The sequence below is a fragment of the Mytilus galloprovincialis genome, chromosome 12, assembly GCF_965363235.1.
Source record: "Mytilus galloprovincialis chromosome 12, xbMytGall1.hap1.1, whole genome shotgun sequence".
Lineage (NCBI taxonomy): Eukaryota > Metazoa > Mollusca > Bivalvia > Mytilida > Mytilidae > Mytilus > Mytilus galloprovincialis.
The window spans coordinates 31,342,843-31,487,021 of record NC_134849.1 but is presented as its reverse complement, the minus strand read 5'-3'; the positions used below and the strand labels follow the sequence as shown (position 1 = coordinate 31,487,021).

Genomic DNA, 144,179 nt, shown 5'->3' with positions numbered 1-144,179 from the left:
CATGTATAAGGTGCACAGTTTTCTCTGCTTTCAAAATCTTTCTGTTTGAACCCGTCGACCTGGAACCTATCAATTATTGGTAATATTAATAATTTGGAAAACAAAAGGGCCTGGAATGGAGAATTTTTACTCAACAGTATACAGCAAAATTCTAAATACACTGTTTGGAGGTGCGCCTGTCAGATGCGGAACGTACAGATAAGGTAATATGTAACAGGTGAATATACTATTGGTATCAGTGTCGGACTCGATCCGGAACTTCTTAATTATTGGCAATATTAATTACGTGGAAAACAAATGGGCCTAGAGTGGTGTAATTTTTAATCAACACCATTGTACTATATTAGTTATATATAAAGTTGAATTCTTTGATTCATCGTTTTTACGTGATGACGGCTGACAAATTGGACCTCGTAATTTTAGTATTATAGATATACTTAATGTCTTAAATGATATACCATTGATATGATTGTGTACACATCGTTGCATATAATGCTTATGTACTCACATAAAGATGTTAGTATATAAGTTTTGGGTTTTGATTCTCCCTATATGCCACCTCTTTCGATGATATTGATTTTGTTGACTACATCAACGTTTTAGTAAACACAAAAATGTGCATGTCAAGAGTAAATATATTATAAAGTAAATCAACAAAAAATACCAAAATTCCGAGGGAAATTCAAAACAGAAACTCCGTAATCAATTGGTAAAATTAAAAGCCCAAACATATCAAATGAATGATTGCCTTATTCCTTCAAACTTGTAAAATACGTTTAACTCATATCGAAGCTTTTAATTACTACTACATTTAATCATCTCACTATGTTTTCTATAGGTTCAAATGAACTAGTACAAACTGTATGTGGGTTTTGTCACTTTACCCCAACATTTGATCATAAGACCTACAAAAACATTAGGGTCCTCATAAGGACTGACATATACATATTTACCTACAATTCACCTGTATCAGATCTTTCATTTGTTTAAAAATATATATTACCTTTACCCCCCTTTTTTTATGAACATACAATATCATAACAATCTTATAGGAATCTGATGTACAGTAGTTGTCGTTTGTTTATGTAATATATATACGTGTTTCTCGTTTCTCGTTTTGTTTAATAATAGATTAGACCGTTGGTTTTCCCGTTTGAATGGTTTTACACTAGTAATTTTGGGGCCCTTTATAGCTTGTTGTTCGGTGTGAGCCAAGGCTCCGTGTTGAAGGCCGTACTTTAACCTATAATGGTTTACTTTTTAAATTGTTATTTGCACTCACACCACATCTTCCAATATCTATTATACATTGTTTCAATATAGGTAAATTGTCTGTCTATTTGCTTTTAAAAAAATCATAGGTTTGCACAGGTAAGATACCTTTTTGATTTTTTAAAAGGTTTTAACATGAAAAATTGTAAACAGCATTGTAATGATCAAACGTTATCACTAAATGTATTTATCCATCAATCGTTGCGAGTAAAAAAATGGATCAGAAGTAGATTATTCATCCGGAGCACTTGAGATCACCCTTATTTAGTGGGGTTTGTGTTGCTCAATTTTTCGTTTTATGCAGTTTTTGTTGAATTGTTTATTATTTCGTTGTTTTTGTGCAATAGATATGGAATTTTCTCCTCAAAGTTCTGAATGTCTTCGTTTGTCTCTTTATTTCAACGCCTGTGTCTCTTATAGCTGACTTTTGCGAAATGAATTTTGCTTATTGTTCAAGACAACACGGTGAAATATAGTCATAGTTATTTACATCTTTGTTTTTTGGTCTGTTTGTATTGCTCCTATAACGTCATTTATTGGTGCGATATCAATCCGAAACAAAAAGCTTTTAAATGTAAATGCTTAAACGACGGAAATGTGAATCCAATTCACTTAACCAAACAATGAACGAATGAACAATATTTTTAACACACACTCACATAAAAAATGCGTTTTTGAAATTATGTTTCAAATTCGATTTCCTCATATCAAGAATTAATTTAAACGCCCTATATTCAGTGTTTTCCCAAACCAGGAAACATATAAATAATAGTCACATTATGCAGCTTTTGACAATGCAATATTTACCTGACATAGATTTTGATTATGCATGATTCCTGAATTGTTATTCCACGCTAATGTTCGACAGAATTCCCAACTTTATCAGTTCAAACTTAAACAATATTTACGACGTTGCTAAACTTTGGAAAATACGATTCCTGATGTCAATCATACAGGTACATACTTCCGCATTTAAGATATGTTTACAGACACATCATAAGATTATTTTAACGATCTGTTCAAAATTCGAACGATATTTCATTATTTAAACATATATTTTTCAATGGATATTCATTTGTGTTTATAGACGGCTTATGCATCTTTTTAAAGCGTAATTTAAGGAAAACTATGATGTAAAAAGAATACAATACTTTATACATGTAGGTGAAGTCTACACATATTCCTTTGCAATAGTGTACTGAATGACATTTATTGATCTTCCCTTCTCTGTTCTTTAATAACAATGATTACCTGGTTTAGTTCGTGATTCAGGAAGTTAATTGCGATTGTATGAATATTTCCGCAATCCATACTATTGAATGAGAAGACCTCATTTTGTGTGTATAGGTCATTTTCTGTTTATGTACATTGCAGTAATTGTTTAATTGTTAGATAGATTTGAAACATCATTTGGGAGTTTTTGTTTTCCATTGCTCTCAACATTTGTAATTGATGTGACCTTCCTTTGAATGTGTTTTTACCCTTGAATTGGAATTTGAATAAAAGAAATTGAAACATTACTCTTATAAAAATAATTTCCCTTGTAGGATCAATCAATAATATCCATTAAGATATATTATTTCAAATATTCATTTTTTTCCAGTTTAAAAGCTGTAGACATATATAACATGTCAAGTTTGGTCATTTTTGTCTCGCTTGACGGAGTCAAAAAGCGAGACAAAGGTATGCTGGCATTTTGTCATTTGGTCTGTTGGCTTCAAATATTTGTCTTTGTGCGTGCCAAACGAAGTCCAAAAAAAATCCAGGAAAGCATTTTGTCTCATACTGTGGACTCATTTTTTTTCTTTGGCACCAATTTTCCTGGATAAGGGAAAACTTGCATGTTCGTGGCCATTTAATTTCGTAGTTTTGCCGAGGTTTTTATACAAGCCTTATGAAAATATGTCATTCGTTGAACATTTGATTTCGTGTTCACCTGTACCGATTGGTATCCCACGACTAATAATGAATCCATAGTAACCTTTAGAACGTGTCGATTTTATATCTTGAATTATTCTGTTTCACCACAACCCCTTTTCAAAATAGCAGCATTCAGTACTGTTGAATTTATACAACACTCATTATTTGTTTAAAGAACTATAATTTGGAGATTTGACAAGGTTGCCGAGTGAAATCAACAATTTACATATAAGGCAAAGATGATAATTATTAACTGTAAAGGAACTACCCTTATGGTAGAAAGTAAAAATCCGCTTTAAACAAATGTTAATTAATTGAAAAATAATAAATCGACGGCATTATTTATATTCAACATACATGAAAGAAGAACAAACTTGGCAGATATGAAACATTCGAACAGCTATATTGCAGTTTTACTCCTAGCATGGGGCAGGCACGTATATAATATCGAGGGGTTTCTTGTGAGTTTTAGCGATGAATACTACCCTAATATTGGACAGTGGTCTCTTAAAACGACATAATGAATATCAGTTTCAATGGGTTGACTCATTTAAACTCAAGTTAGCACAAAAAGTAATACCAAACACTAAAAGACAACCATTACCGTTCTCAGAGTACCTGCAGAAATGAAAGCTAATTAACCGAAATCGGTAATCGGAGCGTTCCTGATGAAGGTACATCCAGAAAAGTGTTTCGAACGCATGAAATTATTAAACGTGTTGTTTTCGATTTTATAAACAGGTTTAAGTCAACCATAACAATGACTGACCGATACAATGTGTCTGTGTCACACCTCACTTACGAATCAGTGTTGATTTGCAAGGCAGAACACTCTTGACGTGTCGAATCTTGCTCCTGGTGAAGTTCATTCAGAAGGTGTATTTTTGAACCTTGAGTTGTATCCCTTCATCGTGAAATGGATCAATGAAATTTAGACATCGGCAAATTACTGTTGCACCTTCATCATATAATAAGAAGTTACTTTGATTGTGGATAAAAAATTCTTGCTACTTATCTGCTCATTTACTATAATATACTGATGTCAGAGCTTATCAGTAGAGTACCATCCAGTTCTATATGTCAATCGTTATTATAGCAATAAAGGGTGATGACCTGAATGCAAACTAATTTTTAAGATTAAACTTTAATCAGGGGTAAATGTCAATTTTTGATTATGATATTGGCTAAAACTGGAGTATTGGAACTAGCTGTTTTCATCTGTGCCAAAGATATTCTATAATGTTCAACAATCATGATAGCACCCGTAAATGTTTCCAAGAAATCAATAAGACTTTAATATTTTAAAATCTAAGCCAATTTCTTATTTTTTAAAACACAACCCCTTCAAGCAATGAAATTTTGATAGGCAACTAGAGCCTTAAACGTCGTAATATCTAAAGATATCTTCTCCATATTCTGGCATTGCTTGAATATTACAATCTTGAATTCACCGAAAAACTAAGGATTTTCTTATCCAAGGCATAGATTACCTTAGCCGTATTTGGCATAACTTTTGAGAATTTTGGATCCCCAATGCCATTCAACTTTTTACATTTTGACTTTATAAATATTTTGATATGAGCCTCACTGATGAGTCTTATGTAGAGGAAACGCGCGTCTGGCGTACTAAATTATCATTCTAGTACCTTTGATAACTATTTACAAAGGTTTGCAAGGGTTTCATGTTGCTTAGTCTCACGTTTTGTGTTTTGTGTTTTGTATACTGCTTTTTTCCCTTTTTTTTCGTTTTTCTTTTCTTTTCTTTTATAAACAGGTTTAAGTCAACCATCACAATGATTGACCGATACAACGTGTCTGTGTCTCACCTCACTTACGAATCAGTGTTGATTTGCAAGGCAGAACACTCATGACGTGTCGAATCCTGCTCCTGGTGAAGTTCATTCAGAAGGTGTATTTTGTTTTATTGTTTTTGCTATCACTGAAATGTCAGTTTATGTCGATTTCATGAGTTTAAAAGACTGTAGCGGGCAGAGGCTTGAAAAGCTTCGACCCAAGAGTTTTTACTCAAATTTTATGAGTAGTTTGTAAATAACAAAGTCAGTATGACAAGATATGAGCTGGTCAGTATAATATAGGCATTTGCTAAAAGTCACGTAAATAAGTTTCTATATTTTACTCATTTCAAGAATCATATATTTTCATTTGTATTCAAGATATGACAAGAATCTATTCAGTATAATTCATGTAGTAATTTATCTCTACACTCAAGAGATAATATAATATGTTGGTGTGTCAGAAAAATACATAAAAAGGCTGAGTTCTGCTATCTTACTAAGAAAATAAATTACCTAAGAGAAAATCCTAACTTCAAGTGAATTTAATCAGAATACCTCTTTCTGACATTTTTTGTATATAGTTGTAACTGATACCTTACCAGTTAAACGTACATAAAAAAAATGTTTATTATTATTAGTTATATTCAGAACCTTTCCTGAATAACTAACAATGAAATACAGTTTATACCATACATAAACTGTATTGTTTATGATAATTTCCAGACCTTTAGGAAATTATCCCTTAATTGCCAAATGTTTTCCTATTTAATCCTATTTATTACAAAAAGACAAACGTTAACAGTAAACATGAACTTCAATGAACAATTTCAATAATCCTAACTTTAAAAGATAAACTAGAAAGAAAGCTACAAAGAGTCCGCTAAAATGAAATATTCCTTTTAAACTTTGAAAACGATAACTTTACTATTTTCCTTTACAATTTAACCTGTAAAAAAAACGAAGTTTCTAAGAAAAATTAACCATTTTGACTAAAATAAATAACGAGCAAATAAAACACTTACTGCAATAACCAAATGTTTTAGCAGAACTGATGAACAAGCATCGAAATTACGTCAATGTTGGATTGTTTGCAAAGTTGGAAAATTGTCAGATTGTTGGATCGCGCGCTTGCCGTCCAACTGAATATTTGAATTCTCAAATAAATTACAAAAACCATAATTATAAACAATTTTAGTAACCTTTATATAATAAACAAAGTTTCATGGTACTAAACAAATTTCTGTAGTAGCTAAAAATACACCAATACAGCGCCACCGGAAGTCACAATACGTAAACAACACAAATGTACATTACGAAAAGTTATGTGTGTCACCGGCGGATCAAAATGTTAAATATCAAGGATAGTGAGCATTAACATCTACAAAATATTGAAGACGTTGACTTCAAATACTAAAAGAAATTACAAGAAGTATGTGAAAACAGCAAGACATACAGTTGGATTATTCAGTGGATTATTATTATGAACTGGTAATTTTACAACATGAACTTCCAATTGGTTTTATTTCTAGAAAACTCATAACATATTTTAATTGTTCTTACTATACTTATTAGATGATAATTAAAACTTATTTGCTTCAATTATCACATGTTCCAGACTACAAGCATTACAAGTAGTATAATACAAGTTATTTCACACAGTTACTGTTTCCTACATAATAACTTACATAAAAAATACATATTATTAAACATGTTAAACAATATGCTTTATTTATACCAATTAAAAACATGCATCAAAATATCTTACATGTCTATCACACTTCACAATAAAATACATGTACCCTAGTCTTCCTACTCTACAAGACCCTTTTGTACCTTTCGTTTTTCTTTTGCTATCGAGAACTAAAATATCTAATATCTTTTTACTCAATTTGTCACGAATATATATTTTCATGTTTTCCTTATGCCAATTTTCAGATGATATATACGACTTTAAGTAGACGTGGATGCAATCAACATAGTCTAAAAACTTTGAAATTATTAAGTGAGAATACTTTGAAGATGAAAATAAATAATGGTAGAGTGTCTTTGTACCATATTCGTTAACAGAATTTGTAATAGTTCAATACTGTTTAATATTTGATGCAGATTCTAGCGGTTATCTCTGAGGCTTTTTAAATTTTGAAATCGGAAGTAGAAATTCCTTTTTGACATGTAAAATTGGGTGTTAGCGTCAACTTTTCGAAAATAGAAGAAACGTTTGATATCTAAGTAAATTACCAAGTCAGCAATAAGACAGTTGTTGTCCATTCGTTTTTGATGTCTTTTGTCATTTGAATTTTGCCATGCTTAGGGACTTTCCGATTTGATTTTCCTCTGAGTTCAGTATTTTTGTGATTTTACTTTTTACATCTTTCTCATGAAGGAATACCTGACAGTATGCGTTACCCTATCATATAAATTAGAGTACGTGACGTTAAGAAAAAGTATTTATGATATTTCATTTTAGAGGTAAAGGGTTAACAGTGAAAAGTCCCAAAACACAGAAAACTTGGTTGATTTTATTTGAAAAACCACTTTAGCAGAAATAAATACGCTTGAAAGTTCATGACAATTACTAACTAGGCGTAAATGATAAACAAATTAATGATTTTCATGTTTATATTTTGTTAATCAAGAACAGTACGTTATGCATTTGGATAGTGCAAAAGCACAAAGTTTTACGTATTAACAAGTCGCTGATTTAAAATGAAACCAAATCATTGTCTTTCACATGTTTTACAAGTCTCCAAAAATAAATATCCATTTAAAAAAAAGTTACGCTTGATTAAGCTGTATTGCTATTCCGTGTTTTTGTGAAAGAACAATTATAATAATTTTCGAATTTTCGATTTTGGATTAATTTGTTTGCCAATTTTGCCATATCAAATTTTTCATATTTTGTTTTAGTTATTTCATTTTGCAAAAAAAGAACTCCCTTGCTAAGATAGATAGTTAGTTCGAATTACATTTTTGTATTTGAATTAAGAGTGGTCACACACATGTTACAGAAATCTGAATCAGTTGAGTATCGTCGTTTGTAAATCATTTGGTCCGAAGATTACATCAATCTGAAAGAGACATACTTATATAGGTGTTATATATCATATTATGCCGAAACATCTTTATACATATACTAGTATTTGTTTATTCTAAAGTCACAGTTCAGAATACCTGATTTGCGTAAATCCTATCATAATAAATTTGCTAAGAGGTGTAAAAAGAACAAATGATTGTACTGCTTCTGAAAACAGAAAAAGGATCATCAGTAATAAAACAAATACAAGTAATTACCATTTATGCCCAAATATCTGATAACATCTAGCGATTTATAACAAAACAGATAATCGCTACCAGTACAAAAAAGTACAATGTGTTCCAGTACAGTCCCAGAACAACGATTAATTTTTCTAAATCGAACTGAAAGCTTTATGTATACTTACGGTTTTTTACATATAAAACTTATAAGGCTAGAACAGTCTTCATCATTCCATTGGTTGTCGAGTTTTCTACGAATTTCCAAACAATGCTCGTTATCATCCTTATTGTTTGGTTCAGAGCTATACCAATCATCAACGTTGAACCTCTGTCCACTAGTTGACCACACCCAAACACCTTCTTCAGACTCATCCGTTCCATCAAGCCAGAAGTCTGACACAAAAGAAATATAGAATTGGGAATAATAGTCTATAGATATAATACTAAAGAAATATTGGGACTTTTATTTTCAACATACAGGACCTAAAACCCTGTTAAACAAGCTAAGGAACGACTTGAAATCTGATACTCCATTACTAACTTTTCAGTTTGGAAGAATATTATTGTGGTTAAGTGTTGAGTTGGATAGGGGAAAAAAAGTGGGTCTAGATTGAAATATTGTTTTAATTATTTGCAAAAAAAACAAACCAAAAAACATATGGGTCACACTTTTTTTAATCAGGCTACAGATTGGCCAAAACTGTCTAATTTGGTATAGATTATGCATGGAAAATTTAATTTTGTGTAATAGAATGAGAAGTACAGAAATTGAAGATGAAATATGAGAAGATAGCTGTTTTGTTCTACTTTTTTAAAATAAACAGAAAAATTCATATAAATGCATAAAGTATTCCTTTACAAAATTTACATTATCTTCCCATATATGGCAAAGTTAAAAGAAATTTACTTAAACAGAAAATAGTTTGTGTTTGTTAGAAACAGGCGTAAAATATGAGTTTTTCTTCATTTTGCTGAAAAGTTTTACAAATGAATTACTTTTATCGAAATTTGCCCATTTAATGAATTATCTAGACCGATTATATTCTGCTATTTTACAATTCAAGATAATTAATCTCAATAAAAAGATAACTTCTTGTAAACGGAAACCTCTCATTGGCACTCATACCAAACCTTCTGATATCTACGTACTTTTTTCATATTTTGCAGTATTATTCTTAAGAAAATCGATCTCACTAGTTGATGATGCGTCTGCAAGCCTACTATCGTTTTGCGTACACTCTCTCTGAAAAAAAAAAATACTTGTTATATTTGTAAAAATGAAAAAAATCTTTAAATAAAGAAAATAAACGAACCACTAATAAATTGAAAATTACGGTAATGGTCGGATTATAGTAAATGGTTTTTCGTTTTGTGTAAAATTAAGTTTTCTACATTAATATATCAGCCAATAGTACTTGGATTAGATCTTGTTCCAGAGTTTGCATTTGTAAGCTGAATTTTTTTTTATAAAGATAAACTCCAAGCAGACAAAACACGTCGATGAATTACTAGGTTTTAAGGGGGTTATGGAAAGGTGGCATATCTTTAGTTGCTTTCGTTGGCTTTATTCGGGTAAAAGAACTCGTGCAAAAGTACTTTTAGGAACCTGTTGGTAGCATACATCAAATCAACTGTCTCTGCCTGAGTTACATTTATTTTTACATTTTTGCCAGTATAGGACTTTAATGTGTGCCGAGCTTAATAAGTTTCCCATTTGATTATGTACTTATTGCAAATGGGCATCATATTTTCAGATTTATAATTGCAAAACACAAAATTCCCAGCCAATTAAAAACCGATGCAAAAGTTATCAAAGGTACCAGGATTATAATTTAGTACACCAAACGCGCGTTTCGTCGTCTACACAAGACTCTTCAGTGACGCTCAGATCAAAATAGTTGTAAAGCCAAACAAGTACAAATTTGAAGAGCATTGAGGACCCAACATTTTAAAAAGTTGTGCCAAATACGGCTAAGGTAATCTACCCCAGAAATAAGAAAATCCTTAGTTTTTCGAAAATTTTAAAGTTTTGTCAACAGGAAATTCATTAAAATGACTATATAATTGATATTCATGTCAACACCGAAGTGATGACTACTGGGCTGGTGATACCGTCAGGGACGAAACGAACACCAGCAGTGGCATCGACCCAGTGGGAAATATAGTTATCAAAGGTACCAGGATTATAATTTGATACGCCAGACATAAGACTTATTAGTGACGCTCAGATCAAAATAGTTATAAAGCCAAACAAGTACAAAGTTGAAGAGCAAAAAATTCAAAAATTTGTAAACAGTAAATTTATAAATATAACCATATCAATGACAATTCATGTCAGCACAAATGGCGAAATAAAATGATAAAACACATCAAACGAATGGACAATAACAGTCATATTCCTGACTTGGTACAGGCATTTTCAAATGTAGAAAATGGTGATTTGAACCTGGTTTTATAGCGCTAAACCTCTCACTTGTACGACAGTTGCATCAAATGTTTTGACATCGAGGCGTGAACAAAGTGTCACAAATAAGGGTACATCAACAACACGAACCCCACCAAAAACTGGTTTTAATTTCAGGTGCTCCGGAAAGGTAAGCATATCCCGGTTATCTGTGGCACCTGTACAAAGCAGGTAAGTATTCGTGTTCGTTAAGTCACATTCGTGAAAAAGGAACGGGATTGTAGTAACGACATACGGAACATATCCAATACCATCTGTTCAACGTATTTTTTATAACGGTCAACCAACTCTTGAGGGCAGCCGTAAGATTTACGAAGTGATGATTTCAACTTCACTATTTGAAACTCTTGGTTTAAAAATGAAAAGATCACAATTGAAAAGTTGAAATCATCTCTTTTGTCGTAAAGTTTTTTTTCAACCGACCCTCATAGTCAATTCCGAGATATAATTTTTGGTCCTCAATGCTCTTCAACTTTGTACTTGTTTGGCTTTATAAATATTTAGATATGAGCGTCACTGATTTGTCTTATGTAGACGAAACGCGCGTCTGGCGTAATAAATTATAATCCTGGTACCTTTGATAACTATAAGTCCTAATCAAATGGCAAAATCAAAAGTTCAAACACATCAAACGAATTCCTGACTTGGTACATGCATTTTCTAATGTAGAAAATGGTGGACTGAACCTGGTTGTATAGCGCTAAACCTCTCACGTGTATGATAGTCGCACGAAAATCCATTATATTTACAACGATGTCTGAACAAAACAGACATAATAGGTAAAATTGTAAAAAAAATATTGGTACAACAGTCATCACTGTGTCACGATCTCAAAACAAACAAATATTTAACAAAGAAGCACAAAAAACATCTATCAAAATTTACAACCACATTCATTGCCTCGCGTGTTTCACGTCAGAAAATGTAAACGTCACACATGAAGAAATATAAAATAATTTTGTCTTTCAAAGCATTTTCAATAAAATTATAATTACACATGGGGAATGGTGGTATACAAGGTTCAAAAAATAAAAAAAAGTTTTGTTAGAACTAATTTCAGAAAAAGACCGAAATTTTCCAAAAGTTCTTTAGAATTTTTAAGAATCCATATATCGTGAATACCACTACGCGATTAAAATATTGTTGCCGTTCAAAGTCTTTTCAAAATTATAATAGAACAATATCATAATGGCGGGATCTTTAAGCGTACAGAGCCATGTCATATGTTCCAAAGAAACACAAAAAAATCACACGTACAAAACATACCAGCAAAAATGAAAGAATATACAAACACATTGACGGGAAGTAGCCATCTCAAATGGATATCACAGAAAACAGACCAAACAGTAAAAGTAATATTAATAATAGAACATAGATAGATATGCATATTTCCTAAAAAAAAAATCAATGAAATATTTTACTGTTTGTAATGACTATGTGTTGACAATGATCTTACAATTGATAATACTCACCGACAGATGATGCGTCTATATTTATTGAATTTATTATTGTATGTTTATCATTGAAATTGCTTTATTTCAAACATGTCCACATTAGCAAAATACAAATGTAAACATTATTTTTACTGCCTGATTGAAACACGTTATAAAGTTGTTATATTTTAACATATTGTAACTGCATGCATAATGTCTTATTTTTGGTCAATTCACCATAAAATCATAGAATTGAAAGTTTTAAACATATAATCCAATCTAAATGCGACTGAAACATTTGAGATTATAGTTCTTGTTTATTTTTCTATATTTATAGTTTTCAAACAGCGAGTTTCACCCTGTTTTGATACCATTTCCTGTGTTCTGATTTTTTTATTGCAACTGGTAACATAACATGATGGACCAAGGGATATGGCATATTTACAAGGACATTTATTTTATTATGTTTAATTTTGGTATATTTAAATGCAGTGACATTGTAATGGAATCAGTCTTAAAAAGAATCTTAAAGTTTACTACCTTGGCATCAGTCCAACTTGCAGAATAAGTACTGAAGTAGTAACAGTTGTTTGTATGTCTTTTCCAACCATCGTCACATGACGTTAGAACTGTTAAATATATTACATTAACAATAAGATAAACAATAAGATAAATAATAAGATAACAAATAAGATAAAAGATCAGATAAAAAATAAGATAGCAATAAGATAAACAATAAGATAAAAAATAAGATAACAATAAGATAAAAAATAAGATAACAGTAAGAAAAACAATGGTATTCTTTGACAGACACTTATATCTATCTTTGTATTTTGCTGATAGGGAAAATTCAAAACGTTGTCAAAAACATCTAAAAACGCAGCTTAGTTTGGCGAATAACGCTCGTTGGTTGTAATAACAGTTTCTATAGCAATCTACGCTGGTAATTTGAATATATCTAAATAGTTCAAAGTGTTTTGGCTTATCTAATAGATATAGGAAGATGTGGTGTGAGTGCCAATGAGACAACTCTCCATCCAAATAACTATTTATAAAAGTAAACCATCATAGGTCAATGTACGGCCTTCAACACGGAGCCTTAGCTCACACCGAACAACAAACTATAAAGGGCCACACAATTACTAATGTAAAACCATTCAAACGGAAAAACCAACGGTCTTATCTATATAAAAAACGAGAAACGAGAACACGTATAAATTACATAAACAAACGACAACTACTGTACATCAGATTCCTGACTTAGGACAGGTACAAACATTTGCAGCGGTATTAAACGTTTTAATGGTACCAAACCGTCTCCCTTTTTCTGAAACAATAGCATAACATCACAACATAGAAAAACACGCAATAAAATATCAATTGGCGGGCTTAACTCAATCAAAAAACGTAAATTAACACACTATGAACGAATAAATTTGATCTGCGATATCTGAATGCAAATGCACAGTTAATAAAATATTAGGGACAAACATTTATGGTTAAAAGGCAAACAAACAAGTCCAAACAAAGCCATGGCAAGACACTTACGCGAAATATGTAACCCTTCGAAAATAATCACTTTTGAAAAAAAACGGTTTTAATAATATGTACAGGTAAATGAAAAATAACTTTGTCGTTTTAGGTATACTACTTATGTGTATACAATTCTTCCAATAGTTAGGAATACCAAGGAAGTTCTGTCATATAAATACATAATTTAACACTAGATACAAATTGGGGTAAATATCAACAATAAAACTATACAAATAGAGCTAGCTAAAACTTTCCTGTACAGATTTGAGGAAGTATGTTTAGGTTTTAACTCTTATGAATGAAAATTTAAATATCCCAATTTCATCATGCTAGCCTCCGAATTTATTAACCTGATGTTCATTGGTTGTCGTTTGTTGATGTGGTTCATAATAGTTATCAAAGGTACCAAGATTATAATTTAGTACGCCAGACGCCCGTTTCGTCTACATAAGACTCATCAGTGACGCTCAAATTAAAATCTTTATAAAGCCAAACAAATACAAAGTTGAAGAGCATTGAGGATCTAAAATTCAAAAAAGTTGTGCCAAATACGGCTAAGGTAATCTATGCCTGGGATAAGAAAATCCTTAGTTTTTCGAAAAATTCAAAGTTTTGTAAACAGCAAATTTATAAAAATGACCACATTATTGATATTCATGTCAACACCGAAGTGTTGACTACTGAGCTGGTGATACCCTCGGGGATGAAACTCCACCAGCAGTGGCATCGACCCAATGTGTCTCGTTTCTCCTATTTTATAGAGATACGACTGTTGGTTTTCCCGTTTGAATGGTTTTACACTTGTCATTTTTGGGACCCTTTATAGCTTGCTGTTTGGTGCGAGCCATGGCACCGTGTTGAAGACCGTAATTTGACCTGTTATTGTTTACTTTTACAAACTTTGACTTGGATGGATTGTAGTCTCATTAGCACCCATACACATTCTTTACTCTATAAAACAATGTATACCTGGTTTGTCAATACATTCTGTATTGTTTACCTCCGATCTTTGACTTTCCAATATTTCTAGCTTATCGACACGATTCCTAATTTCCTCTATAGTTGAAGACCTAAGATGAATAATCTCCGTTTTAGTATCATTTAATAGTTGTTGATGCTCGTAAGAGTGTTCATGTAACACGTTGATTTCGCATGAAAATTTACGCCTTTTGTTTTCAAGTTCTTTTCTCAGATACTGATTTTCTCTTTTTAGTGATGCAATTTCGTTTGCGTTTTTAGAAACTCTTTTAAGTAGCTCTTGTATATTGTCTTTCAAAATATTTATGTCCGATTGTATTCGCATCTCCTTTCTGTCCGCCTCCACATCACTTTGTGTACTAGGACCAAACACATAACCGTTACAGATACATAACAGAAAAGACAATATCACTACTACCTTAAATTCCATTTCAAAAACGTTGCTGGTAAATGAATATTCCAAATTTCATACACGTAGAAAATATAATTGTCTGTGTCAAAATGAACCAGATATAGACATGACTAAAAAAGGAGGAAAAAATTAATCGTACTTAAGACATTGAATAAGTACTTTCTGGTCTTATCTTGCGGAAACACAGAATTAGATAGAATAACACGTTTATTATATCACGCCCTCTTATACTCATATTATGATTAAGCAGAACACTCAAAACAGTTATTGTAAGAGATTTCCCCTGTTTAAATGCGTCCTCGAAAAACTTGCACTGAGAACACTCAAAAGTATCAGAAAGTTGATTTTCACTCGGGGAAAGCGGTTATCCGTAACTTCCGTTACGGACCGCCCAATCTGGCAGATGGCAGTATCGGTAATCGAAAGCATTGTTGATAGAGAAAATTGGTAATTGTCTGTGTGATATATAGAACAACATGAATATCAAATAACGATATAATGGTTTTTACGACTTAAAAAAAGAAAGGAGAAGTTATAGCTGTAGGTAAAGGAGTAGGTCCAGTAAAACCCCCTTTGGCCCCAAAATATAGCAGTTCTACAAAATTGTTTATTAAAAATATTTACTTTTAGTAATTTATTGGAAAGAAGAATGTCTCTGCTACATAAATATGGGCTGTTTTTGACAATGCAATGCATATATATCGGGTATTAGCATCATTAAGTCATGCTATATTACTGAAATCTTCACAATTTTAGCAACGGTTTCCGTCTTAAATGAAAGTGGCCGCATTCTTGTTCATTCATGATATTGAAATGTGAGTTGTATTTGATGATATTACATAACATATATAAAGGTTTAAGATAAACACGAATGCGATCCCTTTCATTTTTGACAAAAATCATCTGAAATGTGACATTTTGAGGCATTTTTCATAGATTTTTTATATTTAAGCTTGAAGCGGAGCGTTTTTTATGACTTATTCAGTTAAAATCTTTCATATCAACTAATTGAATCAACTGAAATAGACACTTTTAAAAGTGTTTAGACAGTTTCCAAAATCGTTCGTCAGTCTAACCTGAAATTTGAGTCCAAAATCGGCCCTTACCGGACCTACGCCTTTAACATGTTTAAGAAAAAACAAAGAACGGCTGTTCGTTACGGATTTTACGGCCGTGCGTAACTTGCTTATAACTTTATCGATTTGTCAAATGTATACCACTAACGTCTATCTATTCAACAATTTAATGGTCATATTGCAATGCTTACAAAATATACAAAATATACAAAAGTCGTAGAATGCAGGTACAAAACAAAATAATATGTACATAAGTTTCTGGTCATGGATATAATTTAATTCCATGACAAAATTTCTGATCAAAATACGACTATATTTATTTTTAGATATATTTTAGATATATGTTAGGACACAAGTAACATGAGTAACGTTACAGTTATAAATACAAAAACAAAGCTGTTGTTTTCATGCATTTTTTTATTACTCTCATGCAATCCCAATTTGCAAGTAACTATGGAGGTTTTCTTTATCGGAATGCTTCAAATACAGTGCAATATTTATAAAAAGGAAACTTGTATGTTATATTTTTTTTTTCTGTGTTACGTTTCTTTTGTCCAGAGCTTAAGTAAAATTGGGTTGTTTCGTGTCGGAGTTTTATAGAACAAAAAACAACAAATGCAGAATTATCTATAATTTATTTCTTGATGAGAAGAAAAATTAGCATATGATAAATAGTGATTTCATATCTTTAGAATTGGATTTTTATTTAATTTTATTTAAAACTTAACTGCATATATATAACATATATATCGTCACATATTACATATTACGAATACTTTTGTATATATATATTTCTATAGTCTATTAGAACGGTGGTGTTTTCTTATACATTTATGAAGTGCCTTCCGTGATTATCCTAATTATCTGTCTAATATCTATTCATTGTTGTGATTTTAATTAGTGAAATGTCTATTTGTTATCGGTCATATAAAATAACAATATAACATTTTGATGCGTACATTTTGTTAATGTAGTTAAATAACAACTTTTAAAATTGTATGCTCCAAAATACAAGTCATAAAGTCATCAAAAGTATTTGGGAAATATTTTATCTTATCGATACTGCCATCTGCCATATTGGGCGGTCCTTAACGAAAGTTACAGAGAGCCGCTTTCACAAAGTGAAATTAATGCTAAATACATAAATAGCTTAAGGGAGCTGGCTTCTCAGTTTCAAAGTAATAAACTTTTCAAAACACTAGCATATATTGATAGGGGATTAATAAAGGAATCAAAAGAGCCAAAAAAATATATAGGTCACCGTGCTTGTTTTCGAGATATTAGCCATTGAAATTTTGGCGGGAAAAAGTTCTCTCTTGACTTTTCATAGCTTTATCATTAACAAGTTTAAGTCTTCAAAAACTATTAAAAAGTAATTAAAATTTTATAAGACTTTAACAGACAGCTTATCATTATACATGTAAAAGAATTATAAAAAGAAAAATGGGGGTCACCGGGCAAATTTTGTTAAGGCATTCAAATGGATAAAACCAGAGGATTCCGAAAATCTGACCAAAATTCCAAAACATGACAAGCGAGCTTCCTTAAATGGGTTCATAAAAATAAAAAAATAAATCTATATGTTAAACATGGTAACACTACATTCAGGTACCAGTGCCATTTAACTTTCTGAGTTAACCTTTTGGCGCAGCCTATGAATGTTCACAGTTTGTATATTCTCATCAAAATATACCGCCATAACAAACATTTCAGATTTTTTTTGATCTTAGGCAAAAACATACTCATGATACTTCAGTGTATTAAAATAATTTTTTACATTTTGTTATTAAAGGAAATTGTGATATATAATTTTAACTGTTTAATTGTGCTTTGTTAAAACTTGTATTAAAGAACGTCACTTCACTGGTATCTATAATTAGTTTATTTACAAACCTGGATCGATGCCACTGCTGGTAGAGTTTTAATTCCAGAAGGGTATCACCAGCCCAGCACTTCTGTGCTGACATACATTATCATTGATATGGTCATATTTATAAATTACCTGTTTACAAAACTTTTGAATTTTGAAATACTTAGGAATAGATTACCTTAGCTGTATTTGAGAAAAGATTTTGGCAATTTGGTCCCCAATGCTCTTCAACGTCGTACTTTATTTGGCCTTTTTAACTTTGTTGGATTCAAGCGTCACTGATATGTCTTTTGTAGACGAAACGCGTGTCTGGCGTAAATACAAAATTTAATACTGGTATCTATGATGAGTTTATTCACAGCTATCAGCCCAAATTGAATTGTATCCAAAAGAACATACATATACATATGTATTTCCAAGTGAATCCAAAACATCTTTTGTTTTGGTAAACTTTGTCCTTCTCATACATGTTTTGAAGATAACAACTCAAAATTAGGTTTGACAAAATCTACCAAAATTGAAATTTTGGCTGTCTTTAGGCGTTCATAATTTGCTTATCTGTTTTGAAATAAGCAATATTATAGATAGAACTCATAGTACTGTGATACTACGAATGTGAGTTGAAAATGATGTGAAAGGACTTCACTGAAAATTGACCCTACTTCATGTTTTGTTGGAAATCCCCTTCATTTCATTGTATTCATGTATACGAAAATAAAGGAATATGTTGGTTATATTAAGATAAAATGTCTAAGTTACCACAACCCAACGACAAAATGATATTTTTGTCAATATCCTGCGTTTTATAACGATAACATTTTGAGTTATGGGCAATGCTTACAAAATGCTTCTTGTAATTTTATCTAATATATAGGTTCCCTTTATGAATTACTTTATTGAAAGAGAGATAAAAGAACTTAACGATTTTCTAATCACCATCAAGATAAGTTGCATTCTACATGTTCTATGTTTCTTTACAGATTTTCAAGAGCTTAAAAACATACTCTCAAAATATATAAAAAATAACTTTCATGAAATTTGATTTGATTTTGGATTATTAGAAAAAGTAAACTACAGTCGCTTTCAACATTTAAGTTGTCGTAAAAGGTACGTAACTGTGAGATTGCAAAGATCTGTAAGAATTTTGCAAGCATTTATTCCATGTTCAACTGCATATTAAATATTGGAAAACAATGTAAGTAATTTTAATCTTTAGGACATACAGCAAATTTATTTGTCTGTAGACATATGTACATATGTATAGAATTTCCGTAAATATCACAAAATGTATTAAAAAAAATAATTTTGAATTGTATTTTTCTAAAACCACCTATCTAGCGAAATGTATTTTATACACGACGGGTGCCACATGTGGAGCAGGATTTGCATTCACTTCAAAAGCACATGAGATTACCCCGAATTTTTGGTGGGGTTCGAGTTGCTCATCTTTTCTTTTCTAGGTTGTTGCTTGTGTAATTTTATTTTTCTGTTTGTCTTTTTTTCATTTTTAGCTTAGTTAACATTTTGCTAAGTGGATTTCTGTTTTTCGTGCTTTGGAACAACATGAACAATAATAAATACAAAATTTCGGCACTACATGTCAGAATTATTATTTCCGTTTGTATTCATGATTATTAAAATCTTCTTTTATTCAAATAGTTATGAAATTAGAAAAACCGAAAGCATACAACATAAACAAACCGACACGTGCTTTCCTATTATAAGTCCTTGCATTAAATGTCGTCACGACAGGATTCAGTTAAAATGTATAATTCATGCGTCCTAAACACCTTTCGGTATCTATCTTCAGCAGGAATACTAAAACCAAAATATATATGTAAATACTAAGATAAAAAATAGGAATTAAATGCCGACATGGACCTGAAAAGAATAGCAAAAAGTTCAAATATGCTTGAGGGAAGGAATGTTATGGTCATATACGAGGATATACTACAGGAATATAGCATTTACTGGAATTTTAAGCGATAATTTCAAGTGTGTAATTTTGAAACAAAATGTTTGAAATAAAATGTTTCAGATATTTTCCTGAAATCGAGCACATTGAACAAATACCGTACTCTGTTGTCTATGATTATTATGAATGTCCCTTTAAAGAGGGGAGAAAGATATCAGAGGGACATTCAAACTCATAAATCGAAAACAAACTGACAACGCCAGGGCTAAAAAAGAAAAAGACAAGCACACAAATAATGGTTCACACGACACAACATAGAAAACTAGAGACTAAGCATGTTTATGTATAGCTGCTTATGTTTTAAGGCAGCTTTATTTTAACACTAAAATACAAAAAAAAATATAAAAGGTATCTCTTCTTCGGTCCGGTTTTCAGTAACACAATTTAACAACAAGTGTCTAGTATTTATAAGCCCTTTTTATATTTGTTGTCTATATGTAAGTTTAATATCCTTTTTAATTTACAACAGCCTGTGTACAGTTTACGGTTCATAATTACAGATTTCGAAATATCAGTTACTTAAATGAAAACTTTTATCATTTCCTAATTCTGTCTTTGTGAATAGTAATTTTATTCATTAATTCGTCTACACTTGATAACTAATGAAATTTATTATGAATAGTAATGTTATTCAGTATTTCGTCCACATTTGATAAATAATGTCATTTACTATGACATTATTTAACATTAATCTTGAAATAGAACCGTAGTCAAATATATCAATTTTTTCACCTTTTCCTGTTTGCACGAAATAGAATATCAATTCTCTTTATCAAAATATGCGTGGTCATCGTTTTCAATTGTTTACTACTATCATTTAGTCAAAAATACAGGTTGTTCCAAATAAACCACTAAAAGATGTATAGTGAAACTTTTTAACGAATATATCTAATTTTTCTGAAACTTTACGGTTGAATTTTTAAAGCAAAACCAGCAGGAAAACCGTAACCTGATTCATGATTACGCCCATATACTATAAGTCCAAATGGAATATCATTGTGTTGCTTAATTTCGTGAAGACCGACACTTTGTTCTACAGTGATGACAGAGTAAATCGTAGATCCAAGTGTGATATTTGTTATCATTTCATATTTCAAGATATCTTTGTCATCTAGACGTAAGCTCATCCTAGCGTTCGATTGAACTATAACTGTAATGTAAAAATGTTGAGGTGGATAACTGTTTCGAAAGTCATTAACGACTGGAAACTTGTAACTGCTTTTAAAATGTTGAACACTGGGAAGTGTAACCATGAAAGCATCAGAATTAGAAGATACACCGTTACAATATAGCTGAACTTGGACTGGAGCAGATGATTGCAAAGTATATAATGTGTCATAATTTTCAAATTCCTGGAATCTTCCACGTTTGATGTCGGTATATTGGATTAAACTATTGTTGTTAATACGTACTCGGGAATGTTCTTTTCAAATATTCGAAAATTGCACTGTGAATCATACAACTTAGGAACGATAAAATCACGTCCTAGTTGTTCATTTGGTAAGATCAACTCCTCCATGTAATTCCCCCATCCGTTCCGTAGGTAGCTAGTGCGGACACCAGACATCACAGCAACCGGTTTAGACGCAGCTACTAAAGTCCTACTAAAATCATAATGACTCGACAAATAGAATTTGTCAAATTGAGTCAAATGTATATTTAGAGTATCGTTATTTCTATAATGTGTGTTGTTATAGGTTATGCTTCCTCCAGCAATCCGGAAGTAAATGGTAATGTTTGTAGACTTATTAATTCCAATTATCTAGAAATTGCTGTTTGAATATGGTATGTACATAGTCCACGGTGTAAATGATGAAACTATGTATTTGTTTCCTAAAAATTTTGATGGAAGAGCAAGAAATCCATCAACTTCGTTACCAGTTGAAGTAAAACCATAAATAGACACGGGATTATTACATCTTACGTGAATAACTTTTCTCTGTACATCAAGTTGATTCATAACCAAAGACGGGTTAATGTCGTATGAGTTTATGCTCGTGTTAGATATTGCGAATGACGAATTTATGTTCAGAAATGGGATAAAGATTTGACATGATCCGTCAGTTGTGGACACTATATACAAATATAGTTTTCCATTTTGGTTGTTACTTGTTAACAATTCTAGGTAAAATTCGTCCCCTTTTGTATCTGTAAAAAGTAAAAAAAGAAATAATCATAATAAAAACTATGATTATATTGAAACAATAAATGGTAGCTATCCACTTATTGTAGAAATTAAAATAAAAATACTAATTATACTTCCATTAAGCATCACTATACATGTCAGTACTTATAAGTAATATAATAGAAAAACAAAGGATATGGCATATGGGATATCTATCAACGACACAAAATCAGTAAATCCACAGCCAAAAAAACATACAAAAAAAAACAAAGAAAAGCGCTTTTATTGCTCATTATCTTCATCTCAATTCACAGTGAGACCTCAATAATAAGCAAACAAAAAATCCCACCTCACTGCAAATTTAAGACGGTACTTAGCACCGACCTAAACGTAATTCTTTGCATAAATAATTTGGATAGACTTCGTCAGATGTTTCACCACCCAATCGGGCCCGATCGAAAAAGAACCTATTGGAAAGTAGTACGTATTTAAATAGTAACTACGCACAGGTGTACATCTAGAATATATTTTAGTAATTAAGATATCAGATGAAAAGTGAAAAATGCTGATCCTTGTAAGAACACATATTTTACTGACAATTTTGAATTATACAAAGATGTACCTGTTTCTCAGATATAAAGTGCCTGGTTTGATGTATCCAAATTCCGGTAACCAGTGCAGTAGGGTTAGAGTGTTTATAGTCAACATTTTTAACGAAGCAATGAAAAGGAAACACATTTTATAGGAGTAGAATAGAAATCTTCAAAGTTCAGAATGCTGCCATTAATATTTTCTTCGCACTTTATACGATACTAACTCAAATGGTTGATATAAATAACTGTAACAAGATATGTTGTGACATTGCTGTTTCTGTTTCTATACTATTAAACAAGAAGACCTCTTTTTGTGTGTGGCTTCTCTTCGTTCCGCAATAAATTAATCATCATGCCTGTGTGTACTATAGGTACCATTCATAGTCGCACTTGTCATCTATCCTTATGATTAATTAGTTTGTTTTTTTGGGGGGAGAAAAACGAAAAAATGCGTCTGGATATTGTTTCAGTCATCAGACCGACTTTTAAATCATTGACTGAACTTCAATTTCACGCGGAATAGAACAGCATTCAAATAGAATCATAAAACGTGTTTTCGTTTTTTACAAAGGTATACAATATTAACAAAAAATCCAAAAAAGAAGTATTATTAATTGTTGTTTTGAGCAGGGAACGTCCCTCCCTCCTTTTCCATTTAATAAATATAATTTCGTGCATGAAATCTAAAAATAAAATAAAAAAAAAACTCGCTAAATTTAATATTTAAGATAACGAGTGTTTTCAATTCGTGGACCCACCTTCGATTGTTATGATATTGTATTTTTATATAATAGATTCGAGACTTTATTTTGACTGCTCTACATTGTAGTTGTTAAAAGTAGTATATGTATCCTACTAAAAAAAGTACGTGATCTGTATCACAAAAGATAAACTACTTTACGCGTTAAAAAATTGAAGCTTACGAAGAGGGGTAGACTTGATGTTGATTTAGGAATGGTCAGAAAAAAAATTCAAGCTGTATTTACATAAATAATCTGGCCGCCGTTATGTTTGAAATAAATACCCTGAGCTCATTAAATTTGCTAGAGCTTCCTCCCAGCCCTCCTCAAAACTAAATGGTCGTCCGCTAACAGACTTCCGGCTCTTATTTAATATATCATGCCAGAAAATACGACAATTAGACGTCATATGTCCAAATTTGACGTCAAGCATTGACCACGTAACAGTGGAGACAGATCGAAGTCTCGGAAAAAGATTTTTCTTTGTGAAAGATCTTTGGTCTTTTACTTCAAACAGATGCCGTAATGAATAGGTAATTGCATAAATTTCAAACGGACGATACGGGGTATACGATACAGACCGGAGTAAAGAACCTTTATTAAATCTACAAAATTTATGTATTTAGTTCTAAACATATGACAAATATAGCTACTACATATGTATATGAAATTTTGTAACAAACAACAACAATGCTAATATTCGTTTATACAATATTATTGACTTTAAAAAAAGTTAAACATGAACGGCTGTTCGTATCCTTTGATGAATATATTTTCGTAGTACAATTTTGATGGAAGAAAACTGTATTATAGTGGATATTTGATTTCATGGATTTGCAAGAATCTGCGTAGAAAGCTTCTTAAAAAAACTTTTCTCGTTTATTATTCAACTTTATTGTTTATTTATACGTGCGAAATATACAAAAATGTGTACCCAAAAAATAAATAGTGAATCAAGATTTTACGGAATGATCTCTGTATTTTTCTGTATAAATAAATAAATACATCAATTTAACTATATACTTCTCCGTACAAAACATGTAGTTAGTTACATAACCATTTGGCCGGTTGAATAACTAAAGATAAAGAGAAACGTTTCATTTTAACTGCTCTTCGATCACTTTAAAAATAAAGAAATAAAAATGTTGACCAGAAAATAATCGGCATTGTGTCAGAAATTTATGCATCACAGCAATTTAAAAAAATATTGGATAGCGTAAAACAAACATTTAAAGAAGTACTAGAGATTGAAAAATCTAGATGATTGAGTCTAAGCGTTTTAGAAATTGATAAATTTTGTAAATATATGAATTCAATAGTAATTATAAATTCAAATAAACATAGTGAATAATTGCCATCATGGATGAAACACGCAATGCATTATTGAATTATTAATAGCATTAACATCGACTATGTGTGTTAAAAAATGGGCTTTAATAATAATAATAAAAAAAAAAACAATCAGGTTCTGAAAAAATGTAATAACACTGCCTTTATTCCGACAGTGACATGGTTAGACATTTCGTTGTTTGATTGTAACTTAATATTTCAGTTATAGTAATTATAAGCATAAGTAATAGTAGAATAAGAAGTCGTAGTTAAACATTTTAAATTGAGAATGGAAATGGGGAATATGTCAAAGAGACAACAACCCGATCATAGAACAGACAACAGCAAAAGGTCGAAAATAGGTTTTTTTATGCATCGAGAAACTCCCTACTCGGAGGCGTCCTTCAGGTGGCCCCTTAACAAATATCTATACTTGTTCGGTGATAATGGACGTCATACTAAACTCCGAATTATATTTGTATGTACAACATTTTAAAATCGTACCATATGTATCATCAACTTGACCATTTTGCTTCCTCACCTTTATTCATTCTTCCTTCGCAGTCATTAACGAAAGGTCATGTAAAGTAACATTTCGTATACAATCTTTCATGTCATTCTCCCAAAACGTTCTAACTTCATTTTGCAAAATGGAAAACAATATAACAGTTAACACAATATTCATTTTCAATTGTTTCTTACACGCAAATCTACTAGATTTCACGTTTCTAGTCATCTCAATTCACTAGTTTGTGTTAAAACTATTTTGCAAACGAAGGAATCTTTTAAAATTAACTGGCTTTTTAAGTTCCCAGGATGATACTGTGTAGTAGTACCTTTTAATCGTATTAACTGAATTTATTATAAAAGAAAATTAATGAGTTGACAATTCAATTATAAAATGACATTGTACTTGACTTTAAGTACTAGGTAAAGTTACTACGGACTAGCATGTATCGAACTTCTTTAAGACTTGCATCCTGTTTCATTAGTTTTCATCTGTTGAATATAAATTTTGGGTATTTTTTTTACAATATTATTCATATGAATGCTGATATATACCATTCTGCTTGGGTTTCATTGAACCCTTCTTCAGCTCATTTTAACCTAGGCTGAGTCGATACTCTCGTTTAATACATTTTTTCTCTAATGAATCTTTATAACTTTATCTATTTGTTTAGTCCGTGTACTGTCTACACATTTATATTAGTATTGCCCGTTACGTTTGTTATATAGGAGTTGTGTTAAGATTGCTAATGGCACAACTATCCAGCAGAAACCAAAGAACGTGGATAAAACGCAACAACTGAATTCCGACTGACCTTCATCAAAATGCAATACCAATACGGTATTACTGTGTGTAAACCATGAAAGGGTCCGACATAAAAATGAAAAAAAAATCATAATAGTAAACCAAACGGCTTTATAATAAAAAAAAAACGGAAAAAAAAATATAAACAACAACCCACGACAACAACTAAAGTCATAAATCTGACCAACACAGGCAAATTTCACTAACATCAATTTCACGTGAATTCAAATCGCATCAATTTTTTTCACGTGAATTTCTCGTGAATTTTCAAAATAAAGAAATTCAAATAACATCTCACTTTTCAAATTCAATTAATATCATGAAAGATAACATTTTTTTATGTCATTTTCTTTTGAAAAATTTCACGTGAGAATCATATGAATCTCATGTGAAATTTGTCATGTGAATTCCATGTGAGATTCATGTGAAATTCACGTGAGCAAAGTTTGTCTGTGTAGGGCACGGACATTAGGAATTTTGCGGTGTTGAACGTTAAGAAAGGGGTGAAAGGACATCGATATTTGGCTTTTATTTTAAAAGGTAATTCGGGATCGGGCCTTTATTTTCACGGGAATTCTGCATTTACACTTATCGGGACTCGAAAATGAATGATTAATTTTCAGGATCCTGTAAATAATACCGTGTGTGTCCCTCTGTAAAGAAACGCAAGTCATCTCCTAATCAAGAACAGTGGTTACATCGTCTTTTGCTTTTACAAAAACTCCAGCCTTAACAGAATAACCATACATACATCTAGGGTCACTGATAAGCTTATGTGAATGTAAAATAAATGATATGAATGGTAGATGTGTAAAATGTTTTAGAAATTCAAAAAGAGTCTATATAAATGACATTCTGTACTCAAATAATAATTAGAACTTTTTTGCAAATGGATTTAGTTAATTCTAAATTTGCCCTGATAGTAATGGTGGTAAAGCAATGAAAGGAAATCTTAACCAAAATGCAAATAACAAGAATCAATAAATAAACAAAATCATGGGGAAATGAAATGAAACAAGAAAAGCAACAGACATTGAACCAACAGAAACTAAAGATTTCAAAACATGACCCTAACACCACTAAAATAATCCAAAAAAATAATCATATTATTTTCCACTGATTAGATCTGTTTTTCATTATAAGGCTCTTCAATTGTTTCGGTTTTTATAAATCTATTGGTTTCAAATATTCATATTTGAGTGTTACTGATGAAGTTTTATTCAGATAATCGCATAGAAAGAATACTATCAAGCTTACGATTTCCAGTTACTACTGAGACCGTTCAAACCAAAAAAAAAAAGAGAGTAAACCCGAACTGAAGGACTTTTAGATCTCATACTAATAAGTTTAACATTTGTAGATTCTAGGGCTGTCATATTAAGAACATGTGGGTAAATCCAACTCACAGACAGTTGTATGTATTTGCCACCCGAAACAATAAGAATACTTGAAAAATTATTGTGATGTACATTTTGAGACAAGATTGTCGTTAGCTTGTCGATATTCGCGGCGAAATGGAAATATTCTTGAAAAGAAGTCACGAAACAAATTACTCAATGAATGTAAGATTTGATAATAATTGATAATTACCAACAAATCACCCATAAAATTAAGCTATATTAAACTACACAACAATCACTATAACAAGAGAGGGACCAAAGATACCAACGGTAGAGTCAAACTCATAGATTGAAAATAAAATGATAACGCCATGGCTAAAAATACAAAAGACAAACAGAAAAATACTAGTACAGACTAAGCAACACGAACCCCACCAAAAACTAGGGGTGATCTCAGGTGCTCCAGAAGGTTAAGCAGATTCTGCTCCACATGTGGCATCCGTCGTGTTGCTCATGTCAAAACAAATCCGTTAAATAGTCTTCTTCGGTAGGTCACATTCGTGAAAGGGAAGGGGATTGTAGTTACTGTCAATTTTGAGATGTTAGTCAAGATATGAGGCCAACTTAGTATCTGTAGTATCCTTTGTCTCTAGTTCGATGGGATAGATGCGTTCAACATAATCACCAAATTTGGGAATATTTAGTGAGAGAACATCATATATATAGCGGAAAGTAAAGTTAAAGGATATTGCTAACTTCTTATCTTTCTTCCTAAGAAGTTCCTGCATGAAGTCAGCCTAATAATAACAAAGCAACAAGTCGTCAAGAAGAGGGGCACAATTGTTTCCCATTTGAATGCCGACAGTCTGTTTAAAAAAACGTCCCTGATACCAAGGTCTCTCGTGGTGAGAACTCTCATATAAATATTGAACTTTTATGCTAAAAAAAACCAACAAAATGTCTAAAGACTGGGCAAATGAATGGGAAAGTGACATATGCAGCAGACAATCAATGCAAACCAACCCATATTACGATGATAAACACTTAAAACCGAGTCGAAATGTATCTGACTCGACAGAAAACGTAAACAATATGGCGCCAACATATGCAAAAGTAACTGCTGGTAACCTTACAATCAATACAGATACAAACGGAACAAAAACAAATGATACAAACGGTGTCAAACCTATATTTATCAAAGAAACAGACGTTTTTGGAGCCTCAAACCCATCCAAAGAACTTTGGCTCACCCACTTAGAAATATTCAGAGGAATGTCAATGTCAATAAAAAGAGAACATATAAAAGGAATTCAGAGAATAGGAAGAATGTGGAGGTTATACTTAGACGCAGAAGAAGACAGGCTTAAACTCCTAAGTGAAGGAGTAGTCCTCAGAGGAAAGACCATCCCCCTCCTTCCACATAACCCAAACAACCCCAACTATAAAAGCAATTTAAAAAAAGTTAGAGTAAAGAATGTGCCATTATCTGCAGATGATGGACAGATACAAAGAGAATTAGAGAAGAGAAATATCAAAGTTATATCCATAAACAGAGACAGATTAAGAGTAGATAATCAAATGACAGATTGTGAAACAGGAGACAGAGTGGTTTTCTGTGAGAAATTTGAGGAACAACTGCCAAAAACTATGCAATTTGGAAAATATCTTGCTAGAGTCTCACACTTTGGTCAAATAGACATAAACACTCATTTCATCTGCAGTAAATGCCTCCAACATGGCCACTTTACAAGTGACTGTCCCAATGAATGGATGTGTAGAGGCTGCAACAAGTCAGGTCACAAATTAATAAACTGTCCAACATTTTTTGAAAATATGAGACAAAAAGAAACAAAAGACCAACAAGAGAAGGAAAATCAAATAACAGAACCTGACAACATAATGCAAAAAACAACACAAAAAGAACACATAGAAGATATCACACATCAACACAATCAAGAAGTGGACAAAACAGATGGATGTACAGATCTTTCAATTCAATTAAGTGCTAATTTAGAACAGAACATAACAGTTACCACAGATGACAAACAAAATCTAACCCCAGAGAAAAAAAAAGAAAAAAAAAAGAAAAACATACCAGAAAAAAATGAAAGCCTTTCGCATAGTGCAGTCTCAAAAACTAACAATTCAGGTAAACAAACAAGTCAGAAACAATTGGACATAAACAGATTTATCACTCCAAATAGAAGACAAGAAAATCTAAAAGGAAGAACACCACCAACTCCACCAAGCCAAGACAAAGAAAACAAGGCTGCAAAGACTTAATCGAAAACTTTAATTATATCTTTTATCTTAATACAAAAAAAATTTAAAAAAAATGATGTCATTGTATATAATGTATATAATCTTTTCCATACTTAGTTATCCTTTATTACAAAAGAGTGATAACACAAATGAAATCTATATGTCATACATTCAGTATCAACATAAAATCAAATGCTATCTGAAGTATTCAACAGTGATGATGATACTAGTACATTTGTATTTTATCAACAAACTTACTTGTAAGAAATGTATAAAATCAAATACATTTTCAAAAATGGGCTTTCCCATGTCTATTTTTAGTAACAATTCAAACTTTATTAACAACAGATATAATGCAACAAGATCGCAACAAAAAATATTAAAAGAAAAGAAAACAACAGTAATACTTACATTATCTGTTCTGACAAGTACCGACTGTCAAATCTTATCTAATAAACCTAAAAATAAATCAATAAAATTAAATAAAGTAATACATATTTACATAAATAAAATTTCATATTATTCGTACATGATGATACTGTTTGTAAAAAGATGTTTTCAGATGCACAAACACAAGCTACGTAATACAGCAAGGAAATCATGTAGTAAACGAATGACTTTGTGTTATAGAACTTGTTATATTACAATAACGCAATGTAAAGACTTACAGCTATATACATGTATACATTGGTTAATATGTAATTTGTTGTATACTATTTGTTACGAGAACACAACAGAGATACCAAAAGACTGTCTAACAACGTATAGGTATTCTCTGTTTTTATCATACATGTGTTACAGTTTGTATGTTACCATCATTGTACGCGCATGGTTTGCATGCTTGCGCTACTGTCATGTACTCGTATTTCTTTATTGTATACATTGTATAATATGTAAACACCTTATAACATGCATAAGATCAGAAAACATCATAAAGCTTATATTTAAAGTTAGAACAAACATGCCAAACGATCACATACGGCTAGCGGAAACTTTAACTAAACTAGGCACTTTTGGGGAAAAAGCTAATATAATAAAAAATAAAAAATTGAAAGTCCCAGAAAAATATATTTATATAAACAACAACTGTTTATGTGTGAAGACAAAACAATGCCTATTTTTATCTTCACTTTTTAAAATTAAAAGTGCACTTAAAAAAGAAAGAATGCACAAACCACCTATGATTAGAATCAAAATAATAAACAACTTTGAAATTTTAATGAATGGTACTAAAAGTAACCCAACAGTTTTAAACAACTTTACCACCAGGCTGTCACGTGTTACACCTTTAGAATTTATCAACAAAGAAAGTAGTTATGAGTCAGTCAAGCGTACTTTAAATAAAATAAATAACAAATTTAAAATCAATCAATATGATAAAAGACATCCATATATGTACGCTAAATGTTAAAGGACTCAGGGATAAAGAGAAAAGAACAAGATTTTATCAATGGATAAAAAATCAAAAAAGTCTTATAACTTTTATACAAGAGAGTCACTTTGATGAAAATCTTGAAAAAAAATTATATACTGAAACTAGTAACGTTATCTATTTTAGTCATGGTACAACCCAAAGTAGAGGGGTAGCCATTATAATTGATAATAAGTTAGAATGTAAAGTAATTAATGAAAACAAAGACAAAGACGGTAGAATACTAATGTTAAATATAGAAATAGAAAACATAATTTATTCGCTCATTAACATATATGCACCAAATATAGAAACGGAAAGAAACAAGTTCTTTAAAAATCTCTCTGATTTCATAAGTAATTATGCAATTGGAACAGTAATACTAGGCGGCGACATGAACGATGCATTGTCAAACTTAGATAGAAAACTTACTAATGGAAAACGAAAAAATATAAAACCAGTAAACAGCTTAAAATCTTTAATTAAAACACACAATCTAATCGATATATGGAGATATTTAAATCCGAAAAAAGTACAGTTTACCTGGAAAAGACAAAACTTCAGTCAAGCAAGTCGAATTGATTACTTTTTAATTAATAAAGATTTTGTGCTCAATACAAAATCAAGCGATATAAGACCCGCATTAATAAAAAGCACAGACCACCAAGGCGTATCTCTTAAATTACAAAGCGTAACGGCCGAAAGTAAAGGTCCAGGATACTGGAAATTAAATAATTCTATTTTAGAAGAAAATGAATATTGTAAAGAAATAGAAACAATAATTGCAAAATATAAAACTATCATGCAAGACACAACTACGGATGTGCATCTTCTTTGGGACGCGATTAAACTTGATATTAAACTATTTACAATAAATTATTGCAAAAGTAGAGCTTACAATAAAAATAACGAAATAAAGCAAATGGAAAAAAAATTAACACTCTTAACTGAAAAATACCAAAAAAATGAAAATAATGATATTTTGCAAAAGATAAATCAAATTGAAAATCAGCTAGAAACACATTATGAATATAAAGCTAAGGGCGCCCAATTAAGGTCTAAACAAGATTGGGTAGAAAAAGGCGAAAAAAATACAGCTTACTTTTTAGGCCTAGAAAAAAATAAACAAACAAAAAAAACAATAATAAAACTAAAAGACGACCAAGGAAATATTGTTACAGATCAAAGTGAAATACTTCAAATTGAAAAGAAATTTTACGAAAAACTATATTCAAAAGAAAACGAAAAGATAGCCCAATCATGGGAATATATTAACAGTACTGAAGTAAAAAATAAATTATCAAAAAATGAAAGTCAGACGTGCGATGGATATGTTACAATAGATGAACTAACACTAGCAGTAAACAATTTAAAACCCAATAAAAGCCCAGGTAAAGATGGTATCTCAACAAATTTCTATAAAACGTTTTGGCAATCATTAGGTCCAATCCTTGTTAACATCTTTAATACAAGCTACGACAGGCAAAAGCTACCATTTTCTCAAAGACAAAGTATTCTTAATCTTATATACAAAAAGAATGATCCACTAGATCTTTCAAATTATAGGCCAATCTCCTTATTAAACTCGGACTATAAAATACTATCTTACACATTAGCTCAAAGAATAAAAAATGTACTAAATATAATAATAAATGCAGACCAAACAGGATATATAAAAAAACGATATATTGGCTTCAATCTCAGACAAATACAAGACATCATAGATTACGCCGACAAATTTAATGTTGAAGGTGCAATTTTGTTTCTAGACTTTTCAAAAGCATTTGATACCTTAAAATGGACCTTTATGTACCAAACTCTCGAACATTTCGGCTTTAATAGTTCATTTATTAACTGGATCAAGACGTTATATTCTGATATAAATAGCTCAGTGTTCAATAATGGATGGATTTCTGCACCAATTAGTCTAAAAAGGGGGGTGCGTCAAGGATGCCCCTGCTCTTCCATGATCTTCGTGATCGCAGTTGAAATTATGGCATGTAAATTAAGGAATGATTATAACATTAAAGGTTTTGAAATCAAACTTGACCATTCAAAACATAATTTGAAAATTTCCCAGTTAGCAGATGATACCACTCTTTGTCTTAAATCAAAAAATGAAATTATAGCAGCATTAAACGTTATTGAAATATTTGGCACATTTTCTGGTCTTAAATTAAATAAAAACAAAACGGAAGGCATTTGGATAGGAAAACTAAAAAATTGTAAAGATAAGGTAGATAATATAAAATTCACAGATAAACCCGTTAAAGTGTTGGGATTGTATTTCGGCACAAATAAAGCAGAATGCGCAAAACTAAACTGGGAAAATAAGTTTGAAAAAGCAAAAAAACTCATGAAATCTTGGGAAAAAAGACATCTTACGATCATCGGTAAAATTCTTATTATCAAATCACTTATCATCCCACAATTTACATACTTAGCAAGTATGACAGTCATAAATAAAATGTATAGCGACAACCTAGAAAAAGAAATTTTTAATTTCATCTGGAACGGTAAACAAGATAAATTAAAAAGGTCAACTCTCATAGCAGATTACAGTACGGGAGGACTTAATATGATAGATATCGACAGCTACTTCAACACACTTAAAATTAAATGGGTATCAAGACTAATGGAGTCAAAACATGAAAATTGGTCAATTATTCCGAGATTCTTTTTTGATAAATACGGGAAAAACTTCCTTATCTTCAAAATGAATTTAGAACTTAAAAATTTAAAACCACTTAAAATAACAACTGAACTACCAGAATTTTATCTGGATATTGTAAAATGTTGGATACGGAAAGGTGGAGGTCAAACTAAATCACCCACTAACTTTAGAGAAATACGCAAAGAAATTATATGGGGTAATAAAAACATAAAAATAAAAAATAAACCATTATTGATGCTCAATTGGATCGGAAGCAATATAATCTATATAAATGAAATAATTGACGAAAACGGTCAAATCAACGAAAAGACAATACTGCGTAAGTTAGAAATAAAACACAACTGGATAGCCGAACTATCAATATTAAAAAAAGCTATTCCAAAATGTTGGATAGATATCCTGAAAACAAATAAATCTGTTAAAACCTGCGTTAATATTAACGAAAAAATAATCAGAATGAATGAAACAGAAATAAATTTAGCAGATCTAGATAACAAAACCGTATATCAACATTTTTTAAAAAACAAAATAACTCCAAACATTGGATTAATAAAATGGCAAAAATTATTAGGCGTAAAACCATTACAAATTAAACACTCCTTATCATTTACAAACAAAGAAATATACACAAACAAACTTAAAGTATATAAATGGAAACTATTTAGCTATATATTGCCGAACACAGAAAATCTTTTTAAATGGAAAATATATAATACGTCAGAGTGTACTTTATGCAAATGCACAGACAATTATCAACATTTTTTTATCGACTGTAAATTTTTAAAAGATTTGTGGAATAAAATAACAGAAAAAATGAATATCATAAACTTCTGTAAGAAAATAAACTTAATAAATATAGTCTTTGGATATAAAATAGGAGACCGACATTATAATGACATACATCTTATTATAACGTTGATAGGTTTCTCAATTTACAAATCATTTTACACGTCGGAGCAAAGAACAAAATCCGCCGACATATACAATATCTTTAAAAAAGAATTTGAATTATATTTTGAAGTTAACAGATGTGTAAAAAAAAGTAAAAGTAATTTAATTCGCAAATTTCAAAAAAATCTTTAAACTGTTAGATTATAAAATATAAAAATCGACACCTCAGCGGCCGTAAAGAAAAACCCTTAAATTACACCTATTCTAAAACTTAAATCAAAACACAATAAGGTACAGATTATATACAAAGATAATAAATTCATATTTCTATAATAATAAACATAAAATATCTCACCTTTTGATAATAGTCCAAAAGCGAAAAGATTAACACGTGAAGTATATTATCCCTCAATCACGTCAAGTTACGATTATCTGATCACATTAAGACATCTGCACGATTTTTCTAAACGAGCAATATGTGTCAGGTAGATTGATTCAATAATGAGGATGTTAAAGTAAGGGTCAAATACGGTACAAAATTACGTAATTATAAATGTGAATGATTTGCAATTATATATGCTTATATTGTATTTTTTTTTTCTATTTGTAACTGACTAACAATTAGTCAGATTATATTATAATTAAAAATGTATGTTTCAAACACAAATTAAACTAACAAATACTAACAAAATTTATTATATACTGCTAACGGTTAACGAGGCCGGGATAAGGTACCGGTATTTGATGTATCAACTAACAAATGTGAAAAACTATCAATAAAACATGAGAACTGTTAAAAAATAAAAAAAAAAAAAAAAAAAAACGTCCTCTGAACGTAACAAATATGTTGCCAATCAAGAAATCCAGCATCTTGATAATGTCAGTTTCAGAAAAAAATTTGTTTGAATCAGAGTGATCTTTTACAAAGTAGGATTTATCTCTTCCTAAGACAAGATACTTGTATTTAAATTGGCTATTCTTTTTTATGTAACAAAGCAATACCAACTCTTTCAATTCGTCTTTTAGTTGGGGATTCACGTCACCTCTAGAATATTTAGTTTCACCATAAATTTGAAGCCCGGCTATGATTGCTGATAGATGTTTATAATTTAGAAAGAGGTTTCGTTGAGCACTTGGAAGACCCAGCAATATACCGTTGTTTGTAAGGACATTTATTTAGTTTAGTATCCGATACAATGATGGAAGATCCAGTTCTCCCTCTCTGGTTAAAATTCCAACGGAATATGGAACAGACCTATAATTATGCAGGATTTCTTCTTCTTTGGTAAGTGTCGTGAGGGTATATGTTTAGTTTCCAAGTGAATTGTCAATACCTAATTCGTTTATCAAGCAGTTAATGTAACGAGTTTTACACACAAAAACGATGTCGTTTGGGGTTTTATCTGCTGAAAACAACAACATATTTGTCATGGAGGTAGGATAAGTGTTTTGCAATATTTGGGTCTTTAAAGATTGACGTATCATTGGCATTGATAGACCCATTCAGTTCCTTAATTCTAATTTGTAACAATGACCTCACAGCCTTTATTCATTCGGAGAAAGTTTATACGTCTTCCTTCTCGCACTTATTCTGTTAGATAGCAAAATTTTACATACACAATTCAAACATGTAAATATATATATATATGTATGGGGATGAAATCAGAAAATGAAACAAACTTTTGAATTTTTTATTTCATCTGTTCAATTTGAATGAGTGACTAGGCCAGGTAAAAAAAGGTTATATTTTTTTCAAAAAAATCTCTAGATTTATCAATACAAGAGAGGATATATCAGTAAGATATATCTTATGTCAGCTAGTGGTCAGTTACTTCTTTGCTGCAAAACTCACATCAATCTGAAATAGAAATACATACATTTTTATCTAATCATTTAAACATATATTCTGGTGTTTTGAAGTAAAATTATTACTTGAAAGATTAAAGGAGAGACTGTAGATGCTTTGTGTAAAACGGTGTTAATGTCTTGATGCTATAAAAGAGGGACGAAAGATACCAAAGGGACAGTAAAACTCATAAATCTAAAACAAACTGACAACGCCATGGGTAAAAATGAAAAGACAAACAAACAACAGCACACACGACACAACATAGAAAACTAAAGAATAAACAACACGAACCCCACCAAAAAACTAGGGGTGATCTCAGGTGCTCCACATGTGGCACCCGTCGTGTTGCTTATGTGATAACAAATTCTGTAAATATTCTAATTCGGTAGGTCACATTCATGAAAGGGAAGGGGATTGTAGTTACGACGTTAGGAACATATCCGATATCATTTGTGAAACGGTTATTCCATAACGGTCAACCAACTCGTATAAAGTGTACCTTCTGATCATTTTCTGAACCAGTGATGTTCAAATGATCAGATATATTGCTCCTGAATGAGAACTAACAATATGCAGCCCAAGTAAAACTCCTTGTATAAAGAAGCAAAGGAATAGGTAAATGCCATTTTATGCAATGAGATTGACTGACATCTATCTGCTTATGGCGAGAAAACAGATAAACGACCGTCCCCAGAAAATAGAAATTCACTGATAAGCACACACGATATGAACTTTTCTATGAATAGAAAATATCGTGTAAATATATCATGCTTACAGAAGCATAGATTCATAGGAAAAAACAAAAAAATAAACACAAATCAAAAAAGAAAAAACCGTACATTACCTTGTATAAAAACAGCACATTCAATAGGTGGGCCTAGCTTTAGTTTGGATAAAAATAAAATGATGTGTGTTATAACTCCAAATACTTATTTTCAGCATTCGTGTTTCAAATAGTATAAATAGATGTAAAGCTTCTTCTTATTTTCCTCATCTTAGTCATTACAAACAAATGGCGATAGAAAGTTTCTCAATATGATACAGAATTAGAATTTAAGAAATACTTACGTCTTTTTACATATAAACCTATGTCTTCTTAAACAGTTGACATCATTCCATTCATAATCATGTTTGTTATATATGTGCAGACAATTCTCGTTTCCGTTCATATTATTCGGTTCATTTGAAGTTCGTGTAAACCAATTAGAAACTGAGAACTTCTGTCCACTAGTTGTCCATACCCACACACCCTCTACGGCCCTATCTGATCCATCAAGCCAAAAAGCTGAAACATATTGGAAAATCTAGAAATGAGTTTTTTTTTATATATTTACAACCTTCCATTTTATATAGTTTGTTTTGATAATTACCATGATTGCCTTAAATAACAAAAATTATTCTTCAGGAATTTCAACATTCATTTTGTTGAAATGCAGAAAACGTATTCTTGAACTAACAATTCAGTATGAAAATGTCTCATTAGAATCGTGACAATCCGATACACTGGGTACTATGTGTACTGTACACAAAAAAATTAACAATACTCCAGCTGTGGCACCAAACTATCGATAGTGATAAAGTAAGATGAAAAAAGAAGAAGAAGAACAAAAAGAAGAAAAAGAAGGAAAGAAAAAGAAGAAGATTTTAGATTTTAAAAAAAGGGAAATGTTCATGTTCTGTCTAGAATAAAAACAAATGGGATGTTGAATGCTTGGCAACCTATTAGACAGCAATAACGGAATATGTAAACGAGTGTAAGGAACTATACGGTCTCCGTCAATGAGAAATTTTCCACTTTGAAAACAAAGAAAATAATTCAGACGAGAAAATAAATACGAAAAACAATAAATAATACCAACCACAGCATCATATGCTACTAATTTGAGATAAACACTTACTTAATATGGCGGGGGTCGAGATGTATACAAGCGCTCGATCATCCTCCTTATTTGGACAAAACGTAATATCAAACTATTAAAATTAGTTGGAAGACATTGACTATTCAGATCGTTTCAAATTATGCATATATGTACACAGCCATTTTTTATAGTCTTAAATAAAGGCAACAGTAGTATACCGATGTTCAAACTCATAAATCCATGGACAAAAAACAAAATCGGGGTAACAAACTAAAACTGAGGGAAACGCATTAAATATAAGAGGAGAACAACGACACAACACTACAATGCAACACACACAGAAACGAACTATAATATAACAATGGACTTCAAATGTCATAAACAATCCTGGAAATATTGACCTTGTGCAATTTAAAAAAGGTATCGTAGTTCAAAAAGTGTTCACAAATGTATAGTCATGCATATTTAGTTATGTTCTGATTTGTGAAATAAAATCAGGATAGCATTTTATTTCATTCTTGAAAGATAATTTTATGAACGTCCTTAGATTACATAATTTGACACAAATGAATAAGTACATGGAATGGTGTTACATATAAATAGGCTCAATAGTTACCATAACAAGCAATGAAAATAATGGAAGATTTTTTTTTTTTAAATGGACTTTATTTAAGCTTTATCCCTTTAAGAAAATCGACTTCATGATCGTATATGTGACTTTTAGTTATAAACCCTAATTGATAGGCAAAATATTTCATGGACACTTTTTTAAAATCCAATACATACATTTTTGAAATTTTTTCGCATTTGTTCTAAGAAAATTAATCTCATCCATTGATGTTGCGTCTGTCAGTATGCTATTTTTCAATTTGCAAGCTTTCTGAAAGACAAAAAAAAAAAAAACCAACATGTATTCATATTAAAAAATATTCTCTAACTAAAACACAAAAGTCAAAATCTATACTGTTAAACCGCGAAAAGCTCCTCGTTAATATATCGTATCAGTCAACACATTTGCGACGATGACCGTAAAGCTTATTTAGTGCCGATTCAAGTCGTTCTTCCTCGTATATCTGTTTGGAGCAAATCCTGGTAACGACGTCCGTATAGTGTGAATTACAGGAGCATATTGTTTGGGTTGAGATATATAAAAGCCATCGGACGTCGTATATGGAATGTAGCTGGTAAGAAATTATTTTCTAAAAAGTACAATTTATATATTTTTTCTAACTGTACAGAAATAATTATAACTGATTTTCTTTACGAAACTTTTAATTTCTATTTGTAGATCATGGGGAATTGTTTAATGTTTCTTATTTAACCTTAATCACTCTGCTCACGATTGTGGTACATCAAAAATAAAAGCGATAACTAATTTTAAGTAGTTTATAATCAACTGAAATACATTTGTGTTTACCTTATGCTTCAACATAAGGTTATTTGAGTCAGGGTAAGACAAATAAAGGAAAGGAAACTAGTTTATGTTTTACCTTTGCATCATCCCAATTTTTATCAAGACTGCTGAAATAGTAACAGTTGTTATCATGCATCTTCCAACCATTGTCACAGGACGGTTTAACTGAAAAATGCATTTTAAAAATAATTCAAAATGCACGTGCATTATTGGCAAGTGGTAAACACTATGTCATTTCAAAATAACCACAATTTAAGTGAAACATTGTTTTAAGGTATACATGGTATATGTTTGTTAAAATATTATCAAATTGCTAAATGGACGTAATTATACTGGATTTAAAACGATGATAACGACATGTGCTAGAAATTAAGCAAGACAAATAAACGTATCTGGCATCACTAATTTTCAGTACAGGTTATATTGCTAACCTATTTTTTATGAGTAATGTGTTATTGCTGTTGTAATTCTTTTCGTCTTCACTTTTGTTTTGTATTTTTTTATTTGTTTATCTTACATGATATTTTTGTTGCCGACGTGAAATCGTCATTGCTTTTCGTGTTTAATTTTAAAAGAAGAACTGTTATTCTTAAAGAAATCACTATAGGTCATGCAAGGTTTAATGTTTAATGTTTTCAAACCACTATCATCGGGTACCAGATGTCAACGATGTGTTATATATGAACTTTATCAATTTATGATAAACGTCTGTTACACTTTGCATATGTGTACAATTAACGTGACAAATGCTTGTTTAGTTATATTTCTTATATATTTAGTCATCCTTTTTTCAATAATTTATTTGTAAAATCTCAATGCAAAACGTAATAATGCATAAATATGTAATATTTTAAACGTTAAAAACCTTGACACTGGTTTCCATTATATCCAGTCGGACATGAACAAACGTAAAGACTTCCGGTAGTTGTGCATTTTCCACCATTTACACAGGGTGAACTGCTGCATGGTGTGACTGTAAAAATTAGCATATATATACAAACATAATGGTTTACTTTTATAAATTTTGACTTTGATGGAGAGTTGTCCTATTATCACTCATACCATATCTTCTTATATCTACAATGTCATTAAACCAAGAGTAGATCTGGTAAATACGTATATAAATATATACGTATTGGCGCCTGGTTTTTGGTCCACAACAGAGGCGAAAGATATCGAAAAAGCTTTCAAAGTTGAAAACAAACTGACCATGCGATGGGAAGACGCGACAAACGATCAAGAAGACAAATAACAGTTCGTTCACAAAACACAACTTATAACACTAAAGGCTGAGCAACACAAACCTCAATGAAAATCGAGGTAATGTTTTCTTTGTACTCTTTGTACAATAATTTATCTCGAAATACTTATTCACGAATTTTGAATAGTTTATTTCTATGTATGACAACGATCATAGTACTAAACAATTGTTTGGCTGAGATGCCTCGGATTGTTCTATAGGAAGAAAGGCCCAATGTGAAAGAACATACGATATATATTATATCGAATATATGTCGTTTGTAGCGTCACATGCATTCAGAAATGGGCGTTAAATCCAAAATACACACTAAAAGACTGTTGTGATGTTTGCTAAATAAAAACAAAACAAAGATTTTGGGTGTTTCAATGGTTGAATTTTTATGCTAATTAAAAAAAAAATCATCTGTTTTCTATTCAAGTCATTCATTTTTACCTATTCAATTATTTTCTTTACACCTGAAGTATGCTAAAACCTCTTTCTCACAGTATGTGAAACAATCAACAATCACAATTTAACGCATATATGCATGTACGTGTAGAGACGTAGAGACCAGAAGGTATTTATTTTAAAGGTATGCAGTCAGGAATAAAAAAACATTTCATATAAATTGTAGTAATTTTATTTCTGTGTCTTTCGGTTTAAAGCTTTCGATGATTTCAATTATAAATAGTTTTAAGGGAGTATGTTTGTCAGATTTGAATGTCTACATTATTCTAAAGAATTTCTCTCCTGATTATGCATGTATATGATATGTTTTCTGTCTGTTTTTTTTTCATCTTTAAATCAGCATACAATGCAGATGAATCAACAAAATAACTTAAAGGTACAAAAGTCTTCACGCGTGACTGATTCTTTACGTATTCAGTCGTATTTGAAGAAATTACATAAGCACCATACTGACTTATGGCTAAATGTTAAATATACAATCATTTATTGTTGTACTGCGTCTGAATATTAAACATAATACTCTATAGTTACCTTACTTTACTGTATTCAGTTTCCCATAGGCAGAGCTCACTTCCAAAAGGGTCGGACAAAAAACAAAATTATCGGACAAAAAGCAAGAGCTGACATAAAGCAAACTGCGGACAAAAAGCATCGTATCAGACGTTATATCGACAATAAAAATAATATAATATTGGTTCTTGCTCAACAAAAAACTGATCACCACGGTGGAATCTAAAAACAAACAATTATATGTTTAACATTTTGGGTGTCAGTTAATTGGTATTATAATTCAAATTTAGATATTGTTGAAACAATTACAGATTTCAGTAAGAACAAAATCAAATTGGTTGTTTGCAGATTGACTTCCAAAGTCACATATTTCATTGTGTTTGTTACATCCGAGTCTATGATTACTTACCTTGACACTCCGATCCAAAATAGCCAGCTGGACAATCGCAGTTATATGTACCATTTTGAACAATACACTCTCCGTTGTTTATACAGGGTGAACTGGTACATGGTGTCACTGTAATATTAATATTGACTATTGACAAATTGATGTTCACCGATTCTAATCGCCGATAAATAACATATAACATTTATAATTAAAAAACCTTAAAAAATACCCACACACTATACATTGCATAGATTCGTTATAATTTTACAAGATGTCATGTGGGTTTAGGCAAGAAGCAAACTTATTCATGAAATTAATCGACATGACATCCAAAGATTCCGGATAACCATATAACCCAATATAAAAGTATAATGACGACTATGTATGTTTGAATGTTTTCATGTCGAAGTTAAAAAATAAATATATATCAATCGTCGTTTTACCAGTAAAAAGGAGGAAAGGGACACATGGAGGGGGCACGGTGCGTTTATTTAGCAACTTCCAGTTTTTGAGGGAATTTTCTCAAACTTCTTACCATTTTTCCTTCTTTTTCCTAGATCCCACTTTTTAAACTTCTAATGTTCAACATCACCACTTTTATTAACCAACGAAAAACCACATCCAAACGAGTGTCTTCCGTCTCTATATAAGAATGTTTATTGTGACCGAATCAGTCAAAGTAATGCTTCTTTTGATTTTGTTGTCTTCCATGTTCAGTTGATTTTCAATGTTGACATTTCTTTTCTTTTTAATTCCAGTAACTGAACAAGCTTTTCACTAGCGCAACCTATATCTAGTTAGGGAACAAACGCATAAAAATGGATTCAAATGAGGTTGAATTATTTTCAAATGGTAAGATTATATTTAGTTAAATTTAAAAAAAAAGTGTATTTTGATATTTTGAATTTAACGTGAACTTATGATAAATCACGTTTTAACAGATAAATTTCGCCTAATCGTATTGGTATAGTTGAATAAAAAAATCTTAAGAATTCATTAATTTTATAAAAAGGAATAGTTGATTTTGTTCATAAGTTACAAATAAGGTTAGTCTTTTGATAATTTTATCTGTTATAAGTGTTAAATCTCATCAGGTAAATATTTCTTTTCAAAATAGATTCTTTATTTGTTTTTACATATGTAACACTCTGAAATGAGTCCTTCACCCAAACATGTTCACATGACGTCACTGAACTGCAAAACATGTCTTGTTATAAAAAGGGCGCCAATGCGTGTCATTTTTATAAACGCCCAAGCGTGTCGATAATGTAATATATGAAGAGTTTATTTAATAAACACCAACACATGCCAAATCCACCAAACGCTTATTTTATTTCTTTTTTCCTGGAACTTTCATTTGTGTCCATATTATAAATACGTACTAAGTTATTTGGTTATTGATATTTCAGTAAACGTATACTCATTTTACTCATTCGGCAATCCTCGGTAGAATCCGCTACTCTACTCCTGTTTAGATGAGTGTACGGAATCGGCCGAGTTGAGACGAATGTCATTTTACTATTTCATTAAAAAAGAGAAATACTACGAATGTCTTTTAAAAGAATAAGGATTAAATGAGCACTCAGTAAATCCCTCATTCAAAGACATATCATTTGACAAGGATGAGAGTTTGGCGAATCATAAGTCTTCATAGCTTCAATGAACATTACATTGAACAACAAATTGGAGAACTAACCTTGTTGTTTTACATATCTAAGCTTCACAAAATTCCGTACAAACAACGACACATTGCATGTTCCACTAAAGAATTGTTCACTAGATTGACTTAAATTCTGTCCGCATGGAAAGAGGTCTTGAGAAATACTGTGAACCTGTTTACTCGTGTAGTGGTTTTAACCACAGGTGGATTCTTGAAAATTCTAATTTTAAATCTGGGTCTCTTTCTGAAATTAGTTCTATCAAAAAGTTTGATTTTTTAACCCTGTTTACCACCATTCCTCAAGCGAAATTGACAAATCATTTAACAGAAATAATTCAAAATGCCTTTCAAGAGGTAGCATACGCTATACATTTCTGACTTTGGGAAACCACAAGGCATAGTTTGATAATAGCGAATAAAAGGGTAAAACATGCTACATAGAGGAACAAGTGATCAGTATGTTGGAGTTTCTTATAGACAATATTTTTGTTGAACTAATATTCGGCATTTCTATGGGAACGAACTGTGCGTCTATTTTTGAAATGATCGATTTCCCCAGGTTAGTAGCAATATAAAAACTTCACCTGCATATGGAATATGCATTTCCTAACTTATTCAGTATTCAAGAGCTTGCAGCTCCTACTCAGATTATGTAAAACGTGACCAGTGTCTTAGCAGAATGTTGACGAACCAGGGGTATGTAAAAGAATATCAGGTCCTTTTTTGAAAAAAGTTCACCGGATGGTATCAATACATTTTTAATGAATATTCCATATCAACTTCACAAATAATACATGATGGTCTTAAAATATAAATTCTGCGTACTGACGTTATTTAGCATCTTAATAAAGTGATATAGCGTTCTTTTATTTGTTTTTATAAATACCACTTTCATTGGGTTTTTTTTGTGGCGATATACATTTTACGTGGCTCTGTACTTATGCATCCCGTCGTTGTGTTGTTTGTATTATCTTTCAATACATTTCAAAGGAATGTGAATGTCGAAATAAAAGTTATTAACAAAAAACTAAATATCTCGCCTTTTTTGTTTATTGTTTCCGGTTCAGAGATGAAATAGTCTAAATTAAAAAAAGGACATTATTGATACTGTCGATATCTTATCTATTTCAAGTAAATTTCTTTGGGCAAATTTTGCCAGAATATTTTTAAAACTCTTGATTATTTAACGAAATAAAATCATCAAGTCAGATATCGGAGTTCTTGAATCTATCAATAACTACACTAGTCTCAAATAACTTTGCAGGAGTTTCGTCGAGACCTGTGAAAAAATAATATAAAAACGGTGTGGTATGATTGCGAATGAGACAACCATCCAGCAGAGACGAAATTACATAGAATTTAACAACAATAGATCATCGCACCGCCTTTAACAATGAGCAAAACCCATATAACATGCCCTATTTTAATTCAAAACTAGGTTTATATATGACGTTAGTTTTAAAGGCATATAAATGTTTAAAACAATATTTTTGCTCCGTATTTATAGTATAATATCATGTAATTGTAAATTTCCAATATGTCGAACTAGGACTTGGTCTGCCTTAATTACTCTAAAGCATCACTCGCACTAAATTAAATAATTTAAACCCCCCTTTTATAAGCAGCAAATAACGCGGACGATAACAAACATTTTATAGCGCAATTGGAGTAAGATGTGGATGATTAATCGAAGTCATTTTCAAGGGCATCTCTATTGCTAACTTGAGAAGAAATAAGATAATAAGTGGAAGATTGTTTATCAAACACTTTTCGATAATAAGTGGTCTTTTGACTTCTTTTTCTACTTCCTTATTGTGATCAAAATTACGAATACAAGTTCATAAATCAGAAACAGTTGATGATGAATTGATATCAATTTCAAGGGTCTCTAGTGTTAAACTAATGTAAAAATATAATATAAAAGTAGAAGATTGCATGTCAAACACTTCAACGATAATTATTCGGTGTTTTCCCTTTATATCTTAAGGGATGGTTGTGTCCATGGTCCTTACGTGCACATGCATATAAAAATGTAAATCTGTAGTACATTTACAATTATAAATTCGTCAAAAGTATCACATGATATTGAGAATGAAAGCGGGGAATGTGTCAAAGAGACACACCCCGACCAAAAAGCATATAAAATATCACAAAGCCACAACGAGTCTTTGACACAGCGAGAAAAGAGTAGGTTCAGTAAGACCCCTTTTTGGGCCCAAAATATAGCAGTTTTACAAAATTATGAAATTGTTATCTTTTAACTATTTATTGGAAAGTAGATTGCTTCTGCTAAATAAATATGTAGGACTCGAAAGTGCGATTGGGACGCTGAAGTGCGATGGTCTACGCTGAAGTGCGATGGGTTTGCAATTACTTTTGGACTATGTAACGTTTTGAAATACATCTTTATTAAATTAAATTGCTCCGTGTTGAAGACCTTATTTTGACCTACAATGGTTAACTTTTACAAATTGTGACTTGGATGGAGAGTTGTCTCATTGGCATTCATGCCACATCTGATATCTACATAGGCAGGAGAATTAGATTTTGTAGATGAGGCTTAAGGTTTCATACGTACAAAGGAAAGGAAACAGAATGAAATGAAGGATTCAAATCCCGAACAGTTTTGAGCATTAGAAGTGGGGGTAACAAAAATATGTCAAATTAAGTCGGAAAACAATCATTTCTGAAGGCGACTAAAAAAATGGTCATGGTCTGCAGATGTGCTTACAGTATTTGCGGAAGCATGCTTAATTCATGCCGAAAACGTTATGCAAGACAATAAAATGTATTGATCTTAATATTAATCTACTCTTCTCTTCAAGTATACATCACATAATTTTGTGTTAAAACTTAATAATAAACTAAGATTAATTGTTAAAAATGTTTTCCTGGTATCAAGTAGCTATATTTTTGTTTAATTCTTGAGATGAAACCTGCTTTGTAAGAAAAAATGCACGTATACAGTTATCATCTCCTCAATTGGTTAGGTCAAAATAAACCCGAACGGTCCAAACCTGGTGTACTTTGTGATTCTCAGCAGAGAAACAGCTGATTGTTAAGCTTTTTTTACAGAAAAGGCGTCACGTCTCACTATATATATATGAGTCAAGCATGAGTGTACTGTTAGGATATCAGATAAATAGATAAATTTGTTGTAAGCAATTTCTTCGCGATGACATGACAAGAACAAGTAACTAGTATATTTGACAAAATTAAATGTGTCCTGCTTAGTACTATAGACGTCACAGTTAGATCATCGCACTTCAGCGTACACACTAACGTACTTCAGCGTGTTAACCAACGCACTTCAGCGTGGACCATCGTTTTTCAGCGTGACAAACGCGGTTCGGAGTACCATCGCGGTTCTGAGTCCTACAAATATAGGCTGTTTTTGACAATACAATGTACATATATCGGGAACTTGCATAGTTAAGTCATGATAATTACTAAAATCTTCACAATTTTAGCATTTTAGTTAATTTTAGACGGTTTCCATCTGAAATGAAAGTGGCCGCATTCGTGTTCATTCATAATATTGAAATGTAATTTGTATTTGATGATAAAACATAACATATATAAAGGTTGAGGATGACCACAGATGCGGCCACTTTCATTTTTGACGAAAAACCATCTGAAAATTGACATTTTTTGGCATATTTGCTAGATTTTTCATATTTAAGCTTGAATCGGAGCGTTTTTAATGACTTAATCAGTTAAAAACTTTCACAAAAACTAATCAAATCAATTTAAATAGACACTTAAGTGTTTAAAAAGTGTCCAAAATCTTTCGTCAGATGAACCTAAAATTAGTGGCCAAAATCGGCCCTTACAGGACCTACTCCTTTCGCATACGGAAACAGGTTTCAGCTAGGTTCAGCTAGCTTCAAAACAATAATGTATACTAGTTCAGGGAATAGTCCACGTGATAGCTTAAACTTTGATATGTCGGACAATATAGTAACTGTCATTGGAATTTTTACCATCATTGATTGGGTAAAATACAGGCAACAGTAGATGACTAATTACTAAAATTTATGATAAAAGAGATAATTTTTCATTTCCTATCGTTAATTATCCATTTGTAGACGATGACGTTCCCTTGTCACCATCTTACAGTGTTTATATATCTCAACTTGTACGATTCGCTCGTGTATGTAACAATGTTTTAGATTTTAACGAGAGAAATTTATGTATTACTGAAAAATTAATACACCAGAGTTTTCACAAACTAGTCATAACATTTACTATATTTATCATCGGTATAAAAACATCATTCGTAAATATAGCTCAACATGCAGACTTCTTATACGTTCAGGTGTTTCACATCCATTTTTTATGGACATATTCTTTATAAAGCACAAAAATGTCAGCATTCACTTCAGAAACTAACAAAACCTTTAAATAGACTTATTCAGAAGGGATATAGTTACGATACTGTTGTCAGGTCATTAATGATTCACTTATAGGGTCTTGGCATCGGAACTAAACACAATTATTCAAAAACCAGTTGTTGGCATGACACTGGTTATGTTCGTCTCATATATGTTATGATGGTATGATACTAAACACCTAACGGGAAGGATTGTGCCTGAAATTTAAATGTTGAAATCATAATCTTTCAATCAGTTTAATTGAAGTCTAGAGCTGGCATGTCAGTTAACTGCTAGTACTCTGTTGTTATTTATGTATTATTGTCATTTTTTTTTCTTTGGTTACATCTTCTGACATCAGACTCAGAATTCTCTTGAACTGAATTTTAATGTGCCTTTTGTTATACGTTTACTTTTCTACAGTGGCTAGAGGTATAGGGGGAGGGTTGAGATCTGATAAACATGTTTAACCCCGCCGCATATGTGCACCTGTCCGAAATCAGGAGCCTCTGGATTTTGTTAGTCTTGTCTTATTTTAATTCTAGTTTCTTGTGTATCATTTGGAGTTTAGTATGAAGTCCATTATCACATCACTGAACTAGTATATATTTGTTTAAAGCGCAAGCGGAAAGACGCCTACGGGTGCGGGAATTTCTCGCTACATAGAAGACCTGTTGGTGACCTTTTGCTGTTGTTTTTTTCTATGGTCGGGTTGTTGTCTCTTTGACACATTCCCCATTTCCATTCTCAATTTTATTAATAACATATATTGATTAAGTAGAAAAAGAAAATAATATACACAATCTAAGGGGTTCGAATTTTTTCCATAACAAGCAAGACCGGGTAAGTATGAATGGTTAATTGAGGGTAATTGTATATGGTAGTAGAACTATCACTGTGCAAGCCGAATCCGTTTTTTAAATAATTCAGTGGTACTCTAAAAAAAATGCTTCCATCTGCAATAACTGTGCTAAAATTGATTAATTTCGGACTATAAAGAGCCGGTGTTGCTCACCTAGGTATATGGACATCTTCAAAAATGGAACATCTTCAACAGTGTTTCGTCCCCGAGGGTACCACCAGCCAAGTAGTCAATATTTCGATGTTGACATGAATATCAATAATGTAGTCATTTTTATAAATTTCCTGTTTACAAAACTTTGAATTTTTTGAAACTCTAAGGATTTTCGTATCCCAGGCATAGATTACCTTAGCCGTATTTGGCATAACTTTTTGGAATTTTGGATCCTCAATGCTCGTCAACTTTGTACTTGTTTGGTTTTATACATATTTTGATATGAGCGTCACTGATGAGTCTTATGTAGACGAAACGCGCGTCTGGCGTTCTAAATTATAATCCTGGTACCTTTGATAACTATTGTCACCAACAAATACTTAATACGCAGGTCAATTTATTTAAAAACGCTGGTAGTTTGAAATGGCAGTTTGTATAACAATCAAGATCTACGCTGGTAGTTTAATTATTTGTAAACTTTAAATAGTTCAAAGTGTTATGTCCTTCCTATGAATGTTTGGGTTTTACTCTTATAAATAATTATTTAAAGCTCCTCATTTTATCATACTAGCCTACAAATTTATACTGAATCATACCTAATTTGTCAATACATTCTGTAATGTTTTCCTCGAACCTTCGCCTTTCGTACTCTTCTAACTTATTGACACCATTCCGAAGTTCTTCTATAGTTTCATTAAGGTAATTGAATTCCGTGTTAGTATCATTCAATGCTCGTTGATGCTCCTTAGTGTTCTCATATAACACGTTGATTTCGCATGCAAATTGACGCCTTTTGTTTTCAAGTTCATTTGTTAGATACTGATTTTCTCTTTTTAATATGGAAATTTCGTTTTCGTTTTTTAACACTCTTTTAAGTAGCTCATGCATGCCGTCTTTCAAAACATTAATGTCTAATTGTTTGCATATGATCCCCGTGTCCTTTTTGTCAACCCGCTCAGAACTTTGTGTACTAGAACCAAACACATGACCGTTACAGATATATAACCATGGTAACAGAAAAGATAATATCACTACTTCCAGAAATTCCATTTCAAAAACGTCTGCTTGTAAATAAGTATTTCAAATTTCAAATCACGTAGAAATCAAAACTGTCTAGATCAAATTGAACCACAGATAGTTTATTGACTTAAAAGGAAGAAACATGTCATATTGCACTGAAGTCATAGTATTTATAAGGACATCCTCCTTGAATCAAATTATGATTAAGCTGAACTTACAAAACTAATATTGTAAGACATTTCTTGTGTTTAAGGGTGTACTTGTAAATCTTTTAGAACAGTTTAAAGTATTATTAAAGTATTTTGATGTTAAATATCAAAAGAGCTAAAATGGGTTTGTATGAATAGCTTTATGAAAGTAAAAATTTCTGTTAACCATGGTAACACTAAGTTCAATTAGCAGTTTGTAAAATACTAACGTTTTAAGTAATCTATTATTTTATTTTATGACCTGTGAATTTCACGGATAATATTTGGCGTACATTTATACTTACTCTTCCGAAGTACATGAAGTTAACACCGATTTCCAGTGCTGTTTATATTTGCTAATTTTTTTTCTGTTCTATACTGGATGTTGTAAAGTATTGTTTGTCTTTTTGCCCTTTTGTCGTTTTTCCTTTTATTTGACATGGAATTGTCAGTTCTTAACGACTTACGAGTTTGATTATCCATTTGATATATTTCACCTCTCTTTTAAAATAATTTAATTTTGGATGTAACGCGTCTTCTGATTGGCTGACGTTATTTTGTTATGAGCCCATAGACATAATTAGTCATGTGACCGTGACGTCATCAACGTTTTTTCATGGTTTTCTACGGTTTAAGATGGAATTTAGAATCAAATTATAAGAAATGACTGTAATATTTTTTCTGTCTATTCGAAATAACATAAAAAATGTGGTGCACACTGTTAAATAACCCGCTACGCGCGTTATTCAGTGTGCACCAAATTTTTTATGTTATATCTTCATAGACAGAAAAAATATTACAGTCATTCCTTAAATGAAAACATAGAATAATTATGATATATAAAAGGCTAATATATAGTTATCAAAGAGGGACGAAAGATACCAAAGGGATAGTCAAACTCATAAATCTAAAACAAACTGACAACGCCATGGCTAAAAATGAAAAGGACAAACAAATAACAGCACACACGACACAACATAGAAAATTAAAGAATAAACAACACGAACCCAAAGGTACCAGGCTTATAATTTGAAAAACAACAAAAAGTAAAGTGACTAAAGGACAAATAATAGTCTACAAACACTAACCAGATGACTATGCAAAAGGAAGACCACCAACAGATTATTGAGTACTAGTAATGTGTTGACAGTCTTTGAGACGCTTTGCTATATGTGTCAAGAATAATTCGTGTTAATCATATGACAATGAAAATAAGGTTCATGTCATGTAACTCTTGTCATATACTACTAACAATTATTCTATAGACAAATTTGAGAGAAACTGACCGTAGCCGGAACTCTTATGATGGTCAATAAACAATTAAAAAAGAGAGCGAGAGTAGACAGATTAGTAACTTGCAATGAATCTAAAGATCGCAAAGTGACTAACACAACTACATGGAAGGAAAAACACAACGTTGTTCTTAATCACAAATCAATACTCGAAAGGGTCGGAGTTTCGTTATGGCTACGGTCCTGAACATGGGCATGCGAAACTTAAAACCTAATAATAAAAATTAATTAGCCCTGTTTTGTACCAACTATCCCGGTATTTTACACGCATTTAAAAGATTTTATTACTGCATTCGAAAGCGAGAAGTATATAAAAAAATATACCTCAGGACTGGGTTGCACAAACGTCTATTAAGTAAATAGACTTTTAAATTCTTATAGACTATTAAATATTTAAGGTGGTACCCAACACTTTCACTAAAATTATCTGGCTCGTTTAATTTTCATAAAATTTTGTCAAAGTATTTACTTTGACCTTTTAACAGAAATATAAAAATTTCAAAAATTTTGAACCAACGGTTTTGTCAGAAAAATTACACTGCTTATACTTTGGAGATGTGATACTCGACAATACTTTCAAAAGTATTAAGGAAAAATAAAATCTGACTGCCATATGCCATATTGGGCGGTTCGTAACGGAATTTACGGACAGCCGGTTTCCCCCAGTGATTTTAATGTTAAATACATAAATAACTTAAATGGGTTCATAAAAATTAAAAAATATCTATATGTTAAACATGGTAACACTACTTTCAGGCACCAGCGCTATTTAACTTTCTAAGTTAAAATGTTTGCTCAGCCTGTGAATTTCGCTATTTCTATATTCTCAGCAAAATATGCCGCCATAACAAACATTTCAGATTTGTTTTAACCTTAGCCAAAAACATACTCAAGATACTTAAGTGTATGAAAAATAAATTGTTACGTGTTGCTATTGAAGGAAATATAAAATTTTAACTGTTTAATTGTGTTTTGTTAAAATTTGTATTAAAGAACGTCACTTTAAAGCTATCAAAACAAATTGAATTGTATCCAAAAGAACATACATATAACTATTTACTTCCAAGTGAATCCAAAACATCTTTTGTTTTAATAAACGTTGTCCTTCTCATACACATTTCGAAGATAAAAACTTAACATTAAGTTTGACAAAATCTATTTAAACTGAAATATCGACTGTCTGCAGGCGTTCATAATTTTTTAATCTGTTTTGAATGAGCAATACTATTGATAGAAAAATTGCCAAAGTACTTTTGGCGCTGTCATTCTATGAATGTAAGTAAAAATTGAAAGACCTTTTGAAAATGATGTGAAATGATTTTATTGAAAATTGACCCTATTTAATTGTTGGTTTGAAATTCCTACAGCATTTCAGTGTATTCATGTATATGAAAATAAAAAGGATAAGTGGGATAAAAGAGGGACGAAAGATACCAAAGGAACAATCAAACTCATAAATCTAACACAAACTGACAACGCCATGGCTAAAAATGAAAAGGACAAATAAACAACAGCACACACGACACAACATAGAAAACTACAGAATAAACAACACGAACCCCGCCAAAAAACTAGGGGTGATTTCAGGTTCTCCGGAAGGGTAAGCAGATCCTGCTCCACATGTGGCACCCGTCGTGTTGCTAATGTGATAACAAATTCGGAAAATAGTCTAATTCGGTAGGTCACATTCATGAAAGGGAAGGTGATTGTAGTTACGACGTAAGGAACATATCATATATCATTTGTGAAACGGTTATTCCATAACGGTCAACCAACTCGTGATGGCGTCCGTAAAATTTACGAAGGGATGATTTCAACTTCACCCTTTGGAACTCTTGGTTTAATAGCTTCCTTGTGAGCAGCAACCGTCTATTAAGAAAATCATGATAGGAAATGCAAGCACGGGAATATCGTATCAATTGGGAGATATATACCCCGTATGCAGGTGCTGCTGGAATGTTGCTACTTAGAAATGGAAATTTCTCACAATTGGAAAGCTGAAATCATCTCTTTTGTGGTAAAGTTTTGTTTTCAACCGACCCTCATTGTTAATGTTTAGATGTAAGTCAAGATATGAGACCGACTTAACTCTGTATCTGTAGTATCATTTATCTCTAGCTTGATTGGATAGATGCGTTCCACAAAGGCACCAAATTTTGAATTATTTAGTGAAAGAACATCATCTATATAGCGAAAAGTAGAGTTAAAGGATATTGCTAACTTCTTATCTTTCTTCCTAAGGAGTTCTTGCATGAAGTCAGCCTTATAGTAATAAAGAAACAAGTCGGCAAGTAGAGGGGCACAATTTGTTCCCATTGGAATGCCGACAGTCTGTTGAAAAACACGTCCTCCGAACGTAACAAATATGCTGTCAATCAAGAAAACAAGCATCTTGATAATATCAGTTTCAGAGAATTTTTTGTTCCAATCAAAGTGATCCTTTACAAAGTAGGATTTATCCCTCCCTAAGACAAGATACTTGTATCTACGTTGGTCATTCTTTTTTACGAAGCAAAGCAATAATGTCTATGTTACAGCAACCCAACGACAAAAAGGTTATTTTTGTCCATTGCGACAACGTTGATAGAGGATCGATACTTGCAAAATAATACTAGCAATTTAATCAAACATAGGTTCCTTTTATGTTTTATCTTATAGCAAAAGAGCTTTAAAAAATCAACCTAAAGATGTTAACATCAAGATAAAAGCAACTTTCTTGCTCGATGCATTCGATGTTTCTTCACTGACGTTCTAGAATTTAGATTTATACTTTTAAAATATGTTTATGTATTTTTGTTTAGGTTTTAAGGCAGCATTAGTTTTACCACTATAATTAAAAATAAACACACATAAAATCCCACAAAAAAGGTATCTCTACTTGGGCACAGTTTTCAGTAACTCAACTGATCAAAAAGTGACTATTTATGTTCCCGACCATATGAGTATTTGGATCATACGCGTATGGTCATGATCATATACCTATACTCATATGGTCCGACCATATGAGTATATACTCGTACGGTTATTAACGGGCCGGACCATATGAGTATATACTCGTACGGTTATTAACGGGCCTGACCATATGAGTATTTTGACCATATAGGTATTTTTCAGATATGTATTACAAAAGTTTCAATAATACAATAAACTTTATCTAAAAAAAAAGGGGGGTTACATGACAAGGTATTAATTTAAAGCCACTTTAAAATTAAAGATTGCTGCCAAAGTTAATTTTCATCGCTTATTACATTCTTGCATGTAGGCTTATGGTAACATCACTTTTTTCGCATTTACGCGTAATGGTTGTGCACGATCCTTTTCAGTTACAACTTTTGTTTGCAAGTGAAAAAATAGCCTCCTTTGCAGCTGCGTGCAGTGATGCCCAGGTTTTGGGTTATTCCGATGTGTCTTCGATGGTTAAGAAGCTCTGAAATTCAAATATCGTAATATTACTATAGCACATCACATTCACAATACAACTTAAATAAAAAAATGTTCTTGCCAGTGACTTCTTGTGTAACAGTTTATTGAGAAATTTTTGGAAGTTATCTTTTCGAGTCGACATATTGCTATTTACTCGTAATAACACATCGGTAATGGACATCGGTATAAAATGTGTTTACAGATTTGACTAGGTAGTCAAATTAACTATGTGAAACATCTTATTTTTATTTAGTTAATCTCTTTATTATAATATGGTAATATAAAATGACTATATGAAAGCGAATTTTTAAGAAATGGTCATACCATATGAAGAGTTTACAATTATCCAAAGTAAATTGTAACAATAGTATTATCCCGACCATACGCGTACGGTCGGACATAACGCGTATGGTCGGACCATATGAGTATATACCCATATGGTCACGACCATACGAGTTTGGTCCAAATACTCATGTGGTCCGGAACATTTATACGCCCTTTTTATATTTATTTTCAATATACAAGTTTAATATCCTTTTTAATTTACAACAGCCTGTGTACAGTATAGCGGATGATAATTACAGAATTCGAAATATCAGCGACTTAATGAAAACTTTTTTTCAAGTCCTAATTCTGTCTTTGTGCAAAAACTATCAATCCATAGTAATGCAATTCATTAATTCGTCCACGTTTGATAACTCATGAAATTAACTATGACATAATATAACATTAATCTTGAAATAGAACCGTAGTCAAATATTGATTTGTTCATCTTTTCCTGTTTGCAATCATTCAGCCAAATATAATGTTGTTACAAATAAACCACGAAACTCATTTACGAATATATATAATTTTCTTTCTGAAACTTTACGGTTTAATCTTTGTAGCAAAACCAGCTGGAAAACCGTAACCTGATTCATGATTACGCCCATATACTATCAGTCCAAATGGAATATCCTTGTGTTGTTTAATTTCGTGAAGACCGACTCTTTGTTCAACAGTGATGATAGAATACAATGTAGATCCAAGTGTAATATTTGATATCATTTCATATTTTAGAATATCTTTGTCATCTAAACGTAATCCCATTATAGCGTTCGATTGAATTATAACTGTTATGTAAAAGTGTTGAGGCGTTGAACTGTATCGAAAGTTATTTACAACTGGATATTTGTAACTACTTTTGAAATGTTGAACACTCGGAAGTGTAGCCATGAAAGCATCACTACTGCTTGATGCACCATTACAGTACAGCTGAACTTGGATTGGAGAAGATGATTGCACAGTATATATGTCATAATTTTCAAATTCCTGGAATCTTCCACGTTGGATGTCAATATATTGGATTAAACTATTGTTGTTAATACGTACTCGGGAATGTTCTGGGGCAAATATTCGAAAATTACATTGTGAATCATACAACTTCGGAACGATAAAATCACGTCCTAATTGTTCATTTGGTAAGATCATCTCCTCCATGTGATTCCCCCATCCGTTCCGTAGGTAGCTGGTGCGGACACCAGACATTACGGCAACTGGACTTGAAGCAGCTACCAATGTACCACTAAAATCATAATGACTCGACAAATAGAAGGTGTCAAATTGAGACAAATGTACTCTAAGCGTATCGTTATTTCCATACTGTATGTTGTTATATGTTACACTTCCACCAGCAATCCGAAAGTCAATGGTTACGTTTGTAGATTGATCAATTCCAATTATTCCAAAGTTACTGTTTGAATGTGGTATATACCTAGTCCACGGTGTAAATGATGATACTATGTATTTATTTCCTAACAATTTGGAAGGCAGAGCAAGAAATCCATCAACCTCGGTACCAGTAAAAGTTAGGCCATACATAGACACGGGAATATCACATTTTACATGGATAGCTTTTATCTGTATACCAAGTTGATTCATAAACACAGTAGGGCTAAAGTCGTAAGAGTTTATACTCGTGTTGGATATTGCAAATGATGAATTCACGCTTAGATATGGGATGAAAATTTGACAAGTTCCGTCAGTTGAAGACACTATGTATAAATATAGTTTTCCATTCTGGTTGAAACTTGTTAAAAATCCTAGATAAAATTCGTTCCCTTTTGTATCTGAAATAAAGTTAAATATAAAATTAATTAGTCGAAAAAGGAAAATTTCCACAAATGATACAATAACAAAAGACTATAAGGAAAAACAACTCCTTCAAATACTAGATATTTATCAACATGACTAATGTTATGTAGTGCGTTCAAAAAAAGAAAGATGGCTTTCTGCTTGATATTAGAAAATACAATACAAATCGTTAAACTTCCATTCCTCAACCATGTTAATGTCAATTCATATCAGAAAGCACCAATCTTTAATTTAAAACTATTTTTGAACATACTCATTTAAACGACCTCCATGAATGAAACAGAAATTTGCACACTTCAAACTGTTGACATTGGTGTTTTCATGGGTTTACTCCTAGTTTGCCCAATTTTAATTCTACCAATTATCTATTAGTAAAGAAAACAAAAAAGACAAAGGGTTTAATGAGCATACAATTGTATAGTCTGTTCCAACTTAGGTATATAGTTTGTAAGTGTGTTCTATATATTAAGGTTTTTTTTTTAATTCTATTTTCATTTGTATAGAAAAATGGTAAATAAATAAAACATTTTTTCTCAATAATTTAATATCAATTTTATCATTTCATTTAACATACATTTACAATGACATACAGTTATAAAACTGTCTTTATAATTCATTGGTTTCTGAATGTTTTTCTTTTTAAATACACCAATACAAGTTATCTTTTATTGCAAACATATTCTATTTAATATATGAATCAATTTTATAAATGCATTGCATAAGGAAATACATGGAGCACTAGGGTAAAATAAGTAAAATGGGACACTATATGTAAAATAATGAGAAATACAATCTTTTATATATAAATCGAAAGTCATAAAATATTATATTAACAAAGTCACAAATTACAATATTTCACTTAATTGTTCAATTCAAATGGAGAAGATGTGTTGCTGCGTCAGGGTAAACTATCATATTGATAAGTCCTTGTTGGTATCTGTCTTTCGGTAGTTCGATTCATGTGTCTATTACTCTATATCGTCGTATTTTTGGTGGGCGGGCACCTCCTGATGCATACTGGATAATATTACATTCTGCTAGTACCTGGGTCTTCTTCAGTAACTCGATGATGATCTCGAAGATGTTGGGTTGGGCATGTGTGAGTCTCTTCTTAAGATTACTGGGTCCTTCTGTGCAGTATAGAAGTGGTTCCATAGAAAGTGGCATCCTTCAACCAAGAACTCTGTCACGTTATCTGTAAATGATGATGTAGCGGATATATTGTCAGCTTTTCCAATGTCTTCTAAATGTTTGCCAAAAATCCTCAACAAGTTGGGATGGAACAAGAGGTAATGTTGCAAATCGTCGTACAATTCGAGATATGTTTTCATTTTCTTTATAATAGGACTGTAGTCCAGATTTCTGTGCATTTCGCCAAATACATGTACTGGGTGAAGTGGAAGAAGCAGCCTTTCACTTTTACCCATTGGAACACTGTCTATGCTGCGTTGTTGGTTGCTGTCTCGTAGTCAATGAAAACTGTTTCTGGTTGAAGTTGTAACTAGTGTTGTTGAGCGATGTATCGTAATTGGCTGTAGAAGCTTGCTTGAATAGATTACCTTTGATGCAGATGTCTGTTCAAATTGTGTCATATTTAAAGCTTGGTTACTGAACAGTTGCATGTATGTTCTTTTTGTTAGAAGTAATTTGATATTTCTTATATTAAATTTCAGAACAGTGTATTTATTAAAAATTTTAAAACATAAGTTCAATAAATAAAAAGAAATTTAAATCACACTTATTCTTATCTTTAGTTTCATTATTAATACGTTTGACTTTTTTCAGAATGTACCAATAATTAAAACTATTTGTTAAATTATAGAAATAATAAGCATTTTTTATACACATTTTTAACTTTTGTTTTTTTTTCTGTTTGTCAAATAGAATACATTTTCCTGCCAAACAAATATAAATTATAAATATGCTATATTTTTGCCCATTTTCCTTAATTTAATAGCAGAATATAATATCTTTTTTTAAGATTTTACAGGTAAAATATAAGGTAAAAATTAGGACTATAATTCGGAAATGAACTATAATTGTTAAAACAACATTCCCCCCTATGTTTACGTATGCATGTAATTAAAAGTGGGCAAACCAGGATGACACCGTTTTCATGAAACTTTATACAGTACTATGGTAGATATAAATAAGTTCTGTTTCAGTACAACTATTTTTAAGTAATAAAAGTAGTAGACATTGGTATACTTTTTTTTATGAAAGTAGAGTTAATCCGATACTTATTCTTGGTAGCATCATGTCGGGCCAAATCTAAACACTAATGTATAATCAGTGGTATAGTATGTCGATGTAAAAAAAGCATGTCTGACGAAATATATTTTATACGGTTGTAACGTGTACACAGGGTAAGCGTGTTTGTTTCTATTAAGAATGAGTCCGTTAGCAGTTTGATATTAGATCCAAAGTTGTTCTATTTACAAAACATATAACAAATAGTCTTTATTCATGAATACACGTCAATGAACCAAAATATGTACAACTGCCCTTTGCAATATCTAATAAACTATCTATAAACAATTTTACTTTAAATATATACAACTGGTACAAATGTGTACTATAACAAATTTGTCCTGGGTCAGAAACAAACTTGTCCTCCTGGTACAATAATGTACCCTACATGTTTACAAACTTATCTTTGTTCTGTTGGTACAATTATGTACTTTTCAATGTGGTCACACTTGTCCTATACGGTACAATACGGTTCAACTTGTAAACGTACAAGTCCGTATTTCAAACAGGCACCAAAGTGAACCTGTTCCTTACTACACTTAGTAATATTAACACAATATATAATATATAAGAGACAGCGATCTCGAATATAAACGTACCGTACCTTGGTCTTATGTCTTCGAAGACTTATGAAAATCGACCCTGAGCTGATGATGATATGTGGATGTTTCACGTCCGGCTATCCTGTCTGGATATTGCGGACTGGACTAACCTAATTTTAAAGACCGGAGTCTGTTTGTCTTTTGGCCTTCATTTTACTCCGACTGCGTTGGTGTTGCTGGCACGGAGTATCAGGTCGTGCTGCTAGTATGGCTGCTTGTATTGCCTCTTTGGAGTCTTCGTTAACGACGGGCGATGTGTGTGGTGGTGTGCGCAGTAGGTCTGGGTCGTCGATGTCAAACCCTTCATCGAAGTCGATCCTACTGCGCTTGTCCCTGTCATTTGTGGAGGTGTAGAATACCAGGCGATGGCAGGCCTTTTTGGGGTTGTATGGACTGGTGACAATATCCCTATTGACTACAACCCCAACTGTTTCCCCTTTGTACTTAGTTGGTGTGAGTACATGTCCAACTACGCTGTCTCTTGCCTCGGTTTGCGTGATGGTGGTTTGTTGGATAGGGACAGCAGGTACAACGGCTGTTTTGTTTGCCATCCACTGGTCGTAACGCTTGGCGTCCCTTCTCCTGGTGGAGGGCGGCCTACTCTTCAGGCCCGGCTTAGGTTTACAGGAGGGTGCGTCTTGTTCCTTAGCCTTGGTCCACGTCAACTGTACTGTCACCTGGTCAGTACTTGCCGAGAACTTCAGGCAGGTTCTTTAACAGTCAACTTCATGGCTGCTAACAAAGCATTCAGTTCATCAGGGATATCCATGATGAGTGTCCAAAAAGTGAGAAATGTTAAGCTGTGATCAGTACGAGTACGTCAAACGCGATTGACCCTGAGCTAGGAATCTCTCCTGCTTATATACCCAGATTTAAACTGTACCATTCTTGAAGGATGGGTGTTCTATCAAAGTGCCTTCTTACCAGTATCTGAGTTTCCTAAGGAACACCCCTTTACATTTGACCTGACCCAAAGTTTACCCGCGAAACATCTTATTCTTTTCTATGTTTATTAAAGTATCATATAAATATACAAAATAAGGCTTCTGTCGAACTGTAACCAATGTAAACAATTTAACCTTAGATACAAAATCATCACACGGTAAAATCTAAATTAATAGCATCGTCTTAAATGAAAATAAAGTGTATAAACAAAAATACAGAATACCAAGGTAAACTCAGAAAGCAGAAAGTCTAGAAAACATGACAAAACCAGAAAAGGATCTTTAAACGTGAAGGGAATATACCATATTATCAGATGTGTGGTGTAATGAGTCCGTCAGATTTTGAAAATTGCGTGTTCATGTTAGACAAGCTGTTTTCTCATTGTTTAAGCTTAATTTGATCTCGAATATTTTAAAAAGATAGAACTTAAAAATGAAAGACGACAAAAAATGTTGCTAAATTTATATCGCAATTTTCAATGCATTTGATAAACGTCAATTTTGACAGTAACACATATCGCGTTTATTTCATATATAATAAAGTCTCCATAAAAAGTAATGTCAAATCGTTCACTTTTGCCTAGCCGGTTACTCGGATAATCGTTCGACCTATTGACCGGTTAACCGATAGTTTAAAAGAGGGACGAAAGATACCAAAGGGACAGTCAAACTCATAAATCTAACACAAACTGACAACGCCATGGCTAAAAATAAAAAAGACAAACAGAAAAACAATAGTACACACGACACAACATAGAAAACTAAAGAATAAACAACACGAACCCCACCAAAAACTAGGGGTGATCTCAGGTGCTCCGGAAGGGTAAGCAGATCCTGCTCCACATGTGGCACCCGTCGTGTTGCTTAAGTGATTACAAATCCGGTAAATAGTCTAATTCGGTAGGTCATATTCATGAAAGGGAAGGGGATTGTAGTTACGACGTAAGGAACATATCCGATATCATTTGTGAAACGGTTATTCCATAACGGTCAACCAACTCGTGATGGCGTCCGTAAAATTTACGAAGGGATGATTTCAACTTCACCATTTGGAACTCTTGGTTTAATAGCTTCCTTGTGAGCAGCAAACCTCTATCAAGAAAATCATGATAGGAAATGCAAGCACGGGAATATCGTATCAATTGGGAGATATATACCCCGTATGCAGGTGCTGCTGGAATGTTGCTACTTAGAAATGGAAAGTTCACAATTGGAAAGCTGAAATCATCTCTTTTGTCGTAAAGTTTTGTTTTCAACCGACCCTCATTGTCAATTTCTAGATGTAAGTCAAGATATGAAGCCGACTTAACTGTATCTGTAGTATCATTTATCTCTAGTTCGATTGGATAGATGCGTTCCACATAGTCACCAAATTTTGAATTGTTTAGTGAAAGAACATCATCTATATAGCGGAAAGTAGAGTTAAAGGATATTGCTAACTTCTTATCTTTCTTCCTAAGAAGTTCCTGCATGAAGTCAGCCTCATAATAATAAAGAAACAAGTCGGCGAGTAGAGGGGCACAGTTTGTTCCCATTGGAATGCCGACAGTCTGTTGAAAAACACGTCCTCCGAACGTAACAAATATGTTGTCAATCAAGAAATCAAGCATCTTGGTAATATCAGTTTCAGAGAATTTTTTGTTTGAATCAGAGTGATTCTTTACAAAGTAGGATTTATCCCTCCCTAAGACAAGATACTTGTATCTACGTTGGCCATTCTTTTTTATGAAGCAAAGTAATATCAACTCTTTCAATTTGTCTTTTAGTTTGGAATGTGGAATACTTGTGTACAGGGTAGAAAAGTCAAATGTTTTAATACTGTTACAAGATGAAAGAGAGTTAGATTGTATGTACTCTAAAAGATCTTTTGAATTTTTAAGTATCCACATCTGATTCACGCCACCTCTGGAATAGGCAGTTTCACAATAACTTTGAAGCCCGTCTTTGATTGCTGATAAAATAGATGTTAATAATTTAGAAAGAGGTTTCGTGGAGCACTTGGAAGACCCAGCAATATACCGTTGTTTGTAAGGACACTTATGTAGTTTAGGTATCCAATACAGTGATGGAAGATCCAGTTCTTCATCTTTGGTTGAAATTCAAAAGGAACATAGAACAGACCTATGATTATCCAGGATTTCCTCTTTGGTAAGTGTCGTGAGGGTATATGTTGAGTTACCAAGTGAATTGTCAATACCTAATTCGTTTATCAAGCAGTTGATGTAGTGACTTTTACACACAAAAACGATGTTATTTGGGGCTTTATCTGCAGGGACAACAACATATTTGTCATGGAGGTCGGATAGGTGTTTTGCAACATTTGGGTCTTTAAAGATTGACGTAGCATGGGCATTGATGGACCCATTCAGTTTCTTAATTCTGATTTGTATCAACGACCTCACTGCCTTAATCCATTCGGAAAGAGTGTCTACGTCTTCCTTCTCGCGCTTAGCCCATTGCCTGGCATAATCCTCGACTGAATCCATCAAAATTTTAAAGTTGTATTTCCAATTGATGGATTTAGGCTCACGATATTTGGGACCTTTCGATAACACATTTCGTAGAGAAGTGTTATTAACAATGTTAAGTTGATTTTTGAAGGCCTTATCTATAGTACCCTACACTTAGATATAAGAAGATGTGGTATCAATGTCAATGTGAAAACCTTCCATCCAAGTCATACATTTACGTTTTTATAATAAAATTAATTGAAGTTTGTCCTTTGGTATTATAAGGCTTGTCTGTTAAGATTCCTGGCGAAGTTTGGCTTTAAATAATGAAATACACCATATCAACTATGGCGTTTGTACTAACTTTAGATTGAAAAATTAAAAAAAAACCTTCATGATCTCGCAGAATTTAATATGTCTGAAACCGATGATGTCTCCGAACAATATGTGGAGTGTTTCAATTTGAAATGATTAAGCCTGTTACTCTTACTATCAAGTATACATTTATTACATTTACATTGGTTTACATTGCACGATTTTTGAGTTAGCATTTCGTTTAAAGTATGACAAAGCCTTGCACGACGGAGATAGCACATTCAGATGTAGGTCTACCCAATATAAGAACAAAAATAAAATAATGAAGTAAATCGTAAAATTTAACCGTATTACTGATTTAAAGTTCCTGTTAAAAAACATGTATACTAATTATGTTTCCTTAAGATCTTGCCCCGAGTGGAGAGACAAGTTCTAATTAACTTTATATTTTTGAATTAACAATAGCCGTTGACAACACTTATAAAAAGGCACGATTACGATATAAGTATGATTTTTTCATTAATGAGCCGTGAATCGTTTGGTCTTGTAAAAATATATGACAATTGTGAACAGCTGGATCAACGAAATGTGTATTTCTTCAAACACACACAATCCGTCTTTTTTCATTTAATCTTAAAACAAGTACATCTACATGTGTTGCATTGATTCTACGTTGAAATAATTTTGAATTTCTACAGAAGACAGACAGAATAAGAACGTTTATCGCTATTTTTTGCATTTTTCCTTTGATCTTTTTTTGTGATAATTTTCATATCATGCTACTCGCTTGAGATGGAAAATTATCGCTAGAAACTAAGCAGGCAAGTGGCGTTGCTAACGAAATTGAGATGAAATTGACAACGTCGTCATAGGTAAAATAGCGATAAACAGATTATCATTGATCATCTCAACTCGATTGCCTTTCTCGCTTTCGCCGTCCCGGCTCAAGCGAGAAAATCAATCTCGTTGAGATGATCAACGATAATCTATAAGTAGCTCCAAAGTCAATATATGCACTTAAACCAGATTTTGACACTTTTTTTGAGAATATATGGTACTCGAAAGCTTTTTAACATTGTTATTGGTTTTACCTATCCAATATTTTCATACTTTCGTAATGATGTGTTTTAACTTGTTCGACAAAACGCGCTACAGACGTACTTTCAGTGTTTTGTAGACGTATACGGTCGATGTTTTCATGAAGAGTAGATATGTTGTCATAATTTCTGTATCTTTCCAGGTAAGGATTTCGGTTAACTTACTATTCATTAAATGTTTTTGTTAAGCGCAAGCATACGGGGTATATATTTCCAAACTGATACCATGTTTAAGGGCTTGTATTTCTTACCATGCTTAAGCATAATGCTACCAATGTAATTTTTATATACGAAACGCGTTTCTGATATGTTAACTTATATGTTTAGTATATAAAAAAAACTGTTTTATCTCACAGAACAAGATCGTAAGTAGACGAGATTCCAAAGCGACATTCAAACTGATATGTAAATAAACCTTGACCAAGCATGACTCAAATGGTAAAAGACCAACAGACAAACAACAGTACACAAAATATAACATAAAAAACTTATGAGGGAATTTGAAATATATTTTGTTTTCTAAAATTGTAGTATATTCATATTTGAGATTTTGTAACCTATCTCAACGTTCTTTTGAGAAATAGTTAGTTTTGATAGGCAGATTGCATTGCTATAGGTTAAACAAAACGGCTGTTCAAAAACCGGTCCATATTGATATAAGTTGACAGAATCAATGCCCAAGCGGTTCAAATCGGTGAATGGGAATTATTTCTCTAACAACAGAATTAGATGTGGCATACAACGTATTTGACAAGAGTTTATCTTAGAAAGAACATTGACATTTAAAGAGTGAAGAGGTTCACTTACTCGGCAAGACTCACATATACAGGTAGATGAATTCATTATAAAAAACTATTTTTACTGAGTGTAGGATACACAAATAATTCATTATCTATGAAATGATGTTACAAAAATTTAGAGTATGCAATACAACAGTTATTTCATTAGTTATAATAGAATTTATAAGAATCCACAAATAGTTAATTCCACTACGCGATTGAATGATTTTGACGTTTGTGGTTCAACGTATATTGTAATTCATAATAGAAATATATCATAATGATATAAAATAGAACAATATCATAATTTTGCAAAAATACAGATTGAATATGAACATGCGTTTTATTATATAAATGTTCTGGACCATATGAGTTTGTGGACCATACGCGTCTGGTTGGACCAGATGAATATGTGGACAACGCGTATGGTTGGACCATATGAGTATGGACTCTTTTGGTTATCAACGGGCCGGACCATATGAGTATTTGGACCATATAGGTATTTTTTTCCTTCAAAATATGCATTAGAAACGGTTCAATAATAAATTGACTTTATCTTAAGAAAACAATGATTGTTATATAGAAATGTATCAATTTTATAATTCGAAGGATGAATAAACATAAGATATTGATGCCACAGTCAGTTGCTATTCGTGTTTAACAATAATTGTATTCTTGCATGTATGCTTTAGGTGACATTTACTTTCACTAGGTACAATAGCTTTTCTGCTTTTGCACGTCTTGCTTGTGCAAGATATTTTTTCAGTTACACCTTTTGCTTGCGAGTAAAAGGCGAGCCTTCTTTGAAGCTGCATGCAGTGATATCGAGGTTGTTGGCCATTTCGATGTGACTACGGTGTTTTTAAGAAGTTCTAGATCTCTAATATATTTACATGACTGCAGTACACCATTTTCACAGGACAACTTACATAAACTATTATGGTCCTTGTCGGTGATGTCATCCACTTTACACCATTAACATGGTAAATATTCAGACGCCATGTCAACCACCAGTATACGAAAAGCAACAAACCTTCCTTTTACAATATTTGAAATGCATTTGATTTTGACATCTTTTAATTGTACTTTCAAATAACGAGCAAAGTCAACTGTGTGAAACATGCTTATTATTTTTAGATAATATTGTTTTATTTTTTTTAAAGAACTTTTAATGACGTGTTTACTAGAAGGGTTGTACCTTATGAAGAGTGTACAAGTATTTACAGTAAATGATCATACCCATTTGGTCCGGAAAAATAAACAACACACATATTGTAAAACAAGAATAGGAGAGAACAGGAAATGAAGAAAAAACGACAGAGACTGGGATGATGATGATGATAATGACGATGATCTGCGTTTGACCTAGTATGTTAATGTTTTAGTACGAGGAATCGTTTTGATCTCATTATTAAATTGAATATTTGAACATTTTTAACAATAGAAAGAGTTTCTATTCTAAAAAACAATAGTTTCAGTACAAATTTCAGTCTCTGGGACGCCAGCGGGGAATATTAAACAGAAAAGCACTTTCAATTACTAGTATATAAAAAGGACAATCAGAGAAAAAATGGCACATGTCCTCAATATTCAAACCACATTTACAAGTTTGATGAGATATATTGTTACATTTCACTCTCAAAAAGTCATTATATAAGAAAGGTGTCATGAAGAAACATCTAAATTTATGTAAAGACCAAACTTAATTTTTCTATGACCATTTGAATAATGTTGAGATTGATTCGATTGTTTAAATGCATTTTTTTTTTAATTCTACTTTTTCTTTATTGATTATACATTTTCAGCTGATATGTTCAGATTTTTCAAAACTTTATTTGTTGAGGGGATACATGATTGATCGAATGAATGAATGAATGAATGAATGAAAGAAAAAATGACGCATGTCCTCAATATCCAAGATAATATAACATTTACTCCATTTCACAGCGAATATTATGTTGCATTTTAGGGGGTATCGGGTTTAAACGTTTTCATAGATACCAACCTTCACCCTTAAGACTAAGTTGATAGTTGAGTTTTCGTAGTACATTCGGCTGCTATTTAAATATATTTTCGACATGAACATAGGATGATTATTCCATCTTGCGTTACTTCTTAATGTTACTCCTAGTTTATGAGATATTGATTTATTGACAAAGTCACATCCATGCATAGGAATTTTTTTTTTATGAAATATGACATGGTTTCATGAATCTTTCATATGACCGCGAGAGAGTACATTAAAACTCATAAATCAATAATAACCTGACAAAACCATGGCAAAAAAAGAAAACGACAAACAGAAAAACAAGATAGAAAACTCAATTTGTGCAACCCGAACACCACCAAAACCCTGGGGCGATCTAAAGTGCTCTGGAAGGGTCAGAAGTTCCTGCTTAATGCATATATTCACAATCTTGCTACTTGTATTTTCAAAAACCCAGATGTTACTTCAAATCTATCCTATTTCATTACAAAATATGTCAATTAGACAGTTTGCATAAAACTCCGACGACAGTTTTAAAAGAAGAATCTTGAAAAATCTTTTTTTTATATATATCTTTTGAAATCTGAATCAAAATTAAAGCAATGAGTCGCCATTCGCTTTACCCAAATGATATTTGGAACGATTCAACAACGTAAGATTATTGAGTTTGCAAAACGGTGCACGAAACTTTTTTTTTATTTGATTAACATGTAGTTGCAATGAAAACAGAGATTTAGATAATTGCAAATTATATGGAAATCAACTGTTTTCTTTTTAAATTACGTTTTTTTTTGTATATATTAACTGGCTTAATGGAAGAACTTTTCAGAAAGAATGCAACTGTCTAGAATTTCTTTCAACTCATCTTTGAAGTGCGGTGACTATGTTGAATGTACCTATTCACATCTTAAATTTTCCAAATATTGCTTTCATTTTTTCTAAAGGAGTAGGTCCGATAAGGGCCGGTTTTGGCCTCAAATTTCAAGTTCATCTGACGAAAGATTTTGGACACTTTTTAAACACTTAAATGTCTATATAAATTGATTCAATTATTTTTTTGAAAGATTTTAACTGATTCACTCATTAAAAACACTCCGATTCAAGCTTAAATGTGAAAAATCTATCAAATATGCCAAAAACTGTCACTTTTCATATGTTTTTGTCAAAAATGAAATTGGCCGCATCCGTCGTCATCCTCGACATTTATATATGTTATGTATTATCATTAAACACAACTTACATTTCAATATCAAGAATGAACACGAATGCAGCCACTTTCATTTAAGACAGAAACCGTCTAAAATTTAACTAAAACGCTGAAATTGTGAACAGTTCAGTAATTTAACATGACTTAATGATGCAAGTACCCGATATGTGTGCATTGTAATGCATGAAACAGCCCATATTTATGTAGCAGAGGCATTATACCTTCCAAAAAATAACTAAAAATTTACATTTAAACAATTTTGTAAAACGTCTATATTTTGGGGCCAAAAAGGAGTCTTACTGAACCTACTCCTTTGAATTTTCGTATTCTTTTACTTGGTAAAGACATTTTGTTACGTAGAAAAGGGTGGTTTAAAGCTCTCACTTTAATTACAGTCAAAATTAATCCATTATATTGACAACAACATGAAAAATGTTTGAAAGAAAACAGTGATCTATACTTGTTAAGTTATTGTTGGTCTCTTGTGGAGAGTTGTCTCATTGGCAATTATACCACATCTTTTTTTTAATGATTTATCCTTTTCTAAGTTAAACAAACGTTGACCTTTGTGGCTTACTGACTATGCATATGCTACATCCGTTGTAGACACCACCCCGTTCTCCTTTTTGCGATAGTTAATTTATGAAATGGGACTAGTCACTCATTTTCACATGCTAAAAGTATGATGACGGATGCCTTGATATCACCCCGAGTTTTGATGATTTCTGTGTCCCTCAATCTTTAGTTAACATAAACGTTTAGTATTTTGTTGATAGTTGTTTGTCTATTCGTTATTTTTTCCCATAATTGTCTTTTGATATCCTTCCCTTCTGCATTTTCAGAATTAAGTAATGTATTCCAACGTCTGCTAAATGTGAGAACAGTGAGTAAATAAAAGCATTACTACCAGGAAGTACTAAGTGAAACAATAATTTTAATCCCCGAGTGGTATAAAAGGAAGTTTGTCAACATCCGTCAGAAAGTATTAAAATGCTGATTCGTAGGAACGCAGTTTTTGTAAACATCCGAATGCTTCTTGGTCCACTTTTTTGTTTCAAGTTTAACAACTTTACGGGCATATCTAATAAGATGATTATTAGTTTTCACCTGTCTCTTTTTCAACGGGACAAAGCATTAATCGAAATAAGACACACTCTTTGTACAAAGATAAAGCACATATAGTAAGTATAGGTGAGATTGAATATTGAATTCTGTACTTTCTTATACAATAAGGTACAGCATTTTAAGAAACAGTTTCTGTACATTCTTGATTGAAATCACCAGAGTATTTGAAGCCAGATATTTGGAGTTCCTTAGATTGATTCTTTAATTCAGAATTAATTCTATAAATTCGAACTGTACTTGTGTTTCTTTATTTCACTTGCGTATTTGTAATAAACTTAAAGCATGTAACTTATACTGTCGCACATGAATATAGTGTTTCAAAAGTTTGACAACCAGAGAGGATTTGTTCGGTGAAAACGAAAAGCTTATCTAACAAGAATGTGTTGTATAGTCAGAGACGGAATAAGGGGGGGGGGCAGGGGGCCCGGGCCCCATTTTTGTCGAAAAAAAAATGCTGATTATATAGGAAATCACTGAAGCATGACTGGAGCGGGCCCGTTTTAGGCAGTCAGTGGGTCCCCATTATGGAAATTTCTGGATCCGCAATTGAAAGTACACGGATGCCCCATTTCAATCTTCATTTTTAATGTTTAGTGGATCGTGAAACTAAACTGTAATTTAGCAGTGAGATTAAAAAGGACATATAATGGGGAACATGTGTATCCAGATGGTTCGACTTTAACTTAATCAAAAACTTGATTGACCAACAATTTAACCTTAAGCTGGACACCCCACTTGCATTATCATTTTCTATCTTCAGTGGAGCGTGAAATTGAGGATCAAAACTCTTATTTGGCATTACAATTCAAAATATCATATAAGGAATATGTGTACCAAGTTTAAAGTTGATTGGACTTCAACTTCATCAAGAACTTCTTTAACTAAAAGCTTTAACCTGAAACGGGACAGACGGACGGATGAACGACCGGACGAACTAATAACATAATGCTCCCATGTGGAGAAGAATAATCAATATGTGTCTGCAATCAGGTCATATTAAAAGTATACCTGTTTGTATCTTCTCGTTGCACAATTCACCTCCGAAGCCTATATTACAATGGCAGGTAAACCAATCATCTGTTTTGTTGCATATTCCACCATTGTTACAGGGATGATTGTCTTTACACAGGTCATAGTCTATACCAATAGCATAATCATAGTTATAAATTAAGAAGAAAGCAGTTTTAGAACTCATTGAATATTGACTGGAATTGTCACATTTGTGCTTGGCTGTGCTAGATTTGTTCGCATTTATGTAGCGGCTACGCTATACGTGTAAAACGTTTGATACAAACAATTCTAAACTGACATCTTGAATAAATTAACATGAACATCTTTAAAGCTTTGAATTAGTATTTGAATCACATATCAAATATTTGTAAGTTTTTTCAGACACTATATGAATTTGTTAATAAAAATATGATAGTATTCAGTTACTCTTTGTTACCTGAATAATGTTTAAAATTATTGAAATTCCATGAAGAGGATAAACAAATAAGGCTTACTGCATTATAAAACTATGCTAATTAACTGTGAGTTAACCGCTTTCAGTTAACATATTCCGAGTAAAATATAGATCAGCGTCTTTAATACATTAGAACATATAGAAATGATTTATCATGTTAAATTATAGGAAAAGAAGTCCATATTAATTTTTAATCAATCAACAATATGCGAATGTATTTTTATGTTAACAATACACTATATTTGATTACTTTGTGTCTAAACAGAAACTAAAAACAATAACAACATAAATGAGAAGAAATAATTACCACAGTAATTGCATGTTTTCAAGCAACCAGTCTTCCTAGCAGTGTCTGGCACAGCACAAATGTTATATGTGTCACGTAAATACGAACATTCTGTATCAGTGTCAATACAACTGTATGTTGTTGGAATGATACATTTTCCACACGCAACAGGACACATCTGAAGTCCATAGGAGTCATTACATATGCCAAGATGTTGAACTAAGTAGTCACAGTTTGAATGATCATTGCAAAGTTCGGTTGTAGTTTCTGTAGGGCGTCCTAGAATTAACATTATAATGAAACAGTACAAAGAATACATACATTGTGTTATCCCAAATTAATTCAACACACTATGTTATAACCTGTTTTCAACATGCAAAAATATGACGGTGTCATATCTATGACACTTAATACACTAATTTCCTATTACCAAATTTTAATTTCAGAGTATATAAATATATTAATACATGTATAATGATATAAAGCTATTTAATATTGTTTGACAGTTTATTGTTAGTTATTGTGAGACTAGGGTAAGTAATTGCGACAAACAGTATAAAATCAAGCACTGCGCGCGATTTAGGAAATGAATGAAGTTTTTTATAGTTTATAGACGACAAAACCATCAGAAAAACAGTTTATTTCTCTTTGAACTGATCTAATTGTAAGCTGTTTTTACTTCCTTAGATTGCACTTATTTGAATGAGAACTGGAATGGCTTGTCTTGTAGTTTTGAAAACTATTACCACAGAAAAGGTAGCTCGTCAAAATTATATACCCCATAATCAAAGCACAGCTTTACCTTTAATTCTATTTGAAAACATACATCTGCATTAAATTTGTAGTTTATTTTTTGCACTTTACAAAATGGTAATATCTAAATTTACAAAACTAATTAAATATGGAAGGTTTATATTGTGTGCGCCATACGCAAGGCGCTCTTACCAGAGTCTAACAAATATTAAACTCTTGTTAATACTCGCTGTTTTAGATTTGTTTCGATAATATAAATATCGATAAATACTGGAGGTAGTTAAAATTTCTACTACAAAGTATGTTTATAACTATAATTAAGCAACTTAGTAGGTCTAAAATTATGCATACAATCTACAACTAAAATGTTTACCTGTCGTTGTGGTCGTTGTGGAGGTTACATGCGTTTGTTTTAAATTCTTTTGAGTAGTTTGACTATTATCAGTTATATTGCCACAGTGGTCGTTACATAGATTATTGTCACAGCATCTGGTACACTGCAAAGATCTTGACATTATCTTATTTTCTGCACTTCTACCAAATATGGATCCAATTCCAGTATCAGGTTGGCATACCTAAATACATATATAAATGTAGATGACTTTTCAATGCTTAGATGCAAAAATACAAAATGTATCTGAAATGTAGTTACTGATTTCATAGTTAGAGAGATATATATGCATTCTTCTTATTACAATACCGACAAGCTGAGTTGAGAATCTAACGTGTAAGTCTACAATGCATTCGTTAGAAGGAAGACATACCACTCACTTTAGTCACATATGTGTTACCTGCCATGTGTTGCTTATAACTTTAAAGGGTATACGTTTTTTTTTAGAAGAAACCAATACTCTATTGGATATATTATTCGACCAGCTGGATATCAAATTATCTGAGACTCATTATTATATGTGACAGGGGGATCTAGTAACTGTTCATATTGATCTCACAGCATTTTTGAAACATTATACACATATTCCTACCGTCTTTTATATAACATTTGTATTCATGTTGTTTAGAGTGGGACAAACATGAATTCTGCTTACTTTGTGCATCTCTATAAAATGATACAAACTTTATTAGTAACGTATGAATATATATATATCAAAATTACAATCACATAAAATAAAAAGATATTAATATGAAATCAGCTGTAGATTTTGCACTAGTATAATTTAAGTTTATCGATTTTTTTTTTGTTATTTATTTTATTTAACAAATAATGAATATCTTTCTTTTATCCGTATAGCAGGTAATCGAGCCACAACTAGTCAACGAGATCTGTCTATATTGAACAAAGGAATGTAGTATGATTGCCATCAGACAATCAATCAACAAAACCAAATGACATAGAAATTTGCATATATAGGTTACAATTCGGTATTTATACTGGAATTACGAAATGATTGTACTTTTTTTTAAATTGAACTTATTGGCAGTTCAACTTTCCGACATTTTCATACCTTTAGACATATTTTTTGTATCATTGATTTTTTTCTTGTCTTTCATATGTATGCAAGGTTTTCCCTCAACTTTTAATGTAACCGTCGATCGATAAATATAGTTATATATATATAGTCTATACAATAAAATAATACTAGGAACTGTAATCGTCATAAAATGGCCCTACAACACAAATATTTAGCAAAAGATTGTATGGATTCTTAGTATTTTTTCGTCCGAAAATGTATGCTATATTTCACTAAATGTTGTAAACTTAAATGATTTCTGTGTAACCAGTTAAATATTTGTTTTTTAATAATTTCATTGTAGAAGGCAAATAGATTTTAATTGTCCCTGTTTATCAGTGAAGCATGTGTAACTAGTTTCAAAAAAAGTGAAGATGTGCATAGAGCAAACACATGAATGAATTACATAACATGTAAAATAATTATATAAATACTCATTACATACATGTCGATTTCTACATCCCAATGTATAATACGACTCGGCCGCTATCCTTTGTCTATCGATGAAGCAAACCTAATAATCATTTTATAAAATCAATAAGTAATTCCACTCAGTTTGCATGTTTGTCAGATTTTTCTTTTAATATGTATTGTTTTAATACGTCACAGCTTTTTTCCTGAGTGTTCATATAAAAAAATAAAACCAATTTATAATCTACAAACCACAAGTAAGTGGTTTTAGGTTTTATTTCCATCTTCCGTAAAAAAAAATGAAATTTAGCTGAACATGCTGTATTTTGCAAACATTTAGGAATTTTTGGTCCTCAATGCTCTTCATCTTTGTACTGCTATTAGGTCTTTTTAACTTTGTTGGATTGGAGCGTCACTGATGAGACTTCTGTAAACAAAACTCGCAAATATGAAATTCTGGTATCTATGATTAGTTTATGTCTTCTTACTGTTCCGTATCTGTATGAGTACGTTTATTGAGATATAGCATATGTTTATCTATAGAGAGTGTTGTTACTGTTTGTATGCACATAGCTAAAAAAAAATCTAAAGTGAAAACAAACTTGAGAATTATTAGTATTTCGTTAAACTGTACTCAACCTCGTTTTCTTCACAGAACGCCACGTATTTACATTCGTTGATATCAGTGATACCCTGACAATTAAAACAGACTTTCCCATGTTGTGATCCAAATCCTGTAGTAGAAGTAGATTATTGATTGAGGAAAGATGTTTAAATTGGAGTATATTTGCATTCAGCAGTGTTTGTCATATCTGATAAAAAAAACTTACTTTCAAATGACGCGACCTAACCCATGACAGAAAAATCGTGAAAAAAGGTTACGAAAGGTGTTAAAATTGATATTTGATTCTGAAAGAAAATTCATAACACACTAACATGACTAAACCATGTGGCAACTATTATGGCAAGTTATTTCATATAAATGGATACGCATTGAAAACATAAAAAATTTAACAACATTTGACAATTATAAGGCACACGTTTAAATAACACTTGATTGAGTAAATATGACTGTATTAATTTTAAATGATAACAATAATGTGATTCGTATGACTTTAAAATTTGCAATGTAGTTTCAAAATATTGATTGTAATTTTAATAGATATAGGAAGATGTGATGTGAGTGCCAGTGAGACAACTCTACATCCAAATAACAATTTATAAAAGTAAACCATTATAGGTCAATGTACGGCCTTCAACACGGAGCCTTGGCTGACACCGAACAACAAGCTATAAAGGGCCCCAAAATTACTAGTGTAAAACAATTCAAACGGGGAAACCAACGGTCTAATCTATATAAAAAACGAGAAACGAGAAACACGTATAAATTACAAACAAACGACAACTACTGTACATCAGATTCAATTAAGCATTGATTTGTATATACCATGTTCCCCGCATCCATTAACATTACAGAGATCTGTATTACAACAAGTACGACATGCCTCAACATCTGATAAGGTTCTTGTCGTAGAGCATGTCTGTTGAGAAAAAGAAAAGAATTATTTCTAAAACATTCAAAAATGCACCCTAAAGATAGTCTCTCCAAAAGTAGCTTCCATTATCAAATAGTGATGAATAATTGCTTTTGTGTTCACAAAATGAAGCTATAGTCAAAATTTTAAACAGTATCAACAATAAATATTATAGAATAGGATCATACAATTTCATTAACTATCGGTTCAAAATGTAGTATATGTACTAAAAGAGGGACGAAAGATACCAAAGGGACAGTCAAACTCATAAATCTAAAACAAACTGACAACTCCATGGCTAAAAATGAAAAAGACAAACAGAAAAACAATAGTACACACGACACAACATAGAAAACTAAAGAATAAACAACACGAACCCCACCAAAAACTAGGGGTGATCTCAGGTGCTCCGGAAGGGTAAGCAGATCCTGCTCCACATGTGGCACCCGTCGTGTTGCTTATGTGATTACAAATCCGGTAAATAGTCTAATTCGGTAGGTCATATTCATGAAAGGGAAGGGGATTGTAGTTACGACGTAAGGAACATATCCGATATCATTTGTGAAACGGTTATTCCATAACGGTCAACCAACTCGTGATGGCGTCCGTAAAATTTACGAAGGGATGATTTCAACTTCACTATTTGGAACTCTTGGTTTAATAGCTTCCTTGTGAGCAGCAAACCTCTATCAAGAAAATCATGATAGGAAATGCAAGCACGGGAATATCGTATCAATTGGGAGATATATACCCCGTATGCAGGTGCTGCTGGAATGTTGCTACTTAGAAATGGAAAGTTCACAATTGGAAAGCTTAAATCATCTCTTTTGTCGTAAAGTTTTGTTTTCAACCGACCCTCATTGTCAATTTCTAGATGTAAGTCAAGATATGAAGCCGACTTAATTGTATCTGTAGTATCCTTTATCTCTAGTTCGATTGGATAGATGCGTTCCACATAGTCACCAAATTTTGAATTGTTTAGTGAAAGAACATCATCTATATAGCGGAAAGTAGAGTTAAAGGATATTGCTAACTTCTTGTCTTTCTTCCTAAGAAGTTCCTGCATGAAGTCAGCCTCATAATAATAAAGAAACAAGTCGGCGAGTAGAGGGGCACAGTTTGTTCCCATTGGAATGCCGACAGTCTGTTGAAAAACACGTCCTCCGAACGTAACAAATATGTTGTCAATCAAGAAATCAAGCATCTTGATAATATCAGTTTCAGAGAATTTTTTGTTTGAATCAGAGTGATTCTTTACAAAGTAGGATTTATCCCTCCCTAAGACAAGATACTTGTATCTACGTTGGCCATTCTTTTTTATGAAGCAAAGTAATACCAACTCTTTCAATTTGTCTTTTAGTTTGGAATGTGGAATACTTGTGTACAGAGTAGAAAAGTCAAATGTTTTAATACTGTTACAAGATGAAAGAGAGTTAGATTGTATGTACTCTAAAAGATCTTTTGAATTTTTAAGTATCCACATCTGATTCACGCCACCTCTAGAATAGGCAGTTTCACAATAACTTTGAAGCCCGTCTTTGATTGCTGATAAAATAGATGTTAATAATTTAGAAAGAGGTTTCGTGGAGCACTTGGAAGACCCAGCAATATACCGTTGTTTGTAAGGACACTAATGTAGTGTAGGTATCCAATACAGTGATGGAAGATCCAGTTCTTCATCTTTGGTTGAAATTCCAAAGATATCTGTATCTGTATCCAAAGATATCTGTATCTGATAAACTATCTGTATTCAATGCATGACCATGATTTAGATATTTATTCGATCGTTTTTTAAAGAATAGGTGTTTATCATTTTATGACTACATTTCTAGTACAAATATAAATCTATAATGTAACTGAATTATAAAAAAAAATCAAAAAATAATGCAATGCCTAATTTGATTTACAATCCTAGATAAATTACGAGTCGACATATTAAAGCACAAACTATATTATTTCTTTCGTTATAATATCATTTATTTTAAAGTGAAAGAGTTCTTAATACATAAATACATTAATGCCATTTGGTATTATTTAAATAGGCATTTCATGTTTAACCCCGCCGCATTTTTGCGCCTGTCCCAAGTCAGGAGCCTCTGGCCTTTGTTAGTCTTGTATTTTTTAAATTTTAGTTTCTTTTGTACAATTTGGAAATTAGTATGGCGTTCATTATCACTGGACTAGTATATATTTGTTTAGGGGCCAGCTGAAGGACGCCTCCGGGTGCGGGAATTTCTCGCTACATTGAAGACATGTTGGTGAACCTCTGCTGTAGTTTTTTTATTTGGTCGGGTTGTTGTCTCTTTGACACATTCTCCATTCTCAGTTTTATTTCTATATGATTTGAGTTTTTATTAAAATAGCCTATTCACCGTGAAAGACGTACATTCCCCAAATCTTAACGTTATGGTAAAACTGTCGATGTACATGTAGATGAGGATATTCATCGCGCTAAACGTGACGTGCCTTCAGTTTTAACGTTACAGTAATTGTTTGATGAACTATTGGTTAAGGTAAATAATTGTCATTACGTGCAATGTCTTCTCTAGGAACATGTAATAATACAATTAAAATGTGGTTTAAATATAGACCTTTGAAAAATTGACATTCACTTCGGCCGTTGACCTCAGTGAATATCAGTATTCAAAAGTCAATAAAACCAAAAACTTGCAGTAATTGAATATTGAGCTAATGCCATTTCAACATATGAATAAGACCACAATAGATAGTTGAAAAGAAAAAAATGAAAAAGATAAAAAACAAAATTGAACTTATATGCATAAACTTTTACTCAAAACACTTTGACAAAATTGAACGAAGCATAACATGTTAGGAAACTGCAATTTACCAACTTTAAATAAATTATTTACAATCAGTCATTTGTAATGTTTTGCTTTTGGATAATCTTTTGACAAATTTCAAATCAATAATAAATCTGTTGAAATTTTGTATGTGATATATGGGTTTTTATCATTGCTGAAGGCTGTACAGTTTGTTTAATTTGTATTTTTCCCCCTCCATAATATCATTTTTTAGATATATGCATGACCAGTACTAACTTACAGAAGCTTTTACACAACCAATGTTGAAAGTAGTTTCGTGTGGTTTGATAATCTTGTCGATTCCACAGACCTACAAAAAGGGAGACCATTTTATGATATGTGCAGTAATCAGACTGTCCAATAATAACCCAAAATGTACCAGGAGAGGAGAAAAGTACCAAAGGGACATTCATACTCAAGAGTCACAAAGTAACGGGCAACGCAATGGTAGACAGAGAAAGCACAAAAATACATAATATAAGAACACAAAACATAACATAGAAAACAGAAGACTGAGCAACATAATCTCTACAGACATTTGAGGGCAGCTTAGTTATTATAGATTGACTAAACAAAATGAAAACTGCAAATTTTAGATGGAATACATGTCATCTTTGACCTATAATGGTTTACTTTTTCAAACTGTGACTTGGAGAGAGAGTTGTCTCATCGGCACTGATACCACATCTTCTAATATCTAACATTTGCTTGTTTTGTGTTATTTGATTGCAGTCTTGATCCACTGAACTCAACATCTGCTTTCATACATTTAGTGATAATGATATGACTAACAAACTAAGTAGTATAGTATACAACAAATGAAACATTTTATTCAAACTACCAGCGCCTGATTTGTTGGAAAGATATGATCGGCAAAAAAATATAAACAACATTAAACTGTCAATTGTTCTTGAACAATTGAGAGGTCTTTCCTTTTGTAATGTAAAATACATGATCCAACAGACGTAGAATGTATTGAAAAGGTCAAGGTCAACCTTAAAAAGCTCGAAAACACACTAAAAATCCTTTATATAAGGTTAAAAACACTAAATTCGCTATCTGGGACATGACCTTGACCTTTGACCTTTTGACCTTTGTCAAGGTCATTGGTCCCCAATGCCATTACTGAAGACCCCAAGGGGTTAGGACCTTTGGTTATGTAGTAAAAACTGATTTTGTCTTTTCAGAAACCTAAAACAGGGGTTATGCCCCTTATAGAAAGGTCAAATCTCTTAGGTCAAAATGTAACAAAGTTGCGTGGTAATGACCCAAACATTTTCCACTATTTAAAACTTCTGTAAGTCTAATGGTTGCTGAGATTATTCCATAACAAGGTGTAAGTTCAAAGGTCAAGGTCAACATACAAATTTGACCTTGAGATATTTTTCTTAGATACATGAATTTATGATGATTGGTGAAGATCCTAGGTCTCTAAGACTTACGGTTTCTGAGTTTTGGTGGTCCACCGACACCGGTTAATTTTCATAGGGGCATAACCCTACCAATGAGTCGTTGAATCTTTTCGATCCAAATGTAACGAAGAACCGGGGTCTGGTCCTGAACAAATTTCACCCTTTGTTTTTTTTCTACCTATTATGGTTACGGTGTTGGAACGATAACAAGGTATTTTGGTTTCGGAGGGATTACTCCGAACCGACAAAATATTTCGACTAATAGGGTGAGTTTCAGATAGGTATTCATGACACCGATACAAAGTGTGAACATGAAAGCGACATGTCTTACGGTTTAGGCTGCTAACTTCGTCAAAGTTTGGCGGAAGAATAATAATAATAATTAAACTGTCAATTGTTCTTGAACAATTGAGAGGTCTTTCCTTTTGTAATGTAAAATGCATGTTCCAACAGACGTAGAATGTATCGAAAAGGTCGGTTCAACCTTAAAAAGCTCGAAAACACACTAAAAATCCTTTATACAAGGTTAAAAACACTAATTTCGATATCTGGGACATGACCTTGACCTTTGACCTTTTGACCTTTGTCAAGGTCATTAGTTCCCAATGCCATTACTGAAGACCCCAAGGGTCTTGGACCTTTGGTTAAATAGTAAAAGCTGATTTTGTCTTTTCAGAAACCTAAAACAGGGGTTATGCCCCTTAAAGAAAGGTCAAATCTCTTTGGTCAAAATGTAACAAAGTTGCGCCGTAATGACCCAAACATTTTCCACTATTTAAAACTTCTGTAAGTATAATGGTTTCTGAGATTATCCCATAACAAGGTGTTAGGTCAAAGGTCAAGGTCAACATACAAATTTGACCTTGAGGTATTTTTTAAAGATACATGAATTGATGATGATTGGTGAAGATCCTAGGTGTCTACGACTTACGGTTTCTGAGTTTTGGTGGCCAGCCGACACCGGTTAATTTTCATAGGGGCATAACCCTACCAATGAGTCGTTGAATCTTTTCGATCCAAATGTAACGAAGAACCGGGGTCTGGTCCTGAACAAATTTCACCCTTCATTATTTTTCTACCTATTACGGTTACGGTGTTGGAACGATAACAAGGTTTTTTGGTTTCGGAGGGATTACTCCGAACCGACAAAATATTTCGACTAACAGGGTGAGTTCCAGATAGGTATTCATGACACCGATACAAAGTGTGAACATGAAAGCGACACGTCTTACGGTTAACGCGGCTAAATTTGTCAAAGTTTGGCGGAAAAAGAATAATAATAATAATAATAAACAGAAGAAATACAGTAAGGTCTTTCCCTTTTGTAAAAGGAAAGACCTTAATAATAATAAACAGAAGAAATACAGTAAGGTCTTTCCCTTTTGTAAAAGGAAAGACCTTAATAAGTCATGCCCAATTTGTTTGTGAGCGTGAGCAGTTTTCTATGATTTAACTTGATATATTGACAAAATGAAGAAAACACAATGGATTATCAACGTTGCTTTTATCTCAAAATAGAGACATGGTACAGTATTTCCTCTGTAATTAATCATTTCACAGCTAGAAAACAGTCTTATACATGTGCTTAAATCTACGTTAGTTGGTCAATGGTGGGTACTTTCCTCATCGGCAATCATTCCAAATATTGTATTGCTTAAAGATATATTTATATAGTTCTAGCAACATCTATGTTACACAATGACAAAAAAAAAAAAAAATTAAAATGAGATTAAAATGAAAAGTTACATTTTCAATTAAACTGTCAATTGTTCTTGAACAATTGAGAGGTCTTTCCTTTTTTAATGTAAAATACATGTTCCAACAGACGTAGAATGTATTGAAAAGGTCAAGGTCAACCTTAAAAAGCTCGAAAACACACTAAAAATCCTTTAAATAAGGTTAAAAACACTAAATTCGCTATCTGGGACATGACCTTCACCTTTGACCTTTTGACCTTTGTCAAGGTCATTGGTCCCCAATGCCATTACTGAAGACCCCAAGGGTCTAGGACCTTTGGTTATATAGTAAAAGCTGATTTTGTCTTTTCAAAAACCTAAAACAGGGGTTATGCCCCTTATAGAAAGGTCAAATCTCTTTGGTCAAAATGTAACAAAGTTGCGCCATAATGACCCAAACATTTTCCACCATTTAAAACTTCTGTAAGTATAATGGTTTCTGAGATTATCCCATAACAAGGTGTTAGGTCAAAGGTCAAGGTCAACATACAAATTTGACTTTGAGGTATTTTTTAAAGATACATGAAATGATGATGATTGGTGCAGATCCTATGTGTCTACGACTTACGGTTTCTGAGTTTTGGTGGCCAACCGACACCGGTTAATTTTCATAGGGGCATAACCATACCAATGAGTCGTTGAATCTTTTCGATCCAAATGTAACGAAGAACCGGGCTCTGGTCCTGAACAAATTTCACCCTTCATTTTTTTTCTACCTATTACGGTAACGGTGTTGGAACGATAACAAGGTTTGTGGGTTTTGGAGGGATTACTCCGAACCGACAAAATATTTCGACTCACAGGGTGAGTTCCGGATAGGTATTCATGACACCGATACAAAGTGTGAATATGAAAGCAACACGTCTTACGGTTAACGCGGCTAAATTTGTCAAAGTTTGGCGGAAAAAGAATAATAATAATTAAACTGTCAATTGTTCTTGAACAATTGAGAGGTCTTTCCTTTTGTAATGTAAAATACATGTTCAAATAGACGTAGAATGTATTGAAAAGCTTTAAAACACACTGAAAAAACCTTTAAATAAGGTTAAAAACACCAAATTCGCTATATGGGACATGACCTTGACCTTTGACCTTTTGACCTTTGTCAAGGTCATTAGTCCCCAATGTCATTGCCGAAGACCCCATGGGTCTAGGACCTTTGGTTATATAGTAAAAGATGATTTTGTCTTTCCAGAAACCTAAAACAGGTGTTATGCCCCTTAAAAAAAGGTCAAATCTCTTCGGTCAAAATATAACAAAGTTGTGCCGTAATGACCCAAACATTTTCCACTATTTAAAACTTCTGTAAGTATAATGGTTTCTGAGATTATCCCATAACAAGGTGTTAGGTCAAAGGTCAAGGTCAACATACAAATTTGACCTTGAGGTATTTTTCAAAGATACATAAATTGATGATGATTGGTGCAGATCCTAGGTGTCTACAACTTACGGTTTCTGAGTTTTGGTGGCCAACCGACACCGGTTAATTTTCATAGGGGCATAACCCTACCAATGAGTCGTTGAATCTTTTCGATCCAAATGTAACGAAGAACCAGGGTCTGGTCCTGAACAAATTTCACCCTTTGTTTTTTTTCTACCTATTACGGTTACGGTGTTGGAACGATAACAAGGTTTTTGGGTTTCGGAGGGATTACTCCGAACCGACAAAATATTTCGACTCACAGGGTGAGTTCCAGATAGGTATTCATGACACCGATACAAAGTGTGAACATGAAAGCGACACGTCTTACGGTTACGGAGGCTAACTTCGTCAAAGTTTGGCGGAACAAAAAGAATAATAATTAAACTGTCAATTGTTCTTGAACAATTGAGAGGTCTTTCCTTTTTTAATGTAAAATACATGTTCCAACAGACGTAGAATGTATTGAAAAGGTCAAGGTCAACCTTAAAAAGCTCGAAAACACACTAAAAATCCTTTAAATAAGGCTAAAAACACTAAATTCGCTATCTGGGACATGACCTTGACCTTTGACCTTTTGACCTTTGTCAAGGTCATTGGTCCCCAATGCCATTACTGAAGACCTTAAGGGTCTAGGACCTTTGGTTATATAGTAAAAGCTGATTTTGTCTTTTCAAAAACCTAAAACAGGGGTTATGCCCCTTATAGAAAGGTCAAATCTCTTTGGTCAAAATGTAACAAAGTTGCGCCATAATGACCCAAACATTTTCCACCATTTAAAACTTCTGTAAGTATAATGGTTTCTGAGATTATCCCATAACAAGGTGTTAGGTCAAAGGTCAAGGTCAACATACAAATTTGACCTTGAGGTATTTTTTAAAGATACATGAAATGATGATGATTGGTGAAGATCCTATGTGTCTACGACTTACGGTTTCTGAGTTTTGGTGGCCAACCGACACCGGTTAATTTTCATAGGGGCATAACCCTATCAATGAGTCGTTGAATCTTTTCGATCCAAATGTAACGAAGAACCGGGGTCTGTTCCTGAACAAATTCCACCCTTTGTTTTTTTTCTACCTATTATGGTTATGGAGTTTGAATGATAACAAGGTTTTTTGGTTTCGGAGGGATTACTCCGAACCGACAAAATATTTCGACTCACAGGGTGAGTTCCGGATAGGTATTCATGACACCGATACAAAGTGTGAACATGAAAGCGACAAGTCTTACGGTTACGGAGGCTAACTTCGTCAAAGTTTGGCGGAACAAAAAGAATAATAATAATAATAATAATAATCAGAAGAAATACAGTAAGGTCTTTCCCTTTAGTAAAAGGAAAGACCTTAATAATTAAACTGTCAATTGTTCTTGAACAATTGAGAGGTCTTTCCTTTTTTAATGTAAAATACATGTTCCAACAGACGTAGAATGTATTGAAAAGGTCAAGGTCAACCTTAAAAAGCTTGAAAACACACTAAAAATCCTTTAAATAAGGTTAAAAACACTAAATTCGCTATCTGGGACATGACCTTGACCTTTGACCTTTTGACCTTTGTCAAGGTCATTGGTCCCCAATGCCATTACTGAAGACCCCAAGGGTCTAGGACCTTTGGTTATACAGTAAAAGCTGATTTTGTCTTTTCAAAAACCTAAAACAGGGGTTATGCCCCTTATAGAAAGGTCAAATCTCTTTGGTCAAAATGTAACAAAGTTGCGCCATAATGACCCAAACATTTTCCACCATTTAAAACTTCTGTAAGTATAATGGTTTCTGAGATTATCCCATAACAAGGTGTTAGGTCAAAGGTCAAGGTCAACATACAAATTTGACCTTGAGGTATTTTTTAAAGATACATGAAATGATGATGATTGGTGAAGATCCTATGTGTCTACGACTTACGGTTTTTGAGTTTTGGTGGCCAACCGACACCGGTTAATTTTCATAGGGGCATAACCCTACCAATGAGTCGTTGAATCTTTTCGATCCAAATGTAACGAAGAACCGGGGTCTGGTCCTGAACAAATTTCACCCTTCATTTTTTTTCTACCTATTACGGTTACAGTGTTGGAACGATAACAAGGTTTTTGGGTTTCGGAGGGATTACTCCGAACCGACAAAATATTTCGACTCACAGGGTGAGTTCCGGATAGGTATTCATGACACCGATACAAAGTGTGAACATGAAAGCGACACGTCTTACGGTTACGGAGGGAAATTTTGTCAAAGTTTGGCGGAACAAGAAGAATAATAATAATAATAATAATAATCAGAAGAAATACAGTAAGGTCTTTCCCTTTAGTAAAAGGAAAGACCTTAATTAAACTGTCAATTGTTCTTGAACAATTGAGAGGTCTTTCCTTTCGCAATGTAAAATACATGTTCAAATAGACGTAGAATGTATTGAAAAGCTTTAAAACACACTGAAAATCCTTTAAATAAGGTTAAAAACACTAAATTCGCTATCTTGGACATGACCTTCACCTTTGACCTTTTGACCTTTGTCAAGGTCATTAGTCCCCAATGTCATTGCTGAAGACCCCATGGGTCTAGGACCTTCGGTTATGTAGTAAAAGCTGATTTTGTCTTTTCAGAAACGTAAAAGAGGCTTTATGCCCCTTAAAAAAAGGTCAAATCTCTGCGGTCAAAATGTAACAAAGTTGCGCCGTAATGACCCAAACATTTTCCACTATTTAAAATTTCTGTAAGTATAATGGTTTCTGAGATTATCCCATAACAAGGTGTTAGGTCAAAGGTCAAGGTCAACATACAAATTTGACCTTGAGGTATTTTTCAAAGATACATGAATTGATGATGATTGGTGAAGATCCTAGGTGTCTACGACTTACGGTTTCTGAGTTTTGGTGTTCCACCGACACCGGTTAATTTTCATAGGGGCATAACCCTACCAATGAGTCGTTGAATCTTTTCGATCCAAATGTAACGAAGAACCGGGGTCTGGTCCTGAACAAATTTCACCCTTTGTTTTTTTTCTACCTATTACGGTTACCGTGTTGGAACGATAACAAGGTTTTTGGGTTTCGGAGGGATTACTCCGAACCGACAAAATATTTCGACTCACAGGGTGAGTTCCGGATAGGTATTCATGACACTGATACAAAGTGTGAATATGAAAGCGACACGTCTTACGGTTACGGAGGGAAATTTTGTCAAAGTTTGGCGGAACAAAAAGAATAATAATAAACGGAAGAAATACAGTAAGGTCTTTCCCTTTAGTAAAAGGAAAGACCTTAATAATTAAACTGTCAATTGTTCTTGAACAATTGAGAGGTCTTTCCTTTTTGAATGTAAAATACATGTTCCAACAGACGTAGAATGTTTTGAAAAGGTCAAGGTCAACCTTAAAAAGCTCGAAAACACACTAAAAATCCTTTAAATAAGGTTAAAAACACTAAATTCGCTATCTGGGACATGACCTTGACCTTTGACCTTTTGACCTTTGTCAAGGTCATTGGTCCCCAATGCCATTACTGAAGACCCCAAGGGTCTAGGACCTTTGGTTATATAGTAAAAGCTGATTTTGTCTTTTCAAAAACCTAAAACAGGGGTTATGCCCCTTATAGAAAGGTCAAATCTCTTTGGTCAAAATGTAACAAAGTTGCGCCATAATGACCCAAACATTTTCCACCATTTAAAACTTCTGTAAATATAATGGTTTCTGAGATTATCCCATAACAAGGTGTTAGGTCAAAGGTCAAGGTCAACATACAAATTTGACCTTGAAGTATTTTTCAAAGATACATAAATTGATGATGATTGGTGAAGATCCTATGTGTCTACGACTTAAGGTTTCTGAGTTTTGGTGGCCAACCGACTCCGGTTAATTTTCATAGGGGCATAACCCTACCAATGAGTCGTTAAATCTTTTCGATCCAAATGTAACGAAGAACCAGGGTTCGGTCCTGAACAAGTTTCACCCTTCGGTTTTTTTCTACCTATTACGGTTACGGTGTTGGAACGATAACAAGGTTTTTTGGTTTCGGAGGGATTACTCCGAACCGACAAAATATTTTGACTAACAGGGTGAGTTCCAGATAGATATTCATGACACCAAAACAAAGTGTGAACATGAAAGCGACACGTCTTACGGTTAAGGCTGCTAACTTCGTCAAAGTTTGGCGGAACAAAAAGAATAATAATCAGAAGAAATACAGTAAGGTCTTTCCTTATAGAAAAAGGAAAGACCTTAATAATTAAACTGTCAATTGTTCTTGAACAATTGAGAGGTCTTTCCTTTTGTAATGTAAAATACATGTTCTAATAGATGTAGAATGTATTGAAAAGCTTTAAAACACACTGAAAATCCTTTAATTAAGGTTAAAAACACTAAATTCGCTATATGGGACATGACCTTGACCTTTGACCTTTTAACCTTTGTCAAGGTCATTAGTCCCAAATATCATTACTGAAGACCCCAAGGGTCTAGGACCTTTGGTTATATAGTTAAAGCTGATTTTGTCTTTTCAGAGACCTAAAACAGGCTTTATGCCCCTTAAAAAAAGGTCAAATCTCTTTGGTCGAAATGTAACAAAGTTGCGTCATAATGACCCAAACATTTTCCACTATTTAAAACTTCTGTAAGTATAATGGTTTTTGAGATTATCCCATAACAACGTTTCAGGTCAAAGGTCAAGGTCAACATACAAATTTGACCTTGAGGTATTTTACAAAGATACATAAATTGATGATGAATGGTGAAGATCCTAGGTGTCTACGACTTACGGTTTCTGAGTTTTGGTGGTCAACCGACACCGGTTAATTTTCATAGGGGCATAACCCTACCAATGAGTCGTTGAATCTTTTCGATCCAAATGTAACGAAGAACCGGGGTCTGGTCCTGAACAAATTTCACCCTTTGTTTTTTTTCTACCTATTACGGTTACGGTGTTGGAACGATAACAAGGTTTTTGGGTTTCGGAGGGATAACTCCGAACCGACAAAATATTTCGACTAACAGGGTGAGTTCCAGATAGGTATTCATGACACCGATACAAAGTGTCAACATGAAAGCGACACGTCTTACGGTTAACGCGGCTAAATTTGTCAAAGTTTGGCGGAAAAAGAATAATAATAATAATTAAAATGTCAATTGTTCTTGAACAATTGAGAGGTCTTTCCTTTTCGAAATGTAAAGTACATGTTGCAATAGGCGTAGAATGCATTGAAAAGCTCTCAAACACACATAAAACCGCTAAAAAATGACAAAAACAATAAATTCGATAATTTGGACATGACCTTGACTTTTGACCTTGTGACCTTTGTGAAGGTCATTGGTCAACAATGTCATTGTAAAAGACCCCATGGGTCTAGGACTTTTCGTTCAAGAGTTAAAGCTAATTTTACCTTTTCAGAAACCATTAACGGCGGTTATGCCCCTTAAGAATATGTCAAATCCTTTCGGTCAAAATGTAAAAAAGTTGTGCCTCAGTCACCTTAACATTTTTCACTGTTTACTATTTCTGTAAGATTAACCGTTTTTGAGATATCGACTAAAAAGTTGAAAGGTCAAAGGTCAAGGTCAACCTTAAAAAGCTCGAAAACACACTAAAAATCCTTTATATAAGGTTAAAAACACTAAATTCGCTATCTGGCACATGACCTTGACCTTTGACCTTTTGACCTTTGTCAAGGTCATTCGTCCCCAATATCATTACTGAAGACCCCATGGGTCTAGGACCTTTGGTTGTATAGTAAAAGCTGATTTTGTCTTTCCAGAAACTTAAAACAGGGGTTATGCCCCTTAAAAAATGGTCAAATCTCTTCGGTCAAAAAGTAACAAAGATGCGCCATAATGACCCAAACATTTTCCACTATTTGAAACTTCTGTAAGTATAATGGTTTCTGAGATAATCCCATAACAAGGTGTTCGGTCAAAGGTCAAGGTCAACATACAAATTTGACCTTGAGGTATTTTACAAAGATACATGAATTGATGATGAATGGTGAAGATCCTAGGTGTCTACGACTTACGGTTTCTGAGTTTTGGTGGTCAACCGACACCGGTTAATTTTCATAGGGGCATAACCCTACCAATGAGTCGTTGAATCTTTTCAATCCAAATGTAACGAAGAACCGGGGTCTGGTCCTGAACAAATTTCACCCTTTGTTTTTTCTCTACCTTTCACGGTTACGGTGTTGGAACGATAACAAGGTTTTTTGGTTTCGGAGGGATAACTCCGAACCGACAAAATTTTTCGACTAACAGGGTGAGTTCCGGATAGGTATTCATGACACGAATACAAAGTGTGAATATGAAAGCGACACGTCTTACGGTTACGGAGGCTAACTTCGTCAAAGTTTGGCGGAAAAAGAATAATAATAATAATTAAAATGTCAATTGTTCTTGAACAATTGAGAGGTCTTTCCTTTTCGAAATGTAAAGTACATGTTGCAATAGGCGTAGAATGCATTGAAAAGCTCTCAAACACACATAAAACCGCTAAAAAATGACAAAAACAATAAATTCGATAATTTGGACATGACCTTGACTTTTGACCTTGTGACCTTTGTGAAGGTCATTGGTCCACAATGTCATTGTAAAAGACCCCATGGGTCTAGGACTTTTCGTTCAAGAGTTAAAGCTAATTTTACCTTTTCAGAAACCGTTGACGGCGGTTATGCCCCTTAAGAATATGTCAAATCCTTTCGGTCAAAATGTAAAAAAGTTGTGCCTCAGTCACCTTAACATTTTTCACTGTTTACTATTTCTGTAAGATTAACCGTTTTTGAGATATCGACTAAAAAGTTGAAAGGTCAAAGGTCAAGGTCAACCTTAAAAACACTTAAAACACACTCAAAATGCTTAAAATAAGGTCAAAAACACATAATTCGCTATCTGGGACATGACCTTGACCTTTGACCTTGTGACCTTTGTCAAGGTCATTAGTCCCCAATGTCATTGGTGAAGACCCCACGGGTCTAGGACCTTTGGTTATATAGTAAAAGCTGATTTTGTCTTTTCAGAAACCTAAATCAGGGGTTATGCCCCTTACAGAAAGGTCAAATCTCTTCGGTCAAAATGTAACAAAGTTGCGCCATAATGACCCAAACATTTTCCACTATTTAAAACTTCTGTAAGTATAATGGTTTCTGAGATTATCCCATAACAAGGTGTTAGGTCAAAGGTCAAGGTCAACATACAAATTTGACCTTGAGGTATTTTTCAAAGATACATGAATTGATGATGAATGGTGAAGATCCTAGGTGTCTACGACTTACGGTTTCTGAGTTTTGGTGGCCAACCGACACCGGTTAATTTTCAGAGGGGCATAACCCTACCAATGAGTGGTGAATCTTTTCGATCCAAATGTAACGAAGAACCGGGGTCTGGTCCTGAACAAATTTCACCCTTTGTTTTTTTTCTACCTATTACGGTTACGGTGTTGGAACGATAACAAGGTTTTTGGGTTTCGGAGGGATAACTCCGAACCGACAAAATATTTCGACTAACAGGGTGAGTTCCAGATAGGTATTCATGACACCAATACAAAGTGTGAACATGAAAGCGACACGTCTTACGGTTAACGCGGCTAAATTTGTCAAAGTTTGGCGGAAAAAGAATAATAATAATAATAATAATAATAATAATAAACAGAAGAAATACAGTAAGGTCTTTCCCTTTTGTAAAAGGAAAGACCTTAATAAACAGAAGAAATACAGTAAGGTCTTTCCCTTTTGTAAAAGGAAAGACCTTAATTAAAATGTCAATTGTTCTTGAACAATTGAGAGGTCTTTCCTTTTGTAATGTAAAATACATGTTCCAATAGTTGAAAAGCTCTCAAACACACATAAAACCGTTAAAATATGACAAAAACAACAAATTCGCTTTTTAGGACATGACCTTGACTTTTGACCTTGTGACCTTTGTAAAGGTCATTGGTCTACGATGTCATTGTAAAAGACCCCATGGGTCTAGAACCTTTGGTTCAAGAGTTAAAGCTAATTTTGTCTTTTCTGAAACCGTTAACGGGGGTTATGCCCCTTAAGAGTATGTCAAAGCTCTTCGGTCAAAATGTAAGAAAGTTGCGCCTTAGTCAACTCAACATTTTTCACTATTTACTATTTCTGTAAGTATAATCGTTTTTGAGATATCCAATAAAAACTTGAAAGGTCAAAGTTCAAGGTCAACCTTAAAAAGCTTGAAAACACACTAAAAATCCTTAATATAAGGTTAAAAACACTAAATTCGCTATCTGGGAAATGACCTTGACCTTTTGACCTTTGTCAAGGTCATTAGTCCCCAATGTCATTGCTGAAGACCCCATGGGTCTAGGACCTTTGGTTATATAGTAAAGGGTGATTTTGTCTTTTCAGAAACCTAAATCAGGGGTTATGCCCCTTACAGAAAGGTCAAATCTCTTCGGTCAAAATGTAACAAAGTTGCGCCTTAATGACCCAAACATTTTCCACTATTCAAAACGTCTGTAAGTATAATGGTTTCTGAGATTATCCCATAACAAGGTGTTAGGTCAAAGGTCAAGGTCAACATACAAATTTGACCTTGAGATATTTTTCAAAGTCACATGAATTGATGATGAATGGTGAAGATCCTAGGTGTCTACGACTTACGGTTTCTGAGTTTTGGTGGCCAACCGACACCGGTTAATTTTCATAGGGGCATAACCCTACCAATGAGTCGTTGAATCTTTTCGATCCAAATGTAACGAAGAACCGGGGTCTGGTCCTGAACAAATTTCACCCTTTGTTTTTTTTCTACCTATTAAGGTTACGGTGTTGGAACGATAACAAGGTTTTTGGGTTTCGGAGGGATTACTCCGAACCGACAAAATATTTCGACTCACAGGGTGAGTTCCGGATAGGTATTCATGACACCGATACAAAGTGTGAATATGAAAGCGACACGTCTTACGGTTACGGAGGCTAACTTCGTCAAAATTTGGCGGAAAAAGAATAATAATAATAAACTGTCAATTGTTCTTGAACAATTGAGAGGTCTTTCCTTTTGTAATGTAAAATACATGTTCAAATAGACGTAGAATGTATTGAAAAGCTATAAAACACACTGAAAAACCTTTAAATAAGGTTAAAAACACCAAATTCGCTATATGGGACATGACCTTGACCTTTGACCTTTTGACCTTTGTCAAGGTCATTAGTCCCCAATGTCATTGCCGAAGACCCCATGGGTCTAGGACCTTTGGTTATATAGTAAAAGATGATTTTGTCTTTCCAGAAACCTAAAACAGGTGTTATGCCCCTTAAAAAAAGGTCAAATCTCTTCGGTCAAAATGTAACAAAGTTGTGCCGTAATGACCCAAACATTTTCCACTATTTAAAACTTCTGTAAGTATAATGGTTTCTGAGATTATCCCATAACAAGGTGTTAGGTCAAAGGTCAAGGTCAACATACAAATTTGACCTTGAGGTATTTTTCAAAGATACATAAATTGATGAAGATTGGTGAAGATCCTAGGTGTCTACGACTTACGGTTTCTGAGTTTTGGTGGCCAACCGACACCGGTTAATTTTCATAGGGGCATAACCCTACCAATGAGTCGTTGAATCTTTTCGATCCAAATGTAACGAAGAACCGAGGTCTGGTCCTAAACAAATTTCACCCTTTGTTTTTTTTCTACCTATTACGGTTATGGTGTTGGAACGATAACAAGGTTTTTGGGTTTCGGAGGGATTACTCCGAACCGACAAAATATTTCGACTCACAGGGTGAGTTCCAGATAGGTATTCATGACACCTATACAAAGTGTGAATATGAAAGCGACACGTCTTACGGTTAACGCGGCTAAATTTGTCAAAGTTTAACGGAAGAATAATAATAATAAACAAAAGAAATACAGTAAGGTCTTTCCCTTTAGTAAAAGGAAAGACCTTAATAATAAACAGAAGAAATACAGTAAGGTCTTTCCCTTTTGTAAAAGGAAAGACCTTAATTAAACTGTCAATTGTTCTTGAACAATTGAGAGGTCTTTCCTTTTGTAATGTAAAATACATGTTCCAACAGACGTAGAATGTATTGAAAAGGTCAAAGTCAACCTTAAAAAGCTCGAAAACACACTAAAAATCCTTTATATAAGGTTAAAAACACTAAATTCGCTATCTGGGACATGACCTTGACCTTTGACCTTTTGACCTTTGTCAAGGTCATCAGTCTCCAATGCCATTACTGAAGACCCCAAGGGTCTAGGACCTTTGGTTATATAGTAAAAGCTGATTTTGTCTTTTTAGAAACCTAAAACAGGGGTTATGCCCCTTAAAAAAAGGTCAAATCTTATTGGTCAAAATGTAACAAAGTTGTGCCATAATGACCCAAACATTTTCCACTATTTAAAACTTCTGTAAGTTTTATGGTTTCTGAGATTATCCCATAACAAGATGTTAGGTCAAAGGTCAAGGTCAACATACAAATTTGACCTTGAGGTATTTTTCAAAGATACATGAATTGATGATGATAGGTGAAGATCCTAGGTGTCTACGACTAACGGTTTCTGAGTTTTGGTGGCCAACCGACACCGGTTAATTTTCAAAGGGGCATAACCCTACCAATGAGTCGTTGAATCTTTTCAATCCAAATGTAACGAAGAATCGGTGTCTGGTCCTGAACAAATTTCACCCTTTGTTTTTTTTCTACCTATTACGGTTACGGTGTTGGAACGATAACAAGGTTTTTTGGTTTCGGAGGGATTACTCCGAACCGACAAAATATTTCGACTCACAGGGTGAGTTCCGGATAGGTATTCATGACACCGATACAAAGTGTGAATATGAAAGCGACACGTCTTACGGTTACGGAGGCTAACTTCGTCAAAATTTGGCGGAAAAAGAATAATAATAATAATAAACAGAAGAAATACAGTAAGGTCTTTCCCTTTTGTAAAAGGAAAGACCTTAATTAAACTGTCAATTGTTCTTGAACAATTGAGAGGTCTTTCCTTTTGTAATGTAAAATACATGTTCCAACAGACGTAGAATGTATTGAAAAGGTCAAAGTCAACCTTAAAAAGCTCGAAAACACACTAAAAATCCTTTATATAAGGTTAAAAACACTAAATTCGCTATCTGGGACATGACCTTGACCTTTGACCTTTTGACCTTTGTCAAGGTCATCAGTCTCCAATGCCATTACTGAAGACCCCAAGGGTCTAGGACCTTTGGTTATATAGTAAAAGCTGATTTTGTCTTTTTAGAAACCTAAAACAGGGGTTATGCCCCTTAAAAAAAGGTCAAATCTTATTGGTCAAAATGTAACAAAGTTGTGCCATAATGACCCAAACATTTTCCACTATTTAAAACTTCTGTAAGTTTTATGGTTTCTGAGATTATCCCATAACAAGATGTTAGGTCAAAGGTCAAGGTCAACATACAAATTTGACCTTGAGGTATTTTTCAAAGATACATGAATTGATGATGATAGGTGAAGATCCTAGGTGTCTACGACTAACGGTTTCTGAGTTTTGGTGGCCAACCGACACCGGTTAATTTTCAAAGGGGCATAACCCTACCAATGAGTCGTTGAATCTTTTCAATCCAAATGTAACGAAGAACCGGTGTCTGGTCCTGAACAAATTTCACCCTTTGTTTTTTTTCTACCTATTACGGTTACGGTGTTGGAACGATAACAAGGTTTTTTGGTTTCGGAGGGATAACTCCGAACCGACAAAATATTTCGACTCACAGGATGAGTTCTGGATAGGTATTCATGACACCGATACAAATTGTGAATATGAAAGCGACATGTCTTACGGTTAACGCGGCTAAATTTGTCAAAGTTTAACGGAAGAATAATAATAATAAACAGAAGAAATACAGTAAGGTCTTTCCCTTTAGTAAAAGGAAAGACCTTAATTAAACTGTCAATTGTTCTTGAACAATTGAGAGGTCTTTCCTTTTTTAATGTAAAATACATGTTCCAACAGACGTAGAATGTATTGAAAAGGTCAAGGTCAACCTTAAAAAGCTCGAAAACACACTAAAAATCCTTTAAATAAGGTTAAAAACACTAAATTCGCTATCTGGGACATGACCTTGACCTTTGACCTTTTGACCTTTGTCAAGGTCATTGGTCCCCAATGCCATTACTGAAGACCTTAAGGGTCTAGGACCTTTGGTTATATAGTAAAAGCTGATTTTGTCTTTTCAAAAACCTAAAACAGGGGTTATGCCCCTTATAGAAAGGTCAAATCTCTTTGGTCAAAATGTAACAAAGTTGCGCCATAATGACCCAAACATTTTCCACCATTTAAAACTTCTGTAAGTATAATGGTTTTTGAGATTATCCCATAACAAGGTGTTAGGTCAAAGGTCAAGGTCAACATACAAATTTGACCTTGAGGTATTTTTTAAAGATACATGAAATGATGATGATTGGTGAAGATCCTATGTGTCTACGACTTACGGTTTCTGAATTTTGGTGGCCAACCGACACCGGTTAATTTTCATAGGGGCATAACCCTACCAATGAGTCGTTGAATCTTTTCGATCCAAATGTAACGAAGAACCGGGGTCTGGTCCTGAACAAATTTCACCCTTCATTTTTTTTCTACCTATTACGGTTAAGGTGTTGGAACGATAACAAGGTTTTTGGGTTTCGGAGGGATTACTCCGAACCGACAAAATATTTCGACTCACAGGGTGAGTTCCGGATAGGTATTCATGACACCGATACAAAGTGTGAACATGAAAGCGATACGTCTTACGGTTACGGAGGGAAATTTTGTCAAAGTTTGGCGGAACAAGAAGAATAATAATAAAATGTCAATTGTTCTTGAACAATTGAGAGGTCTTTCCTTTTCGAAATGTAAAGTACATGTTCCAATAGGCGTAGAATGCATTGAAAAGCTCTCAAACACACACAAAACCGTTAAAAAATGACAAAAACAACAAATTCGATAATTTGGACATGACCTTGGCTTTTGACCTTGTAACCTTTGTGAAGGTCATTTGTCAACAATGTCATTGTAAAACACCCCATGGGTCTTGGACTTTTCGTTCAAGGGTTAAAGCTAATTTTACCTTTTCAGAAACCGTTAACGGGGGTTATGCCCCTTAAGAATATGACAATTGCTTTTGGTCAAAATGTAAAAAAGTTGTGCCTCAGTCACCTAAACATTTTTCACTGCTTACTATTTCTGTAAGATTAACCGTTTTTGAGATATCAACTAACAAGTTGAAAGGTCAAAGGTCAAGGTCAACCTTAAAAACATTTAAAACACACTAAAAATCATCAAAATAAGGTCAAAAACACATAATTCGCTATCTGGGACATGACCTTGACCTTTGACTTTGTGACCTTTATCAAGGTCATTAGTCCCCAATGTCATTGCTGAAGACCCCATGGGTCTAGGACCTTTGGTTATATAGTAAAAGCTGATTTTATCTTTTCAGAAACCTAAAACAGGATTTATGCCCCTTAAAAAAAGGTCAAATCTCTTCTGTCAAAATATAACAAAGTTGCGCCGTAATGACCCAAACATTTTCCACTATTTAAAACTTCTGTAAGTATAATGGTTTTTGAGTTGTTCTGATAACAAGGTGTTAGGTCAAAGGTCAAGGTCAACATACACATTTGACCTTGAGGTATTTTTGAAAGTCTCATGAATTGTTGATGAATGGTGAAGATCCTAGGTCTCTACGATTTACGGTTTCTGAGTTTTGGTGGTCCACCGACACCGGTTAATTTTCAAAGGGGCATAACCCTACCAATGAGTCGTTGAATCTTTTCGAATCAAATGTAACGAAGAACCGGGGTCTGGTCCTGAACAAATTTCACCCTTCGTTTTTTTTCTATCTATTACGGTTACGGTGTTGGAACGATAACAAGGTTTTTTGGTTTCGGAGGGATTACTCCGAACCGACAAAATATTTCGACTAACAGGGTGAGTTCCGGATAGGTATTCATGACACCGATACAAAGTGAGAACATGAAAGCGACACGTCTTACGGTTTAGGCTGCTAACTTCGTCAAAGTTTGGCGGAAAAAGAATAATAATAAACAGAAGAAATACAGTAAGGTCTTTCCTTATAGAAAAAGGAAAGACCTTAATAATAATAATAAACAGAAGAAATACAGTAAGGTCTTTCCCTTTTGTAAAAGGAAAGACCTTAATTAAACTGTCAATTGTTCTTGAACAATTGAGAGGTCTTTCCTTTTGTAATGTAAAATACATGTTCAAATAGACGTAGAATGTATTGAAAAGCTTTAAAACACACTGCAAAACCTTTAAATAAGGTTAAAAACACCAAATTCGCTATATGGGACATGACCTTGACCTTTGACCTTTTGACCTTTGTCAAGGTCATTAGTCCGCAATGTCATTGCCGAAGACCCCATGGGTTTAGGACCTTTGGTTATATAGTCAAAGATGATTTTGTCTTTCTAGAAACCTAAAACAGGTTTTATGCCCCTTAAAAAAAGGTCAAATCTCTTCGGTCAAAATGTAACAAAGTTGTGCCGTAATGACCCAAACATTTTCCACTATTTAAAACTTCTGTAGGTATAATGGTTTCTGAGATTATCCCATAACAAGGTGTTAGGTCAAAGGTCAAGGTCAACATACAAATTTGACCTTGAGATATTTTTCAAAGATACATAAATTGATGATGATTGGTGAAGATCCTAGGTGTCTACGACTTACAGTTTCTGAGTTTTGGTGGTCAACCACCACCGGTTAATTTTCATAGGGGCATAACCCTACCAATGAGTCGTTGAATCTTTTCGATCCAAATGTAACGAAGAACCAGGGTCTGGTCCTGAACAAATTTCACCCTTTGTTTTTTTTCTACCTATTACGGTTACGGTGTTGGAACGATAACAAGGTTTTTGGGTTTCAGAGGGATTACTCCGAACCGACAAAATATTTCGACTCACAGGGTGAGTTCCGGATAGGTATTCATGACACCGATACAAAGTGTGAACATGAAAGCGACACGTCTTACGGTTACGGAGGCTAACTTCGTCAAAGTTTGGCGGAACAAAAAGAATAATAATTAAAATGTCAATTGTTCTTGAACAATTGAGAGGTCTTTCCTTTTCGAAATGTAAAGTACATGTTCCAATAGGCGTAGAATGCATTGAAAAGCTCTCAAACACACACAAAACCGTTAAAAAATGACAAAAACAACAAATTCGATAAATTGTACATGACCTTGGCTTTTGACCTTGTAACCTTTGTGAAGGTCATTGGTCAACAATGTCATTGTAAAAGACCCCATGGGTCTAGGACTTTTCATTCAAGGGTTAAAGCTAATTTTACCTTTTCAGAAACCGTTAACGGGGGTTATGCCCCTTAAAAATATGTCAAATCCTTTTGGTCAAAATGTAAAAAAGTTGTGCCTCAGTCACCTAAACATTTTTCACTGTTTACTATTTCTGTGAGATTAACCGTTTTTGAGATATCGACTAACAAGTTGAAAGGTCAAAGGTCAAGGTCAACCTTAAAAACATTTAAAACACACTAAAAATCATCAAAATAAGGTCAAAAACCCACAATTCGCTATCTGGGACATGACCTTGACCTTTGACCTTGTGACCTTAGTCAAGGTCATTAGTCCCCAATGTCATTGCTGAAGACCCCATGGGTCTAGGACCTTTGGTTATGTAGTAAAAGCTGATTTTGTCTTTTCAGAAACCTAAATCAGGGGTTATGCCCCTTACAGAAAGGTCAAATCTCTTTGGTCAAAATGTAACAAAGTTGCGCCGTAATGACCCAAACATTTTCCACTATTTAAAACTTTTGTAAGTATAATAGTTGCTGAGATTATCCCATAACAAGGTGGTAGGTCAAAGGTCAAGGTCAACATACACATTTGACCTTGAGTTATTTTTCAAAGATACATGAATTGATGATGAATGGTGAAGATCCTAGGTGTCTACGACTTACGGTTTCTGAGTTTTGGTGGTCAACCGACACCGGTTAATTTTCATAGGGGCATAACCCTACCAATGAGTCGTTGAATCTTTTCGATCCAAATGTAACGAAGAACCGGGGTCTGGTCCTGAACAAATTTCACCCTTTGTTTTTTCTCTACCTTTTACGGTTACGGTGTTGGAACGATAACAAGGTTTTTTGGTTTCGGAGAGATAACTCTGAACTGACAAAATTTTTCGACTAACAGGGTGAGTTCCGGATAGGTATTCATGACACGAATACAAAGTGTGAATATGAAAGCGACACGTCTTACGGTTACGGAGGCTAACTTCGTCAAAGTTTGGCGGAAAAAGAATAATAATAATAATTAAACTGTCAATTGTTCTTGAACAATTGAGAGGTCTTTCCTTTTGCAATGTAAAATACATGTTCAAATAGACGTAGAATGTATTGAAAAGCTTTAAAACACACTGAAGATCCTTTAAATAAGGTTAAAAACACTAAATTCGCTATCTTGGACATGACCTTGACCTTTGACCTTTTGACCTTTTGACCTTTGTCAAGGTCATAAGTCCCCAATGTCATTGCTGAAGACCCCATGGGTCTAGGACCTTTGGTTATGTAGTAAAAGCTGATTTTGTCTTTTCAGAAACGTAAAAGAGGCTTTATGCCCCTTAAAAAAAGGTCAAATCTCTGCGGTCAAAATGTAACAAAGTTGCGCCGTAATGACCCAAACATTTTCCACTATTTAAAATTTCTGTAAGTATAATGGTTTCTGAGATTATCCCATAACAAGGTGTTAGGTCAAAGGTCAAGGTCAACATACAAATTTGACCTTGAGGTATTTTTCAAAGATACATGAATTGATGATGATTGGTGAAGATCCTAGGTGTCTACGACTTACGGTTTCTGAGTTTTGGTGGCCAACCGACACCGGTTAATTTTCATAGGGGCATAACCCTACCAATGAGTCGTTGAATCTTTTCGATCCAAATGTAACGAAGAACTGGGGTCTGGTCCTGAACAAATTTCACCCTTCGTTTTTTTTCTACCTATTACGGTTACCGTGTTGGAACGATAACAAGGTTTTTGGGTTTCGGAGGGATTACTCCGAACCGACAAAATATTTCGACTCACAGGGTGAGTTCCGGATAGGTATTCATGACACCGATACAAAGTGTCAATATGAAAGCGACACGTCTTACGGTTACGGAGGGAAATTTTGTCAAAGTTTGGCGGAACAAAAAGAATAATAATTAAACTGTCAATTGTTCTTGAACAATTGAGAGGTCTTTCCTTTTGTAATGTAAAATACATGTTCCAACAGACGTAGAATGTATTGAAAAGGTCAAAGTCAACCTTAAAAAGCTCGAAAAAACACTAAAAATCCTTTATATAAGGTTAAAAACACTAAATTCGCTATCTGGGACATGACCTTGACCTTTGACCTTTTGACCTTTGTCAAGGTCATCAGTCTCTTATGCCATTACTGAAGACCCCAAGGGTCTAGGACCTTTGGTTATATAGTAAAAGCTGATTTTGTCTTTTTAGAAACCTAAAACAGGGGTTATGCCCCTTAAAAAAAGGTCAAATCTTATTGGTCAAAATGTAACAAAGTTGTGCCATAATGACCCAAACATTTTCCACTATTTAAAACTTCTGTAAGTTTTATGGTTTCTGAGATTATCCCATAACAAGATGTTAGGTCAAAGGTCAAGGTCAACATACAAATTTGACCTTGAGGTATTTTTCAAAGATACATGAATTGATGATGATAGGTGAAGATCCTAGGTGTCTACGACTAACGGTTTCTGAGTTTTGGTGGCCAACCGACACCGGTTAATTTTCAAAGGGGCATAACCCTACCAATGAGTCGTTGAATCTTTTCAATCCAAATGTAACGAAGAACCGGTGTCTGGTCCTGAACAAATTTCACCCTTTGTTTTTTTTCTACCTATTACGGTTACGGTGTTGGAACGATAACAAGGTTTTTTGGTTTCGGAGGGATAACTCCGAACCGACAAAATATTTCGACTCACAGGGTGAGTTCTGGATAGGTATTCATGACACCGATACAAATTGTGAATATGAAAGCGACATGTCTTACGGTTAACGCGGCTAAATTTGTCAAAGTTTAACGGAAGAATAATAATAATAAACAGAAGAAATACAGTAAGGTCTTTCCCTTTAGTAAAAGGAAAGACCTTAATTAAACTGTCAATTGTTCTTGAACAATTGAGAGGTCTTTCCTTTTGTAATGTAAAATACATGTTCCAATAGAAGTAGAATGTATTGAAAAGCTTTATTACACACTAAAAACCCTTTCAATAAGGTCAAAAAAACATAATCCTCTATTTGGGACATGACCTTGACCTTTGACCTGTTGACCTTTATTAAGGTCAATAGTCCCCAATGTCCTGAACATTTTGCACTATTTACTATTTCTGTAAGTATAATAGTTTTTGAGATATCCAATAAAAAGTGAAAGGTCAAAGGTCAAGGTCAACTTTAAAAAGCTTTAAAACACTAAAAATCCTTCATATAAGGTTTAAAACACTAAATTTGCTATCTGGGACATGACCTTGACCTTTGACCTTTTGACCTTTGTCAAGGTCATTAGTCCCCAATGACATTACTGAAGACCCCAAGGATCTATGACCTTTGGTTATATAGTAAAAGCTGATTTTGTCTTTTCAGAAACCTAAAACAGGCTTTATGCCCCTTAAAAAAGGTCAAATCTCTTCGGTCACAATGTAACAAAGTTGCGCCATAATGACCCAAACATTTTCCACTATTTAAAACTTCTGTAAGTATAATGGTTTCTGAGATTATTCCATAACAAGGTGTTAGGTCAAAGGTCAAGGTCAACATACAAATTTGACCTTGAGGTATTTTTCAAACATACATGAATTGATGATGATTGGTGAAGATCCTAGGTGTCTACGACTTACGGTTTCTGAGTTTTGGTGGCCAACCGACACCGGTTAATTTTCATAGGGGCATAACCCTACCAATGAGTCGTTGAATCTTTTCGATCCAAATGTAACGAAGAACCGGGGTCTGGTCCTGAACAAATTTCACCCTTTGTTTTTTGTCTACCTATTACGGTTACGGTGTTGGAACGATAACAAGGTTTTTGGCTTTCGGAGGGATTACTCCGAACCGACAAAATATTTCGACTCACAGGGTGAGTTCCAGATAGGTATTCATGACACCGATACAAAGTGTGAACATGAAAGCGACACGTCTTACGGTTACGGAGGGAAATTTTGTCAAAGTTTGGCGGAACAAGAAGAATAATAATAATAATCAGAAGAAATACAGTAAGGTCTTTCCCTTTAGTAAAAGGAAAGACCTTAATTAAAATGTCAATTGTTCTTTAACAATTGAGAGGTCTTTCCTTTTCGAAATGTAAAATACATGTTCCAATAGTCGTAGAATGCATTGAAAAGCTCTCAAACACACATAACACCGTTGAAAAATGACAAAAACAACAAATTCGATAATTTGCACATGACCTTGACTTTTGACCTTGTAATCTTTGTGAAGGTCATTGGTCCACAATGTCATTGTAAAAGACCCCATGGGTCTAGGACTTTTCGTTCAAGAGTTAAAGCTAATTTTACCTTTTCAGAAACCGTTAACGGCTGTTATGCCCCTTAATAATATGACAAATCCTTTCGGTCAAAATGTAAAAAAGTTGTGCCTCAGTCACCTAAACATTTTTCACTGTTTACTATTTCTGTAAGATTAACCGTTTTTGAGATATCGACTGAAAAGTAGAAAGGTCAAATGTCAAGGTCAACCTTAAAACATTTAAAACACACTAAAAACCCTTAAAATAAGGTCAAAAACACATAATTCGCTATCTGGGACATGACCTTGACCTTTGACCTTGTGACCTTTGTCAAGGTCATTAGTCCCCAATGTCATTGTTGAAGACCCCACGGGTCTAGGACCTTTGGTTATATAGTAAAAGCTGATTTTGTCTTTTCAGAAACCTAAATCAGGGGTTATGCCCCTTACAGAAAGGTCAAATCTCTTCGGTCAAAATGTAACAAAGTTGCGCCATAATGACCCAAACATTTTCCACCATTCAAAACTTCTGTAAGTATAATGGTTTCTGAGATTATCCCATAACAAGGTGTTAGGTCAAAGGTCAAGGTCAACATACAAATTTGACCTTGAGGTATTTTTCAAAGATACATGAATTGATGATGAATGGTGAAGATCCTAGGTGTCTACGACTTACGGTTTCTGAGTTTTGGTGGCCAACCGACACGGTTAATTTTCAGAGGGGCATAACCCTACCAATGAGTCGTTGAATCTTTTCGATCCAAATGTAACGAAGAACCGGGGTCTGGTCCTGAACAAATTTCACCCTTCATTTTTTTTCTACCTATTACGGTTACGGTGTTGGAACGATAACAAGGTTTTTGGGTTTCGGAGGGATTACTCCGAACCGACAAAATATTTCGACTCGCAGGGTGAGTTCAGGATAGGTATTCATGACACCGATACAAAGTGTGAACATGAAAGCGACACGTCTTACAGTTACGGAGGGAAATTTTGTCAAAGTTTGGCGGAACAAGAAGAATAATAATAATAATAATTAAACTGTCAATTGTTCTTGAACAATTGAGAGGTCTTTCCTTTTATAATGTAAAATACATGTTCTAATAGACGTAGAATGTATTGAAAAGGTCAAGGTCAACCGTACAAAGCTTGAAAACACACTAAAAATCCATTATATGAGGTAAAAAACACTAAATTCGCTATCTGGGACATGACCTTGACCTTTGACCTTTTGACCTTTTTCAAGGTCATTAGTTCCCAATGTCATTGCTGAAGACCCCATGGGTCTAGGACCTTTGGTTATATAGTAAAAGCTGATTTTGTCTTTTCAGAAACCTAAAACAGGGGTTATGCCCCTTATTAAAAGGTCAAATCTCTTTGGTCAAAATGTAACAAAGTTGCGCCGTAATGACCCAAACATTTTCCACTATTTAAAACTTCTGTAAGTATAATGGTTTCTGAGATTATCCCATAACAAGGTGTTAGGTCAAAGGTCAAGGTCAACATACAAATTTGACCTTGAGGTATTTTTCAAAGATACATGAATTGATGATGAATGGTGAAGATCCTAGGTGTCTACGACTTACGGTTTCTGAGTTTTGGTGGCCAACCAACACCGGTTAATTTTCAGAGGGGCATAACCCTACCAATGAGTCGTTGAATCTTTTCGATCCAAATGTAACGAAGAACCGGGGTCTGGTCCTGAACAAATTTCACCCTTTGTTTTTTTTCTACCTATTACAGTTACGGTGTTGGAACGATAACAAGGTTTTTGGGTTTCGGAGGGATAACTCCGAACCGACAAAATATTTCGACTAACAGGGTGAGTTCCAGATAGGTATTCATGACACCGATACAAAGTGTGAACATGAAAGCGACACGTCTTACGGTTAACGCGGCTAAATTTGTCAAAGTTTGGCGGAAAAAGAATAATAATAATAATAATAATAATAATAATAATAATAATAATAATAAACAGAAGAAATACAGTAAGGTCTTTCCCTTTTGTAAAAGGAAAGACCTTAATAATTAAACTGTCAATTGTTCTTGAACAATTGAGAGGTCTTTCCTTTTGTAATGTGAAATACATGTTCAAATAGACGTAGAATGTATTGAAAAGCTTTAAAACACACTGAAAAACCTTTAAATAAGGTTAAAAACACCAAATTCGCTATATGGGACATGACCTTGACCTTTGACCTTTTGACCTTTGTCAAGGTCATTAGTCCCCAATGTCATTGCCGAAGACCCCATGGGTCTAGGACCTTTGGTTATATAGTAAAAGATGATTTTGTCTTTCCAGAAACCTAAAACAGGTGTTATGCCCCTTAAAAAAAGGTCAAATCTCTTCGGTCAAAATATAACAAAGTTGTGCCGTAATGACCCAAACATTTTCCACTATTTAAAACTTCTGTAAGTATAATGGTTTCTGAGATTATCCCATAACAAGGTGTTAGGTCAAAGGTCAAGGTCAACATACAAATTTGACCTTGAGGTATTTTTCAAAGATACATGAATTGATGATGATTGGTGAAGATCCTAGGTGTCTACGACTTACGGTTTCTGAGTTTTGGTGGTCAACCGACACCGGTTAATTTTCATAGGGGCATAACCCTACCAATGAGTCGTTGAATCTTTTCGATCCAAATGTAACGAAGAATCAGGGTCTGGTCCTGAACAAATTTCACCCTTTGTTTTTTTTCTACCTATTACGGTTACGGTGTTGGAACGATAACAAGGTTTTTGGGTTTCGGAGGGATTACTCCGAACCGACAAAATATTTCGACTCACAGGGTGAGTTCCGGATAGGTATTCATTACACCGATACAAAGTGTGAACATGAAAGCGACACGTCTTACGGTTACGGAGGCTAACTTCGTCAAAGTTTGGCGGAACAAAAAGAATAATAATAATAATAATAATAATAATAATAATAATCAGAAGAAATACAGTAAGGTCTTTCCCTTTAGTAAAAGGAAAGACCTTAATAATCAGAAGAAATACAGTAAGGTCTTTCCCTTTAGTAAAAGGAAAGACCTTAATAAACGGAAGAAATACAGTAAGGTCTTTCCCTTTAGTAAAAGGAAAGACCTTAATTAAAATGTCAATTGTTCTTGAACAATTGAGAGGTCTTTCCTTTTGTAATGTAAAATACATGTTCCAATAGACGTAGAATGTATTGAAAAGCTTTAAAACACACTGAATATCTTTTAAATAAGGTAAAAAAAACATAATTTGCTATATGGGACATGACCTTGACCTTTGACCTTTTGACCTTTGTCAAGGTCATTAGTCCCCAATGTCATTGCTGAAGACCCCATGGGTCTAGGACCTTTGGTTATACAGTAAAAGCTGATTTTGCCTTTTCAGAAATCTAAAACAAGGGTTATGCCCCTTATAGAAAGGTCAAATCTCTTCGGTCAAATGTCAAAAAGTTGCGCCTCATCCACCTCAACGCGTTTTTCACTATTTACTATTTCTGTAAGTACAATCGTTTTTGAGATATCGACTTAAAAGTTTTAAGGTCAAAGGTCAAGGTCAACCTTAAACAGCTTTAAAACACACTGAAAATCTTTAAAACACATTGAAAATCCCTTAAATAAGGTTAATATCACTAAATTCGCTATCTGGTACATGACCTTGACCTTTGACCTTTTGACCTTTGTCAAGGTCATTGGTCCCCAATGTCATTGCTGAAGACCCCATGGGTCTAGGACCTTTGGTTATATAGTAAATGCTGATTTTGTCTTTTCAGAAACCTAAAACAGGGGTTATGCCCCTTAAAAAAAGGTCAAATCTCTTCGGTCAAAATGTAACAAAGTTGCCCCGTAATGACCCAAACATTTTCCACTATTTAAAACTTCTGTAAGTATAATGGTTTCTGAGTTGTTCTGATAACAAGGTGTTAGGTCAAAGGTCAAGGTCAACATACACATTTGACCTTGAGGTATTTTTCAAAGTCACATGAATTGATGATGAATGGTGAAGATCCTAGGTCTCTACGACTTACGGTTTTTGAGTTTTGGTTGTCCACCGACACCGGTTAATTTTCATAGGGGCATAACCCTACCAATGAGTCGTTGAATCTTTTCGATCCAAATGTAACGAAGAACCGGGGTCTGGTCCTGAACAAATTTCACCCTTCGTTTATTTTCTACCTATTACGGTTACGGTGTTGGAACGATAACAAGGTTTTTTGGTTTCGGAGGAATTACTCCGAACCGACAAAATATTTCGACTAACAGGGTGAGTTCTAGATAGGTATATATGACACCGATACAAAGTGTGAACATGAAAGCGACACGTCTTACGGTTAAGGCTGCTAACTTCGTCAAAGTTTGGCGGAAAAAGAATAATAATAAACAGAAGAAATACAGTAAGGTCTTTCCCTTTTGTAAAAGGAAAGACCTTAATAAACAGAAGAAATACAGTAAGGTCTTTCCCTTTTGTAAAAGGAAAGACCTTAATAAACAGAAGAAATACAGTAAGGTCTTTCCCTTTTGTAAAAGGAAAGACCTTAATAATAATTAAAAACCAATTGTTCAGAGAACCATTGATGGTCTTTCCACCAGTTAAGACCTTTTTTATATTAAAATATTAAAATTTGGTTTAAAATGTCAATTTTAGCGCCAAATGACAGCTTATTGAACGCTTATTAAAAAAATATATGGTTTCTATAAAAAAAATATATCGAAAAGGGAGATAATCTTTTACTTCCGGTTTAAAAAGTTTACTTCCGGTATTGTTTGATAGTTTACTTGACACTGATTCCAAAAATATATGGTTCTATATACTTTTACATTGATTTAGTACAAAAAATAGCTACTTCCGGTTTACAAAAGGTCACTTCCGGTTGTGTTTTTTTAAGGTCACATTGCTTACAACTTAATGCAAAAAGTCCCATGGCTTTATCATGTGTACATATGAGGTAAAAGCAAAGGTCAAAATCTAGAACGTTTAATTAGCATATGACCTTGAGCTCAATTTCAAGGTTATAAACCAAGGACCTCAAATCAAAAGACTCTAGTCCTCTACTTTATATTGTTAATGAGTTATATTACCATACGTATGATATTAGATATAAAAATGGGGAAAACTCGCGTCAAATGTCTACGTACCCTTTCGACTAAAATTTACGTGTTACGACATGTCGTAACTAACAATTGTGTGAATATATTTTGTCGATATCTTGTATGATTACTGAAAATAAGAGATAACAAGCCAAAATCAAAATTTAAATCATGACCTTGACCTTTGACCTTGACCTCATTTTCATTTTTTTGGACCATGGATCTCAAATCAAAAGACCCTAGGCCTCTACCACTTATGGTTTTCCAGTTAAAAATGCATATCACTTATATCAAATATAAAAGGGGAAATAACTCTCATATGGAGTCTCTGGATAACTTCGGTCAAAATGAATCAAATCATCCTGAGGATATAACGAGCAATTTGGTAAAATAAATTAGTCGGTTTCTTATACGGTTATGAAGATTAAGCGATAACAAGAAAAACAGTGTTCGGGGAGATAACTCTTACATGGATAAGATTTTGGTTACGCGGTGTCAGTTTCAAAAGCGTATTAATTGTTCGATATCATATACCATATATCTAGGCGACATCTTGCAAAACAAAAAAATTGCGAAGGAACAAAAAGTTGGCGGAAGAAAAAAAATAATAATAATTAAAAACCAATTGTTCAAAGAACAATTGAAGGTCTTTCAACCAATAAGGATGTATTTTGATATGAAAATATTAAGATTCAGTTGAAAATGTCAGTTCCTATAGCTTTATGATGTATAGATATGAATTTCGAGCAAAGGTCAAAATCTAGAACGTCCAAATAACCTATGACCTTGACCTCAATTTCAAGGTCATAAACATAGAATCCCAAATCAAAAGACCCCAGATCTGTATTATGTATGGTTCATGAGTAATATCACTTTACGCATAATTCTAAATATAAGAGGGGCAAAAACTCCCATTTATTGTCTACGCACCCTTCCAATCAAAATTTATAAGTTACGTCATGTCGCAACTAACAATTTAGTAAAAAAAATTTGTCGAAATCTTATAAAGTAATTGAAAACAAGCAAAAATAAGGAAAAATCAAAATTTAGAAATTGACCTTGACCTTTGACCTTGACCTAATTTTCATTTTTTTGGACCAAGGATCTTAAATCTAAAGACCCTAGGTCTCTATCACTAATGGTTTACCAGTTAGAAATGCATATCACTTATATCATATATAAAAGGGGGGATAACTCTCATATGGAGTCTCCAGATAGCTTCGGTCAAAATAAAACAGATCATCCTGAGGAAACAACGAGCAATTTGGAAAAATAAATTTGTCGCTTTCTTTTACAGTTGCGAAGCCTTAGTGGCCACAAGAAAAACAGTGTTCGGGGAGATAACTCTTACAAGGTAAAGGTTTTTGTTACGCGGTGTCAGTTTCAGAAGCGCATTAACTGTTCAATAGCATATACCATATATCTAAGCGACATCTTGTGAAACAAAAAAACAGCGAAGGAAAAAAAAGTTGGCGGAAGAAAAAAAATAAAAATAATAATAATAATAATAATAATTAAAAACCAATTGTTCAAAGAACAATTGAAGGTCTTTCAACCAATAAGGATCTATTTTGATATGAAAATATTAAGATTCAGTTGAAAATGTCAGTTGCTATGGCTTTATGATATAAAAATATGAATTTGGAGCAAAGGTCAAAATCTAGAACGTCCAATTAACCTATGACCTTGACCTCAATTTCAAGGTCATAAACCAAGGATCCCAAAACAACAGACCCTAGGTTTGTATTATGTATGGTTCATGAGTAATATCACTTTACGCATAATTCTAAATATAAGAGGGGCAAAAACTCCCATTTTTTGTCTACGCACCCTTCCAATCAAAATTTATAAGTTACGACATGTCGCAACTAACAATTTAGTAAAAAGAATTTGTCGAAATCTTATAAACTTAATGAGAAAAAGTGAAAATAAGCCAAAATCAAAATTTAGAATTTGACCTTGACCTTTGAACTTGACCTAATTTTCATTTTTTTGGACCAAGGATCTTAAATCAAAAGACCCTAGGTCTCTATCACTTATAGTTTACCAGTTAGAAATGCATATCACTGATATCATATATAAAAGGGGGGATAACTCTCATATGGAGTCTCCGGATAGCTTCGGTTGAAATGAAACAGAACATCCTAAGGATATAACGAGCAATTTGGATAAATAAATTTGTCGGTTTCTTATACGGTCGCGAAGGAGTAGTGGCCACAAGAAAAACAGTGTTCGGGGAGATAACCCTTACAAGGTAAAGTTTTTTGTTACGCGGTGTCAGTTTCAGAAGCGTATTAACTGTTCGATATCATTTACCTTATATCTAAGCGATATCTTGTGAAACAAAAAAACAGCGAAGGAAAAAAAAGTTGGCGGAAGAAAAAAAAAAAAAATAATAATAATAATTAAAAACCAATTGTTCAAAGAACAATTGAAGGTCTTTCAACCAATAAGGATCTATTTTGATATGAAAATATTAAGATTCAGTTGAAAATGTCAGTTCCTATGGCTTTATGATATAAAAATATGAATTTCAGGCAAAGGTCAAAATCTAGAACGTCCAATTAACCTATGACCTTGACCTCAATTTCAAGGTCATACACCAAGGATCCCAAATCAAAAGACCCTAGGTCTGTATTATGTATGGTTCATGAGTTATATCACTTTACGCAAAATTCTAAATATAAGAGGGGCAAACACTCCCATTTATTGTCTACGCACCCTTCCAATCTAAATTTATAAGTTACGACATGTCGCAACTAACAATTTAGTAAAGATAATTTGTCGAAAACTTATAAAGTTAATGAAAATAAGTGAAAATAAGCCAAAATCAAAATTTAGAATTTGACCTTGACCTTTGACCTTGACCTAATTTTCATTTTTTTGGACCAAGGATCTTAAATCTAAAGACCCTAGGTTTCTATCACTTATGGTTTACCAGTTAGATATGCATATCACTTATATCATATAAAAAGGGGGGATAACTCTCATATGGAGTCTCCGTATAGCTTCGGTCAAAATAAAACAGAACATCCTGAGGACTTAACGAGCAATTTGGAAAAATAAATTTGTCGGTTTTTTATACGGTTGCAAAGCCTTAGAGGACACAAGAAAAACAGTGTTCGGGGAGATAACTCTTACAAGGTAAAGTTTTTTGTTACGCGGTGTCAGTTTCAGAAGCGTATTAACTGTTCGATATCATATACCATATATCTAAGCGACATCTTGTGAAACAAAAAAACAGCGAAGGAAAAAAAAGTTGGCGGAAGAAAAAAAAAAAAAAAAATAATAATAATAATAATAATAATAAGAATAATAATCAGAACGAATTCAATAGGTCTTTCAACAGAAAGGTTGAAAGACCTAATAATCAGAACGAATACAATAGGTCTTTCAACAGAAAGGTTGAAAGACCTAATAATCAGAAGAAAACCAATAGGTCTTTCCACGGAAAAGTGGAAAGACCTAATTAAACTGTCAATTGTTCTTGAACAATTGAGAGGTCTTTCCTTTTGTAATATAAAATACATGTTCAAACAGACGTAGAATGTATTGAAAAGCTTTAAAACACACTGAAAAACCTTTAAATAAGGTTAAAAACACCAAATTCGCTATATGGGACATGACCTTGACCTTTGACCTTTTGACCTTTGTCAAGGTCATTAGTCCCCAATGTCATTGCCGAAGACCCCATGGTACTAGGACCTTTGGTTATATAGTAAAAGATGATTTTGTCTTTCCAGAAACCTAAAACAGGTGTTATGCCCCTTAAAAAAAGGTCAAATCTCTTCGGTCAAAATGTAACAAAGTTGTGCCGTAATGACCCAAACATTTTCCACTATTTAAAACTTCTGTAAGTATAATGGTTTCTGAGATTATCCCATAACAAGGTGTTAGGTCAAAGGTCAAGGTCAACATACAAATTTGACCTTGAGGTATTTTTCAAAGATACATAAATTGATGATGATTGGTGAAGATCCTAGGTGTCTACGACTTACGGTTTCTGAGTTTCGGTGGTCAACCGACACCGGTTAATTTTCATAGGGGCATAACCCTACCAATGAGTCGTTGAATCTTTTCGATCCAAATGTAACGAAGAACCAGGGTCTGGTCCTGAACAAATTTCACCCTTTGTTTTTTTTCTACCTATTACGGTTACGGTGTTGGAACGAAAACAAGGTTTTTGGGTTTCGGAGGGATTACTCCGAACCGACAAAATATTTCGACTCACAGGGTGAGTTCCGGATAGGTATTCATTACACCGATACAAAGTGTGAACATGAAAGCGACACGTCTTACGGTTACGGAGGCTAACTTCGTCAAAGTTTGGCGGAACAAAAAGAATAATAATAATAATTAAACTGTCAATTGTTCTTGAACAATTGAGAGGTCTTTCCTTTTGCAATGTAAAATACATGTTCAAATAGACGTAGAATGTATTGAAAAGCTTTAAAACACACTGAAAATCCTTTAAATAAGGTTAAAAACACTAAATTCGCTATCTTGGACATGACCTTGACCTTTGACCTTTTGACCTTTGTCAAGGTCATTAGTCCCCAATGTCATTGCTGAAGACCCCATGGGTCTAGGACCTTCGGTTATGTAGTAAAAGCTGATTTAGTCTTTTCAGAAACGTAAAAGAGGCTTTATGCCCCTTAAAAAAAGGTCAAATCTCTGCGGTCAAAATGTAATAAAGTTGCGCCGTAATGACCCAAACATTTTCCACTATTTAAAATTTCTGTAAGTATAATGGTTTCTGAGATTATCCCATAACAAGGTGTTAGGTCAAAGGTCAAGGTCAACATACAAATTTGACCTTGAGGTATTTTTCAAAGATACATGAATTGATGATGATTGGTGAAGATCCTAGGTGTCTACGACTTACGGTTTCTGAGTTTTGGTGGTCAACCGACACTGGTTAATTTTCATAGGGGCATAACCCTACCAATGAGTCGTTGAATCTTTTCGATCCAAATGTAACGAAGAACCGGGGTCTGGTCCTGAACAAATTTCACCCTTCATTTTTTTTCTACCTATTACGGTTACGGTGTTGGAACGATAACAAGGTTTTTGGGTTTCAGAGGGATTACTCCGAACCGACAAAATATTTCGACTAACAGGGTGAGTTCCGGATAGGTATTCATGACACCGATACAAAGTGTGAACATGAAAGCGACACATCTTATGGTTACGGAGGGAAATTTTGTCAAAGTTTGGCGGAACAAGAAGAATAATAATAATAATTAAAATGTCAATTGTTCTTGAACAATTGAGAGGTCTTTCCTTTTCGAAATGTAAAGTACATGTTGCAATAGGCGTAGAATGCAGTGAAAAGCTCTCAAACACACATAAAACCGCTAAAAAATGACAAAAACAATAAATTCGATAATTTGGACATGACCTTGACTTTTGACCTTGTGACCTTTGTGAAGGTCATTGGTCCACAATGTCATTGTAAAAGACCCCATGGGTCTAGGACTTTTCGTTCAAGAGTTAAAGCTAATTTACCTTTTCAGAAACCGTTAACGGCGGTTATGCCCCTTAAGAATATGTCAAATCCTTTCGGTCAAAATGTAAAAAAGTTGTGCCTCAGTCACCTTAACATTTTTCACTGTTTACTATTTCTGTAAGATTAACCGTTTTTGAGATATCGACTAAAAAGTTGAAAGGTCAAATGTCAAGGTCAACCTTAAAAACACTTAAAACACACTCAAAATGTTTAAAATAAGGTCAAAAACACATAATTCGCTATCTGGGACATGACCATGACCTTTGACCTTGTGACTTTTGTCAAGGTCATTAGTCCCCAATGTCATTGGTGAAGACCCCACGGGTCTAGGACCTTTGGTTATATAGTAAAAGCTGCTTTTGTCTTTTCAGAAACCTAAATCAGGGGTTATGCCCCTTACAGAAAGGTCAAATCTCTTCGGTCAAAATGTAACAAAGTTGCGCCATAATGACCCAAACATTTTCCACTATTTAAAACTTCTGTAAGTATAATGGTTTCTGAGATTATCCCATAACAAGGTGTTAGGTCAAAGGTCAAGGTCAACATACAAATTTGACCTTGAGGTATTTTTCAAAGATACATGAATTGATGATGAATGGTGAAGATCCTAGGTGTCTACGACTTACGGTTTCTGAGTTTTGGTGGCCAACCGACACCGGTTAATTTTCAGAGGGGCATAACCCTACCAATGAGTCGTTGAATCTTTTCGATCCAAATGTAACGAAGAACCGGGGTCTGGTCCTGAACAAATTTCACCCTTTGTTTTTTTTCTACCTATTACGGTTACGGTGTTGGAACGATAACAAGGTTTTTGGGTTTCGGAGGGATAACTCCGAACCGACAAAATATTTCGACTAACAGGGTGAGTTCCAGATAGGTATTCATGACACCGATACAAAGTGTGAACATGAAAGCGACACGTCTTACGGTTAACGCGGCTAAATTTGTCAAAGTTTGGCGGAAAAAGAATAATAATAATAATAATAATAATAATAATAATAATAAACAGAAGAAATACAGTAAGGTCTTTCCCTTTTGTAAAAGGAAAGACCTTAATAATAATCAGAAGAAATACAGTAAGGTCTTTCCCTTTAGTGAAAGGAAAGACCTTAATAATAATCAGAAGAAATACAGTAAGGTCTTTCCCTTTAGTAAAAGGAAAGACCTTAATAATAATAATCAGAAGAAATACAGTAAGGTCTTTCCCTTTAGTAAAAGGAAAGACCTTAATAATAATAAACAGAAGAAATACAGTAAGGTCTTTCCCTTTAGTAAAAGGAAAGACCTTAATAATGAAATTAATAAAAATAATCTACAAAGTAAGTCATTGTTCGGGTAGATTGTTAATATTACCTCATCATGACTGCATGTATCAATTCTATCACAAAATCTGGGATGTATAATGTCATAGCAACTAAAACATCGTAAACCTGTAAGAAATAGTTTTTCATTGAAAAAAATACATATCATGGTAAAACAATCTTACAATTTTTGAACATTTCTTAAAAAACCTTAGTAGCATTGAATTCAGAGTGTTTATTGTTGTTTGGTTACTGTCACACTCATTAACGTTAATTTGAAGATTACCAGTGCTTAATCTGATAATATGAAATTAACTGCTTTAAAATAAAAATGAAAATTGAACAATTAACTACAATGTAATCAAAGACATAATCTTACCTTTCACAGACGATATATCCAATAACAGGAGCACTACTATAATGAAAAGAGAGCAAAATACTATAAGGTCAGATAAAGGTGACATCGTTGGCAGATAAAGTAAATAGAACATATGGAAAATCAAACTAGACAAATGTTTATCGCAATCAGAACTATCTTTTTTGTAAAAAAAAAATGGTTTCTATAAGATATATATCATATATTGAACAACAGAAAAAAAATAATATTAAGACCATTAATTTATAATGCCGTCACTTCTAGGAATCGTTCTTTAATCTGTTCATAGACATATCTGATATACTTATTAAAAAATGTTATAATTGTTCATGGGACAAATTTCAATTCGCTTATCTACAGATAAAAACAATACTAAAACGTTTTTTTTTTTTATCCTATATATATATCGATTAAGACTGAAAGAAAAAGGAGCTGAGGTCTGAAAAGAGTTCATTTTCGCCATATTCTGTATATTCCTGACTCTAGTCATAAACGACAAAAGACGTTGTAGTCAAGTCATAATACTTTACGTAATTTATAAAATATGGGTTGAAATGTCTTGAAGATCTTTGATTGTTTCTACATAATTATTTAAAAACGATCATTTTTATATTTTCTACGAAAACATGTGCATTGTTTTCAAAATTACTTTGAACGGACCAGTAACCTATTTAATTAACGGACGTTTCCAAAACAGTAGATCGACTAACTTTGTTAAACCGAATGAAGTCATAACCTATGAGATATATAACATGTATGACTAGAAAATTCTATGAGGTAGCAACATAAAACAATTAAGAAATAGATATCTTGATGATTATTCTATTAATCACATAAAAGTGTCCATACAGATGTTTAAGGATAATTGGAGCTGCATATTGTCAAATCATTTATTGAAGTAAGCAGAAAGATAACAAATGAAAAAAATACTTACATTTAAGAATTAAATACTCCTTCATGACTTATATCTTGTCCGTGAAAGCCTCGTATTTGAATAAAGATAATATCTGCTTTATCTGAACATATTGTGTTTTCTCACGACATAGGACAATGCAGGGTCAAGTGTCAATGATATGCCCTTTCTATAGTGATTCATTGAAATGATTTCGTTTATTAGATAAGATTCGTTACTTATTTGGATACAGGAGCTACGGTAAAAATTTGAATTTCTTTTAGAGAGAGAACTATTGCTGATATTTATATGGTAGTTTTCGCTGCGTTTCTTCCCAGTCAGTGTCTCTCATCAAATCACTTTCAATAACTAAGAAAAGCGGAAACATCAATTTAATGCATATATATATATCCAGAAAACTCTGCCAGAACCCTAATATTAATGATCTCACCAAACTTTTATAAGTTTATCAAATGTGTTTTCTAGGTTCTAACTGATGTCCGTTCTTTGCTTGCTTTATATGCGCATTTTGCCTAGTTTTTATATGAAAAGTGTGATTTTTTTTATTTCAAATAATCTAGTCTTCTAAATTACGGGAGACGGCATTTCATAAACAATTGTTAAAGAGTTGAACAATTACACGTTACCGTATAAAAAAAATGTGATCTCACGCAAAAAAGAGAAGAAACGGCCAGATTTATACTTTTAGCTCTGCTAAGAAATAACTATGAATGCAAAAGATGTTGAACTGTAACGTCGATCCCGAACAATAAATTATAGATATGACAGACTTTTGACTCCGCATTATTTAAATTATCGACACGTTACCTATTATGTGAAATGATATCTTTGTAACCATTCAAGTAACAGCAGCCATAAGAATCAATATTATACATATAATCTCGTAAATTTAGTGAGGGGGGTGGGTAATTTCCTGTTCTCTGATGTTTTTGTCGTGTCTGGAAAACTCAAAACAGTTAATTTTTCACCACATTTATTCCGATTGAAATCTTGATTTTTGCTCTTTGTGTTGCTCCTGGATAACGAATACCAGGATGTCCTACCACAGAGTATTTAACCTGTCGAAACTGTATATTACCGAGTCATATATCGGTAATGCGAAAAATTCTATTAATGCTCCATATTTAATCCCTTCCTCAATTCAGAGTAACAATATTGCCAAAGAAATTCAGTAGGTCCGTTTTTGCAACCATCGATTATTGTTTTGTAATGTATAAATTATTTTTGTTTTGTATTTCAAATCTTTTCGGCACGTTATGTATAAGAAGGGGTTAAAAATGCTAATTAAATATGAACTTGCACCCGCAAAGTGAAAAGGGATTAAAATTAGTTGCAAATATTGTTTCCCAATCCACTATAAATAAATATTTTTAAATTGAATTAAGTTGAAGATGATCCATACATGCATAATCATTGAGTATATATGAATTAACACTAGTCATTGTTATTGCAATTGTATTGTTGATACTTGTGCTTGAGACAAAAATGTGAAACGATCCATCTGATCTTGAATGTATATAATTATGTTAGACTCAAATCGACGTCCGGCCTCTAATCAACGTCCGTTCTTCAAATCCACGGCCGTTTCTCTAATCAACGTCCAAATCTGACGTCACATTCTTAAATCGACGTTTAATATTTTGATACTCTAATCGACGTCTTATGTGTGTTACGGCATGCATTGACAAAACTACGCCCAATCGAATGTAGTCGTCTTTAACCGATGTCCAATATAAACAAATAATAATTACTGGACTTATACTTATACCTGTACATATTTTGTAGGGTTCAAACATTTACACATACTTTTCATATAGACTTTTTTCAACCCGAAATAGGTATCATGATTATCAAAATTTATTATGATAAACAGTTAATCGAATCGATCTACATAGTAGTATGTCATTCCTATTCAAATAATAAATGAAATGCATGTAAGTGTATGTCAAGGAGAAAGCAACCTAACGACAAAGAAACCCAAAACGACATCTAGAGGGCATTATTCAATCTTCACCAATAGACAAAATAAAGAAGAACAGCCAATTGTTTTTTAGTATTTTGATTCGAACTCTGTAAGATATTTTTCATCAATTTTCGAGTTTTAAACCTGGAGTGAAACATATATGCAGGAAATTGGCATGAGGTTCTATGTATTGCTGTTACACCTCTTTTTAGGTTAAGTGCTCACACACATGTTTAATCCCTACAACTTTCTTTGCAGTAGTTTTCCATGGTTTACTATGTGCTATTTATTCTTCGATTTTTCTTTATAAATAAGACCGTTAATTTTCTAATTTGAATTGTTTACATTATTCATGTCATACAACATCTCCTTTTTTTTAGGTTATTTCTAAAATAAAAAAAAATGGTATCACAATCTGTTTACATATTTAGTCTAGTTGGTTATAATTTTTAAAAACACTTTAAAAATAAAATAAAAAAATCCTATCAGTCATACATGATACGTTTAAAGGTCTAAAGGTTTCAGCTGTTTTCGGTTCTGGTCAATTTTGTATTATGTATCCAAAACGGGCGTTGATTAGAGAAGCTAAAAAATGGATGTCGATAATAAAGAAGCCAAACTATGGACGTCGATTAAAATAAGCATAAAGTTTTATTTATTGTGATATCACATTTGGACGTCGATTTGAGGAACGGACGTCGATTAGAGACCGGACGTCGATCTAAGTCTTACATATAAATATATGTATATTGAATGTGTAAGAAGCATATTAAATTCAGTTAAAATTTGAATGAACGCAGCAATTTGTATCGTTTATTTTAATCAACTACAAGAAAAACTTACTGTTCTTATGAATCGTTAATATACCATTGCATTTGATACGATGATGACTTCTAGTTGAGATTACTGGGTGAATTTGACATGTAATCAAAAACAAAAAGAACAAAATGAAGTAAAACATTAAGTTTATTTCGTAAAATTTTGCATGTTTAATGTGTTATAAAATTCATCAGAGCAAAAATTTATGTTTTTTTCTGACAATTTGGAATTGTCCATTCTTGATATTTATCGTGATCCGTCCAAAATTCAATTTTATTAACGACCGTGCAAGACTGTAACCCTGTAATTAGTGCTAAAGACGTGAATGACACCAACAATTTTCTATAAAATGCTGACTTTGTACGCAAACAGCAAATCATAACAAATCATACAGTTACCCTACAATTTAGAGTGTCAGTATGTCCTCTTTGTGTTCAAGATTTTCAAAATATTGACTCCCTTTAAAAAATCAGTAGTTTAAAAATATCAGGTTGGCTCATATAACGAAATTATTTAACCGCATTAACAAAACCTGACCATATATGCACTTTATTATATAAATTAATATGGCACCATAATAAGTAAGTATTTGTTCTATGTCAGGATGAATTGTATAATACAATTGACAGCAATACTGGAACGAATGACTGCACAAATTTTAGCCGCACCAATGTAGATATAAAAAGAAGATGTGGTATGATTGCCAATGAGATAACTCTCCTTAAGAGACCTAATAACACAGAAATTTACAATTAGGTCACTGCACGTTCTTCACAATGAGAAAAGTCCATACCGCAGAGTCAGCTAATAAAGGCCCCGAAATGACAGATGTTAAATTCTTTAGTTTTATATGTTGTGTCGTGTGTGCAATTGTTTTTCTGTTTGTCTTTTTCATTTTTAGCCATGGCGTTGTCAGTGTGTTTTAGATTTATGAGTTTGACTGTCCCTTTGGTATCTTTCGTCCCTCTTTTAAACAATTCAAACGAGAAAACTAACGGCCTAATTTATGTACAAAAAATAATTGACGAAAAACAAATATGTTACACTTCAACAAATGACAACCACTGAATTACCAGCTCCTGACTTGGGACAGACACATACCTACAGAATGTGACGGGGTTAAACATGTAAGAGGGATCCAAACCCTCCCCCCTAAACTGGGACAGTGGTGTAACAGTAAATCATAAGAACAAACATTAAATATCAGTTGAAAAAAGCCTTAACTCATCAGATGGATACACATAGAAATACAAATATCAAAAACACAGAATGGATGTGGTTTGAAGTTAAAATGGATAAATTCTTAAAAGAAGTCAGTTATTGCTGTTTATACCTGCTTATTCAAAGTATATGACTTTGGTTTAATTCCGGCAGCATATTCAGTGACCTCTTGCAATGATTATTAATCGAAAAAGTATCATTAAGAAGCAGGTGCTGATGAAGTAATCAATTACTAGAATGCAGAAAAACTGTTTCAGGATTATTGCTCTTCTAAATATCAGAAAATGAGATATGATTACCAATGAGAAAAATTCTACCATAGACGAAATAACATTAAAAGTTAAAATAAAAACTATAGATCATAGTACGGCCTTCAGGTTGCACTTTGTAAATACAGCTGTTTCTCAAAACAAGCCTCTTTTGGGGAGATCTTGAATATTCATAGAAAATTAATTTTGTTTACATACTGGTTCCCAGTTATGCTCTCTGTGTTCCATCTCACAGAGACATAACTTGGGTATGTTACCAGTAAATAAACATGTGCATATTGTTTACATTGAAATATGTGGCAACCTTTCATTCGAGGTAGGGGTAGTAAAGAAAATTAGTGTTAGTTTAAACTCTGAGAAGTTCAGGGCATATAAACGTTGAAATATGCCGCACAGCCCTATATTTTGACCTTTGAAAAAGATTGTGGTGCATATGAACTTTCAATTCTACGATAAGATTTTTTTCAAAACTTCATAGTAAAAGTGGTACAGTTTTAGCCGTAAAAGGAGTTCCTATGGTAAATTGCATTGTCAATCATTACAGAAATGCAACCTTCAACGAAACCAATATCACATTTCTTATTTCAATTTAAAACTCGGTTTCTACAGAACGTTTAATTAACACACGAGTATATATGTTTTTAAAACAAGTTGTATCGTGAGTATTGATAGAATCATGGCATGTTACTGTAACGTTTAAATCAGTTGAACTTGAACCTGTTCTGCTTTACTCATATTATAGAATTTTACGATCTGAATAAAATAAATTCAAGCTCTAATACATGGAAGAAAAAAACGAAAATGATACATTTGTAACAAAAATTTTAAAACTCTCTGTTAAAATTGTTTATGTAATGGTGGAAAATGTTGGTGATTAACCGAAATCAATTTTAAGGGTCTCTTTAGAGTATATCTAATGAGAAGTAAGAGGACAAGTGGAAGATTGAATGTTAAACATTCCGTCAGTCATAATTCGGTGTTTTCCCGTTGTAAATGTTTTTTCGACTTATGGGATCTCTTTCTTCCTTCAATGTTGAAAATATACAAGTATCTGAATAAATCGAAAGTGATACAACTGGACATGGTCCTTACTTGCAAAGAAATAACAAAATCTTGATATCTACGTGAATTTACGCTTTTCTATTAAAAGCATTATACACATAACTCGTATATTGTTATGTTGTGATGAGGTATTCGACCTGCATTTTATTTTCGTCCAAAAGTGAAATTGATTACACTTTATTTGGCATTTCTTTAAATCTTTAAATTCGAGCGTCATTGATGAGTCTTTTATGATTATACTTCATTCCGAAAGCAATACAGCTTATAGGATACATACACATAATTTTACATGCATCAATTTATGATTTTTTACAAGAGATATATAATATATAAATATGTTGTGTGCTTGAATAAAATTATAATACATAATATATGTACATAATACTAAATACAAAATACGACCGGAAAACGATATAATACTTGAATAAAGCGAGTTCAAATATACTATTTACTGCACTTAATTGTAAGTTTTTCTGCTAATTTTAATTTTTCTGACAGATAACAACCGGATAAGTTTGTATGTAGAAGGATTTCTAGAAATAATACTTTTTATATACTTTTCTCGAATTTGACAACATTTTATACATTCAAGTATAAAATGATGTTCATCTTCAATAGAGCTAGTTTTATATAGACGAAACGCGCGTCTGGTGTAAATGCAAAATTTCAATCCTTGTATCTATGACAAGTTTAATTGATACAGCATACAACAAATCGAGTTAAGAAATTAAATCATGTCAACTTTCTTTCGACAGTTAAACTAGTGATATCTTACAAAAATTAAGGTATTACAAACAATTACTGACAATATAATTTAAACCAAGTTTTTTAAGTGGAGTGACATACACAGGCTTCAAGCGTCAGTTGATTCTCACTAAATAAAACAAAGTCAATTCCCTTCTACATGATACAGGCGTCAGTGGTTTCGCAATAAATAAAAAAGGCGTCAGTGGTTTCTCAATAAATAAAATAAAGTCAGTTCCCTTCTACATGAACGAGGATGTTTACAAACATTTTAAATCGCCTTATTTATATTTCTAACGTAATCGGAGCAAAATGTTGACGATGAAACAAAATCAATTATAAGGACCTTTCTAGTGTAAACGTATTGAGAAATTAAGATATCAAGTAGAAGGTTGTATGTCAGGCACTTCACCGATAATATTGCGGTGTTTCCCCCGTGTTAGTTTTTTCTGTATTATGAGTTTTCTGCTTCCTTATTGTGATCAACGTGAAGAAATCAACACTGAATAAACCAAAAGTGATACCCTTGGCCATGGTCCTGGTGTGCACAGAAATAGAAAACTGTACATCTCTAGTGCATTTATTCAATTCAATTAGAAAATAGAGTCAATTACTCTTATAACCTACAAATATGAAGATCAAAACATGTTTGCGACGTCAGAATTTTCGGTATTTATAGTATCCATTATGATATTAGACAACACTTGCATTTTAAATTATTTTTTGTTTTTTATGGATTTCGGTCAAATTGGTTGACAAGCTGAATCATATGTCACGTTTTGAAAACAAGAAACCCAATGATTTTGTGTCATATATAAAAAAAAAAAAGGATATGTTGTATAGTTGACAATGAGACAGCTATTGGGCAAAGTCTAAATAAATTAAGCATTTATAAGCAACTGTGCCGCCTTGTGTCCTTTTTTTCCAATTTGGATAAATTTAGCCTAGTAGTTCAGGTTACAATGTACCAAATAGAATTACATGGGCGCAGCCATTTTATGAAGGGAACATGACATAGAGATAGAAATAGATGGCTCTCTGTGATTGGTTGTTATATCATTTATGTATTTTTTTCCTGGAAAGCATTATAAATAAAGTTTCACGTAAGCACAAATTTGTCCTTTTTAAAAATGTATAGGATGAAGGGTCGGATTTTTTTAAAAATGTTGATCAAAATTAGGGAAAATTTACTGCGAAATCGTAAGGTATCGTAAAAAACGCCAAAATTCACCAAGAAAAGCCAAGGGACCATACATATTTAAGTGCGGTAAAATCACAACTAGATATCGAGCTCCAATTAGACAACAGCAGTTTTTCCATAATTAGTTTATTAAAGACGCCTTTTAAGGAGATAATTGCTAAAAATAGCATTGCCGGTAATGGGGCACCCATTTAGTATTTTTTAATCTTCATGAACTTTTAGAGAAGATTTAAGTTAAACTCTATAAACGAGGGGAAAGCTCACTCGGTATTGTTATCCAGGCCACATAAACATAAACTATTTAATTCCTTAAAGTAATTTATTGTCTTCTCGGTGACATTTTCAATTCCAAAACGGATATATAAATAAATAATCTAAGAGAAAACTTCAATAGTTAAATTACATAAAACGATGTGTAATAAGGACAAATCAGACAACTCTCCACCAAAGTCACAATGTATAAAAAACAAGAATTATAGGGCAATAGTAAGCCTTGATTTTGGCAGGATATGTGTATTATTGGCAATCAGTTGTAATTTTGAATATAATGATATTTTTAGATGATATTTACACTTTTCAGTCTGAATACAATTTAAGAAATCATTAGCGAGAATGAAAATGTTTGCCAAGAATTCAAAGTTTTTCTTTGCTCAAATAAATCTTTTTCTGAGCAAATTTCTTTACTACATGTACATTTTTAGTTTCATTTAACCATATCAACTCCATGAGGTTTAAAAATCTTCGAAAAAAAGATTACGTAAGGGACATATTTTTTTATTTCTTTTAGGTCTCCAAAATTTATTATTTTTCTTTTATACTGGGGGAGTTTTAAATTTAGGTCAATGGTACATCAAATAATTAATGAAGTGACGACCAATAGGAAGATTAGGTTCTTAATTTTCATTTTATGTTGATATTGTTTCTTTTCAGAAACCGTATGATATATCTACTGTTTTTTTGCGAAATAATGTAACATACATTTTGGTTTAAAGGATGCGTTGACAATTGATGAAAGTTTCCACTCCTCTGGTACTTAAAACTAGCTTTATTTAGATAGAACTCATTTACCATATGCAGTGGAAACTTAGCATCATTCAATTAAAGGTTCTAGCTTTATGATCTTGAGATTAAGTTAAAGTTCAATGATAAATTTGATGTTTTAGATTTTTACCTTTGGTAGATTCATATTTATTCACAATAAAGCCATGATGTGCTTTGCATTAGGTTGGAAGAGATATAATCTTGAAAATGTCTACCAGAGGTGATCGATTTTAACCGGAAGAACAAAGACATTATTTATTTTTGGAAACAGCATAAGGTTAATGACCGAAAATGTCTGTTATTTATCCGGAAGTTGCTTACTATCTCCCTTAATTGATGAAAAAATTGCCTTTAAAATAGTACTTTCAAAATATGTGTGAGATAAGTTATCATAATAGACAGAATGCAATGATTGAATATCTAACTTAAATTATTGTAAGTGAAATTGGGTGGAAAGACCTTCAATTATTCCCTGAATAAAAAAATCCTTACGTTTTGCTAAAGCACGTTCACCTTTATACGCTTTCTATAATTGAGTTTACCTTAGCTGTGTTTGGAAAAACGTTTAGGAGTTTTTGGTTATCGATGTTCTTCAATTTCAAAGGCTTTTTTTATTCGAGCATCACTGATGAGTTTTTTGTAGACGAAATGCATGTGTGACGCAGATACAAAATTTCAATCTAGGTATATATGATGAGTTTATTTGCATCGTTTAACAAATGACTTTTGAGGCCGTTTTAAACCTAATGGTATTAGGAACTATTCATTTAAAAACCTTTTTTGCTCTTGTCTCGTTATAAGAAAAATACTAGCAGTATTAAGATTGGATAAACGTAATGAACATTGTAGATGCATGTGAATTTATGTCAAATGAACAGTTATTAACTTGCTGCTGATCTAAATCTGCGATGTTGGAAGAAAAAATGCTCTTTTTCTGACTTATTTCCGTTGATTGTGTTGCCATCTCGAAGATAGTCATCTCATAATTATGAAAAATCTCATGACTTTAAGTTTGAAGGGTTATTATTGAACGCTATGCCTGTAGGAAAACCCTAGCCGTCATAAACGCGGTCACCATATATCCACAATCCAAAATGTAGATTAGATTCATGATAAATCGTGTGCGAACCAGCAGTGATATTACACGCCATTGTTGAGTATGTAGTTCCAGCAACTTGTTTGCAATAAAGCGTATATACCAAAACCCTTTTCTAGTCGATTCGGAAGCCATCTGCACTACCCGACGTAAATGTCATACTAATATAGCTTGTAAAATCTTCGGGTACGACGATACTGTAGTCTGTTTTATATTGAATTTATTCCATAAATTGTCATCATGTAAGAATCAAAATGTCCAGCTTCTGTCGGATAGCCCATTACTAACACTTTATTGTCTGATTTGATAACAGATACGTCAACATTTTCGAATTCAAAAATATCTTCCTTCTGGAGAGAAACAGTGATTTCTGTAGTCAAATTAAAAATGCGTAATTGTGTTTTTACAGGACAGTATACACGAACGATACTGCTTGAACGGTTCTGTATTTCGGGGATAATGAAGTCAGAATCGAGTTGATTTGTTGGCAGAATCATTTCTGTAAAATGATTACATATTGGATGATTTACTGAATTACATATATTGCCTGAAACAACACCCACTGGTTTTGTAGACGTTATGACGGACCCAGAAAGGTCGTTATCATGTGATATTTGAAAGGTTTGCAATTTCGATAAAACAACTGAAAGCGTTTCACCATTGCTGAATTCCTTGGAGTTGATACGTATTTTCGTATTATGGAGAAGTCTCAATTTTATTTGTACATTTGTAATCTCATCTGGTGTTGCTACTATTCCAATCAAACTTTTAGAAATCGATCTGTGTTTATAGACCTTAAACTAAGTACAATATAATATTTTGATAACACTTGTTTAGGAAGAGCTAAGAATCCGTCACTTGAATCAATATACAACTCAAAAGGATATAACACCACTGGATTAGAGGTTTGTACGTACACACCTTTTCTTTCTTTTCCATCTTTAGTTAATATAGAACTTGGAAGATCAAATCTATTTTCACCCTTCGACAACTGAATCGATTCATTACTATTGGTATGTAATGAAAATATTGTCGTAGTTCCATTCTGTGTAGAATACATGTACAGACGTGGAGAAGTTGCTGATGATCTATATCCTTCGGTAAACATGACATAATATTCATTATACCATGTAGCTGTAAGAATAAACGTATAATTATGTGCAACACGAACTTAAGTCTACAACAACATAAAGTCTACAATTAAAGCGTATGTTTAGTAAGACATATTTGAATAGCATCGTATCCTTATAACGTTGTGATTGATTTTAACAGATACTATCAAAGATTGAAATAAACTAAAGTTCTCCATGCCTTAAGCAAAACAAAACTTACACACTACAGAACACATTGGATTAACAACAAATACAAAAATGATTAAACATCGATTTAGAAAAAATCTTGTTTCTCCTTGATATGTTTGATTATCTAAAAAAAAAACTGTTTTATTAATAACAAACCAAATAATAAACAATAAAAACGGAATCCTCACAGTTACTGAAAAGCATGCTTACTTTTGAAAGTAAAATTAAAATAATACTGAACTCCGAGGAGATTCAAATTTAAAAATTCGCATTTATCGTTAAATAAGATTAATAATAAATAACTTGTTGAGTCTTATGTAGATGAAACGCAAGTCTGGCTTACTAAATTATAATCCTGGTACCTTAGATAATTATTTGACTGAAACATCATTGATTATTGAATTTGAAAAGCGCTTTAATACTTTTGCCTTTATTTGACTTTAAAGCATTTTTTGTTATAAAAAAACTTAGATAGACGATACCAAAGATAAATCGTTTCTAAAATTAACTGAGGGACAATGGCGGTTATCTTTATCCTATTGTATTACTGTTGTGTTTTCCGCTGTATACACAAGGTGAAGTAGTATATGGTGGTTTTTTTTTTATATTAACTTTCACATTATCATTCTATTTTTAGCAATTTATAAAGGATAAATTATAAATCACAAACTGGATCTTACTGATTTATACTTAGGTATAATGGTTTAACATTTAAAAAAACTTATCTCGCACTATTTAATACACGAGTTTACTTTCTAAACTGTACTTGAAATGAAGTTATATAATATCTACTTGTAAGGGGTACCCACAAGATTTGAGTTTTTTTTTAAGGAGAACCTGATATGACACTCAGTTCTAGGTGGAGATCGTGTTGCATGGTCTTTAGATTTTCTATGTTGTGTTTTGTGTAATTATGATTAGTAAATATATGTCTACTAGCAGGGAATAACCATGATATTTAAGGCAAATTTTAAGCAGCACCTTATAAAACCTCAAGTTTTGGATGGGGTTCGTATTACGCAGTCTTTTTTCTTAATTGTGTGTCGTGTACTGTTGTAATTTATTTTGCCGCATGGCGTTGTCAGTTTTATTTTCGACTTATGAGTTTGAATGTTCCCTTGGTATCTTCGCCGCTCGTTAACAGGGTACTACAATCATACAATGCATTGCATATGCTTATATGATATTTTTTCTTTTTTTTTTATAATAAAACAAAAAATACGCCTTCTAAAAAATCAAAAGCACTTAAATGGTAAAACTTCTAATGGGTATATGTTGATACTTGTAAAAGATACTGAGATTGGAATTACCCACTGGCTCTGAGGGTATCACCAGCCCAGTAGTCAACATTTCGGTGTTGACATGAAGATCAATAATATGGTCATTTTTATAAATTTCCTGTTTACAAAACTTTGAATTTTACGAAAAACTAAGGATTTTCTTATCCCAGGCATAGAATACCTTAGCCATATTTGGCACCACGTTTTGGAATGTTAGATCCTCAATGCTCTTCAACTTTGTACTTGTTTGGCTTTATAAATATTTTAATATGAGCGTCACTGATGATTCTTATGTAGACGAAACGCGCGTCTGGCGTACAAAATTATAATCCTGGTACCTTTGATCACTATTTACACCACTGGGTCGATGCCACTGCTGGTGGACGTTTCGTCCCCGAGGGTATCACCAGCCCAGTAGTCAACATTTCGGTGTTGACATGAAGATCAATAATGTGGTCATTTTTATAAATTTCCTGTTTACAAAACTTTGATTTTTACGAAAAACTAAGGATTTTCTTATCCCATGCATAGAATACCTTAGCCATATTTGGCACCACGTTTTGGAATTTTAGATCCTCAATGCTCTTCAACTTTGTACTTGTTTGGCTTTATAAATATTTTAATACGAGCGTCACTGATGAGTCTTATGTAGACGAAACGCGCGTCTGGCGTACAAAATTATAATCCTGGTACCTTTGATAACTATCTGACGTTGGTGTCAAAAATAATTATCTGAAACTTGATCATAAAACAGCTAAAAGATCACAATTTGGTTCGTAAATGGGTCTAACACAAAAGTCTAAATGCTAAGTAAAACGCTTCTTTCCATCAAAGAACATAATATTATCAACGGGACACCTATTTTGGATACTTTTTTAAGATATGATCATTTTGTGCTATTTTGAAGTCTAAACCTTCTGATTAAACCTGTGCTTGTTTACAATCCATATATATTCCGTCTGGTTACCTTATTACCGGTGGCATAAACATTGTCAATATCACTTTCCTGTGAAATATGTTATCCAAAAGGTCCGAAATATCGTGAGCCTAAATCAATTGATTGGAGATAAAATTACAAAATACTGATGGATTCAGTCCAGGCAATAGCTAAACGGGAGATAGATGACGTAGATACTCTTTCCAAATGGATTAAGGCTGTATAGACGTTGATACAAATCAGAATTAATAAGCCGGATGGGTCTATCAATACCTATGCTACGTTAATCTTTAAAGACCCAAATGTTGTGTACTTTTCATTCCATAAACTGCTTGATAAATGAATTAGGTATTGAAAATTCACTTCGAAATTTAAAATATACCCTCACGACACTTACAAAGGAGGAAATCTTGGATAATCATAGGTCTGTTCTTAGTGCCTTTGGAATTTTAACCGAAGATAAAGAACTGGATCTTCCATCACTATGTTGGATACCTAAACTATATACGTGTCCACGAAAAATCTTACTAAATTATTAACAGCTATTTTATCAGCAATCAAAGCCGGGCTTCAAACTTGTTATGAAACTGCCTATTCTAGAGGTGGCATGAATCAGATGTGGATACTAAAAATTCCAAAGATGTTTTAGAGAACATACAATTCAAGACTCTTTTATCTTGCATAGTATAAAACATTTAACGTTTTTACTCTTTAGACTTGTATAATCAATTCTAAACTAAAAGACAAATTAAAATAGTTGGTATTGCTTTGGTTTTTTTTTTAAAAGAATGACCAACGTAGATACAAGTGTCTTGTCTGAGGGAGGGATAAATCCTACCTTGTAAAGAAACACTCCGTTTCCAACAAAAAGTTCTCTGAAACTGACATTATCAAGATGCTTGATTTCTTGATTGACAATATATTTGCTACGTTTGGAGGACTTGGTTTTCAACAGACTGTCGTCATTCCAAAGGGAACTAATTGTGCCCCTCATCTTGTCGACTTGTTTCTTTGTTAGTTTGAGGCTGATTTTATACAGGGACTTCTTAGGAAGAAAGATAAGAAGTTAGCAATATCCTTTAACTTTACTTTCCTCGATATAGAATGATGTGCTCTCAATGAAGAAATACAAATTTGGTGACTATGTTGAACGCATCTATCCCATCGCACTACAGATACGATACAAGAAACAACAGACACAGTAAAGTCTGCCTCATATTGTGACTAACATTTAGAAATTGACAATGAGGGTTGGTTGAAAACAAAACCTTACGACAAAAAAAGATGATTCCAGCTTCCTAATTGTGAATTTCCTTTTCTATGTAGCATCTTTTCACCAGCGCCTGCATACGGAGTGAACATCTTTCAACTGATACGGTATTCCCGGGCTTGTATGTCCATCATGATTTCCTTGATAGAGGGTTGCTGCTCATAAGAAAACTATTTAACCAATAGTTCTAAATGTTGAAGTTGAAATCATCCCTTTGTAAATTTAACGGTCCCCGTCACGAGTTTGGTTAACCGTTATGGAATAATCGTTTTACAGATAATATTAGACATTTTCCTTACGTGGTCTCTACAATCCCCTTCCTTTTTCACGAATATGACATATGACAAATTAGACTATTTGCCGGACATATACAACACGACGGGTTCCATATGTTTAGCAGGATTTGCTTACCCTTCCGATGCACCCCGAGTTTTTGGTGGGGTTCGTGTTGCTTGGTCTTTAGTTTTCTATGTTGTCTGTTGTGTTCTATTATTTGTCTGTTTGTCTTTTTCGTTTTTAGCTATGGCGTTGTCAGTTTTTCTTTATCCATAAATTTCAATTGACTGTCTTATCGTATCTTTCGCCCCTCTTCTTTAGAAAAACATCGGCCGCCACCTAAGATCCAAAATGTTTTGTTACCTAAAATATTCCAGTTTTGATATAGAATTTATCAATAGAAAATTTTTTATCGGGTATGGCGGCCAAGGTTTATTATGCTAAAACAATTAAAATTATTTCAAAAATTTACCAATTACAAAGAATGTTTATTTAAAGGGTCATAGCTTCATACATCTTAAAAGAAGTGCCAAAAGAATACATATTTGTCTTAATAGTATTATCACAATTATTTCTATGTAAAATTTGTAATTTTTTGGCCCGATTTAAAAAAAACGTCAAACATTTAGAGCAAATTATATATCGAAACAGATTTGTCAATACATTCTGTAATGTTTTCTTCTGACCTACGTCTTTCTATCTCTTTTAACTTATCGATAACATTCCTAAGTTCTTCTATAGTTTCATTAAGGTGATAAATGTCCGTGTTAGTATCATTCAATGCTCGTTGATGCTCCATATTATATTCATATAACTCGTTGATTTCGCATGAAAATTGCCGCCTTATGTTTTCAAGTAAATTTGTCAGAAACTGATTTTCTCATTTAAGTGATAAAATTTCTCTTTCGATATTATTTACACTTTTGAGTAGCTCATGCATATCGCTTTTAAAAAGATTAATGTCCGACCGTAAGCAAAAGATTTCCGTCTTTTTTGTGGCCACCTCCACAGAACTTTGTGTACTAGAACCAAACACATAACCGTTGCAGATACATAACAGAAAAAATAAATTTACTACTACTATAAGTTCCATTTCAAAAACGTCTGCTTGCAAAGAAGTATTCTTTATTTCATATACACATAGAAAATAAAATTATCTGTGTTAAAATGGAGCGGAGATAGTTTTATTACCTAGTAGGAGGAACAGTATTATATTGCACTTAAAATATTGAAAAGGTACTTTCTAATCTCATCTTGTGAAAACACACCATACTATTGACCAACACGCTGGGTGTATAATATCACGTCTTCTTATGATCAAATTATAATTAAGTAGAACATACAAAACGATTATTGTAAGATGTGTCCTCTTTTTATGAGCGTCCTTGAAAAACTTGCCCTAAGAACACTTAAAAGTTTAATAATTTACGTATCAAATAAAAAAAAATATGGTGTTCCTGGTTAGAACACATTCTAACTAATCATTTTAAACACACAAAAAAAAAAAGAAACAGCGCTTGTAATGCAGCCCTTTATTTGATAATGGAATTATGAGTTTAGTTATCTATTTGGTATCTTAAGCATGTCTTCAGAACAGATAATTAGAAAATTATGATACTTAAATAGAAATTACAAAGCACCTGAATGATTTACAACAAACACTAAAATCAAGAATGCGCACTTTGAATTTACTGGCTGCTCTAATTTATATTGGAAATAGGAGCAGATGCCAAAAAGAAATCAAAATCAATAAATGATACACACCAGAAAAAAACACGATAATAGACAAACATGAGAGTCCGCAAAACAAACTACCCCTGATTAATACGCAAACCGAAGACCTCCAACATATGATGGAGACTTAACGTATACAAATGTATCAAGAACATAACATGTTGATCAATAAACCTTATAAATAAGGTTAATGTCATGTAACGCTTGTAATAGGGACATGTGTAGCTTATGTGTAGATTTATGAGTTTGACTGTTCCTTTGGTATCTTTCGTCCCTCTTTTACAATCATTCAACATCATTAATGAACTACACTGTTATTTGACTTTATATGTTGAAAAGACTGCGGTTCAACACATAAATGTCATCTCTGATCCAGCCAAATTTGGAATGCTTCGGAAAAATTTTGGTCTTTAGATTGAAGTCATGCAAACAACAAACGTATGTGAACTTTCGTCTGGAAGACGCTGTTATAATTACACACCATTAACATGGCTTTACGTTCAGTGTGGCGTTTTAGTGGAAGTTGAAAGTCACATTGTTTTAAAAAAGCAAGAGGTAAGAAGACAATTTTTTTTCAGGTTTGGTCAGCGAGCTGAACAAATGTTGACAAGCTGATTTCAGTATGACCTCACAACTATTAGCTATTTACTATCAATTCTGTTTTTCTCAATATAAAGCTTTCTTCTTGTTTAGAACTCGGAACAGGCCTATGATTTCATTAAGGCAGCTCAGTGACCTGTTATTGTTCACGGTATTTTTTCTATGAATAATTGCCAATCATATGCAACTCTTATTTTATCTATCTTGTTTTTGCATCCCTCCTGCAATTGCAGTACCTTTCCAATAACAACTTATTGGGTGTTTCTAAATATGGATTGTAACACTGTATAGTGATTGAAAAGTTTGAAAAAATCATTAATCTCCAGCGACAGAAAATATTTGATACACCTCTAAACTGCATCATATCAGTTTGACATTGCAGTTAATAAAAGTTATGTGATGTTTAGATAATTTTTGTTTAAGGTGCTTGTGAAAAGAATAAATCACAACACAAAACAGATACACATAGCAGTTGAATAATAAATACAGAATAACTCGGGCTCAGGCCTATACAGCAAACCTATTAGTGATAAAAATGCTGATACAGAAATATAGACGTACTTATATCATATACTAATGGTTAGCAACTAAATTAATCCGGTAATCCAATGTATTTCCCCGAAAAGATACTGAAGGCCGTTCGAATGGTTTTACATTAGTCATTCTGGTCCCTTTTATAACTTGCTGTTCAGTGTCAGCCAAGGCTCCGTGTTGAAGACCGTACTTTAGCCTATAATGTTTTACGTTTATATATATTGTGATTTGGATAGAGAGTTATCTCATTGGCACTCATACCACATCATCTTACATCTATTGACCAATTACTCTTAGTAACTTTAACAACTTCTATAGAAGCAAAAATACAACCATGCTACTCTAATTATCAATGAAGAGCAATTTTATTATATGCCTGACAGACGACAATGTTTATCTTGATGACAAATTATTATTTTAATATATATAGTTTTTTTTATTCAAATACATGTATTAATAAAAGTACTGATCTAAACGCAAACACTTCATGCTTTAGTTAGTTACTTAACCATGAAAGCGATCAGATTTAACAGACAATCAAATCAGATATATATTATCCTGATGTTCTACCTTGTATGTAAATTAATCAATATTCAGTAATTTGAATATATAATGCAATGCTAAAATATTCTAAAGTGTCATAAAAACTGAAACTGGAATAATTCAGTAAAACAGAAACTGCCAATCATTGTTCGTGTTCTCAGTCTTTTATCGTTTTGTTTAGTGTCAAGGGGATCAAAGTTTGTTTTTATTCAGCAATAATGATTTTAACCTATTTGTTTCTGCAAAAATGTATTGCTACTGCGTTGACCAATATGTTACTGAAAAATTACGTATGTGCAATATAATGAATCTCTATAAACTACAACTACAACCTACATCATGTGCATAATGGACATGGTTTTTGTCATTATTGAAAATCAGAACGGAAGATTGAAACCAGAAATTATAACCCATACATGCAGAATAACACAAAAAAAGACTAACTAAAAAATGCTAAAAATTAAAGATAATGGGATAGTAAAATAGCTCAAGACAACACAGATGTCTGGAGACAGGTCATGTTGAAACTAAATTCTCAAGTATTCAATAGTAAATAAAAATTTAAAAAAAGGCGTACAGTTCGTCCTTATTGGAGGTCGACAATTAAAAAAAAAGTCTACCTCCAAATTCAACAATTTTTTTGTCAATCAGAAACTTAAGCATACTGATCACTTGTTTTTCTGTGTAGCATATATGAACTCTTTGTTAACTATTAACCAAATATTATGTATGGTATCCCAACGCACTAAATGTGTCGCATATGCTACCTTTTGTTTATCCAAAAAACTTTGTAGATTATTTTCTTTAAGGCGAGTTTAAACTTCACATAGAGAATATTGGTCCACAGGTGTAAGAAATCAAATCTTTTGAATGAATGAATTTCAAAGAATGATCGAGATTTAAAATTATGCAGAATTTATTAAGAGCTTTTTAGAATATACATTGTTTTTATCACTACACGTGAGTAATCAATTTAACAGTATTTTTGAAGACCCTCTTTCACTGCAGACAATATTTTGTCGATCTAATTGACAAATTCTTATTAAAACAAACATATAAACTGGTTATGTACCGTTGTTCGTACGGAATTTTCGTGACGCTTAGGTATTCAATACAAACAAGGTAAGTCCTCAGATTTGCTGTTAAATGTCACAGGACTTATAATTCGCAAAAATCTCATCCTTGTCAAATGATATGTTTTTGTATGTTGGGTTACCTGAGTGCGCATTTATTCCGAATTATTTTACGAGACACTCGTAGTTGTTTGATTTACATACTAAAACAAAAACATTTAATGTTTTGTCTGCAGGAACAACAACAATTTTATCGTTAAGACATGATAAACATTTCACAGCTTCTTTGTCTATGAAAACGTACTTAATGTGATTTTACTTTTTTTCAATGTCGATCATACACTCATTTTTCACACTTATAGAGTCGACGTTGTATCAGAGACCTAAAGTTTTAACCCATTTCCCCAAAGTGTCCAGTTCAAATACGAAACGTTGAACACATATCCTGGTGTAGTCCTCAATAAAATCCATAACTATTTTTTAGTTATGAGTGGATAATAGTTTAACTGGATTTTAACCATCCATGGAGTACAGTCATTCTCATTTTAAATCTGTTGACATGATCATTAAAATAGAGAACGGAAACGGGGAATGTTTTAAAAAGTCAAAAACCGAACTCGGATGAAAATTCAAAACGGAAAGTCCTTTAAGAAAATGGAAAAATCGAAAGCTCAAACCTATAAAAAGAATGGAAAACAGTCAATGTACTTTTTAAAGCAACAACCCTCAGACCAGATAGCAGAGTACATCAAAAGGCTACAAATGGGTCGTCATCACAACGTGGCGTCAGCTGGCAAGAAGTAATGAATACTAGTTCAGCCAAACGGAACCCACTAAAATATAAAATTCTAAAAAGGGTTAGAGGTTTCTAACATTAGACATACTAAATACTGAAGCGGGATAAATCTGTTTTGTGATATCTAAACCATTCCGTATACCAGTAAATAGCCAATGTTTAATATAATATCACACAGCAAAACGCATCTATAGTATATCATTAGTTGTTAGTATTGGTAGCAAATGAAACTAGACCTATAGCTGTAAATTTCTGTGCTTTTTGGTCTCTTGTGGAAATCTTTCGGCATCTTCTTATTTACATAGGAACAAAATAACAATGATTAACACAAATTAACAAAGGACTAGAAGCACATACAAAAATACTAGCTCCAGACTTCAATTGAACTGATTAAAGATTATTTCTTCCTATTATGACGCATGCTTGAACATCAACGGTAATCACTCCCGTTAGTTGTTAAAGAAATAATTATGGAAGCCATAGATTTGTTGCACCGGGCATTGATATTCTAATTTTACCCTGATCGTTAGCGAGGGATAATATTGACGAACATCACGGCCAAGGCCATGTGTAAATTTACAACCAATTTATTGCTTTCATGAATTATTCCGAATCTTTTTTTAAAAACTGAAGTGATGGTTAGTATGCCGAGTGTGTGGCTGTACTGTTTTACTCCCTGTTAGATAAAACTAAAACATTCTAACAAATTTGTAGCTTGTATGAATTATTTCGTAAATAACCGCTAAAAAAATGTGTTTAATTCTATTAGTTTTCAAACCCAACATTTGCCATTTTTAATTTACACGTTTTTCTCGTAAGCTACTGTCAAATACAAAGTTGACATTTCGTAACTAAGAAGCCACCATGTTGACTTGCTGAAATCAGTAAATATGCGAATTAATGCAATAGAATAGACATTAAAACAACACCTACCAGAAAAATCCATTTTAATGTAATATTATACGAATGTCGATGGTTCGTGTAACGGAAAAACCTTCAGCTTTAGCGTTTTCATTGGTATGATGTCATGTTTTGAAATGACTTAAATGCGCCGTAAGTATTATTGAACTTTCGCAGAATTTTATTTTATTTTTGGTTTGTAGATTTCTCTGAGCTCTTATGAATCAGTTCTTTTTTTATGCATCCGAATAAGAATAAAAGTTTTGTATTTTTTGACAATTTCAATCTTTAAAACAATAAAATTGACATAGCGTTTTGCAAATAGGTTCCAATACATGTGGATTTACTTGGCAGGTATATTGTAACAACCATTATTATGTATATCTCTAAGTATGCGCTAAGTATAGATATATCGAGAATTTTATCACGGTGTTGTATACAAAGCGAAAGAAGCACGTCATATTTAAAATTAGTTTTATACCATCATTAATAATACGATACGAACATAACCCATATCATGCCCACAACAAAATCTAGAATAAATGTGTTAATTTCTGGGGTGCAAAAACCCTGCGACTGAATCAATATCTATTCCCAAAGATGTCATTTTAAATTTCCTGACAATTTTTTGCAAAGAATATGATTATTGGTTTTTTTTACATCTACCTTTGTGTATAAAGTATAATGGTTCATAATTTCAAATTCGAAAGGACCCCCACTTAAACATTTAACTAATAAGTCTTTATTAATCCATAATAATAAAATTAATCTTGGAATAGAATTGTTTTCAAAATATCTAATTATTGTTCATTTTTTATTTTTGCTTTTATTTGCAGATATATTAATTATCTTGATAAAACAATGCAGAATTAATGTCTTCAATTGTTTCACTATTACTATTTAGTATATTAATTGTTGCAAATAAACAACCGAGGAAAGTTTAGTGAAATTTTATCAAACATTATCCATAATTTCTGTATCTTCACGGGTTAATTTGAGTCGCAAATCCAGCAGGAAAGCCATAACCGGAATAATAATTATGCCCAAATACAATAAGTCCAAACGGTATATCATTGTGTTGCTTAATTTCATGAAGACCGACACTTTGTTCAACAGTAATGACAGAGTACAGTGTAGATGCAAGTGTTATATTTGTTATCATTTCATATTTCACAATATCTTTGTCATCTAAACGTAATCCCATTCTAGCGTTCGATTGTACTATAACTGTAATGTAAAAGTGTTCTGGTGGATTGCTGTATTCAAAGTCATTTACAACTGGATATGTGTAACTGCTTTTAAAATGTTGGACACTTGGAAGTGTAACCATGAAAGCATCACTACTGCTTGATGCACCGTTACAGTACAGCTGAACTTGGACTGGAGCAGATGATTGCAAAGTATATATGTCATAATTTTCAAATTCCTGGAATCTTCCACGTTGGATGTCGGTATCTTGGATTAAACTTTTGTTGTAAATACGTACTCGGGAATGTTCGTTGGCAAATATTCGAAAATTACACTGTGAATCATATAACTTAGGAACGATAAAATCACGTCCTAATTGTTCATTTGGTAAGATCATCTCCTCCATGTGATTTCCCCCCCCCTTTCCGTAGGTAGCTAGTGCGAACACCAGACATTACAGCAACTGGACTTGATGCAGTTATCAATGTTCCACTTAAATCATAATCATGAGACAAATAGAATGTATCAAATTTAGTCAAATGTATATTTAGCGTATCGTTATTTCCATACTTTATGTTGTTATAAGTTACACTTCCACCAGCAATCCGAAAGTAAATGGTAACGTTTGTTGATTGATCAATTCCAATAATTCCAAAATTACTGTTTGAATATGGTTCACTACCTTTTCGTGGTGTGAATGATGATACTATGTATTTGTTTCCTAACGATTTAGAAGGCAGAGCAAGAAATCCATCAACCTCGTTACCAGTAAAAGTTAGGCCATAGATAGACACGGGTATATCACATTTTACATGGATAGCTTTTCTCTGTGTACCAAGTTGATTCATAAACACAGTAGGACTAATTTCGTATGAGTTTATGCTCGTTTCAGATATTGCGAATGACGTATTAATGCTTAGATACGGGATGAAAATTTGACAAGTTCCGTCAGTTGTTGACACTATGTACAAATATAGTTTTCCTCTCTGGTTGTAACTTGTTAAAAATCCTAGATGGAATTCGTTCCCTGTTGTATCTGAAATTAAAACAAAAAATTCTATACGTTTGAGGTTAAATAATCCTTATCAAAGAAAGACAGCAATCTTTAAGGCAAATAGAAAACAGCTGCATAAGTAAGTTAATACCGCGGACATGATCTTGCTGTGCATTTTTAGATTTAACTTAAGTGTCAAATGAATTGAATAAATTGAAATGCTACTTATGGTATAAATATATACAAGAGGGGGAAAGATACCAGAGGGACAGTCAAACGCATAGATTAAAAATAAACTGACAACTCTATTGAAAGTTCCGTCAGTTGTTGACACTATGTACAAATCTAGTTTTCCGTTCTGTCCATAACTTTCTAAAAATCCTAGGTAAAAATCGTTTCCTTTTGTATCCGAAACAATAAATACAAAATCAACATGTCGAAGAAAGAGGACATTTTAAACAAATGATAAAATGAAAACAGAAAAAAACTATTTCAATTACTAGATATGTATTTATCTTACGAGCAATGTGATGTAGTGCGTTTAAATACTATGGTGTAATGAATCTGTCAGATTTTTAAAATTGCGTGCCCATGGTAGCTTCTTTCTCATTATTTTTGCTTTAAAAAATCACGCATATTTCAAAAATATTAGACTTTAAACAAAATATTGAAAAACATCAATGTGTCTAATTATATATCACGAAGTTCAATGTATTTCTCTTTCACGAGTTCTCAAATGTTAAACAAAATAGGAGACCAATTGAAGACTAAGGATGAACGTAAACTAGACAGTGACCTAGTCACACTAATTAACCACAACCGATAGCATATTTAATTTTAATATAAACAAGTCTCCACTAAAAGACTAAATTATTATTTCAGTATATTTTGTACATGCAAGAGTTGTCAATCGTTTGGTCTTATTCAAAATATAAGACAATTTTCAAAAAACGAAATGTCTATTTCTTCAAACGCACACACCGCCTTTTATTTTTTCATTTAATCTTAAAACAAGAACTTTTTTTGCCTTGCTTCTACATGGAAATAAATTTTTAATTTTACAGAAGACAGACAGAATAAGAACGCGTAGCTCTATGTTAATATATGTAGTTAAACCATATATTTACACATGTAAAGTGGTCGAAAGCTTTTTCACATCGTTATTGGTTTTATCTTTCAAATATGTTTTATACTTTAGTCATGATGAGTTATAACTTGTTTGACAAAACGCGCTTCAGACGTACACGTTCAGTGTTTTGTACACGTATGCGGTCGATGTTTTCCTGGAGAGTAGACGTGATGTCATAATTTCTGCGCTCGCTTTACTGGTAATTCTTTCCAGTTGACGATACAGGTAAATTTACTCTTCATTAAATGTTATTTTTTTTAGCATCAGCATACTGGGTATTTATATCCCAACTGATACGATGGTAAAGGGCTAGTTTTTCTTACCATGCTTACGTATAATGCCACTGATGTCATATCTATATACTAAACGCGTTTCTGCTTCGTTTACTTATACTAGTATTTCTCGTTATTAAAAAAGACTATTTCATCTTAAAGAACATGATCGTAAGAAAAAGTAGAGGCAAAAGATACCGAAGCTACATTCAAACTGATAGGTAAATAAAACTCGACCAAGCCATGACTAAAACAGTAAAAGACCAGCAGACAAAAAACAGTACACAAAAAACTTGAGTGAGCTTAAACTATATTTTCTTTAAATGTAGTAGTTACATATTTGAGATGTTGTAACCTATCTCAACGTTCTTTTGAGAAGTAGTTATTTAAGTTAGGCAGACTGCATTTCTATAGTTAGAAAAAAACGTCTATTCAAAAACCGGTCCATATTGATATAATTCTTAGTTGATCGAATCAATGCCCAAAGGTCTCAAATCGTTGAATGGGAATTATTTTCTGACAATAGAATTAGAAGTGGCATGCAATTTCTTTTACACGAGTTTATATTTGAAAGATTATTACCAATTTAATAGCTCAGAGGTCAGAAGTCTAAATGAAACCGGAAAGACTTACTACTCTGCAAGACTCACCTATAAATGAATTCATTTAAAAAACGATTTTTCCTAAGTGGTGGTTAAAAATCATTTATTATCTATGAAATGAGGTAGTCCAAAAAGTTTAGAGTAGGTAATGAAACACTTATTTTATTAGCTATCATACCACTTCTCCTGGTTTTTATATTAAAGATTATACAATGAGACAATTTACTGCTAAAAGATCTGATCAGCTGATTGGCTCGATAAAGGAAAATGTACAAAATAAATCCTGGAGAGCAATTAAGCAATTATCATTCGTAAGAATGGAAATTATCTGAACTGTTCAAATTTTCAAGGTCGTATATATTTTCAAACTTCATATTTTTTCAATGTCCTATTTCAGTTTATCAAAATGGCGAAAGGTGTGTATTTAATATAACTCCCTTATTGAAAATCAATTTCATTTATCATATTCTTAATTACATGTACATTTGTAAAACAATAAATCAGAAGTTAAAACTACAAATATATATATATAAAAAAAAATGAAATTGAACACAAAATACGAGTATAGTATTTAATGTGTTGAATGCATAAAATTAGAAAACTAGAAATATTATTTAGTTTTCAATATATTGCCTATTTAATTTGCTCTTGTTTTTGTCTTCTTTCGTTTTATTCGTCATTGTTTTATAGAGATCTAGACATGTTGCATATATAACAGTGACATATTTAATCAGGCTTTAAGTTATAATGGTACAACGCCCTACCTTCCTTCAAATGGTGTATTTAAACGATGCGAGTACTCAATCAACTAAACTCTTGAAAAGTCATGTATGGTATAGTTTCTACTATTAAGCTTAGTTTTATGATAAAAACTGATTGCATTTATTGCAATGAAATACGAATATGTCTTAGTGAGAAAGAAAAAAAACCATCAACTACCTCAACTTTACTGTCTGTGAACACATATCAATAGTTCTTTATGTGTTCAAAGCAATAAGAATCATACGTAAGTAAAACATAAAGTCTTCTACGCCATGCAATGTGTTCTAACAAAACAGATTGAATATGAACAATCCTTTCATTATATATACAACACAAATAGTGTAAAACTAGACTAGAAAAAGGCAGGGAATGAAAAATAAAACGACAGAAAATAGGATGATGATATGGTGATGATAATGACGATGATGTGAGTTTCACCCATGTTAATGTTTTACTACGAGGAATCGTTTTGATCTCATTATTAAATTGAATATTTATTGAACAATTTGAACATTTTGAACATACGAAAGAGTTTCTATTCCAAAAAACGATAGTATCAGTCCAAATTGCAGTTTGTTGGTCACCATCGGGGACTACAAAACAGAAAAGCCCTTTCAATTACTAGTATATCGAAAGGACACTCAGAGAGGAAATCGCACATGTCCTCAATATCCAGACCACATTTACATGTTTGATTAGATATAATGTTACATGTCGCTCTCAACAAGTCACTATTCAGGAAAGATGGCATAAAGATTATACTTAATTTTTCTTGGAACATATAAATAACGTTGACATTTTTATCCTCATAAATGAATGAATGAATGAATGAATGAATGAATGAATAAATGAATGAATTTATTTGCTTAAAGCATATACATGCTATGGCAATTAAAAAAATATATTACATATATGACACAATGATAAACAATCAAAGAAAAAATGGCGCGTGTTCTCGATACCCAAACCATATTTAAATGATTGGGAAGTCAGTGTCATCCTGCAATATGGTAATATAACATTTTCTCCATTTCGCAAGGAATATTATGTTGTACTTTGAATTTAAGGGGTCAAAACTTTACATTGAATTTAAGGTCGTTACTTTTCTGAATTTTATTGAATATTTTTAAATTTTCTTTTTCTTCTTTTTTCTTAAGTTTTCCAACCAACCTCTTTAAACAGATATAAGAAGATGCGAAAAGAGTGCCAATGAAACAACTCTCCATCCGAGTCACAATTTGTAAAAAGTAAACCATTATAGGTCAAAGTACGGTGTTCAACATATAGAGCTTCTGCTCACACCGACCAACAAGCTATAAAGGGCTCCAAAAATGACTAGAGTGAAACCGTTCAAACGGGAAAACCGACAGTCTAATCTATATAAAAACGAATAACTAGAAGCACTTATGAACCATATCAACAAACTGAACATCAGGCTCCTGACTAATGACAGGTGAAAACAAATGCAGCAGAAACCAACATGCATCCTTAAGACTAAGTTGATATTTGAGTTTTCGTAGTATATTCAGAGGCTTTTTAAATATATTTTCGACATAAATGTTCCATTTTGCGTACAACATATGCTAATATTTATTTATTAACAAATTGACAGCTATGCATAGGAATTAATTTGTATACAAAATGACATGCTTTCATGAATGTTTTATATGACTGAGAAAAGGCGAATTATACAAATGGCATTAAAACTCATGAATCAATAAGAAACCGAAACGCCATGGCTAAGGAGACAATCAGATAAACGACATAGAAAACTCAATTTGTGCAACACGTACACCACTAGAATCCCGGGGGTGATCTAAGGTATACCGGAAAGGTCAATCGTACCTGTTTAATTTGTCCATCAACACTCATCATACTTGTATTGTCAAAGACCTACATGTTACTTAAAATCTGTCCTATGGTCCGAGTACACAGTGATCGTCCCTTGATTTTCGTTGTCCACGAATATAGTCCCTAGTGTGGACAGTGTGTTACTTGTCAATGTTTGTTATACCCCTTCCAAATTTATTTCTTGCTGTTTTATGTCTCGGGTGGCAAGAAGGGGGAAAAAATTACACTGTAAAAAAATTTGATTCATGAATTATTATGTAAAGTAGTGATTTGGTTCAGTTGTGAAAGGTCAAAAATTAGCATTTCGGAACCTGTCAAAAGATTTCAAGACCCCCTTTACATAAATTGTCCATATTTTTAGTTAGAACTGATGAAGTTTTCTATAAAATTGAGAATGGAAATGGGGAATGTGCCAAGGAGACAACAACCCGACCATAGAAAAAAAAGACAGCAGAAGGTCACCAACAGGTTTTCAATGTAGCGAAAAATTCCCGCACCCAGAGGCGTCCTTCAGCTGGCCCCTAACCAAATATATACTAGTACAGTGATAATGAA

At 33.0% G+C, this 144,179-nt stretch overlaps 3 protein-coding genes across 5 annotated transcripts; all 3 read right to left on the bottom strand.

The window, feature by feature from the left end:
- Positions 1-7,858: 7,858 nt before the first annotated feature.
- On the bottom strand, positions 7,859-15,149 carry LOC143055033 (C-type lectin domain family 4 member K-like). The gene is made up of 5 exons (XM_076228168.1): positions 14,643-15,149; positions 12,681-12,769; positions 9,393-9,486; positions 8,429-8,636; positions 7,859-8,056 (listed from the first exon to the last, which is right to left on the bottom strand). Exons 1-5 carry the CDS (start codon positions 15,079-15,081, stop codon positions 8,047-8,049), a joined length of 840 nt encoding a protein of 279 aa, XP_076084283.1. The 5' UTR covers positions 15,082-15,149; the 3' UTR covers positions 7,859-8,046.
- Positions 15,150-36,338: 21,189 nt separating this feature from the next.
- On the bottom strand, positions 36,339-50,595 carry LOC143055485 (neurocan core protein-like). Of its 3 annotated transcripts, none has more exons than XM_076228631.1 (7): positions 50,034-50,595; positions 42,411-42,536; positions 40,649-40,756; positions 39,860-39,948; positions 39,156-39,249; positions 37,579-37,795; positions 36,339-36,519 (listed from the first exon to the last, which is right to left on the bottom strand). In XM_076228631.1, exons 1-7 carry the CDS (start codon positions 50,485-50,487, stop codon positions 36,510-36,512), a joined length of 1,098 nt encoding a protein of 365 aa, XP_076084746.1. In that variant the 5' UTR covers positions 50,488-50,595; the 3' UTR covers positions 36,339-36,509. The 3 variants fall into 3 exon arrangements, with proteins under 3 accessions (XP_076084746.1, XP_076084747.1, XP_076084749.1); XM_076228632.1 differs by having other exon boundaries at positions 42,411-42,518; positions 50,034-50,593; XM_076228634.1 differs by lacking the exon at positions 42,411-42,536 and having other exon boundaries at positions 50,034-50,594.
- A 5,632-nt stretch (positions 50,596-56,227) lies between these two features.
- Positions 56,228-116,302, bottom strand: LOC143055295 (uncharacterized). The gene is made up of 11 exons (XM_076228431.1): positions 116,188-116,302; positions 115,257-115,292; positions 114,930-115,006; positions 79,232-79,300; positions 76,081-76,174; positions 75,273-75,367; positions 74,668-74,736; positions 73,127-73,328; positions 72,022-72,279; positions 71,258-71,386; positions 56,228-57,468 (listed from the first exon to the last, which is right to left on the bottom strand). Exons 1-11 carry the CDS (start codon positions 116,210-116,212, stop codon positions 56,228-56,230), a joined length of 2,295 nt encoding a protein of 764 aa, XP_076084546.1. The 5' UTR covers positions 116,213-116,302.
- Positions 116,303-144,179: the final 27,877 nt, after the last annotated feature.

Coding starts and splice junctions, on each gene's coding strand:
- LOC143055033 (XM_076228168.1), bottom strand. CDS start 15,081: ATGGAATTTAAGGTAGTAGTGATATTGTCTTTTCTGTTATGTATCTGT. Junction 12,770..14,642: donor AGAATGTATTGACAAACCAG/GTATACATTGTT, acceptor TATATTTAACAG/TTCTAACGTCATGTGACGAT. Junction 9,487..12,680: donor CAAGTTGGACTGATGCCAAG/GTAGTAAACTTT, acceptor TTTTTTTTTCAG/AGAGAGTGTACGCAAAACGA.
- LOC143055485 (XM_076228631.1), bottom strand. CDS start 50,487: ATGGAATTTCTGGAAGTAGTGATATTATCTTTTCTGTTACCATGGTTA. Junction 39,250..39,859: donor AAAATTGGGATGATGCAAAG/GTAAAACATAAA, acceptor TTTGTCTTTCAG/AAAGCTTGCAAATTGAAAAA. Junction 37,796..39,155: donor TGCGAAAAAATTTCAAAAAT/GTATGTATTGGA, acceptor AATATGTTTCAG/CTTTTTGGCTTGATGGATCA.
- LOC143055295 (XM_076228431.1), bottom strand. CDS start 116,212: ATGAAGGAGTATTTAATTCTTAAAT. Junction 71,387..72,021: donor GAAAACATGCAATTACTGTG/GTAATTATTTCT, acceptor CTATTGGTATAG/ACTATGACCTGTGTAAAGAC. Junction 57,469..71,257: donor CAACGAGAAGATACAAACAG/GTATACTTTTAA, acceptor ACTTTATTTCAG/ATACAAAAGGGAACGAATTT.